General features: G+C 46.6%; 1 protein-coding gene across 1 annotated transcript; it reads right to left on the reverse strand.

Annotated features, from left to right (window-relative positions):
• Positions 1 to 28,845: 28,845 nt before the first annotated feature.
• On the reverse strand, positions 28,846 to 78,456 carry TNMD (tenomodulin). Its single transcript, XM_069985713.1, has 7 exons — positions 78,337 to 78,456; positions 78,022 to 78,159; positions 53,956 to 54,096; positions 50,627 to 50,728; positions 46,825 to 46,978; positions 45,537 to 45,688; positions 28,846 to 29,326 (listed from the first exon to the last, which is right to left on the reverse strand). The coding sequence occupies exons 1-7, from the start codon at positions 78,376 to 78,378 to the stop codon at positions 29,117 to 29,119; spliced, it is 939 nt and encodes a 312-aa protein (XP_069841814.1). The 5' UTR covers positions 78,379 to 78,456; the 3' UTR covers positions 28,846 to 29,116.
• Between the last annotated feature and the right edge of the window lie 65,723 nt (positions 78,457 to 144,179).

Raw genomic sequence — 144,179 nt, forward strand, 5'->3', positions numbered from 1 at the left:
AATTATATATGTACAGCTGGTATAACCTGGGTATATACTGTATATAATTATATAAGTATGGCTGGTATAACCTGGGTATATACTGTATATAACTATATATACAGCTGGTATAACCTGGGCATCTCCTGTATATAATTATATATGTACAGCTGGTATAACCTGGGGATCTCCTGTATATAATTATATATGTACAGCTGGTGTAACCTGGGTATATACTGTATATAATATATATGTACAGCTGGTATAACCTGGGGATATACTGTATATAATTATTTTTGTACAGCTGGTATAACCTGGGTATCTCCTGTATATAATTATATATGTACAGCTGGTGTAACCTGGGGATCTCCTGTATATAATTATATATGTACAGCTGGTATAACCTGGGTATATACTGTATATAATTATATATGTACAGCTGGTGTAACCTGGGTATATCCTGTATATAATTATATATGTACAGCTGGTGTAACCTGGGGATCTCCTGTATATAATTATATATGTACAGCTGGTATAACCTGGGGATATACTGTATATAATTATATATGTACAGCTGGTGTAACCTGGGTATATCCTGTATATAATTATATATGTACAGCTGGTGTAACCTGGGGATCTCCTGTATATAATTATATATGTACAGCTGGTATAACCTGGGTATATACTCTATATAGTTATATATGTACAGCTGGTATAACCTGGGTATATCCTGTATATAATTATATATGTACAGCTGGTATAACCTGGGGATCTCCTGTATATAATTATATATGTACAGCTGGTATAACCTGGGGATCTCCTGTATATAATTATATATGTACAGCTGGTATAACCTGGGGATCTCCTGTATATAATTATATATGTACAGCTGGTATAACCTGGGGATCTCCTGTTTATAATTATATATGTACAGCTGGTGTAACCTGGGTATATACTGTATATAATATATATGTACAGCTGGTATAACCTGGGGATATACTGTATATAATTATTTATGTACAGCTGGTATAACCTGGGTATCTCCTGTATATAATTATATATGTACAGCTGGTGTAACCTGGGGATCTCCTGTATATAATTATATATGTACAGCTGGTATAACCTGGGTATATACTCTATATAGTTATATATGTACAGCTGGTATAACCTGGGGATCTCCTGTATATAATTATATATGTACAGCTGGTATAACCTGGGGATCTCCTGTATATAATTATATATGTACAGCTGGTATAACCTGGGGATCTCCTGTATATAATTATATATGTAAAGCTGGTATAACCTGGGGATCTCCTGTATATAATTATATATGTACAGCTGGTATAACCTGGGGATATACTGTATATAATTATATATGTACAGCTGGTGTAACCTGGGTATATCCTGTATATAATTATATATGTACAGCTGGTATAACCTGGGTATCTCATGTATATAATTATATATGTACAGCTGGTATAACCTGGGTATATACTCTATATAGTTATATATGTACAGCTGGTATAACCTGGGTATCTCCTGTATATAATTATATATGTACAGCTGGTATAACCTGGGGATCTCCTGTATATAATTATATATGTACAGCTGGTATAACCTGGGGATCTCCTGTATATAATTATATATGTAAAGCTGGTATAACCTGGGGATCTCCTGTATATAATTATATATGTACAGCTGGTATAACCTGGGGATCTCCTGTATATAATTATATATGTACAGCTGGTATAACCTGGGGATCTCCTGTATATAATTATATATGTACAGCTGGTATAACCTGGGTATATACTGTATATTATTATATATATGTACAGCTGGTATAACCTGGGGATCTCCTGTATATAATTATAAATATACAGCTGGTATAACCTGGGTATATACTGTATATAATTATATATGTACAGCTGGTATAACCTGGGTATATACTGTATATAATTATACATGTACAGCTGGTATAACCTGGGTATCTCCTGTATATAATTATATATGTACAGCTGGTATAACCTGGGGATCTCCTGTATATAATTATATATGTACAGCTGGTTTAACATGGGGGTCTCCTGTATATAATTACTGTATATATGTACGGCTGCCATAAGTTACACATCTCCTGTATATACCTGTATATCCACCAGGGGGCGCTGTTCTATAGCAATCCCCGGGGCTTCCTTTCCACTTACAGTCATGTACGCAGTTACTATGTAGTTTTTTATATGTTGACTTTTGCCATTATCTCTTTTATATAATTTATAAGTTGATCAAACAAGATAATACTTGGAGGGATGACGGTAACTTCCCCTTTAAATCGGCTTTTAGGAGTTTATGTTAGCACAGTATCTTTATATTAATTATACATTTGATGTGTTATTTATAATTCCGCTTACCCTGAATTTTCATCAAACTTTGTAGAATCCGCTTCCTTGTTTCCCTTTATTGCTATGGGAACTAATGATTTTCTAGGCGCCAAATTAGTTCTCCATGTGTTCGGTATAAACACTCCTACACAGAAAAGGCGCTGCGCCACCATCACCACCGCCGCTACGACAGCAGAACTCCGGGGTCTGAGTGTGTGTAGTGAAGCCCATGAGTAACGTCTCACAATATATAACATCTCACCTAATATCACATCTTACCCCATATAACATCTCATCCTATATAACATCTCATCCTATATAACATCTCACCCGATATCACATCTTACCTTATATCACATCTCACCCTATATCATATCTCACCCTATATAACATCTCACCATATATATCACATCTCACCCTATATAACATCTCACCCTATATAACATCTCACCATATATATCACATCTCACCCTATATAACATCTCACCATATATATCACATCTCACCCTATATAACATCTCACCTTATATAACATCTCACCCTATATATCACATCTCACCCTATATAACATCTCATCCTATATAACATCTCACCTTATATAACATCTCACCATATATATCACATCTCACCCGATATAACATCTCACCCTATATCATATCTCACCCAATGTAACATCTCACCCGATATAACATCTCACCATATATATCATGCCTCACCCGATATAACATCTCACCCGATATAACATCTCACCATATATATCACATCTCACCCGATATAACATCTCACCCGATATAACATCTCACCCTATATAACATCTCACCATTTATATCACATCTCACCCTATATAACATCTCACCATATATATCACATCTCACCCTATATCACATCTCACCCTATATCACATCTTACCCTATATAACATCTCACCCTATATAACATCTCACCCGATATAATATCTCACCCGATATAATATCTCACCATATATATCACATCTCACCCGATATAACATCTCACCCTATATCACATCTCACCATATATATCACATCTCACCCTATATCACATCTCACCATATATATCACATCTCACCCTATATAACATCTCACCCTATATCACATCTCACCCGATATTACATCTCACCATGTATATCACATCTCACCCTATATAACATCTCACCCGATATAACATCTCACCTTATATAACATCTCACCATGTATATCACATCTCACCCGATATAACATCTCACCCAATGTAACATCTCACCCGATATAACATCTCACCATATATATCACATCTTACCCCATATAACATATCACCTTATATATTACATCTTACCCTATATATATATATATATACCCTACCCTTATAATATAGGGGGTAGGGTAGTAATAGCGGTAACGTAGGGTGTATTGTACTAGGTAGGAGGCAAACTGGAATAAGGTTCAGCGACCGCCATGCAGGGAAGGGAGGCCATAGAACGGCCCTGCAACCCCACTGTCACAGGACCAATCCCCAAGGGCCCCCCCAAAACCCAGCAGGCACCGCCAGCGAAGAAAGCTGCCACCAAGCAACAAAAGTGTGAACATGGTTCCCTTTTCACACTGGTGCATACCTCCCAACCGTCCCGGATTTCGCGGGACAGTCCCGTTTTCGGGGTGCTGTCCCGCGGTCCCGGAACGGCCCCCAGTGTCCCGCATTATATGTGGCCCCACAGAAAAAAAACAATAAACCAGTAACTCACCTGTCCTCCGGTCCCAGCAGCTCCTCTCCCGGCAGAGCGCGCACTCCCATCATCCTCCGGGGCGGGCAGCGGGGTACAGAGACACTGACTGTGCCGGAAGTGACCTGCAGCCTCTGTCATTAATCACTTCCGGCACAGTCAGTGTCTGTATACCCCGCTGCCCGCCCCGGAGGATGACGGGAGTGCGCGCTCTGCCGGGAGAGGAGCTGCTGGGACCGGCGGACAGGTGAGTTACTGGTTTATTGTTTTTTTCCGCTGGGGCCACAGAAATGGGGGGTATTGGCTACTCTGTGGGGCACTATATGGGGTATTGGCTACTATGTGGGGCACTATATGGGGGATTGGCTACTATGTGGGGCATATATGGGGGCATTGGCTACTATGTGGGGCATATATGGGGGATTGGCTACTATATGGGGGATTGGATAATATGTGGGGCACTATATGGGGGATTGGCTACTATGTGGGGCATATATGGGGGCATTGGCTACTATGTGGGGCATATATGGGGGATTGGCTACTATATGGGGGGATTGGATAATATGTGGGGTACTATATGGGGGATTGGCTACTATGTGGGGCATATATGGGGGCATTGGCTACTATGTGGGGAATATATGGGGGATTGGCTACTATGTGGGGCACTATATGGGGGCATTGGCTACTATGTGGGGCACTATATGGGGATTGGCTACAATGTGGGGCATATATGGGGGCATTGGCTACTATGTGGGGCATATATGGGGGATTGGCTACTATGTGGGGCATATATGGAGGATTGGCTACTATGTGGGGCATATATGGTGGATTGGCTACTATGTGGGGCATATATGGGGGATTGGCTACTATTTGGGGCATATATGGGGGCATTGGCTACTATGTGGGCACTCTATGGGGGTTTGGCTACTATGTGGGGCATATATGGAGGGATTGGCTACTATGTGGGGCACTATATGGGGATTGGCTACTATGTGGGGCACTATATGGGGATTGGTTACTATATGAGGGATTGGATACTATGTGGGGCATATATGGGGGGATTGGCTACTATGTGGAGCACTATATGGGGGGATTGGCTACTATGTGGGCATATATGGGGGATTGGCTACTATGTGGAGCACTATATGGGGGATTGGATAATATGTGGGGCACTATATGGGGGCATTGGCTACTATGTGGCGCACTATATGGGGATTGGCTACTATGTGGGGCACTATATGGGGATTGGCTACTATGTGGGCACTATATGGGGGGATTGGCTACTATGTGGGGTACTATATGGGGATTGGCTACTATGTGGGGCACTATATGGGGGCATTGGCTACTATGTGGGGTACTATATGGGGGCATAGGCTACTATGTGGGGCACTATATGGGGGCATTGGCTACTATGTGGGGCACTATATGGGGGCATTGGCTACTATGTGGGGCACTATATGGGGGCATTGGCTACTATGTGGGGCACTATAATGGGGGATTGGATACTATGTGGGGCACTATAATGGGGGATTGGATACTGTATAGGGCACTATTCCGTCAGCAGCATGTGGTGACTGTAGGGGAGTGGCTATGGAGGGTTGCTATGGGGGCGTGGCTATGGAGGGTTGCTATGGGGGCGTGGCTATGGAGGCCCGCTATGGGGGTGTGGCTATGGGGACCGCGGCGCACATGTCCCTCTTTGCTCTTTGCAAAAGTTGGGAGGTATGCTGGTGTGACTTGGTGACAGCTTTCTCCGCCGGCGGTGCCTGCTAGGTTTTGGGGGGGCCCTTGGGGATTGGTCCTGTGACCGTGGGGTTGCAGGGCCGTTCTATGGCCCCCCCTTACCTGTTTGTGCACGCCTTGCGGGGATGGCGGTCGCTGACTGACACGGTGTTGAGTTAGTGTAGGGACTTATGTGAACCAGGAGACCTGCACGTGGTACATGGGGCAATATGGTTTGATCAAATTATATACAGACATCCTGGCATTGGTTTTTAAATGTAGCCAAGTGGCATTAGTGTCAGCCATAGGTGCGAGGTGCAACAGCTCCTTTCTTTCCTTGTCCGTGTATACAACTGCAACACCTCTAGTGGGACACCACTTGTCGGAGCTGTGTTATCAGGGTTACATCACTTGTTGGAGCTGTCGGCATGTTAGTAGTCCCTTAGCTTTCCCAGTCTCCCGCTCTGATTACAGGTTTATGATGATTGTTCTCCTCTCAGGAACGCCGCCATCCTGCCTCCCCCTGGTGGTAAATGCCGTCATTGTGCCTCCCCCCATGTGCTGAACACCACCATTGTGCCTCCCCCCCCTGTGCTTAATGCCGCCATCCTGCCTCCCCCTGAGCTGATTGCCGCCATCCTCCCCCCCCCCCCCCTGTGCTGAATACCTCCATTATGCCACCCCCTCGTGCTGAATGCCGCCTTCGTGCCTCCCCCCCAGCTGAACACTGCCATCCTTCCTCCCCTGGTGTTGAACGCTGCCATCTTGCCATCCCGTCGTGCTGAACGCTGCCATCCTGCCATCCCGTCGTGCTTAACGCTACAATCCTGCCATCCCCTCATGCTGAACGCCGCCATCCTGCTTCCCCTTGTGCTGAACGCCGCCATCCTGCTTCCCCTTGTGCTGAACGCCGCCATCCTGCTTCCCCTTGTGCTGAACGCCGCCATCCTGCCACCCCCCCAGTGCTGAATGCTGCCATCCTGCCTTCCCCTCGTGCTGAACTCCGCCATCCTGCCACCCCCCCATGCTGAACGCGCCATCCTGCCACCCCCCTGTGCTGAACGCCACCATCCTGCCTCCCCCTCATCCTGAACTCCGCCATCCTGCCACCACCCCCGTGCTGAGCGCCGCCATCCTGCCTCCCCCTCGTCCTGAACGCCGCCATCCTGCCTCCTCGTGCTGAATGGCGCCATCCTGCCAACCCCCCGTGCTGAACGCCGCCATCCTGCCTCCTCTCGTGCTGAACGCTGCCATTCTGCCTCCCCCTCGTGCTGAACGCCGCCATCCTGCCTCCTCTCGTGCTGAATGCTGCCATTCTGCCTCCCCCTCGTGCTGATCGCCGCCATCTTGCCACCCCCCCACCCGCCCGTGCTGAACGCCGCCATCCTGCCTGCTCTTGCGCTGAACGCCGCCATCTTGCCAACCCCCCGCCCCCCAGGCTGAACGCCACCATCCTGCCTCCTCTTGTGCTGAACGCCGCCATCCTGCCCCCCCTCGTGCTGAACGCCGCCATCCTGCCTCCCCCTCGTGCTGAACGCTGCCATCCTGCCTCCCCCTCCTGCTGTACGTCGCCATCCTGCCTCCTCTCGTGCTGAACGCCGCCATCCTGCCTCCTCTCGTGCTGAACGCTGTCATCCTGCCACCCCCTCGTGCTGAACGCAGCCATCTTGCCACCCCCCGTGCTGAATGCCGCCATCCTGCCTCCCCCTCGTGCTGAACGCAGCCATCTTGCCACCCCCCGTGCTGAATGCCGCCATCCTGCCTCCCCCTCGTGCTGAACGCTGCCATCCTGCCTCCTCTCGTGCTGATGCCATCTCCGCTTTCTTTATGCTTCCTCGGAGTCTTGTTTCGTTCACTCGGTTGGATCCAATCATATAGAACAGCAGTAGGACGCTCTCTGATTACATCTTACACAATGAGAATCCGCAGATCATCGCAGCCCCCGCCATCATCACATTTACCTTCACGATTCTATGAGTCGCTTTAATGACGAACATTTATTGCGGCCAAGCCCGGGGGCTGATGGGAGGAAACTGCAGGTATCTCCATATACTGCGGCTGTGTTATGGGTCTGCAGGGTCCGCCGCCTGGTGATGGCTGTGGGGGTCTGGAGGAGGGATGGGCAGACATATATCATGGTGGGGTAGCTGTGGGGTGAGCACTCATTCATCTGATAGAGACCTCTCACTATCCCCCCTCCCCCTAGGCAGACTCATCTCAGCTGAGCAGTCATGTGTTCTGAATGAAGTTGATGGAGGGGAGTAATGCTGCGTTTACATGGAGCGATAATTCGCCCAATCGATCGTTTACGATTTTAAAGCACTGATTTGGGTTTTATAACGATCAGCGTTTAGACGAATAAATCGTTAGAAAAATCGTTATTGCGATCGTTTTTAAGATTGCTTAAGCCCATCTTTTACATAGGGTAAATCGGTGAAAGACTGTTTACACGAACCGATCTGCGAATTTTCAGCGAACAGCGATTTAAGAACATGTTGAAAGATCAAAATGAACGATTTCTTGCTCGTTGTTTGATCGTTTGCTGTGTTTACATGTTACGAATATCGCTCAAATGCGATCGTTTATGCGAAAATTCGAATGATAATCGTTCCGTGTAAACGCAGCATAAACCTCCAGAGCTGAAATCCAACATCCTCTACCTTCTCCCCCAATACACGTTGGATGGCCCTGACGTAATTTGCGCACATCTGTGTACAGGGCTTAGTGTCACCTGGCACCTGGTAATAATTGACATTAGGGAGATTCACCATATGCCCCGCCCAAGTATCACACCCTCATCACACCCTAAAGTGGAAACCAATCCCAAGCCAGACCCCTAAACAAGAACAGACCCCAAACCAGATGCCAAACACAAATACAGATCCCACAACTAGTACGGACCCCAAATAAGACCCCTAAACTAATACAGACCCCAAACCAGATCATAAACACAAGTATAGACCCCAAAAAGGACCCATTAACTAGTACAGGCCCCAAACCAGATGCTTAACACAAGTATAGACCCCAAATAAGACCCCTAAACTAATACAGACCCCAATCCAGATCATAAACACAAGTAAAGGCCCCACATAAGACCCCTAAACTAATACAGACCCCAATCCAGATCATAAACACAAGTATAGACCCCAAAAAGGACCCCTAAACTAGTACAGAACCCAAACCAAATACTAAACACAAGTATAGACCCCAAATCAGACCCCTTAACTTAATACAGACCACAGACCAGATGTCACAAATAATCTTGTTCATTTTAAGATTTTTTTTCCCTTTAAGTTTTTTTACCTTTAATAACTTCATGTTTTCCCCAGATTTACGAACAGTGTGGATGGAAACTCTTTACTTTTGTCTCTGCGCCATAAATACCTTTAGTTACCAGGTGTTTTCACTGAGACAGCGACCTCACAACAGCTACGATGATTTATTCCCCGATCACACAGTGACCTGACTACGACTACGATGATTTGTCCCCCGATCACACAGTGACCTGACTATGACTATGATGATTTATCCCCCGATCACACAGTGACCTGACTACAACTATGATGATTTATCCCCCGATCACACAGTGATCTGACTACAACTATGATGATTTATCCCCCGATCACACAGTGACCTGACTACGACTACGATGATTTGTCCCCCGATCACACAGTGATCTGACTACAACTATGATGATTTATCCCCCGATCACACAGTGACCTGACTACGACTATGATGATTTATTCTTCGATCACACAGTGACCTGACTACCATAATTTATTCCCTGATCACACAGTGACCTGACTACGATGATTTATCCCCCGATCACACAGTGACCTGACTATGATGATTTATCCCCCGATCACACAGTGACCTGACTATGATGATTTATCCCCCGATCACACAGTGACCTGACTATGAAGATTTATCCCCCGATCACAGTTACCTGACCAGGGCCATATTTCCCACTAGGCACTCGTGGTCCAGTGCCTAGGGCAGCACCTTGAAGGGGGGCAGCACCAGGGAGCAGGGGAAAGGAAATAACTTTTTTTTGTTTGTTTATTTTTTTACTCTTCCCTTCTCCTGTTCAGACTTGCCAGTAAATCTGGTGTCTTTTCGAGAGGGGTGGGGGTAGGGGGTGGGTGTATGATAGTATTGGTCAGGTCTGGTATGGCAGTGTTATCCAGTCACAGTATGGCGGTATTGGTCAGGTCTGGTATGTCGGTATTATGCAGTCACAGTATGGCGGTATTATCCAGTCACAGTATGGCGGTGTTGTTCAGGTCTGGTGTGGTGGTGTTAAATGTGACGCCTGGAGCTATTAATTACCATTTCTATGGTGAGAACTTCTCCAGACAATATGTAGACTGTTCTAATCATCAAAATCATGATGCTAATTGGTGAGTGAAGATGGGACGTCTTCAGGTTTAGTACCTAGGGCAGCAGCAGCTGTTAATACAGCCCTGGACCTGACTACGATGATTTATCCCCTGATCACACAGTGACCTGACTACGACTACCATGATTTATCCCCCGATCACACAGTGACCTGACTACGACTACAGTGATTTATCCCCCGATCACACAATGACCTGACTACCATGATTTATCCCCCGATCACACAGTGACCTGACTACGATGATTTATCCCCCGATCACACAGTGACCTGACTACGATGATTTATCCCCCGATCACACAGGGACCTGACTACAATGATTTATCCCCCGATCACACAGTAACCTGACTACGATGATTTATCCCCTGATCACACAGTGACCTGACTACGACTACCATGATTTATCCCCCGATCACACAGTGACCTGACTACGACTACAGTGATTTATCCCCCGATCACACAGTGACCTGACTACGATGATTTATCCCCCGATCACACAGTGACCTGACTACGATGATTTATCCCCCGATCATACAGTGACCTGACTACGATGATTTATCCCCCGATCACACAGTGACCTGACTACGATGATTTATCCCCCGATCACACAGTGACCTGACTACGATGATTTATCCCCCGATCACACAGTGACCAGTCTAAGGGTGGTATTACACGGGCCAATGGGGGCCCGATAATACCTGTAAGCAAGCAGCGATCTGCTAGATCGTCGCATGTTTACTGGACCTATTACACGGCCCGATAATCGTTAAACAAGGGCTGCAAGGACATCCTTACCGATGTTCTTGCAGCCCTTGCTTAACTATATACATTACCCATCCACTTTCCAGGGCTGCTGCTGCGGTCTTCTTCTCCACGGGTCTTGTGCGCTCTAACTTTAGAGTGGCCTGTCAGCTGACAGGCCGCTCAGCCAATCACAGGAAGGGAATGCTGCGGCCTGTGATTGGCCAGGCGGCCTGTCAGCTGACAGGCCACTCTGAAGCTAGAGCGCGCAGGACCCGTGGAGAAGAAGACCGCAGCAGCAGCCCTGGAACGTGGATAGGTAATGTATATCGTCAGTCGCCGACACCGCACCGCTATTACACATAGCGGTGTGCGGTTGGCGCCTGACGAAAATAGGTCCAAACCTATATCAACGATCAGCCGATGATCGCTGTCATCGGCTGATCGTTGTATTTATTACATGGAGAGATAATCGGCCGATTATCGTTCCGTGTAATAGTACCCTAAGACTACAGTGATTTATCTACAGATCACACAGTAACCTGACTATGACTACGATGATTTATTCCCCGATGACACAGTGACCTGACTACGATGATTTATCACCCGATCACATAGTGACCTGATTACGATTACAGTGATTTATCCTCGATCTCACAGTAACCTGGCTATGACTACGATGATTTATCCCCCGATCACACAGTGACCTGACTATGACTACGATGATTTATCCCCCGATCACACAGTGACCTGACTACAATAATTTATCCCCCGATCACACAGTGACCTGACTATGACTACGATGATTTATCCCCCGATCACACAGTGACCTGACTACAATAATTTATCCCCCGATCACACAGTGACCTGACTTCAACTATGGTGATTTATTCCTGCTCACACAGTGACCTGACTACAGTGATTTATTCCCCGATCACACAGTGACCAGTCTGACTACAATAATTTATCCCCCGATCACACAGTGACCTGATTACGATTACAGTGATTTATCCTCGATCTCACAGTAACCTGGCTATGACTACGATGATTTATCCCCCGATCACACAGTGACCTGACTTCAACTATGGTGATTTATTCCTGCTCACACAGTGACCTGACTACAGTGATTTATCCCCCGATCACACAGTGACCAGTCTGACTACAATGATTTATCCCCCGAGGGTCGTTAGAGGAGCAAACGAGCGCTGAGAGCGCTCGTTTGCTCCTCGTTCCCCGCTCGCTACCGCCGCTATTCATCGCGGCAGCAGCGAACGGGTGAGTGCGGGAGGGGCGGCGGGGAGCTGCGGGGGGGCTGCTCGGAGGATCGCTGATCGTCCGGGCAGCCCATAGGATATAGCAGCGTCTGCTGCCGACGCTCCTATTCAATGGAGCGACGGCAGCAGATCGCTGCTATATCAGTCGCTTGTTTTTCAACATGTTGAAAAACAAGCGACTGCAACGATCAGCCGACATGAACGATGTCGGCTGATCGTTGCACTCTATTCCACGGGACGATTATATACGGACGATAATCGTTCCGTCGAATAGGGCCTTTAGACTACAGTGATTTATCTGCAGATCACACAGTAACCTGACTATGACTACGATGATTTATCACCCGATCACACAGTGACCTGACTACGATTACAGTGATTTATGCCTCGATCTCACAATAAACTGACTACAATGATTTATTCCCCGATGACACAGTGACCTGACTTCGACTATGATGATTTATCCCCTGATCACACAGTGACCTGACTACAACTATGGTTATTTATCCCCTGATCACACAGTAACCTGACTACGACTACAATGATTTATTCCCAATCACAAAGTGACCTGACTACAATGATTTATCCCCCGATCATACAGTGACCTGACTTTGACTATGGTGATTTATTCCCAATCTCACAGTGACCTGACTACAACTATGATGATTTATTCCCTGATCCCACAGTGACCTGACTACGACTACGGTGATTTATCCCCCGATCACACAGTGACCTGACTACGACTACAGTGATTTATCCCCCTATCACACAGTCACCTGACTACGACTACGGTGATTTATCCCCCGATCACACAGTGACCTGACTACGACTACGGTGATTTATCCCCCGATCACACAGTGACCTGACTACGACTACGGTGATTTATCCCCTAGTTAAACCACCACTGTTTCTAGTACACGAGGTGAGGATGTGGGAATCTCATGCGTTGTTCACATCTGTTGTTAAGCCGGAGCTCCCACTGTGACTGATTTAGGATTTTAATAAAAACCTTATTTCTTTTTCGAGTTCCATTAATGTTTAAATATGCAAAACAGCGTCAGAGTAACTGATAGATCCGGGAGCGGTAATTACCAGCTCACCAATAAACCATCATTTAACTGTATTATTATTCTTTTTACCCTTTTATCAGTATCACTGATCGTCTGTAAGCTCTGACTGCCGCACTTTGACACGATACAGTTTATCCATTCCTGAATCAGCCAATCATCCTCCCTAAATAGATTTACAGGGGCTGAATTATAAGACGTCTTCCATTGACTTATAAGGGGGAGGAAGCTGCAAGGTGCACGATAAGCGGCTCCAGGCGGTTGACTCATTTTCTTTGTATCAAGTGCACTTACAGAAGGACGCAGATCCTCAGTTTGTTAAAGGAGCAGAGACAACAAAATACACAGGTCACGTACAGTAACACTTAAAGAGCAGCACCACTCAAAAATGTAATACCTCCCTAAGACAGGCAGTATTATAGTACAGTGGTATCGTGGTTTAAGAGTAACTTGGATTAAGAGTGTTTTGCAAGATGAGATCACAGTTTTTTTTAAATTGTAACTTGGTGTAAGAGCATTGCTTTGGTGTAAGAGCTCCCTGTGCTGGGTGGGAGGGGGAGTGAGGGAGGGGCATGTTCTGCATAGCGGGGTCTACAGCCCTGTACTCTGACCCAGGAAGACTCCCTCACCTTCCAAATCATAGCAGATCCACTTCAGGCTGGGGCTTACATCAGGTGACAGGACTGTGGAGGTAATCTCTCCATAGCTGTAACCCCTCTCTCCCCAGACAGAGTGCTGCTATACTGTGCTAACCTTATACCATGCTCATTCCTTCCTGTAGTCTCTGTCAGCCCTTCTCATCCTCTCTATTCCTGCTATAATCTGCCTGCACTTACACTCAGCTCTATACACGTCTGCTATATATGATACTGCTGTACATAGGAGCAGTATTATAGTAGTTATATCTCTGTATATAGGAGCAGTATTATAGCAGTTATATTCCTGTATATAGGAGCAGTATTATAGTAGTTATATTCCTGTATATAGGAGCAGTATTATAGTAGTTATATTCCTGTGTATAGGAGCAGTATTATAGTAGTTATATTCCTGTGTATAGGAGCAGTATTATAGTAGTATATTCCTGTATGTAGGAGAAGTATTATAGTAGTTATATTCCTGTATATAGGAGCAGTATTATAGTAGTTATATTCCTGTATATAGGGGCAGTATTATAGTAGTTATATTCCTGTATATAGGGGCAGTATTATAGTAGGTATATTCCTGTATATAGGAGCAGTATTATAGTAGTTATATTCCTGTGTATAGGAGCAGTATTATAGTAGTTATATCCCCGTATATAGGAGCAGTATTATAGCAGTTATATTCCTGTATATAGGAGCAGTATTATAGCATTTATATTCCTGTATATAGGAGCAGTATTATAGTAGGTATATTCCTGTATATAGGAGCAGTATTATAGTAGTATATTCCTGTACATAGGAGCAGTATTATAGTAGTTATATCTCTGTATATAGGAGCAGTATTATAGCAGTTATATTCCTGTATATAGGAGCAGTATTATAGCATTTATATTCCTGTATATAGGAGCAGTATTATAGTAGGTATATTCCTGTATATAGGAGCAGTATTATAGTAGTTATATTCCTGTGTATAGGAGCAGTATTATAGTAGTTATATCCCTGTATATAGGAGCAGTATTATAGTAGTTATATTCCTATATATAGGAGCAGTATTATAGTAGTTATATTCCTGTATATAGGAGCAGTATTATAGTAGTTATATTCCTGTGTATAGGAGCAGTATTATAGTAGTTATATTCCTGTGTATAGGAGCAGTATTATAGTAGTATATTCCTGTATATAGGAGAAGTATTATAGTAGTTATATTCCTGTATATAGGAGCAGTATTATAGTAGTTATATTCCTGTATATAGGGGCAGTATTATAGTAGTTATATTCCTGTATATAGGGGCAGTATTATAGTAGGTATATTCCTGTATATAGGAGCAGTATTATAGTAGTTATATTCCTGTGTATAGGAGCAGTATTATAGTAGTTATATCCCTGTATATAGGAGCAGTATTATAGCAGTTATATTCCTGTATATAGGAGCAGTATTATAGCATTTATATTCCTGTATATAGGAGCAGTATTATAGTAGGTATATTCCTGTATATAGGAGCAGTATTATAGTAGTTATATTCCTGTGTATAGGAGCAGTATTATAGTAGTTATATCCCTGTATATAGGAGCAGTATTATAGTAGTTATATTCCTATATATAGGAGCAGTATTATAGTAGTTATATTCCTGTATATAGGAGCAGTATTATAGTAGTTATATTCCTGTGTATAGGAGCAGTATTATAGTAGTTATATTCCTGTATATAGGAGCAGTATTATAGTAGTTATATCCCTGTATATGGGAGCAGTATTATAGTAGTTATATTCCTGTATATAGGAGCAGTATTATAGTAGTTATATTCCTGTATATAGGAGCAGTGTTATAGTAGTATATCCCTGTATATAGGGAGCAGTATTATAGTAGTTATATCCCTGTATATAGGGAGCAGTATTATAGTAGTTATATTCCTGTATATAGGAGCAGTATTATAGTAGTTATATTCCTGTGTATAGGAGCAGTATTATAGTAGTATATTCCTGTATATAGGAGAAGTATTATAGTAGTTATATTCCTGTATATAGGAGCAGTATTATAGTAGTTATATTCCTGTATATAGGGGCAGTATTATAGTAGTTATTGGTGGGTAGTAAGATATAGAAGCCTGCACCGCTCCAGAACTTGCACTATATAGATGGGGGCCAAGGATAGGTTCTTTAGGCCTGACAATGGATGTGAATGTGGCTGCTGGAAGGGGGTGCACACTACGGAGGTGAGATATACTGGAGTTGAAGAGGAGAAATATGTAGTCGCACTCACCCTTTATCTTTCAGCTTAGCGGCTTTATTGACAATTCACAAGTTGCGGGGAGGGAAAGGACTCAGGTGTGTTCGCGTCCTGGGACGTCCGTTTCGGGGATACGCCCCCTTTGTCGACCAGGTGATGACGTCAGGATGCCAGGAAGGGTGTGATATACAAAATACATTGTGCACGTGATGTATAACAACCAATAAAAACATTTCTCAGGTGTCAGATAAATACGCTTAAATCGATTCGCTCGTTGAGACCGAGCGGACCAATTGCGTTTAAACGTGAGATCCATGTAGATTCCCTCCTCAATAGGGTTTGATGTCTGTCCGAGCCGTCCTTAGGGGAGTCGACCCGTTCGAGGCCCAGAAATCTTAATGAGGAGGTGTTGCCGTTATGGACAGTTCTGATATGTTCAATCAGACGGGGGACCCCCTTGCCCGTCTTAACAGAATAGACATGTTCCTTAAAGCGGATCCATAGTGCCCTTTTTGTTTTGCCTACGTAATACATTTGGCAGCTACAGACTATGGCGTAAACAACGTAACAGGATTTACAGGTTATGAAGTCATGTATGAAACAGTCAATGCCGCCTAGGCGGATATAGGCTACATTTAGCATGTGCACACAATATCTACACTGTCCACATTTTTTATTTCCCTGTGGCAGGGTGGAGGTGAGCCATTGTTTCTGGCTAGTGGCTGTGCGTTCAGTGTATGTATTGTTACTAAGACAATCGCCCAAGTTTTTGTTCTTCCTGTATGATATGCAGGGTCTACGGGAGGCTATTTCATAGAGGTCGGGATCACTTTCTAAAAGGTGCCAATGGCGTAATATGGAATTTTTCAGAGTAGTGTTCATTGGAGAATTTTGAAAAATGAAATTAAATCTTCTATCATTGTTTGTATTTTTCTGGGATGGTTTTAATAGAGAGGCTCTGGTTTTGGACTCAGCGCGACGTCTCGCTTCATGCACTATGCTGGGGGGGTAACCCCTATTCAGGAACCTCTCCTCCATTTCGAGAGCCTGCCGTGAGAATAGCTCATCGGTATTATTAACCCTACGTAGCCTGAGCATTTGGCCATACGGAATGGCTTTTTTTGTGTGCTCAGGGTGGGAGCTCTCAAAATGGAGGAGAGAATTACAGGCTGTGGGCTTCCTGTATACAGAGGTGCAGAGGGAATCATTTTTGACCTCTACAAGTACATCTAGAAATTCGAGGGTCAGTCCTCCGAATTTCGATGTAAAGAACATGTTAACTTTGTTGGACTCGTTGAGGTACTGTATAAACTCTGAAAAATCCTTTTCAGTTCCCTGCCATATCATAAAGACATCATCTACAAATCTGTAGTAAGTTTTGATGTATTTAATGTATGGGTTGCTGGGGGTAAAGACAGTGTCGTGTTCCATTTTTGCAAGAAACAGATTAGCATACGTACAGGAGACCGGCGTGCCCATGGCAGTGCCGATCTCCTGTCGATGCCACCTGCCCTCACTCAGGAACACGTTGTTGGTAAGGATAAATTTTAAGGCTTCCCGGATAAAGTCCTCCATGGATGTCGTGGCATCATTATGCCTAACGAACCAGGATACTGCCTCTACACCCGCATCATGTGGGATGCGGGTGTAGAGGCTCTCCACATCGATGGAAACAAGGGAGCAGTCATTTGACCAGGGGGTGTCTTCCAACATCTGTAAGAAATGACTTGAATCTCTGAGATATGAAGGTATGCACTTAAGAAGTGGATTGAGTAGCCAGTCCAAGAATTTGGAGAGGTTCTCAGTTGGTGAGTTAATGGCAGAAACGATCGGGCGCCCAGGGGGTACTTCAAGCAATTTGTGAATTTTAGGCAGGAAGTACCACCTGGGCGGCCTGGGGGCTATGGGGATGAGTTTTTCTGCTGTTTTTTTGTCTATGGTGCCCAGGGTAGTGTATTTGTTCAGCATAGACCTTAGTTTCTCTTTTATCTCCGGGGTAGGATCCTTGTTTAGGGTAATATATGTTTTTCTATCCCCGAGTTGGCGGAGAGGTTCCTGAATAGGGGTTACCCCCCCAGCATAGTGCATGAAGCGAGACGTCGCGCTGAGTCCAAAACCAGAGCCTCTCTATTAAAACCATCCCAGAAAAATACAAACAATGATAGAAGATTTAATTTCATTTTTCAAAATTCTCCAATGAACACTACTCTGAAAAATTCCATATTACGCCATTGGCACCTTTTAGAAAGTGATCCTGACCTCTATGAAATAGCCTCCCGTAGACCTTGCATATCATACAGGAAGAACAAAAACTTGGGCGATTGTCTTAGTAACAATACATACACTGAACGCACAGCCACTAGCCAGAAACAATGGCTCACCTCCACCCTGCCACAGGGAAATAAAAAATGTGGACAGTGCAGGTATTGTGTGCACATGCTAAATGTAGCCTATATCCGCCTTGGCGGCATTGACTGTTTCATACATGACTTCATAACCTGCAAATCCTGTTACGTTGTTTACGCCATAGTCTGTAGCTGCCAAATGTATTACGTAGGCAAAACAAAAAGGGCATTATGGATCCGCTTTAAGGAACATGTCTATTCTGTTAAGACGGGCAAGGGGGTCCCCCGTCTGATTGAACATATCAGAACTGTCCATAACGGCAACACCTCCTCATTAAGATTTCTGGGCCTCGAACGGGTCGACTCCCCTAAGGACGGCTCAGACAGACATCAAACCCTATTGAGGAGGGAATCTACATGGATCTCACGTTTAAACGCAATTGGTCCGCTCGGTCTCAACGAGCGAAACGATTTAAGCGTATTTATCTGACACCTGAGAAATGTTTTTATTGGTTGTTATACATCACGTGCACAATGTATTTTGTATATCACACCCTTCCTGGCATCCTGACGTCATCACCTGGTCGACAAAGGGGGCGTATCCCCGAAACGGCCGTCCCAGGACGCGAACACACCTGAGTCCTTTCCCTCCCCGCAACTTGTGAATTGTCAATAAAGCCGCTAAGCTGAAAGATAAAGGGTGAGTGCGACTACATATTTCTCCTCTTCAACTCCATTATAGTAGTTATATTCCTGTATATAGAGGGCAGTATTATAGTAGTTATATTCCTGTATATAGAGGGCAGTATTATAGTAGTTATATTCCTGTATATAGGGGGCAGTATTATAGTAATATATCCCTGTATATAGAAGCAGTATTATAGTAGTTATATTCCTGTATATAGGAAAAGTATTATAGTAGTTATATTCCTGTATATAGGGGGCAGTATTATAGTAGTTATATCCCTGTATATAGGAGCAGTATTATAGTAGTGTATCCCTGTATATAGGAGCAGTATTATAGTAGTTATATCCCTGTATATAGGAGCAGTATTATAGTAGTTATATTCCTGTATATAGGGGGCAGTATTATAGTAGTTATATCCCTGTATATAGGGGCAGTATTATAGTAGTTATATCTCCTGTATATAGGAGCAGTATTATAGTAGTTATATTCCTGTATATAGGAGCAGTATTATAGTAGTTATATTCCTGTATATAGGGGGCAGTATTATAGTAGTTATATCCCTGTATATAGGGGCAGTATTATAGTAGTTATATCTCCTGTATATAGGAGCAGTATTATAGTAGTTATATTCCTGTATATAGGAGCAGTATTATAGTAGTTATATTCCTGTATATAGGAGCAGTATTATAGTAGTATATCCCTGTATATAGGAGCAGTATTATAGTAGTTATATGAACTGGAGAGAATGGAACGGCTGCACATCCCATCTATGGCTGATACTAATGCCGCTAGGCCTATATTAAAAATCAACACCAGAGTGTCTGTATATGAATTGATCAAACCATATTGCCCCGTGTACCACCGCGCAGGTCATCTGGTTCACACGGGTCCCAATGCTAACTCCACACCGTGTCGGTCAGCGACCGCCAACCCCGCAAAGCGTGCACATGCAGGGAAGGGAGGCCATGGAACAGCCCTGCAACCCCAATGTCACAGGACCAGACCCAAAAAGCCCCACCAAAACCCAGCCAGCACCACCGGCGGGGAAGGCTGCCCCCAAACGACACAAGTATGGATATGGTATTACACTTACCATTGCTGCTCTCACAGAATGGGGAAGACATAAGGTCTTCTGTTTGGGGGCGACCTTCTCCGCCGGTGGTGCTGGCCGGGTTCTGGTGTGGTGTTTTTGGGTCTGGTCCTGTGGCATGGGGGTCGCAGGGCCGTCCCATGGCCCCCGTTCCCTGACTGTGCACGCCTGCGGGGTTGGTGGCCACTGACTGGCACAGTGTGGACTTAGTGTAGGGACCCATGTGTATCAGATACCTGCACGATGGTACATGGGGCAGTATGGCTTGATCAATTCATACACAAAATTCTGATGTGTTTTTTATTTAGCCAAGCGGCACTAGTATCAGCCATAGGTGTGAGGTGCAGCGCTCTTTTTCTTCCTTGAACCGCATTATAGTAGTTATATTCCTGTATATAGGAGCAGTATTATAGTAGTTATATTCCTGTATATAGGAGCAGTATTATAGTAGTATATTCCTGTATATAGGAGCAGTATTATAGTAGTTATATCCCTGTATATAGGGGGCAGTATTATAGTAGTTATATTCCTGTATATAGGAGCAGTATTATAGTAGTTATATTCCTGTATATAGGAGCAGTATTATAGTAGTTATATCCCTGTATATAGGGGGCAGTATTATAGTAGTTATATTCCTGTATATAGGAGCAGTATTATAGTAGTTATATTCCTGTATATAGGAGCAGTATTGTAGTTATATTCCTGTATATAGGAGCAGTATTATAGTAGTTATATTCCTGTATATAGGAGCAGTATTATAGTAGTTATATTCCTGTATATAGGAGCAGTATTATAGTAGTTATATTCTTGTATATAGGAGCAGTATTATAGTAGTTATATTCTTGTGTATAGGGGCAGTATTATAGTAGTTATATCCCTGTATATAGGAGCAGTATTATAGTAGTTATATCCCTGTATATAGGAGCAGTATTATAGTAGTTATATTCCTGTATATAGGGGGCAGTATTATAGTAGTATATTCCTGTATATAGGGGGCAGTATTATAGTAGTTATATTCCTGTATATAGGAGCAGTATTATAGTAGTTATATCCCTGTACATAGGAGCAGTATTATAGTAGTTATATCCCTGTATATAGGGGGCAGTATTATAGTAGTTATATTCCTGTATATAGGAGCAGTATTATAGTAGTTATATCCCTGTATATAGGAGCAGTATTATAGTAGTTATATCCCTGTATATAGGAGCAGTATTATAGTAGTTATATTCCTGTATATAGGAGCAGTATTATAGTAGTATATTCCTGTATATAGGAGCAGTATTATAGTAGTTATATTCCTGTATATAGGAGCAGTATTAAAGTAGTTATTTTCTTGTATATAGAAGCATTGTTAGGCTATGTTCACACAACGTATCTTTTCGTAAAAGTATGGCCGTTGTTGCAATCGGCAACTACGGCTGTACTTCTTACGAAAAGATAACTTGCCTAGTCTTCTATGGAATCCCGTCCGGAGCGTATACACGTGCCAGTTTCTTGCGGCGCCGTTAGGGATCCCGGCAGGAGCGTATACTTTGTGTATGTATAGATGTACTATGTGTATACACTCTGGCCGGGATTCCTTAGGAGGTATCACTACGTACGTACAGTAGTAATCACTGCTGTTGTTACAACGCCCGTGATTACTACGAAACCTATGCAGTGGGAACATGGCCTGAAATTGCAACACTGAAAAGTTGTGTTATTTCACAGGATTGATTGACATGTTAATAATATGCAAATTCAAAAAAAGGGGAAAATTTTCTGAAAGCATCTGGATTTATGTTGTTTTGCCTATGAGCACGATGCTCGGTAATACATGCACTTACACGCCTTTGCACGCTATCTGTGGAGTTATTAATGGTTGTCTGAGGAACGTTGTGCCACGCTGAATACATTTCTGCGCACAAATCATTAGGGCCGCTGCTCCCTGTGCAATTGTTGGCCAGTGATGTCCCAGATGTGCTCGGTCGGTGACCAGTCTGCAGACACCGCAGCACATGGTAATGCGTTTAAACCACTCAGGCTGCTCAGAGTAGCACAAGGGACATACGCTCTGGTGTTATTGTCTGGGATATACGCTGAGCTGTAACTGTGCCGGGAGTGATGACTAGGGGGTCCAGCTACAGTACAGTATACCCCACACCATAATCCCCGAGGTGATATTCCTATGTGATGCCTCTTCATGGTGTTACCGTTACAATTTCCATACTAATCTCCGGCTATCATTGTCTCCCCTTCTATACTGGTATTATTGCTACTATTGGTCAGTAACAATTTGGCGGTAATATTTATGGTGAATATATTTGCTCTTTATATACTGGTGTTATTTGGTAGCTGTACCACTATTGTATCGAAGTATACGATGTTATCATACATGGAAACTTGTCTTACTTATGTTACCATAGATAAGTGTGGTGGCTGGAGGACGGACCCCAATTCCCTTGGTGGGCCTGAGGTTCTCCAGTCCGACGCTGCTCCTATTGTCATTCCAGTTCTCTATTGTTCTCCCAGTCACCAGGACACGCAATGTAGAGCAGCGCTGGCACCTCGGCCTATACGTATAGTGACCTGCCGGAGGGATGAGCCGAGTCGGCTCCGTCCAGGGATTCTATCGGCACATCGATGGTCAGGAGGCATCGCACAATCGCTGCACTGATCTCATCTGATTTCTCAGGTTTCATCATTTACTTGTTACCTGTCTCTTCTACCATTGAGGAATGTAATAACTTCACCATTTTCTGATCTTTAACCTATCTGTTGCCATGTTTCCCTGAAACACCCGTACAGCACAGCAGGGACAGAGTGTACAGTATGGTGGCTTCTGGCCACCAGGGGAAGCTCACCACAGCAGGCTCAGGCCATGTTCACACATGGTATACCACTGGCCGTTCTGTGACCTGGCCAGAGCTCCATTGTGTGAACTGACATGACTCTGCGGCTGCAAAAAACTGACATGTCAGTTTTTCATGCAGCGGGATGGAATGCCGACCGGTGCGTATATTGTGTGTATACACTAGGGCCGGGATTCCATTCATTCAAGTACAACGTATGTTTAGCATAAATCACGACCATTGTTGCAATTTTTGAACATGTGTGAGCATGGCCTCGAACAGCACAGCAGGGAGAGCATACGATATGGCGGCTTCCAGCCACCAGGGGGAGCTCACCACAGCACACTTGTACAGCACAGCAGGGACAGCATACGATATGGCGGCTTCCAGCCACTAGGGGGAGCTCACCACAGCACACTTGTACAGCACAGCAGGGACAGCATACGATATGGCGGCTTCCAGCCACTAGGGGGAGCTCACCACAGCACACTTGTACAGCACAGCAGGGACAGCATACGATATGGCAGCTTCCAGCCACCAGGGGGAGCTCACCACAGCACACTTGTACAGCACAGCAGGGACAGCATATGGTATGGTGGCCTCTGGGCACCAGGCAGAGCTTACCACAACACACTTGTACAGCACAGCAAGGACAGAGCGTATGGTATGGCGACTTTTGGGTACCGGGGGAACTCACCACAGCACACTTGTACAGCACAGCAAGGACAGTGTACAGTATGGTGGCAGGTGATGGGATAATGGCAGACTGTGTGCAGCTCTACATCTGACTGTAGGAGACAGTGGGGATGGCGGCAGGCAATGGCCCTCTTGATGTCTTGCCGGCCATGGAAAGGAAAACATCAAAGTTGTCGGCAGGTGACGGTCTTCGTGTCCTGCATGCAGTTTCTCTGCAACAGACGGTTAAGGTTACAGTGGTGGCGGGCTAAAAGAATCCCAGCTGCATGTCCTGGTGTCCTGTTGGGCGGGCATGCTTCCAAACAAGAACTTTGCCAGGTGATCCTTTCGGGGGAGGCCTTATATTTAACTAGATCTCATTTCCAGGCGATTTCCTGCTAACCTACCTCAGTCTTGCAGCCCCCACGTTGCGGATTCTCCCTGTGACTGCACATTGCCGCTATACCTCAGAGCCCGGTGTATTAGTTTAGCTGACGTACACTGCGGCGCTGTGGCGGCGGCTCCATTGAGTTTTATAGGCCTCATATAGTCATGTTGTGCGATCTCCACACCTACACGTTTATTTTACGAGCTTTCCCAGCAGTGATTATATAGGTGCGGCGTAATGGACGGAACGTGTAGATTATATGACTGTGAGCTCTATGAGCCGCTGCGGTATATGGCGACACAATGTTTCCATACTGCGATCCGGCCTGTAACGTAGATGATGCAGGTCACGGTGAGGGTAGTAGTCCCTGTAAGAACTTCTTCCACCGCACTGAGGAGACTCTATAACACGAGTCAATTGTCTGAGGATGAAATTTTCCATCTTCCACATGAAGGTCTTTATATTCCCGAGCAGCTAATTGAAATAAAGTGGCGCGGTTTATTAGGCGCCGCCGCCAGGAAAACATTTCATTTGCGCGGCCGTTACCATGGACCGCTACTCGCCACACAAACACTTACAGACGCCATTAATTTTTATGCGGTAAACACCATTAGATGAGGAGTGGGATGACAGCGGACGTATGACTCATGTGTAACACCGATACGGAGGGCGACCGCGCCATTCATCACCACAGCCTGGAGCGGGCACAGATCCCGGGACGTCACCGGAGACGAGGGGGGGAGATACGCGTGGTGTCTATCAGATCTGAATATGTGCTGCGCTGCTGAATATGGTGGTGCTATATAAAGAAAGGGAGGATGAGGATTTACCATAGCACTCAGCTTTCCTAGATTCCTGAACAGCAAATCGGCCATGTTGTATAGCAGGAATGGGGAACCTCCAGCCGAAGGTTCCACATCCCTGCTATACAGTAACATGATACACTGTATGACGGTATAGGGAGGGTGATTACCGTTCAGGACACCGGTAGAGCTGAGGATTGTCCCCTGTATTATGGCGGTCAGTGTCACCCAGCTTTCCAGAAACCAGTGTAACCTAGAAATAAACTAGCGTTTTTTGTTCTTGTGTTTTTCCGGGAAAGCTGGGTGACCCTGAGCGCCATAGCCGCACTTCTTACCTACCTGACAGAGGCGTCACTCAGCTTTCCCGGACTCCTGTATGTGATATCTGCCATGTCGGTAACATCTTAGAGCACTGTGTTACTGCAGACAGAAGGCAGGCGAGCTGAGTGATCGCTCCCATAAACATGTTATATACCGGTTGTCACTCAGCTTTCCAGGAACAACAATGTAGATTTTTTTCTTCTCGTCCTTTTATTTTTTGGAAAGCTGGGTTACACTGACAACCATACTCCATGAAGCGGTCACTCAGCTTTCCCAGACTCCTATCTGCCTTATAACAAGCGCCATTCAGAACACCAGTGAAGCTGGGTGATTATCTGTAGTAAGGCGGACGCTTTATTGTGACAGAATGGATATCCCTCCTCCTATCTGTATCTGTTTCTGGAAAAGCTGGGTGTCAGTGATTGTGGCCATAGTTTCAGCTCTCACAGGGGTCACACAACTTTCCCAGATTCCTGAATGGAGATTCGGCTTTGACATAATGTAAGAGGATGATAGAAGCCACCACAGTATAGCTCCATAACCAGCAGTGTTGGGTGTTAACTAATAAGTTTTAGAGCTGAATTTCTGGTTGTCACCCCGGACTGGGATCGTCACTCGGCTTTCCCAGACTCCTCAATGTGAAATCTGCTTTATGAGATTACAAGACCTATGTAAACTTGTATCTGGTTGTGGGAAAGCTGGGTGACACTACATGGACTATTCATACAGCTCTCACAGGGGCCACACAGCTTTCCAAGACTCCTGAATGTAAGATCTGCTGTGTTATAGCAGGAAAAGAGAAGACATCACCAAATGTAAGGGTTGCTGTTCAGGACCTCAGTGCAGCTGGGTGTCAGCCTGTATGTGTCTCTTCTAGCAGCCAGATCGGTTGTCACCCAGCTTTCCTAGACTCCTGCATAAAAACATTGCACTATGGATAGTTGGGTAACCTTGCCATGCAGGACACTGGTAGAGCTGGGTACTGGCCTCTCTGTGATGGTAGCCATACTGGTCACCCAGCTTTGCCTCCAGTATATAGGCTGTAATAGTATAACTCACCCAACATACACTAATGTGGCAGAGGCCAGAGGAATGTCCTGATACTGGTGCTGAACTGTACCTCCAGAGCTGCACTCACTATTCTGCAAAAATCTGCCAGCATTAATGTTTGGTTTTTGTTCACTTCCACATTACAGCAGCTTTGTGTAATGACACAGACCTGTCAATAGATGGCAGAACTGAATTTTACCTATAGTAGTTACCTTTTCTGGGTCCCAGGACTCAGATTCCCCCAGGATAGAAGGGAAGAACAGGATGACAGGCTAGCAGGGAAAATCATACAAGCATGAATCTATATCAGAGGAAAAAAGAACAAAGCTGCATCTCACATCATAGCAGCTGAGCTGGAGAGGATGATATGAGTGATGATGAGATGACGGCCAGAGATGGAGCAAAAAACAACAGAAAAGACAAGACTAGAAGGACCAGAGTTAGGGCCCTATTCCACCGGACGATTATGGTTTGCATAACCGTTAACCATTAATGATCTCAAACGACCGCTATTGCGAAAGACCTGAAAACGTTCACTCATTTCCATGGAACGATAATCGTTACTTATGATCGTATTTGCGATAGTTTTTTCTTCACTATTTCTTTTCAATTGCGTTCGTATCTACTGCAAACAACCGAACGACGTCTTATTCAATGCGAATGTTTTGCAAATGAGCAATGATAAAAATAGGTCCAGGTCTTATAGCGCCCTCCACTAAACTATAGAGAAGAAAGAAGAGTAATCCTGCCCCTGTAATCTCCCTGCACCAGCCCTCCACTAAACTATAGAGAAGAAAGAAAAGTAATCCTGCCCCTGTAATCTCCCTGCACCAGCCCTCAACTAAACTATAGAGAAGAAAGAAAAGTAATCCTGCCCCTGTAATCTCCCTGCACCAGCCCTCCACTAAACTATAGAGAAGAAAGAAAACTAATCCTGCCCCTGTAATCTCCCTGCACCAGCCCTCCACTAAACTATAGAGAAGAAAGAAAAGTAATCCTGCCCCTGTAATCTCCCTGCACCAGCCCTCCACTAAACTATAGAGAAGAAAGAAAAGTAATCCTGCCCCTGTAATCTCCCTGCACCAGCCCTCCACTAAACTATTGAGAAAAAACAAGAAGAAGGCACAAAGCAAAGTGACCAACTCCCTAAACAAGGCTCAAAGACTTTCAATAATAAAATGAGGACAACATGAACAGAGACGCAAGAAATAGTCAGGAACTCCAGACCAGAAGCTCGAAATCCAAACCTGATCAATCACAAATCCATATCCATTACCCTGGAATCAGATCAGGAGACCCTCATGTCTGCCTCAGAGCTGGGAACCAGAAGAAGCAGTAATATCGGGAGGATCCCTGCCATGCCCGATCTGCTGAGCTATGAGGGATGTGTCTGTCCACAAGCCGTGTTTATACACGAGCAGAACTGTGAATGCAGCTCTGGAGGATAGGTAATAAAGCGTCCAAACAGTTCATGTAGATTATAGCCATGTGTAACCAGCACCATTATGATTACCGATGAATGTATGTGATTGGGATTGGGCAAATGTTTACCTGGATCTTTCTGTATTTATTGTATTCGTATTTACTGACAGAAATCAGTAAAGCTAAAGGCTTCCGTCTTAAAGGGGTTGTCCAGGCTTATAAAAACATGACTACTTTCTTCCAGAATCAGCGCCCCCTCCTGTCCTCGGGCTGGGTGCGGGGCTTTTGCAGCTTAGTTCCGTAGAAGTGAATGGAGCTGAATTGTAATAACACACACAGCCTGAGGACAGGGGTGGTGCTGTTTTTTCGACCCCGTAATCCTGGATAACCACTTTAATAACCAATTTCAACCCTAAATCTCTCCAGACACACCCCTTTTATTCATATTAGCATAAATCCTGCCCCCTTAATTTCTCATTAGTAGATGACCCCCACTTGAGTAGAATAGAATCGGTAGCGTTGATCCTGATTTACGTAGAGTTCATAGAAGTTCAGACTAAACCTTCTCCATCCTCGGCTGCCGTAAACCATTCTGACGTATTTTATACATTCAGTCGGCGACGCCTCAAGTTTTCTCCTTTTTCTTTTACATTTTGACATTGAAGAAAAAGGAAGGAACATAAATCCCTATTTAACACCCCCAAAGCCGCACGTGATTTACAGAGCGTGCTGCGTGTGATTTACAGAGCGCGCCGCACGTGATTTACAGAGCGCGCCGCACGTGATTTACAGAGCGCGCCGCACGTGATTTACAGAGCGCGCTGCGTGTGATTTACAGAGCGCGCCGCGTGAGATTTACAGAGCGCGCCGCACGTAATTTACAGAGCGCGCCGCGTGAGATTTACAGAGCGCGCCGCACGTGATTTACAGAGCGCGCTGCGTGTGATTTACAGAGCGCACCGCACGTGATTTACAGAGCGCGCCGCACGTGATTTACAGAGCGCGCCGCACGTGATTTACAGAGCGCGCCGCACGTGATTTACAGAGCGCGCCGCATGTGATTTACAGAGCGCGCCACGCCAAGGATTCCTGACACTTCTGGATAAACACCACCGGGGATATTGATTTATTACCGATACAAAAATAACAGCGTGATGTCTCCCGAAAAATCCCCAACCTATAGAGTGATAACTGGCGATACACAATGCAAGAATATGACGTCACACCCTAAAAGACTGACATATAAAAGATCCCCCTGACTTCCCATGTTGTCTGCTGAGCACAGGATGATGAACATTCGCAGCTCGGAGACCCCGGGGTGACTGTTCTTACTTTCCATCTAATGTATAGAAATAATATAGAAGTTTCTATACCCGGCCCAGCATCCGGGCCACCCACCAGTTACAGGGCATAATTATCCTGCAGATTACCCGCCCTGAGCCGTAACAGTAAGGGTAGGGGTAGTACCCCAACAGGGGCTCGCACACCCGCCGGCAGTATCTCTGTCCACGACGGCAGTGAGTGCAGCAGTATCCGCTGTTGTCCCACATTGGATGGAAGTCAAGGCCAACTTCTCTCTACAAGACAAGAGAAAAACAGATGAGGAGGTAAAAAAAACAAAAAAACATTTATCTCTGATAAGGTATGCTATCAATTTCTTATAAGATATGTTATCAGTTTCTTATAAGATATTTTTTTAATATTTGCTTGTATTTTTTTAAGCAAAGTTATCTGTAACAACAGTTTCTATTTTAGGTGCCACTACCCTTTAAATTTGCATTTCGAAAAGCCTGCAGGCTTGTTGATTTATAATAGTAACTTGGTAGCATTTTTCTCTGATAAGATATATTATAAAGTTTCTTATATTCACTTGTACTATTGATTTATGCAAAGTTATCTGTAACAAACAGTTTCTATTTTAGGCAATGCTGCCCTTTAAATTTCTATTTGTAGAAGCCCACAGGCTTGTTGATTTATAATAGTAACTTTTTTCCCATCAAACGTCCTGTAATTAATTCCCATTGAATGAGTCCACAATGAGAGCTCCAGTAATAACCATTGGCTTATTTACTGTGTGGATAGGAGCATAATGTGGGTCAGTGCCATTGTGGGAATTCTCTTAATTCTAGCAAGTCCTGCGATCATTAACCTTCCCCTGCCATATAGTAACTACCATCTGTGCTGGTAGGAGGCTCGGCCCATTCATCATAACCAGCGTAATCTGTGTAATGTATCCGAGCCCTGTAATGAATTGTCTGGGAATAATCATTCTCAGACCAAGCTTTAATTTTTATCGGAATTTGTTCTTTTGCGCGGATTCTCAGGGATCTCTGATCGCCGTGAACGGCAGAAAAACAATTATTTAAATAAAAATGATTTATATCGGAACATGTTAATGTGGCGTGTTATGCCTTCAGGTACAGTTAGTCGTCTCGGTAAAATCTCTCATTTGCATGTGTAATTGGCAGCCCATTAATGGCTCATTAGAAGCACAGAGAGGGAGCGCCGCGAACAGAAGCCTCGACAGCGGGACGGGCGCTCCGCCGGCGGATCACGCCCACAATCCCGGCCGTCGTGTTGCCGATTGCAAATAAACTTTGTGAGAAAACCAACAGCAAATGGTTGTAGTGCAATAAATAAGACTCTGTGGATGACATGCGTCTCCTTCAATGCTTAATGAGGTTTACAGAGTCCTACAGGAGGTCTCCACCGAACACCGCGCCCCACGCCGGATCTCCGACCGCGGGAGCTTATTCCACTTACAGTCAGATGTTCAGCAAGACACAAGGGGCCATTTCTCCAAATGTAATGTGTATCAGTTTGTGGTACTGCCTGCTGAGCCATGTATCTAAGCCTACCATATGATACTGTCTGCTAAGTCAATGTATCTAAGCCTATCGTGTGTGATACTACCTGCTAAGCCATGTAGCCACGCCTACCATATATGATATTGTCTGCTTAATCAGTTTTTGCTAAACAGAACATTTTTCTCTTTGCAGCGTCAAATACTATTTTAATGACGTTTGAAACAACAACTATATTGCTTCCCAGTGTAACAGAGCTCTCCCTGCGCCCCCATGTAGTAGACAGACCCCCTCTGTGCCCCATATAAGTAGTTTTCCCAAATATGTGCCACCTTCTGCTGAGGGGTGTCTGGGGCAGCTGGCGGTGACTGAGGGGGGACTGGGGCAGCTGGAAGAGACTGAGAGGGGACTGGGAAAGCTGGAAGAGACTGAAAGGGGACTGAGGCACCTGGGGGTGACTGGGGCAGCTGGGGGTGACTGAGGGGGGATTGGGGCAGCTGGAAGAGACTGAAAGGGGACTGGGAAAGCTGGAAGAGACTGAAAGGGGACTGAGGCACCTGGGGGTGACTGGGGCAGCTGGGGGTGACTGAGGGGGGATTGGGGCAGCTGGAAGAGACTGAAAGGGGACTGAGGCACCTGGGGGTGACTGGGGCAGCTGGGGGTTACTGAGGGGGCATTGGGGCAGCTGGAAGAGACTGAAAGGGGACTGGGGCAGTTGGGGGTGACGGGGGCAGCTGAGAGTGACTGAGGGGGGACTGGGGCAGCTGGGCAGACACCCCTCCTTCTGTGCCTCCTCTCACCCCCAGCACAGGCGCTCCCCTCCCGGCTGCACATGGAGGTCCCTGGTCTCTGGAGGAGGCCACAGGAACTATAGAATATTGTGATCACATGGCTGTAGGTCCTGAAGCTGTACATCAGGATCGAGGGTCTGCACTGCAAGATGTGATCACCCTATTCAGCAGTCCCTGCAGCCTCCTCCAGAGACCAGGGACCTCTGTGTGTTGCAGGGACGCTGCGTGTAACAGGCGGTTCAGCATAAGTGGCTGGAGCACTGCATCGGCCACCTCTGCGCACCTCACCGACCCTCTTTGGACCCGCTGCCACGCACCTCACCGCTCCTCTCCGGACCGCCTGTCGCCGCCCAGCCCTAGCCTACCGTATATGATACTGTCTGCTAAGTCAGTGTATCTAAGCCTACTGTATATGATACTGCCTGCTAAGCCAGTGTATCTAAGCACAAATATATACTACTGTTTTGGTGTCCTATCACGGTTGTTGCCTCGCAAAAGTCTGTACTTATTGTACTTGTGTGGTGATGAAAGTAGTATCAGAGTTTCGCCACTAGATGTCACTTTATTGAATATGTGTATTTGGAAGCTGCAAAGCTGAATTGTATAAAGGGTTACTGTTTCTTTGTGTGTCATATGGATCTGCAGACCAATAGGAATCTGTTCTTCTCTCCTATCACCTCTCTCTTTACTTCTTCTATTGCACTCTTCACCCACTCACAGCGCATGTATGGGTAGGAAGCAAGTAAGTGCACGGTTTTCCTTCTTAGTAACGCTACATAACATTATGCAATGCTAAACCTCTTCTAGGAGAGGACAAGTCAGACAACCTCAACCCACGCCGTGGACTAGAGGAGTCACAGAGCAGGACAGTATCCACAGACAGCAGTAAGTTAGGAACTGATCGGATAGAGCAAAGTCACAGTAAGCCTATGAACTCTACCTCGCAGCGTTAGTGTCAGCAGGGAACCCTCAGCATTCCGCTTATCCCAGGTAACTAGGTCTGGGCCTGTGTCACTCTCTAGGACGGTTCAGCCAAATCTAGTGGGCATTAGATGGTGTGAAGACTAACAAAAGGTCAATACACGGGCACAAATATTCCTCTTCTTCTTAGTACTTATCTACCACATCCTCCAACATCCCGGCAGAGCACAGTACTACTCCGAGTTGAGACTTTCACGACATCCTCCTCTCTGCTACTCTGCTTCTTTGTATCACTCAGTACGCTACTCAGTTGGCACGACTGTATCCTACGCTGTATTCCTACTGCAGATTCGGTTCCTGTATTGTCAGGTATTTGTCTGGAACTATAGTCAAGTATATTATCAAGTGCATTATCAAGAGAAACCTCATAGTCGTGTAACCTGGCCTCACATATTTTCACACAAGCTTCTTTAAGTAAAAGACTCTGATCTTTCCCAGTATACCACACAACCTTGGTACATTTCCCCTTTCTGTGGGTGGCAGTTTCGATAGTCCAGGAGGGTCACTACACCACTCTGGCCATCCGTGATCACACTAACCCAAGGCACCCCGTAGCAGCCCGGCAGGACACTGACCACAGGGGAAAGAGGTACACCCGGCCTGATACAATAAAAGCAGGTGTGCCATCACATTTGTTTGCCCACCAGGCACCAACCACCACTGGAGTGGAGTCACACTTCACCATCTAGCAGGTGACCGGCCAATCCTCCAACATCACCCCCGGAGGCTCAAACCACACTGTCTGTTGCATCATGTGTATAAAGCCTCTATTACACGGGCCGATCAGGAGAAGCCAGCGAGTGACGACCTGTCAGATCAGCGCCCGCTTCTCCTCGTTCTCCGCTCACTGCTGGTGCTATTACACATGCCAACAGCGAGCAGGTAAGGATCTTTAGTTCAGCATGGGGATCCTAGTGGTGCGCTCCTTTTTTAGAAACACTGCCTAATCCCCGCGCTGGGGGCAATCTTATTCCAAGCACCGGCCCGGCTCAGAGGGCTGGGGGGAGGTCAGTGTGACCATATCCACTCCCCTCTGTGACGCGGCTCCATTGATTCTAATGATTTTACAGATTTTGCCCCTTTAAGGAAACTTCTCCTTTTTGTCAGATGTTTCCTCAGCTGAACATGAAGTCACTGCCACTAATCTAATAAATCCTGAATTAAATCAATTATCAGAAAATTGTGAAGATTCTCTTAGTTTAGAAGTTAATTCCAGGTCAACCAACCCCGGGACATGTATATTACAAACAGCTATTAGGCCGAAACCTCAATTATCCCTGAAAATTATCTCTGCACCCCCAAATACCACCCCCTCCCCCGCACCGGCTACAGCAAGCTACTGTATGACAGTATTCTATATAACACTACTACATCACTGCTGTACTGTGCCCTATATAATAAGGTATATTACTATATATGGTATATAACTATATAAGGTATATTACTATATAAGGTATATTACTATATATGGTATGTTACTGTATAAGGTATATTACTATATATGATATATTACTATATAAGGTATATTACTATATATGATATATTACTATATAAGGTATATTACTATATATGGTATGTTACTGTATAAGGTATATTACTATATATGGTATGTTACTGTATAAGGTATATTACTATATATGATATATTACAATATAGGTACGTTACTTTATAAGGTATATGGTTTGGGTAGGGCTGTAGAAGCAATGATAGGTAGAGTTGTAGAAGCGTTGATGGGTAGGGTTGGAGAAGCGGTGATGGGTAGGGCTGTAGAAGCATTGATGGGTAGGGCTGTAGAAGCGGTGATGGGTAGGGTGGTAAAAGCGTTGATGGGTAGGGCTGTAGAAGCGTTGATGGCTAGGGCTGTAAAAGCGTTGATGGGTAGGGCTGTAGAAGCGGTGATGGGTAGGGTGGTAGAAGCGTTGATGAGTAGGGTTGGAGAAGTGGTGATGGGTAGGGCTGTAGAAGCAGTGATGGGTAGGGTTGGAGAAGCGTTGATGGGTAGGGTTGGAGAAGCGGTGATGGGTAGGGTGGTAGAAGCGTTGATGGATAGGGCTGTAGAAGCGTTGATGGGTAGGGTTGTAGAACCGTTGATGAGTAGGGTTGGAGAAGCGGTGATGGGTAGGGCTGTAGAAGTGGTGATGGGAAGGGTGGTAGAAGCGTTGATGGGTAGGGCTGTTAAAGCTTTGATGGGTAGGGCGGTAGAAGCGTTGACGGGTAGGGTTGGAGAAGCGTTGATGATTAGGGTTGGAGAAGCGGTGATGGGTAGGGCTGTAGAAGTGGAGATGGGTAGGGTGGTAGAAGCGTTGATGGGTAGGGCTGTAAAAGCTTTGATGGGTAGGGCTGTAGAAGCGTTGATGGGTAGGGCTGTAGAAGCGTTGATGGGTAGGCTTAAAAAAGCGTTGATGGGTAGGGCTGTAGAAGTGTTGATGAGTAGGGCTGTAGAAGCATTGACGGGTAGGGTTGGAGAAGCAATGATGGGTAGGGCTGTAGAAGCGTTGATGGGTAGGGCAGTAGAAGTGTTGATGAGTAGGGTTGGAGAAGCGCTGATGGGTAGGGTTGTCAAAAACCTGATGATTGTTCTGGTCACCACCGTACCTGGTCCCATCAGAGAGCAGAGATTAATAAATGTCCCCCTAGGACCTCAGTGGGCTTCTTGCTAGGCCTAGAACATGGTGGCTGCCATGCTACAGACCCTCAGCACCAGGACCCCGCCCATTGGGAATGTAGCACCTATTGTGAGTAAAGGCGTTTAACACCACCTGTGAGCCAACAGGTGAGGATCTGGCAATAGTGTCGGGCACACCGGCTATAGAGAACAGGCGGCATGTACCCCAGTACACACCAGCTCTGTGGTTTCCCGCATTAGGAGATCTTATGTGCGTCCTATGCGGTGGAACCTGATTCTAGTAAATGTAAAAAGCATCAGCAAATCTTTCTAATACAATGCTCTGAATCCCAGATGGAAAACAAACATGTGACGGAACCTCAATTATTGTTATGGGGGCGGAGCTGCTTCCATCCCCTAGTAACATGTAGCCCGTACGCTGCCATTCATGTCATGTAACCGGTAGTCGCTCTCGGTCGCTGACTATTCTCTGCAGTAAAACTCAGCACTCGGGTCCTTGTCCATTATAGCCCAGTAGTGGTCAGTAATAAACCTGTCTACAGCCGCAGCCAGACCGGCCGGTGCCGAGCGCAGACACTTTCCCACTTATCTTCCCTTTTCCTTTTAAGTCATATGAGAAATATTGTTCTTTATTCATTTATTTATTTGTATAACGAGACAACGAGCGACATGAAGAACCGAGGGGAAGGCTGAGCGCAGCGCACACTGTGACTCTTACCATGGTGGATACAGTGGGGGCTCACTGACATACTGATATATACTGATATGCAATGATATATAGTGATACATACTGATATATACTGATATGCAATGATATATACTGTAATACACTTATATATACTGATATGCAATGATATATAGTGATATATACTGATCTACACTGATATATACTGACATACTGATATGCAATGATATATACTGTAATACGCATACTGTATATATACTGATATGCACTGATATATACTGATATGCAATGATATATAATGATATACACTGATATGCAATGATATATAGTGATACATACTGATATATACTAATATGCACTGATATATACTGTAATACACTTATATATACTGATATGCAATGATATATAGTGATATATACTGATCTACACTGATATATACATATATGACATACTGATATGCACTGATATATACTTATATACACTGATATATACTGATATACACTGATATGCAATGATATATAATGATATATACTGATTATTGAGTGAGTACTAAAATGCTCGGGTGCTTGTTACTCAAGACGAATATTTTCCGATACTTGATTGCTCGTTTTGAGTAACGAACCCCATTGAAGTCAATGGGAAACTCGAGCAGGGCAGCACAGCACCTCCAAGGCATAAAGCGCCAGTTTGGGCCATGTATCCAGCTTTGCAACGCAGTTGTTATATGTAGCAGAGTGATCGGGAAGGACGTTGGTATGACGTTGGAGGTGAAGGGGTGGGTGTAGGGCGGGAGGCGCTCGTGCCTGGGACCTGGGCGGGGGGACTGACAGAGCCAGCACCTGACACAGGGGAAGGAGCAGGGGTGCGACTTGCAGTCACTGAACGGCCTTGGTTCCACTGAGTGGGGTGTTTAGCACTCATATGCCTGTGCATGCTGGTAGTGGTGGCTCCCCTGCTGATCCTGGCGTGGTACACGTTGCACACTACAGTCCGTCGGTCATCCGCAGTTTCTTTAAAAAAGCTCCAGACTTGGGAACCTCTAGCCCTGGTCACGGGAGTTTGACTCTGTGAAACAGTTGCTGATCTACTCTCTCTGCCCCTGCTTCTCCCTCTGCCCACCCCTCTTCCTTTTCCAACCGGTCCTGTGGCTGAACTTGCCTCCCCCTCAGAAGCACGGTCTTCACTAGGCTTATCCACCCAGCTGGGGTCAGTCACCTCCTCCTCATCCACCAGCTCCTCACTCTCCTCCTCACTTTGAGTTACATTCATGACAACAACCTCGCTGTCTGACAACCGGGTCTCATCGTCATCATCAGACACCTCTTCCAACCCGCTTGCAAGTCCCCACTCTCATCACCCACTGACTGCGTGAGCTGCATAGTTTGGGCATCAGGACAGATCGACTGCTCCGGTTGCTCTGACTCAGGGAAGGGTCCAGAAAACAGTCCCTGGGAGCCTGGTGGTGGTGGTGGATGGATGGAGGGGCCAGGCTGTGGGGGAGGAGGCTGAGCTAATGGAGCAAGGGTTCCACTCCCTTGGGTAGCATGGGCGGACTGCATTGAAGCCTGGGTGGTGGATAAGTTACTGGACACATTATCCGCTATCCACATGATCACCTGTTCACACTGCTGCGGTTTCAATAACGGTCTACCATGAGACCCCGTAGGTTGGGCAAAGAAGCTAGGGAGTGGACGTCTGCGGTGTGCCACTGCTACCTCCTCAACAGGTGCTGCTGTGTCACCCTGCCCTGAACCACGGCCTCTGGCAACCACATCACTTGGAACCCCACGCCCTCGACCCTTACCCCTGGGGTTCACCATTTTATGGACACTGCACAGTCAAGACTGAGATAGCTGCACTACAGATCACAGCAAGCCAAGAAAATATATTACTGAGACTACTATTGGAGGTAGTCGTATAGAGTCTGGGTGTGCGAGTGCAGCTATATACTGTATGCCACCTCTCACACAGGGCAATCAGTAGTGAGCTTGGATAGGCCTTAAGTAAGAAATACAGAAATCAGAAAATATACTGGTGGTCCCACTAGTTCTTTGGAGGCTGTGGTATACAATCTGGTGGTGGCGGCAGCTATATACACTCTGTGACACCCCCTTACACTGGACAATCAGTAGTGAGCTTGGGTATGCCCTCAGTAAGAAATACAGAAATAAGTAAATATACTGGTGGTCACACTAGTATTTGGAAGCTGTCGTATAGAGTCTGTGTGTAAGTGGTGGTCTGTGGTCTATGGCACCTGTTACACAGGACAATGAGCAGTGGAGTTCTATGCAGGTGTACTACAAATCCCAGCAATACAATGTAGTACAGCAGGACCACCAGCCACAAAATCAAAAAAGGAGCACACTGAGCACTTCTTAGGGGTATGTATGCAACACCTAATGCCCCCTTTCTGCCAGCAGCCGGTCACCACAGTGTGCTGGTTAAATCACGGTAGCAGCACTACAACTCCCAGCCAGCAGTCTGTAGTAATAGTATTAATAAAAGCTTTTAGCCCAGAAAAGGTCTGTTTGTTTATATTGCTGGTATATACCCTGCCTACTGGAACGCTATATCCTACACTGACACTCTCCCTGACCAGCAGCAGCTCTGTCCCTGATCTCTCACAGCATGCGTCTGAAGCCAGCACTGCCGGCGCCCAGTTTTATATGGCAGGGTCATCTGATCTGGCCAACCAATCGCTGCTATCGACATGTATGGGTCCCACGTCATCGCAGGATGTACCAAAGAGTCTCCTGCATGTTTATTGGCTGAGAAATAGCGCCCAAACTTACAGGAAACGGATGATGAGATTTCCTCGAGTATCTTGAGATGCTGGTCCGAGTAACGAGAACCATCGAGTACCCTAATACTCGATCAAGTACCAAGCTCGGACCAGCATGCTCGCTCATCACTAGTACTGATATATACTGATATGCAATGATACATAGTGATATATAATGATATATACTGATATGCTCTGATATAACGTCCATTATTGCCGCAATTTAACTGGCTGCAGTCAATGGAAAGACGGACGTCCAATGCTCACAATGTATTGAATAACGGACTATCACCGCGGACATCAAAATAATGATCATGACAATTATTTTCGGACGTCTTTTGCAAACAGAGGATGTTTTTTATAAGTTGTTCACGCACAGTTTTTCTTTTTTCACCAATCTTTGGCTATGTTCACACAACGTTCGAACGGACGCTGTTAAACAGCCGGCCGTCGGGCTGCACTCAGCCCGTTCCTGCAGCCGATAGTTGATTTGCGGGCACCGGCGGCTGTGCCCGGCCCGCAAATCAATTAGCCATTCACTCCAATGCAATGTACGGCCGCCGCTGCGCATTGCGTTGTGGGAACAGCTGATTTTTCCGGACGCTGTTCAGTTAACAGCATCCGGAAATAATTGACAGGCACATTATTCTAACGTCCGTTCTAAAGATCGGGCGTTAGAATAACGATGTAAGAACACAGCGGGCGGCATTGCATTGACTTCAATGCAATGCCTCCCCTGCAGTAAAGAACAGACACTGAGGCAATCAGCGTCCGTTCTTTACTTAAAAAGAATGTGTGAACATAGCCTTTCTCTGTTTCTACTATTAAAGTCATTGGAATTTTCAATAAAGCCGCATCCAAAAGTCCAATTAGTAACCAAACTAGAATAATGTACCAACAGCCTTCACTGCACTAAGGGAAGGCTAGACAGCTAAATGATGTCCGTTATTTTAGACTTAAAATGACGGACGTAATTTTAAATGGAGCTGAAAGAACGTTTTATGAACATAGCCATATACTGATATAGGGTGCGTTCACACATACAGGATCCACAGCAGATTTCATGGCCCAAAATTGATTTGCCTTGAATCTGCAGCTTCAAATCTGCACCATCAGATCTGCAGATCCGGAGTGTGTGAACGCACCCATACAATGATATATAGTGATATACACTGATATATAGTGATATACACTGATATGTACTGTTATACACTGATGTGCTGTGATATGCACTAATATATAGTGATATATACTGATATGCACTGAAATATACACTGATATATACTGATATGCACTGATATATACACTGATATATACTGATATGCACTGATATATACACTGATATATACTGATATGCACTGATATATATTGATATATACTGATATACACTGATATATACTGATACATACTGATATACACTAATATATACTGATACATACTGATATACACTGATATATACTGATATACACTAATATATACTGATATCTACTGATATACACTAATATATACTGATACATACTCATATCTACTGATATACACTAATATATACATATACTGATACATATATATATATATATATATATATATAATGTTATACAGACTATGCTGCTGTATTACACCTTTTGTTCCTATCAGGTCCAATTTTCTATTTTTTTTTATTACATGATTTGGCTGTGATACTTTCATTTTTAGGAGATATTTTTTCTCTTACAGATCATGTGATTCATAGATCAGTGACAGCTTTTTGAAATTTTTAGATTAATTCTTAAAATTTGAAAAAAATAAACAAAAATACAAACAACCTTTGGTGTCTATGGGAAAAAGAAAAGGCCTCAAAAACACACAGTGGGGGAGATTTATCAGACATGGTGTAAAGTGAGAATGGCTCAGTCGCCCCCGGCAACCAATCAGATTCCACCTTTCATTTTCCAAAGAGTCTGTGAGGAATGAGAGGTGGAATCTGATTGGTTGCCGGAGGCGACTGAGCCAGTCTCACTTTACACCATGTCTGATAAATCTCCCCCCATTGTTTATAAAGCACTTAAAGGGAACTCCAGCGGAAAAAAAATCTTTCAAATTGACTGGTGCCAGAAAGTAATATAGGTTTGTAATTCACTTCTGACACAGTGCTCTCTGCTGCCACCTCTGTCCATGTCAGGAACTGTCCAGGGCAGGAGAGGTTTTCTATGGGGATTTGCTGCTGCCCTGGACAGTTCCTGACATGGACAGAGGTGGCAGCAGAGAGCACTGTTTCAGACTGGAGAGAATACACCACTTCCTGCAAGACATACAGCAGCTGATAAGTACTGGAAGACTGGAAGTTTTTAAATAGAAGTATATTACAAATCTATATAACTTTCTGACACCAGTGAATGAAATTCGCAGCTGGAGTTCCCCTTTAATGTTTCGGCTCTCAGCTGCCGCTGCATTACTCGAGAAATGTGCAGATCCAGCGTTACACAAGGGGTTAACACCCCCCGTGTGCTGTGAAGTGCGTCGGCCTGTGATCGGGCTCCTCTCTCGGCGGCTGTGTCTTCATTACGCTGATACATTGTATTATTTTCCTGATATAATATCACAGCGCGCTGGCGGCGGCTTTGTTCTGCGCTAACGGCGTTTTAATTAGATTAACACTATAGGGGACAAACCCAAATGTGGCGCCGACGCGTTTCATCTGCTTTGTTGTGTTTTTGCTGCTTCTGGAGGCCGAGATGTGGAATCAAAGTCCTGGCGCGGCGTCTACATGAAGGCTGAGGAGGCTTTGTGCCGCTTCCGTCTAGATGTAAGGAAACTCACCTACACCGTATACCGCCAGAGTAAAGAGAGCCGCGCTTTATCATCATCACACGCCGCCTAATGAGCAGCAAAACTCACACAACTCTACACCCAAGAAACTTTACTTTTCCCTCCGAGTGTAAGTTAAACAAAGTCATGACATGAATAACAAGAGTCACGCTGGTATAACCCGGGTAACTGCTGTATATAGTGATATATAACATGCTGGTATAACCCGGGTAACTGCTGTATATAGTGATATATAACATGCTGGTATAACTCGGGTAACTGCTGTATATAGTGATATATAACATGCTGGTATAACCCGGGTAACTGCTGTATATAGTGATATATAACATGCTGGTATAACCCGGGTAACTGCTGTATATAGTGATATATAACATGCTGGTATAACCCGGGTAACTGCTGTATATAGTGATATATAACATGCTGGTATAACCCGGGTAACTGCTGTATATAGTGATATATAACATGCTGGTATAACCCGGGTAACTGCTGTATATAGTGATATATAACATGCTGGTATAACCCGGGTAACTGCTGTATATAGTGATATATAACATGCTGGTATAACCCGGGTAACTGCTGTATATAGTGATATATAACATGCTGCTATAACCCGGGTAACTGCTGTATATAGTGATATATAACATGCTGGTATAACCCGGGTAACTGCTGTATATAGTGATATGGAGCCTTCTGGTATAACCTGGGTAACTGCTGTATATAGTGATATATAACATGCTGGTATAACTCGGGTAACTTTGCAAAACATCTGCCGGGACGTTGTCCTGTAAATTGTCGCCAAGACGCAGGTCTGATGTAAGCGGGGTTGTGGCGCAGTTTCCTCTATGTGATGAATATTGATGACCCATCTGTCGGGCGCGGTGGTTGCTTGATGTATGGCACTGAGCGGCGTATGAAAGGCGAGCGCAGGACTTTATTATCACTCTGTGTTTTATCTATAACTTTCCCTTTTTAACACCTTGTGTTTTATCAAGTAACGACATAAAGGGCTGATGAAAGCGCGGGCGCCAGCGGTAACTTACCGCTACATGAAAGCGCTTCCCTCTGTCATGTATGGCGCACAGTCTGGATACATCAAGTCATTACTGGCGCTCTCCCTGTTTCATCCAGTTACCGGCCGCCACTGTTCCTCTAATTATCCAGGTTGCAAATCAGTCCTGTTAGCATTTTTCCCTAGATTTTCCAACTCCAAAGGCGAATCAGATCTCCTCCATAAGACTATTAGGGGAGACGGCGTTCATTACTTACATTGATGTTCACACAACGTCTGCTCGCACAGCTGTACCCAGCACGTAGGGGATCTCCGCACAGAAAGCGCCAGAGCCCGGCCCTAAGTGCATCCCAACATATGTGACATCTTGTACATGAGGCCTAAGTATCACAGCGGCCGCCGGACTGCCAGGAGCAATAACATATCTTACCAGACGCACTGCAGCAAGTTGTAGGTTATCCTATCTATCTATCTATCTATCTATCTATCTATCTTTCTATCTATAATAAACAAATTTCCAGCAGCACTTCTTAAGAAGTGCTGCTGGAAATTTGTTTATTATAGCTATAAGAGTATCATTGGTCAGATACAATCCTGCTGGCACTCGGACTCTACAACTGATTGGTGGTGCTACTATCATTACATTGGACTATCTATCTATCTATCTATCTATCTATCTATCTCCTATCTATCTATCTATCTATCTATCTATCTATCTATCTCCTATCTATCTATCTATCTATCTATCTATCCATCTATCTATCTATCTATCTATCTCCTATCTATCTATCTATCTATCTATCTATCTATCTATCTATCTCCTATCTATCTATCTATCTATCTATCTATCTATCTATCTCCTAATCTATCTATCTATCTATCTATCTATCTCCTATCTATCTATCTCCTATCTATCTATCTATCTATCTATCTATCTATCTATCTATCTATCTCCTATCTATCTATCTCCTATCTATCTATCTATCTATCTATCTATCTATCTATCTATCTATCTCCTATCTATCTATCTCCTATCTATCTATCTATCTATCTATCTATCTATCTATCTCCTATCTATCTATCTATCTATCTATCTATCTATCTATCTATCTATCTCCTATCTATCTATCTCCTATCTATCTATCTATCTATCTATCTATCTATCTCCTATCTATCTATCTCCTATCTATCTATCTATCTATCTATCTATCTATCTATCTATCTATCTATCTATCTATCTATCTCCTATCTATCTCCTATCTATCTATCTATCTCCTATCTATCTATCTATCTATCTATCTATCTCCTATCTATATATCTCCTATCTATCTATCTATCTATCTATCTATCTCCTATCTATCTCCTATCTATCTATCTATCTATCTATCTATCTATCTATCTATCTCCTATCTATCTATCTATCTATCTATCTATCTATCTATCTCCTATCTATCTATCTATCTATCTATCTATCTATCTATCTATCTCCTATCTATCTCCTATCTATCTATCTATCTATCTCCTATCTATCTATCTATCTATCTATCTCCTATCTATCTATCTATCTATCTATCTATCTATCTATCTATCAGCTATCTATCTCCTATCTATCTCCTATCTATCTATCTATCTATCTATCTATCTATCTATCTATCTATCTATCTATCTCCTATCTATCTCCTATCTATCTCCTATCTATCTATCTCCTATCTATCTCCTATCTATCTATCTATCTATCTATCTATCTATCTATCTATCTATCTATCTCCTATCTATCTATCTATCTATCTCCTATCTATCTATCTATCTATCTATCTCCTATCTATCTATCTATGTATCTATCTTCTATCTATCTATCTATCTATCTATCTATCTATCTCCTATCTATCTATCTATCTATCTATCTATCTCCTATCTATCTATCTCCTATCTATCTATCTATCTATCTATCTATCTCCTATCTATCTATCTATCTATCTATCTATCTATCTATCTATCTACCTATCTATCTATCTCCTATCTATCTCCTATCTATCTATCTATCTATCTATCTATCTCCTATCTATCTATCTATCTATCTATCTATCTATCTCCTATCTATCTATCTCCTATCTATCTATCTATCTATCTATCTATCTATCTATCTATCTATCTATCTCCTATCTATCTATCTATCTATCTATCTATCTCCTATCTATCTCCTATCTATCTCCTATCTATCTATCTATCTATCTCCTATCTATCTATCTATCTATCTATCTATCTATCTATCTATCTATCTATCTATCTCCTATCTATCTATCTATCTATCTATCTATCTATCTATCTATCTCCTATCTATCTCCTATCTATCTATCTATCTATCTATCTATCTATCTATCTATCTCCTATCTATCTATCTATCTATCTATCTATCTATCAGCTATCTATCTCCTATCTATCTCCTATCTATCTATCTATCTATCTATCTATCTATCTATCTATCTATCTCCTATCTATCTCCTATCTATCTATCTCCTATCTATCTCCTATCTATCTCCTATCTATCTATCTATCTATCTATCTATCTATCTATCTATCTATCTATCTATCTATCTCCTATCTATCTATCTATCTCCTATCTATCTATCTATCTATCTATCTATCTATCTATCTCCTATCTATCTATCTATCTCCTATCTATCTATCTATCTCCTATCTATCTCCTATCTATCTCCTATCTATCTCCTATCTATCTCCTATCTATCTCCTATCTATCTCCTATCTATCTATCTATCTATCTATCTATCTATCTATCTCCTATCTATCTATCTATCTATCTATCTATCTATCTATCTATCTATCTATCTCCTATCTATCTATCTATCTATCTATCTATCTATCTATCTCCTATCTATCTATCTCCTATCTATCTCCTATCTATCTATCTCCTATCTATCTATCTATCTATCTTCTATCTATGATACATCACCAGCACTATTACCTCCGTCCCACTGTAGTTCCCAGCAGACACTTTGCTCTCATTCTTACAATGGGTAATTCAGGCTGTGAGGACGGGACGCCTCTGTTCTGTATAATATATATATATATATATATATATATATATATATATATATATATATATATATGTATATATATAGTTTGTGGCCCCGGAGGAGCACCTGGATTGGTTTGGGCCCCACAGAGGCTATTATAAAGCTATAATGGTTTGTGTGGAGTAAGCGGCGCCCCCTCCAGGCAGACAGACCCCTCTCCCCGTTCCATCAGACTGTGCGGCTTATGGTATCATGGTAATAGCACTTACATAGTCGTTGACCGGCAGATCCTCTTCAGTCAGGGATCGGGACTGACGTTTGCCACTCGGCTTCTCGGCTCTTTGATCTTTAGGAAGAAGTAATTTCTGCTCTGCCGCAGCCGCCTCCTCTTCTCCATCATCAAAATCCTGAAATTCAGGAACTAAAAGAGAAAAAATACATGAAAGAACAATTCCCTATGAATAAAAATCTCCTATCGGCCTCTGGGAAAGCTGGGTGATGGTGGTGGGGTTACTATTACAGCTCCCATAGGGGCCATCAGCCCAGAACTTCCCAGCAGAACTACAGACAAGGGTCAGCGACCTCCGCCATCACCTGGGAAAAGCCTATAGTCACATATAGAAGATGGGTATACAGGAGAGCAGGATAACCGGATGATGGTATAGGAAATCAGCCATCTATATAGCTCTGCACACAGCTCTATATACTGATATACAGGTATATACTGTACACACACACAGCTCTATATACTGTTATACAGGTATATACTGTACACACACACAGCTCTATATACTGATATATGGGTATATACACACACACAGCTCTATATACTGATATACGGGTATATACGCGCACACACAGCTCTATATACTGATATACAGGTATATACACAGCTCTATATACTGATATACAGGTATATACACAGCTCTATATACTTATATACAGATACATACACAGCTCTATATACTGATATACAGGTATATACAAAGCTTTATATACCGATATACAGGTATATACACAGCTCTATATACTGATATACAGGTATATACACAGCTCTATATACTGATATACAGGTATATACACAGCTCTATATACTGATATACAGGTATATACTGTACACACACACAGCTCTATATACTGATATACGGGTATATACACACACACAGCTCTATATACTGATATACAGGTATATACACAGCTCTATATACTAATATACAGGTATATACACAGCTCTATATACTGATATACAGGTTAATACTGTACACACACACAGCTCTATATACTAATATACGGGTATATACACACACACAGCTCTATATACTAATATACAGGTATATACACAGCTCTATATACTGATATACAGGTATATACACAGCTCTATATACTGATATACAGGTATATACGCACACACAGCTCTATATACTGATATACAGGTATATACACAGCTCTATATATACTGATATGCAGGTATATACACACACACAGCTCTATATACTGATATACAGGTATATACACAGATACTCCTCTATAGTTATCAGGGGAGACAAGTTCTGTCACCTGATGGAGAAGCTGGGAAGATCCAGTGCACGGACTTATTGTGACACAGCTCCAGGATTCTGGAATTCTTCAGGAAATCTCTGTCCTCTATGGGAGTCTCCGAGGGGATCCAGACCATGGACTGTTCATAGACTGTGGTGGTGATTTCTCCTTCCTAATTGGGGGAGAAATTATTCAGCTAGCCGCAATGTACTGCTGTTCCCCTTCCTTCCTCCTTTCCTTTCCCTTCCTTTCCCTTCCTTTCCCTTCCCTTCCCCTCCCTCTCCTTTCCTCCCTCTCCTTCCTTTCCTTCCTCCCTCCCTTCCTTCCTCTCCTTCCTTCCTTCCCTTCCTTCCCTCCTTCCTTCCTTTCTTCCTTTCTTCCTTCCTTCCTTCCTTCCTTCCTTCCTTCCTTCCTTCCTCTCCTTCCTTCCTTCCTTCCTTCCTCTCCTTCCTTCCTTCCTTCCTTCCCTTCCTCTCCTTCCTTTCCCTTCCTTTCCCTTCCTCTCCTTTTCTCCCTCCCTCCCTTCCTCCCTCCCTTCCTTCCTTCCTTCCTTCCTTCCTCTCCTTCCTTCCTTCCCTTCCTTCCCTCCCTTCCTTCCTTTCTTCCTTTCTTCCTCCCTTCCTTCCTTCCTTCCTTCCTTCCTCCCTCCCTCCCTCCCTCCCTTCCTTCCTCTCCTTCCTTCCTTCCCTTCCTTCCCTCCTTCCTTCCTTTCTTCCTTTCTTCCTTCCTTCCTTCCTTCCTTCCTTCCTTCCTCTCCTTCCTTCCTTCCTTCCTCTCCTTCCTTCCTTCCTTCCCTTCCTCTCCTTCCTTTCCCTTCCTTTCCCTTCCTCTCCTTTTCTCCCTCCCTCCCTTCCTCCCTCCCTTCCTTCCTTCCTTCCTCCCTCCCTCCCTCCCTCCCTCCCTCCCTCCCTCCCTCCCTTCCTTCCTCCCTCCCCCTCCCTCCCTCCCTTCCTTCCTTCCTTCCTCCCTCCCTCCCTCTCATTCCTTCCTTCCTTCCTTCCTTCCTCCCTCCCTTCCTTCCTTCCTTCCTTCCTCCCTCCCTCTCCTTCCTTCCTTCCTTCCTTCCTTCCTTCCTTCCTTTCCCTTCCTCCCTCCCTCCCTCCCTCCCTTCCCTTCCTCTCCTTTCCTTCCTCCCTTCCTCCCTGTGCAAAACAAAACCCACAAATAACCAGAAAGTACATTCACATTATAACATTCAGATGATACTATGGATCCCAGTAAAGAATATATAACAATATACAGTATATATACAGATAGATATAGAGGCCCAGAGCAAAGAAGGAGGAGAGCGACTAGTAAGCGGATGTGACTACGTGGACGCCATCACCAGACATTCTTCCTTTTTCCATACTTATCCCTCAGACGTTTCATGGTTAATGGTGATGACGCTGGGAACGTTTCCATCCGCTATGTTTTGTGACCGTCTCATCGGGGAATGTGACATTTTACTGAAATTAAACAAATTTTTCTCTTTTTGACAATAGAAAATAATGAAGAAATGGAAAGTTTGTGGTAGGAAATCTAATTGTGGCCACATGTGCGAGGATGCGTCGCTGCCATGTAACACAATGATGGATTGTCTGCAGCTTCGGCTTCTGGAAGTTTGTGAGATTGATTTCTTGACGTCGTCTATAGAAATCATGTATTTTCTGTTATTCGCTGAGAAGGGGGCCGCATCCAAAGGGGAGACCACTGAGGAGGGGGCCGCATCCAAAGGGGAGACCACTGAGGAGGGGGCCGCATCCAAAGGGGAGACCACTGAGGAGGGGGCCGCATCCAAAGGGGAGACCACTGAGGAGGGGGCCGCATCCAAAGGGGAGACCACTGAGGAGGGGGCCGCATCCAAAGGGGAGAACACTGAGGAGGGGGCCGCATCCAAAGGGGAGACCACTGAGGAGGGGGCCGCATCCAAAGGGGAGACCACTGAGGAGGGGGCCGCATCTAAAGGGGAGACCACTGAGGAGGGGGCCGCATCCAAAGGGGAGACCACTGAGGAGGGGGCCGCATGCAAAGGGAAGACCACTAAGGAGGGGGCCGCATCTAAAGGGGAGACCACTGAGGAGGGGGCCGCATCCAAAGGGGAGACCACTGAGGAGGGGGCCGCATCTAAAGGGGAGACCACTGAGGAGGGGGCCGCATCCAAAGGGGAGACCACTGAGGAGGGGGCCGCATCCAAAGGGGAGACCACTGAGGAGGGGGCCGCATCTAAAGGGGAGACCATTGAGGAGGGGGCCGCATCCAAAGGGGAGACCACTGAGGAGGGGGCCGCATCTAAAGGGGAGACCACTGAGGAGGGGGCCGCATCTAAAGGAGAGACCACTGAGGAGGGGCCGCATCTAAAGGGGAGACCACTGAGGAGGGGGCCGCATCCAAAGGGGAGACCACTGAGGAGGGGGCCGCATCTAAAGGGGAGACCACTGAGGAGGGGGCCGCATCTAAAGGAGAGACCACTGAGGAGGAGGCCGCATCTAAAGGGGAGACCACTGAGGAGGGGGCCCCATCTAAAGGGGAGACCACTGAGGAGGGGGCCGCATCTAAAGGGGAGACCACTGAGGAGGGGGCCGCATCCAAAGGGGAGACCTATGAGGAGGGGGCCGCATCTAAAGGGGAGACCACTGAGGAGGGGGCCACATCCAAAGGGGAGACCACTAAGGAGGGGGCCGCATCTAAAGGGGAGACCACTGAGGAGGGGGCCGCATCCAAAGGGGAGACCACTGAGGAGGGGGCCGCATCCAAAGGGGAGACCACTGAGGAGGGGGCCACATCCAAAGGGGAGACCTATGAGGAGGGGGCCGCATCTAAAGGGGAGACCATTGAGGAGGGGGCCGCATCCAAAGGGGAGACCACTGAGGAGGGGGCCGCATCTAAAGGGGAGACCACTGAGGAGGGGGCCGCATCCAAAGGGGAGACCACTGAGGAGGGGGCCGCATCCAAAGGGGAGACCTATGAGGAGGGGGCCGCATCTAAAGGGGAGACCACTGAGGAAGCAAAGCAGCAAACTTTCTTCTTATATTCCATGCAGATCTTTATTACCCCAGAGGGGTATTACTAAGCCGGGCTCCGGGGGTATAACTGCCAGCTGTACACGTCCATGTACCTTGGGAGTGTAGCTATATACAGAGGTATCGGCTCTACCCGGCCATATACCCCAGAGTGTAGCTATATACAGAGGTATCGGCTGTACCCGGCTATATACCCCGGGAGTGTAGCTATATACAGAGGTATCGGCTCTACCCGGCCATATACCCCGGAGTGTAGCTATATACAGAGGTATCGGCTGTACCCGGCCATATACCCCGGGAGTGTAGCTATATACAGAGGTATCGGCTGTACCCTGCCATATACCCCGGGAGTGTAGCTATATACAGAGGTATCGTCCGTACCCGTCCATATACCACAAGGAAAGTTGGATTCATTAAAATTAAAACTACAGAGATTCGTTTCAGGCACGTTGTGTAAAAAAGCAGGGGCGCCTATCACAGGCAGGAGTCCCTGTCCCTGTACACTGAATGGCAATGTGTACACTGGAGGTCTTGGATTCGGCACTTTACAATCCTAATAAGCCATTGAATCTAGAGATATGATCTGGTAAGACCTGGTGGACGAGCCGGTGAGGAACAGGTGTAGAAAATGCAGAAGTGCCCCCCCCCCCCTCGCTGTGCAGAGTCTCAGCAGGGATCTTCTCCGTTATAATGTATCACATGATTATTGGGCTCAACAATCACTGAGGATCGGCTGCAAATTTGCAGCAAAACATACAGTATGGCGGAAACTCCAGCCTGTTCACCTACAGACCCGACCCTATGGATCCTTACTGTACCTCCACTATCTCCAGCTCTGTCTCCTCTACTGACGGGATCTCTTTACTCTGAGTCCTGATGAAGCATTTTTCAAGTCCAGCAAAGTAGATTCCAGTAATTCCCTAAAAATAGACAAGAAAGCATCGAGGTGTGAGGCCGATCTAATCCGACTGCTGGACAACAAATCCAGTTATATCAGCACTGCTATAATACTGCTCCTGTATACAGGGATATAACTGCTATAATACTGCTCCTGTATACAGGGATATAACTGCTATAATACTGCTCCTATATACAGGAATATACTACTATAATACTGCTCCTATATACAGGAATATAACTACTATAATACTGCTCCTATATACAGGAATATAACTGCTATAATACTGCCCCCTATATACAGGAATATAACTACTATAATACTGCTCCTGTATACAGGGATATAACTGCTATAATACTGCCCCCTATATACAGGAATATAACTACTATAATACTGCTCCTGTATACAGGGATATAACTGCTATAATACTGCTCCTATATACAGGGATATAACTGCTATAATACTGCTCCTATATACAGGGATATAAGTACTATAGTACTGCCCCTATATACAGGAATATAACTACTATAATACTGGTCCTATATACAGGAATATAACTACTATAATACTGCTTCTATATACAGGAATATACTACTATAATACTGCTCCTATATACAGGAATATAACTACTATAATACTGCTCCTGTATACAGGGATATAACTGCTATAATACTGCTCCTATATACAGGGATATAACTGCTATAATACTACTCCTATATACAGGGATATAACTGCTATAATACTGCTCCTATATACAGGAATATAACTACTATAATACTGCTCCTATACACAGGAATATAACTACTATAATACTGCTCCTATATACAGGAATATACTACTATAATACTGCTCCTATATACAGGTATATACTACTATAATACTGCTCCTATATACAGGGATATAACTACTATAATACTGCCCCTATATACAGGAATATAACTACTATAATACTGCTCCTATATACAGGAATATAACTACTATAATACTGCTCCTATATACAGGAATATAACTACTATAATACTGCTCCTATATACAGGAATATAACTACTATAATACTGCTCCTATATACAGGGATATAACTACTATAATACTGCTCCTATATACAGGAATATACTACTATAATACTGCTCCTATATACAGGGATATAACTACTATAATACTGCTCCTATATACAGGAATATAACTACTATAATACTGCTCCTATATACAGGAATATAACTACATGGGGCAGTATGGCTTGATCAATTCATACACAAAATTCTGATGTGTTTTTTATTTAGCCTAGGGGCACTAGTATCAGCCATAGGTGTGAGGTGCAGCACTCTGTTTCTTCCCTGAACCGCATAACTACTATAATACTGCTCCTATATACAGGAATATAACTACTATAATACTGTCCTATATACAGGAATATAACTACTATAATACTGTCCCTATATACAGGAATATACTACTATAATACTGCTCCTATACACAGGAATATAACCACTATAATACTGCCCCTATATACAGGGATATACTACTATAATACTGCTCCTATATACAGGAATATAACTACTATAATACTGCTCCTATATACAGGGATATAACTACTATAATACTGCTCCTATATACAGGAATATTACTACTATAATACTGCCCCTATATACAGGGATATAACTACTATAATACTGCTCCAATACACAGAAATATACTACTATAATACTGCTCCCTATATACAGGGATATAACTACTATAATAGTGCTCCTATATACAGGAATATAACTACTATAATACTGCTCCCTATATACAGGGATATAACTACTATAATACTGCTCCTATATACAGGAACATAACTACTATAATACTGCTCCTATATACAGGAATATAACTACTATAATACTGCTCCTATATACAAGAATATAACTACTATAATACTGCTCCTATATACAGGGATATAACTACTATAATACTGCTCCTATATACAGGAATATAACTACTATAATACTGCTCCTTTATACAAGGTTGAGGGTGATGGTGGGGGTGACAGTGGATGTGACAGTGGGGGATGATGATGGAGGTGATTATGGAATTATTGGGAGTGGTGATGGTGGAGTTATTAGCGGTGTTGGTGGGGGTGACGGTGGGGGTGATGTGGGGGGGATGGTGGAGGTATTTGGAGGGGTGATGGTGGAGTTATTAGCGGTGGTGATGGTGTAGGTGATGGTGGGGGTGATGGTAGTTATTAGTGGTGGTGATGGTGGTAGTGATGGAGTAATTGGTGGTGGTGATGGTGGGGATGATGGTGATGGTGGAGTTATTGGTGGGGGTGATGTGTGGGTGATGGTGGGGGTGAAGGTGGAGTTATTGGCATTGGTGATAGTGTAGGTGATGGTGTAGGTGTGGTGGGGGTGATGGTGGAGGTGATGGTGGAGGTGATGGTGGGAGTGATGGTGGAGGTATTGGTGATGGTTGGGGTGTAGGTATTGGTGAGGGTGATGGTGGAAGTGATGGTGTGAGTGATGGTGGTGGAGGTATTGGTGGAGGTGATGGTGAAGGTGGTGGTGGGAGTGATGGTGGAGTTATTGGCGGTGGTGATTGTGTAGGTAATGGTGGGAGTAATGGTGGAGGTATTGGTGATGGTTGGGGTGTAGGTATTGGTGAGGGTGATGGTGGAAGTGATGGTGTGAGTGATGGTGGTGGAGGTATTGGTGGAGGTGGTGGCAGAGGGGATGGTGGGAGTGATGGTGGTGGAGGTATTGGTGGAGGTGGTGGCAGAGGGGATGGTGGGAGTGATGGTGGGAGTGATGGTGTGAGTGATGGTGGTGGAGGTATTGGTGGAGGTGGTGGCAGAGGGGATGGTGGGAGTGATGGTGTAGGTATCGGTGGGGGTGATGGTGGGAGTGATGGTGTGAGTGATGGTGGTGGAGGTGGTGGCAGAGGGGATGGTGGGAGTGATGGTGTAGGTATTGGTGGGGGTGATGGTGGGAGTGATGGTGTGAGTGATGGTGGTGGAGGTGGTGGCAGAGGGGATGGTGGGAGTGATGGTGTAGGTATTGGTGGGGGTGGTGGCAGAGGGGATGGTGGGAGTGATGGTGTGAGTGATGGTGGTGGAGGTGGTGGCAGAGGGGATGGTGGGAGTGATGGTGGTGGAGGTATTGGTGGAGGGGGTGGCAGAGGGGATGGTGGGAGTGATGGTGGTGGAGGTATTGGTGGGGGTAATTATAGAGGAATCTACAGGCAGAGAATAAGCAGCAGGTCAGGACGCACGTGTCTGAAGTCGTGGATCTCCACTGCCGTATCTGAGCCGTTCTCTGTCCGAAAAGTTTCAATTTTGTTCTGTGGATCAATCTCCATCAGGACTCTCGTCTTCTCGCTGTCGGTGAAGAATTTGTATTCCACATCGTAGACCTGCGGAGAGACAAAGGGAAGAAGCCGGGATAATAATGGAAGACGGGATTGTTTTATGGAGCCATTATGAAATGCAATTTCAGCTGCGGTAATAAAAGCCGTCGAGGACTGTCACCTCACAGATCAAAGGTTCCCAGCTGCTTCAGCGCCTCATTACAAACAGGAGGGGGCGCCAGAGTAATGGGGCCATCTATAGGGACTGGCACTACCACCTGCTGGTCATGTGATGGGGGGAGGAGAGGGTCACATGTCACATGGGTTGGGCCACCAAGCCAGAGGCATCGGGTTACCAGGGAGCTGAGATATGAGGTGCTGTTTGATGGGATCTTCAGGTTTGCCCGCCTTTTGTTTAGACAGACATGGGTCATGGTGTAACGTGTCTCCACATGGAGAGCAGCGAGCTGGCACAGCGAGGCTTAGAGGCCGAGCAATGCTCCCTGGGAGTACACAAGGCAGCTCCAGGGGGCCACATGCCCGCTCTCTGCTGCCACCTATTGGAAGCTTTCCTGTAAATTGATGCTTGACCTCTCAATAGCCGTAAACCATGACTAGGGATTATCGGCCATACAAGTAACCCCACAATGAAGAGCCCCCCATCAGCAGACGGCTGCTCCGGGGTTCTTGTCCCCCATCAGTACCGAGCGGGGATAAGAACATCACAGTGGATCTACTATGGAGTTATTGCTTTATTTTATGTAGCACCGCCATATCCTGCAGCGCTGTACAGAGATACAGAGTCATCACTCATATTGGACCAATATACCAAATACCAGAATGTGTGCTGTATGACACCATGATGTATCACTCTATGGCACTACTATGTGTGTACTGTATGGCAGGATGTGTTCACTGTCTGACACTATTATTTATGCACTGTATGACACTATAATGTATATACTGTATGGCACTATAATGTATATACTGTATCACACTGTGTTGTATGGTGCCCTGATGTATGCAATGTAAAGCATTATGTTTACTGTATGGCACTATAATGTATATACTGTAATATATGTGCACTGTATGCCACTATAATGTATATACTGTATGCACTATATGGCACTATAATGTATATACTATATGACACTATATTTGTACTGTATGTCACTAAGTGCACTGTATGGTACTATGATATTTGCTCTGTATGGCACTGTGGTATTTGCACTGTATGACACTATGATATTTGCACTGTATGACACTATGATATTTGCACTGTATGGCACTGTGGTATTTGCACTGTATGGCACTATTTGCACTGTATGGTACTATGATATTTGCACTGTATGGTACTATGATATTTGCACTGTATGTATACACTGTATGGCACTGTGGTATTTGCACTGTATGGCACTATGTGCACTGTATGTATACACTGTATGACACTATGATATTTGCACTGTATGGCACTATGTGCACTGTATGTATACACTGTATGACACTATGATATTTGCACTGTATGGCACTATGATATTTGCACTGTATGGCACTATATGACAGTATTGTTAGAACTCTCCAGACCACCTCCCACGCCTTTTCTAGTTTTCCCACAGTGACCAATCACCAATCAGTTTTATATCTTAATGACCTCTGGCGATCAGTGTTTATTCAGCCTTATATTGCGGTATTACAATGTGACGGACGTCGGACACTTAATCTCGTCCTCCATGTAACATAACTGTGATAGAAGATAGAGAAGTGGTTACGTGTCATGTGACCATGTGGCGGTGAGCGACGGTGCGAGCAGATGTTCAGTGAGCGGCTGCTGCCAGGAACATACTGCAGCGACAGAAGAGGATTCATCTATAAAGACTCCGCCATCTACCTGACTGCGCTCAATCAGCGATCACAGGACGCCGCCCGCCCATGGCGCCAAAGAACCGCATTCTGCAGCTGCTTTTATAAGTTCAGAAACACATAAAGAAGCCTGAAAATCACTTAATGGCATTTACGGCAACAAAGGAGGAGGACGCCGCGACAAAGGAGGAGGACGCCGCGACAAAGGAGGCCAGCACGACAAAGGAGGAGGACGCCGCGACAAAGGAGGCCAGCACGACAAAGGAGGAGGACGCCGCGACAAAGGAGGAGGACACCGCGACAAAGGAGGCCAGCACGACAAAGGAGGAGGACACCGCGACAAAGGAGGCCAGCACGACAAAGGAGGAGGAAACCGCGACAAAGGAGGCCAGCACGACAAAGGATGAGGACACCGCAACAAAGGAGGCCAGCACGACAAAGGAGGCCAGCACGACAAAGGAGGAGGACGCCGCGACAAAGGAGGAGGACACCGCGACAAAGGAGGCCAGCACGACAAAGGAGGAGGACGCCGCGACAAAGGAGGAGGAAACCGCGACAAAGGAGGAGGACGCCGCGACAAAGGAGGCCAGCACGACAAAGGAGGAGGACACCACGACAAAGGAGGCCAGCACGACAAAGGATGAGGACACTGCGACAAAGGAGGCCACCACGACAAAGGAGGAGGACACCGCGACAAAGGAGGCCAGCACGACAAAGAAGGAGGACGCCGCGACAAAGGAGGCCAGCACGACAAAGGAGGAGGACACCACGACAAAGAAGGCCAGCACGACAAAGGAGGAGGACAACACGACAAAGGAGGCCAGCACGACAAAGGAGGAGGACGCCGCGACAAAGGAGGCCAGCACGAGAAAGGAGGAGGACACCGTGACAAAGGAGGCCAGCACGACAAAGGAGGAGGACACCGCGACAAAGGAGGCCAGCACGACAAAGGAGGAGGACACCGCGACAAAGGAGGCCAGCACGACAAAGGATGAGGACACCGCGACAAAGGAGGCCAGCACGACAAAGGAGGAGGACACCGCGACAAAGGAGGCCAGCACGACAAAGGAGGAGGACACCGCGACAAAGGAGGCCAGCACGACAAAGGAGGAGGACACCGCGACAAAGGAGGCCAGCACGACAAAGGATGAGGACGCCGCGACAAAGGAGGTCAGCACGACAAAGGAGGAGGACGCCGCGACAAAGGAGGCCAGCACGACAAAGGAGGAGGACACCGCGACAAAGGAGGCCACCACGACAAAGGAGGAGGACACCGCGACAAAGGAGGCCAGCACGACAAAGGATGAGGACACCGCGACAAAGGAGGCCAGCACGACAAAGGAGGAGGACACCGCGACAAAGGAGACCAGCACGACAAAGGAGGAGGACACCGCGACAAAGGAGGCCAGCACGACAAAGGAGGAGGACGCCGCGACAAAGGAGGTCAGCACGACAAAGGAGGAGGACGCCGCGACAAAGGAGGCCAGCACGACAAAGGAGGAGGACGCCGCGACAAAGCAGGCCACCACGACAAAGGAGGAGGACACCGCGACAAAGGAGGCCAGCACGATAAAGGAAGAGGACACCGCGACAAAGGAGGCCAGCACGACAAAGGAGGAGGACACCGCGACAAAGGAGGCCAGCACGACAAAGGAGGAGGACACCGCGACAAAGGAGGCCAGCACGACAAAGGAGGAGGACACCGCGACAAAGGAGGCCACCACGACAAAGGAGGAGGACACCGCGACAAAGGAGGCCAGCAGGACAAAGGAGGAGGACACCGCGACAAAGGAAGCCAGCAGGACAAAGGAGGAGGACACCGCGACAAAGGAGGCCAGCACGACAAAGGAGGAGGACACCACGACAAAGGAGGATGGAGTTACACGGCACAGGTAGGATCCTCCAGCAGCCTGTGCAGACCTGTGGGTGAAGTTGCACAGCAGATACATGAAGGGTTAAAGGGGTAATCTAGTGCAACAAAAACATGGCCACTTTCTTTCAGAGACAACACGACTCTTGTCTCCAGTTCAGGTGCAGTTTGCAATTAAGCTCCATTCACTTCAATGGAACTGAGCAGCAAAACCGCGCCCAAGCTGGAGACAAGAGCAGTGCTGTCTCTGGAAGAAAGTGGCCATGTTTTTGTTGCGCTGTATAATCCCTTTAAGCTGGGAGCCATGTTCCTTATTGATCCTGATCACTTGTGTTGGGAATTCTTCTCCTCCATATTTTATCATCTGATCTGACAATGTGATTTATGGGAGAAATTAAATTAAAACCCTGAAAGCCGCCGGCGCCGCTGATTAAACGTACAAGACGTCTCCCGGTTACCGCAGCGCTTATCAGGGATCAATAAGTGACTGCGAGATGACGGCTCAGACCCCTCCAAAGGTGCCTGTGAGACCCCTAACACCCAGGAGCTCAGCAGAGCGCCCCCTACATGTTACTGTGCCATCTCTGAGAATGGGGTGGAGGTCAGAGGTCAGCCCAGCAAATGGGAAGCCCATCAGCTGCCATGGCGCACAACGCTCTCCTGTCCTAAGACTGTGTCCACATGGTGCAGTTATTACTGCAGATCACCAGAATACATTGTACAGGTATTGTCAGCGTCAAGAAGGGGGGAGGGAGGAAGGAAGGGGGGGAAGGGAGGGAGGAAGGGAGAAGGGAAGAAGGAAGAAAGGAATGAAGGAGGGGAAAATGGAGGGAGGATGGGAGGAAGGGAGGAAGGAAGGATGGGAGGAAGGGAGAAGGGAAGGAGGAAGGGGGAAGCATGGAGGGAGGGAAGAGGAGAGAAGGAAGGAAGGAGGGGAGAAGGGAGGGAGGAAGGAAGTGTGGTGTCCTACCACGGGTGTTGCTATTAGTTACACCCTTCGTAAAAGTCTGTACTTATTGTACACAAGTGGTGATGAAAGTAGTGATAGTTTCGCCTCTAGATGTCGCTGTTATAGATGTTTGTATTTAGATGCTGCACAGCTGAAGTATGGAAAGGGTTATTGTTTATTTGTGTGTCACATGGATCTGTGAACCTATGGGAGTATCTTCTTCTTCAATCTTATGATCTCTCACTTTACTTCTTCTTATGCACTCTGCACCCACTCACAGCGCATCTTAGATACGCTGAGAAGGGAAGTCACACGGGTAGAGGAAGTGTATGAGTCTTTTGTGTTGGACATCGTAGGAGCCGGACGCAAACTAGACAGCGCCCTACAGTGGTCCACTTGGGCCTTGAAAGGGTCAGTCTTAGGTTCCTGTATGAGTAGGAAGCAAGACAAGACATAGCTAAAAGTTTCTCCTCCATTTACTCTACACAACACTGCAGTGTTGAACTCTTACAGGAGAGGACAAGCCAGAGATCATCTAAACCCACGCCGTGGACTAGGAGAGTCACAGTGCAGGACAGTATCCACAGACAGCAGTAAGCTAGAAACTGATCCGGATAGAGCAAAGTTGCTAAGAGCCTAGGAACACTATCTCGCTGCACGGTAGTCAGCAGGCAATCCTCAGCATTCCGCTTATCCCAGGTAACAAGGTCTGGGGCTTGTGTCACCCACTAGGATGGATCCCCCAACACTGGTGGGCATTAGGTGGTGTGAAGGCCCAAAGGTCAATACACGGGCACAAGTATTCTCTTCTTTTAAGTATTCTTCTACCTCATCCTCCAATATCCCGCCAGGGCACAGTACTACTTGGGTTGAGACTCTCACGACATCCTCCTCTCTGCTACTCTGATTCTTTGTATCTCTCAACACGCTACTCACTCAGCACGACTGTATTCTATACTACATTCCTATCGCAGATCTGGCAGTAGACGCTGCTGGGGAAAGAAAAGAGACAGCGCAGTTACTAGCACGGGGCGCCGACAGCTATCTTCCTCCTTCCCCTGCAGTCCGCGCCGACAGTGACGGCCCCCCATAGCCGCCCAGGAATAGGCGCCGGCAGCTAATGGGGGGGGGGGGGGGGGAGGGGGTAGGGCTTCTGTAGCCCAGGTTTGCCTCAGGTGGCAAAAAAGCCTGGAAACGGCCCTGACTCTGGGAGGGAGGAAGGATGGAGGGGGGAAGGGAAGGAGGGGGGAAGGGAAGAAGGGAGGAAGGATGGAGGGGGGAAGGGAGGAAGGAAGGAGGGGGGAAGGGAGGAAGGAAGGAGGGGGCAAGGGAAGGAGGGGGGAAGGGAGGAAGGAAGGGAAGGAGGGGGGAAGGGAGGAAAGAAGGGAGGAAGGATGGAGGGGGGAAGGGAAGGAGGGGGGAAGGGAGGAAAGAAGGGAGGAAGGATGGAGGGGGGAAGGGAAGGAGGGGGGAAGGGAGGAAGGAAGGAGGGGGGAAGGGAAGGAGGGGGGAAGGGAGGGAAGAAGGGAGGAAGGATGGAGGGGGGAAGAGAGGAAGGAAGGAGGGGGGAAGGGACGGAGGGGGGAAGAAGGGAGGAAGGATGGAGGGGGGAAGGGAAGGAGGGGGGAAGGGAGGGAAGAAGGGAGGAAGGATGGAGGGGGAAGGGAAGGAGGGGGGAAGGGAGGGAAGAAGGAAGGAAAGGAGGGGGGAAGGGAAGGAGGGGGGAAGGGAGGAAGGAAGGAGGGGGGAAGGGAAGGAGGGGGGGAGGGGGGAAGGGAAGGAGGGGGGGAGGGAAGAAGGAAGGAAAGGAGGGGGGAAGGGAGGAAGGAAGGAGGGGGGAAGGGAAGGAGGGGGGAAGGGAGGAAGGAAGGAGGGGGAAGGGAAGGAGGGGGGAAGGGAGGGAAGAAGGAAGGAAAGGAGGGGGGAAGGGAAGGAGGGGGGAAGGAAGGAGGGGGGAAGGGAGGAAGGATGGAGGGGGAAGGGAAGGAGGGGGGAAGGGAGGGAAGAAGGAAGGAAAGGATGGGAGAAGGGAAGGAGGGGGGAAGGGAGGAAGGAAGGAAGGGGGAAGGGAAGGAGGGGGGAAGGGAGGAAGGAAGAAGGGGGAAGGGAAGGAGGGGGGAAGGATGGAGGGGGGAAGGGAAGGAGGGGGGAAGGGAGGGAAGGATGGAGGGGGAAGGGAAGGAGGGGGGAAGGGAGGAAGGAAGGAGGGGGGAAGGGAAGGAGGGGGGAAGGGAGGGAAGAAGGGAGGAAGGAAGGGAGGAAGGAGGGGGGAAGGGAAGGAGGGGGATAAGGGAGGGTGGGTAGAATCCGCATGCATACGTTTCGGTGGATTCCATTTGAAAAAAACGGATAAAAAAAAGGATTGCAAAAACTTAGTGTGAATCCAGCCTTATATACTGAGGGAAAAGGATGTGCTGAACTCTACACGATACTGTAATGTACTTAGGGAGAAGGATGCGCTCCACTCTGCACAATACTGTAATGTACTTAGGGAGAAGGATGCGCTCCACTCTGCACGGTACTGTAGTATACTAAGGGAGAAGGATGCGCTCCACTCTGCACGGTACTGTAGTATACTAAGGGAGAAGGATGCGCTCCACTCTGGACGGTACTATATTATACTTAGGCAGAAGGATGCGCTCCACTCTGCACGATACTGTAATGTACTTAGGGAGAAGGATGCGCTCCACTCTACAGGTACTGTAATGTACTTAGGGAGAAGGATGCGCTCCACTCTACAGGTACTGTAATGTACTTAGGGAGAAGGATGCGTTCCACTCTGCACGGTACTGTAGTATACTAAGGGAGAAGGATGCGCTCCACTCTGCACGGTACTGTAGTATACTAAGGGAGAAGGATGCGCTCCACTCTGCACGATACTGTAATATACTTAGGGAGAAGGATGCGCTCCACTCTACACGATACTGTAGTATACTAAGGGAGAAGGATGCGCTCCACTCTACACGATACTGTAGTATACTAAGGGAGAAGGATGCGCTCCACTCTACACGATACTGTAGTATACTAAGGGAGAAGGATGCGCTCCACTCTGGACGGTACTATAATATACTTAGGCAGAAGGATGCGCTCCACTCTACAGGTACTGTAATATACTGAGGGAGAAGGATGCGCTCCACTCTACAACTCTACAGGTACTGTAATATACTTAGGGAGAAGGATGCGCTCCACTCTGCACAATACTGTAATATACTGAGGGAGAAGGATGCGCTCCACTCTGCACAATACTGTAATATACTGAGGGAGAAGGATGCGCTCCACTCTGCACGGTACTGTAATATACTGAGGGAGAAGGATGCGCTCCACTCTGCACGGTACTGTAATATACTGAGGGAGAAGGATGCGCTCCACTCTACAGGTACTGTAATATACTTAGGGAGAAGGATGCGCTCCACTCCTCTCTGAGACCCCGCACTCTAGACGGCTACAGATACATTGTGCTGTATGTATATGTGCTGTATGTATATGTATATGTAATGTATGTATATGTATATGTGCTGTATGTATATGTGCTGTATGTATATGTACATGTGCTGTATGTATATGTGCTGTATGTATATGTGCTGTATGTATATGTATATGTGCTGTATGTATATGTATATGTGCTGTATGTATATGTACATGTGCTGTATGTATATGTATATGTGCTGTATGTATATGTATATGTGCTGTATGTATATGTATATGTGCTGTACGTATATGTGCTGTATGTATATGTATATGTGCTGTATGTATATGTGCTGTATGTATATGTACATGTGCTGTATGTATATGTGCTGTATGTATATGTACATGTGCTGTATGTATATGTATATGTGATGTATTTGTATGTGCTGTATGTATATGTGCTGTATGTATATGTATATGTGCTGTATGTATATGTGCTGTATGTATATGTATATGTGCTGTATGTATATGTATATGTGCTGTATGTATATGTATATGTGCTGTATGTATATGTACATGTGCTGTATGTATATGTGCTGTATGTATATGTACATGTGCTGTATGTATATGTGCTGTATGTATATGTGCTGTATGTATATGTACATGTGCTGTATGTATATGTGATGTATTTGTATGTGCTGTATGTATATGTGCTGTATGTATATGTATATGTGCTGTATGTATATGTGCTGTATGTATATGTATATGTGCTGTATGTATATGTATATGTGCTGTATGTATATGTATATGTGCTGTATGTATATGTATATGTGCTGTATGTATATGTATATGTGCTGTATGTATATGTATATGTGCTGTACGTATATGTGCTGTATGTATATGTATATGTGCTGTATGTATATGTGCTGTATGTATATGTACATGTGCTGTATGTATATGTGCTGTATGTATATGTACATGTGCTGTATGTATATGTATATGTGATGTATTTGTATGTGCTGTATGTATATGTGCTGTATGTATATGTATATGTGCTGTATGTATATGTGCTGTATGTATATGTATATGTGCTGTATGTATATGTGCTGTATGTATATGTGCTGTATGTATATGTATATGTGCTGTACGTATATGTGCTGTATGTATATGTATATGTGCTGTATGTATATGTGCTGTATGTATATGTGCTGTATGTATATGTACATGTGCTGTATGTATATGTATATGTGATGTATTTGTATGTGCTGTATGTATATGTGCTGTATGTATATGTATATGTGCTGTATGTATATGTATATGTGCTGTATGTATATGTGCTGTATGTATATGTGCTGTATGTATATGTATATGTGCTGTACGTATATGTGCTGTATGTATATGTATATGTGCTGTATGTATAGCCACGTGGCCGTGTATTTTATCTACACACATTTGGGGTCCTGATTACGTCCCCCCACCTCCCACCTGGGGCGCTCTTCCTCCGCTTTCCTCATGTTAATGCAGAGCCAAGGCTGCGTTCACACATTCAGGTTTTTAATTGCAATTTCTGAATACAAATTCGGGAATAGTTGATAAGCGGAGAAGACGTATAGAGGAAGGACGGAGACGTCAGATCCATCCCCGGCCGTGGATTCAGTAATTGCAATTAGAAACCTGAACGTGTGAACGCCGCCTCAGCCTGTTGTGTTACCTGTATTGTATTCAGTGATTGCAATTAAAATCCTGAAGGTGTGAATGCTCCCCAATCCTGTGCGGCTGTCATCAGCGTGCTCCGCTGCAGCCGCTGCCTTCCCGTCCCTGCCGGATGATTGACAGCCGTCACATCTGTCACAGCCCCCGTCTCTACGTCCCGGGATGATTGACAGTCATCACATCTGTCCTTGTTGATTGCACATCCCCCGTCTCTGCGTCCCGGGATGATTGACAGTCATCACATCTGTCCTTGTTGATTGCACATCCCCCGTCTCTGCGTCCCGGGATGATTGGGGAGTTTACACGTCCCCCCCGGCCGCGTCTCCTCCTGTAATTACCGTCTGTGAACAGGTTCGGGTTTCACTATTCACCATAATTAGGAGATTATGAATTAATTTGACAAATAAAACCAGCTTGTGGTGCGCCCCGGGTGACGGCTGGAGGATGCCGATCAGACGCCACTTCTTGTCTAACAATCTCCTTATCCAGCTCTGCGCCCAGAGACGCTCCGCTAACCGTGCGCTTCTTTGTTAAGTACATAATGGCCGTGCTCTGGAGTGACGGGAAGGCGGCTGCACCGTCAGCGCTCCGGATCCGCACAGCTGGCTAATGCTGGAAACCTTCACTGCCCCCCTGTTTAGTATTAATTGTCGGGATGAAGCTCCATAAGGCGACGGGTCTCAGGCGGTAGAGACTGTGAGGACAATAGTCATGGCATGAGCATGGAGATGTAGCAGAGCTGAGTATGTTACATGCCGCTCAGGCTCCTGGTGTAATTACTGTTTGGTGTTACATAGGACTGCTGGTAAACTTACAGCATTAGGTCTGCAGGATCCGTATTACGTATGGAACGGTCTCAGTACGGCATCAGTATTACATCAATATTTCTGAGGGACGTCCTCTAAGCAGGAAATACACAGTGAAAAATGGTGGCAATACAAATGATATAGTGATCTAAAGCCCCATGCACATCAGTAATTTCTATCTGCATACTGTGCAGGTTAACAGGGCCCGGCCTAGGGAAGGCTGTCATTGTGTGAGAGAAACATGTGACCAAAGCATCTTACTTTCATACATGTGACACTACATGTGGCAATGACACAGCAGTAATATAAACCCTTGCGCGGACACTATACCTCAGTTTAGGCCAATAGGGAAACTTTATCACAGCAAAGAAAAAAATTCTAAAAAATATTGAAAAACATAAACACTTAAAAAAAAATAAGTGAATGTCAGAAAATTCTCCCTAATGGGCAGATATGGCGAACTCCTCCCTGGCCGGGATCTGCGCCTCCTCCACCTCCGGTACGATCGGCGGGCAGCGTGATGCGACTGGTCCTGGGGGTGCGGAGGAGACTCTGTGTCATCTAATTCCTCTTCTCGAGCTCTTAGCACAATTACCCGGTAATCACTTTGCATTTCTCGCCTCCTTCCATTCACATTAGATCTTTTGAAGCCTTTTTGCGGCGCAGCAGACATTGTACTATTGGCGCCCTTGCCGCTGACCCCTGCTCCATGCGGATGGCTGATATACACTTGGCGGAGACGCCATTATATCGGTACAATCAGAGCGGCGGAGGTGAGCGGCAATTACAGGACAAAGACAAGAAGCCCCGAGACGCTTCAATGGGGAAATTGTGCACCTTTAGCAAGAAGGAGGCGATAATTACCGGAAAGTCGCCGCTCGGTGCTATTATTCTCGTTTTAGAGGGGAAGGTAAATTTAGGTAAATTTAGGAAGAATGCGAAAAATCAAACTTAATTTTCTTAACTGGTGAGAAATGCAAAGTGAATAGATGGTGTTCAGGAGACGGGGAGGACGGCGAGGCTGCGGATGTTACAGCTCCGCTATAATAACATCTTCTATATCCTCGTCTAGGATGATAAGTGACTTGGCCTGACTACACATTCAGCGGCTGCACTGAGAATCCAGGACCACGATCCTTTGCGGCAGCCTGAAACTTCTACCATAGAAGCAGCAGCACCGGCTGTATGTTAGATGGTGCACTGTGTGGTGCCTCATATGGTTTACTCCTATAGCATACAAATAAATGTACCATAGTGGGCTCACATATAAGCACCATATGGAATGATGTCTTTCATACAGCTGCCTAAAAAGGAATACAGTACAAAGCCACCGCCAAGCACAGCAAATATAATCCACCATACAGTGATCACAAAATATCACCAGTGACTGCATAATACCACCATACAGTAACCACATATACTATCACCATACAGTGACCACATAATACCACCATACAGTGACTACATATCACTAGTGACTGCATAATACCACCATACAGTAACCACATATACTATCACCATACAGTGACCACATAATACCACCATACAGTGACTACATATACTATCACCATACAGTGACCACATAATACCACCATACAGTGACTACATATCACTAGTGACTGCATAATACCACCATACAGTAACCACATATACTATCACCATACAGTGACCACATAATACCACAATACAGTGACTACATATACTATCACCATACAGTGACCACATAATACCACCATACAGTGACTACATATCACTAGTGACTGCATAATACCACCATACAGTGACCACATATACTATCGCCATACAGTGACCACATAATATCTATAGGAGGGGGGGGGGGGTTGAGGGGGGCCATCTATAGGAGGAAAAGGAGAGGGGGCCATCTATAAGGAGGGGGGGAAGAGAGGGGGCCATCTATAAGGAGGGGGGGGGAAAGAGGGGGCCATCTATAAGGAGGGGGGAAGAGAGGGGGCCATCTATAAGGAGGGAGGGGAGAGAGGGCCATGTATAGGGGTAGGGAGAGAGGGTGCCATCTATAAGGGGGGGAGAGGGGGCTATCTATAAGGGGGGGCATCTATAAGGGGGGCATCTATAAGGGGGGCAACATAGGGAGAGAGGGGGCCATCTATAAGGGGGGCAACATGGGGGGCATCTATAAGAGGGGATACACAGTGGCGGGCGTATACTATAAGGGGGTCACATAGAGTCAGCCTACCTACTGAGGGCATACAGGGGCCAATACAGATGTGCAGTGTGTAGAGAGATGGAGATGGTGTCAGTGTGAGGAGCCTAATATGTTTCTCTGGCAGATTCTGTGGATTTGTGGCTCGGAGAAGTTCTCATAATGGCCGAGGAGGGATGGAGAAGATGAAAAGGGAAGAACTCCGATCAGAGAAGACGTCTCCTGTGAGTTACCTGATATAACTGCACTGTAATGTATATGGAGTACAGAACCTGTGTAGAGCTGCGTCAGCCTCTATATGACTATTCAGTAGCAGCGGTGGGGTTAGTCAGTATGTGGTGGTATTTGTCAGTATGTGGTAGTGTTAGTCAGTATGTGGTGGTATTTGTCAGTATGTGGTAGTGTTAGTCAGTATGTGGTGGTGTTAGTCAGTATGTGGTGGTGTTAGTCAGTATGTGGCGGTGTTAGTCAGTATGTGGCAGTGTTAGTCAGTAGCAGCGGTGGTGTTAGTCTGTATGTGGAGGAATTATTTGTTACTTGTTATCTGGTACTGTGTTTTTTATTGGTCTTAGTATACAGGATCTGGTCAGTAAAAATATGGTGGTGATGGTAGTGGTTGTGATGTGGTGGTAATATTTCCTTCCTATATACTGGTAATATTGGTCTCAGTATACAGGATTTGGTCGGTAACAGTATGGCAGTAATATGTACGGTGATAATACTTTCTCTTCCAATATGCTGGTGTTATTGGTAATATCTGTCTTGGTGTGTGTGTGTGTGTATATATACACACACCAATAGCATTACTTGGTCGTGAAGGGGAGGGGGGGCCCAAGTTGATCTCTCGCACCAGGGCCCAGGAGACATTAGCTACACCCCTGGCCATCACCATACAGTAACCATATACCATATACTATCACCATACAGTGACCACTTAATAGGTAGCATTATGTTTGGACTCCATTCACATTGATATTCACAAATGTGTTGTATGTTTCTTTAGGACACCAGGTTGCCCCCCTGTGGGCTTGAGGCCCCTTTGCTTCTGTGTAAATAGATTTCCCCTCTATCTTCTTGTTTTATTAGCTGAATACTTGTCTTTTATGTCGCTTTTATTGCATTCCCAGCAGTTGTAGCTACCACTACTTAGGACGCTCTTAAAATGTCTCTTGTGTAGTTCTATTTCTGGCGACACCAGTCCATACGTCCTCTCTTATTGGCCTTCCTGAGTTTTTATAGACCCTACTAAGCATTTTATAACAGGATACATGAAAACTTATTAGGTTGTTGTCACTATTACTTAGGCGACCCCTGACCCTTACCTCTGATATTCTGTCAGGCCTATTAGTTAGAATTAGGTCCAGAAGTGCCCCCCCTCTTGTTAGTGATGATCAGTTCCAGAAGTCCCCCCCCCCCTCTTGTTGGTTCTTGTACTATCTGTGATGATAATTGACTTTCATTATGGTCAGCACATGTGATAGCAGATCCGCCATCTACATGACAGGGGTGTGCAGTGTCCTGGTACCCACATCCCAGCCTGGAGTTGTTGTGTGGCTGAGGAATAGCTTGCTGTATCTTGGGTACATTGGGGAATATTGTCACTGCTAGGGTCATCGCTCTGTGGTCAGAGCAAAGCTAAGGTTTGGTCACATGACACTCCTACAGGCTGCTTCAGTCAGATCACTACCCAGGCTGGATACAATTGTAACAAACTCTCAGCTGTGAGAAGTATCCCCGCAAACATAACTCCTGATATGTTGCTGCCCATGGTGAGACTAACAATTCACTCCATACTTGTTATTATCTATTCAGTCTCCTTCCCCCAGTTCCCAGCTGCTGCTTTCTGCTGAAGACACAAAAATCTATGTGTGAGCTTTTCTCTCTGTCTCCCCCTCCTCCCCCCTCCCTTCTGAGACGGCTGATGTAAACAAGTCCCTGGCAGGCTGTATCTGCAAAACTGTAGCTCCTTTGTATTGCTGGGGGGAAACTGTCAGCAATTAAAGGGAACCTGTCACCCTCGGTGTCAGGGTGACAGGCTCCCGACCCCCCGCTACAGCCCCCTATACTCACCTGATCCCGCCGGGTCCCGCTTCTGGATCCGGTCGGGTCACGGAGTTATCAGCTGCTGCAGCCTGGTGCGCGCTGAGAGATGAGTCCAACGCTCATAGAGAATGACGGAGCGATGGACACTCCATCATTCTCTATGAGCGTTGGACTCTATGAGCGTTGGGCTGCAGCGGCTGATATCTCCGTGACCCGACCGGATCCTAGAAGCGGGACTCGGCAGGATCAGGTGAGTATAGGGGGCTGTAACGGGGGTCGGGAGCCTGACAAGTTCCCTTTAACCCTCCCAGCATTACAAAAAAGCTACAATGTGGCAGATACAGCCTGCCAGGGACTTGTTTACATCAGCCATCTCAAAAGTGAGGAGGGGAAGACAGAGAGAAAAGCTCACACAGAGATTTTTGTGTCTTCAGCAGAAAGCAGCAGCTGAGAACTGGGGGAAGGAGACTGAATAGATAATAACAAGTATGGAAGGAATTGTTAGTCTCACCATGGGCAGCAACATATTAAATGTTATGTTTAAGTGGAATACCCCTTTAAGTGCCGATAAGTTTGTTGCCAGAATGCTCATATTCACTGAAAGCAAGCAGAAATCTGTACAATGCAATGATTAATGGATGTAAGAGTGGAGTGAGGTAAACTGTGAGTGATCGCCATCTGCGATTCCTGTGAGAACACGTCCTTACAGTCTCGGGAAGACGATTTCTTCCTTCTGGCAGACTATGAGTTAAATGTCCTCATGTAACAGCGACAATAACATAAGGTATGAGACAGTCTCCTCAGTTGTGTATGCGTCCTGGTGAGCGTGCGGTGTACCGCCGCTGCCAACGTCACCGGTTATTTTTGAAGTATGAAGATTATTAGGAGATTGTGTTTGTCTCTCACCTCCTGCAATCTGCATCGAGAATCATCGCTGTAATGCGCCAAAAAAATTCCTCTGTCTCCCGTCTATATGGTAGTGATGTCATCTGGGTGATAACCAGGGAGGCTGCCATTACTGACAAGGCCACCCAGCTTTCCCAGACTTCTAAGGACCAAATTTGCAGAGGTATTATATACTACACCCATAGGCAGCCAGGGGTATGGTAATGTTAAAGGGGTACTCCACTCAGACATCACTTTAGATATGTTGTTACCCATGGTGAGACTAACAATTCCTTCCATACTTCCATTACTTGTTATCATCTCACCCAGCTTTCCCAAACTCTTGAAAGGCAGACACATTGTGTTGTGCCATATTTGACAATCAGAAGTCTGAGAAAGCTGGGTGAGAACCTATGGGGGAGCTGGCAGCTGTAATTGCCATGACACAGCTTTCCCACACTCCGACATGGCAGAAACATCATATGTTCTTATATTTGCTATATTGCGTGACAAGTCCTGTAGAAGCGTTAATAATACAACTCCGGGAGACAAGCTCCATCACTGTTGTGTCCAGCAGAGGTCTGGGAGATCAGTCCCATCACTTCTGAGTCCATCATGGGTTCTGGTAGACCAGCCTCATCACTGCTGCATCCATGCGGGGCCTGGGAGAGTAGCCCTATCATTGCTGAATCCATCGGGGGTGGGGGGGGGGAAGCTCTATAACTACTGTATCCACCGGGGTCCTGGGAGACCAGTCCAATCACTGCTGCATCCATCAGGGGTCCAGTAGACTAGCTCCATCACTACAGGAATCGGGGTCCGATACACCAGTTCCATCACTTCTGCATCCATCAGGAGACGAGCTCCATCACTGCTGCAGTCATGGGGGTTCGGTAGACCAGCTCCATCACTGCTGCAGTCATCGGGGTCTGGTAGACCAGTTCCATCACTGCTGCACTCATCGGGGTCCGGTAGACCAGTTCCATCACTGCTGCACTCATCGGGGTCCGGTAGACCAGTTCCATCAGTGCTGCAGTCATGGGGGTTCGGTAGACCAGTTCCATCACTGCTGCACTCATCGGGGTCCCGTAGACCAGTTCCATCACTGCTGCACTCATCGGGGTCCAGTAGACCAGTTCCATCACTGCTGCAGTCATCGGGGTCCAGTAGACCAGTTCCATCACTGCTGCAGTCATCAGGGTCCGGTAGACCAGTTCCATCACTGCTGCAGTCATCGGGGTCCAGTAGACCAGTTCCATCACTGCTGCAGTCATCAGGGTCCGGTAGACCAGTTCCATCACTGCTGCAGTCATCAGGGTCTGGTAGACCAGTTCCATCACTGCTGCAGTCATCGGGGTCTGGTAGACCAGTTCCATCACTGCTGCAGTCATCGGGGTCCAGTAGACCAGTTCCATCACTGCTGCAGTCATTGGGGTCCGGTAGACCAGTTCCATCACTGCTGCAGTCATCGGGGTCTGGTAGACCAGTTCCATCACTGCTGCAGTCATCGGGGTCCAGTAGACCAGTTCCATCACTGCTGCAGTCATCGGGGTCCAGTAGACCAGTTCCATCACTGCTGCAGTCATCGGTGTCCAGTAGACCAGTTCCATCACTGCTGCAGTCATCGGGATCCGGTAGACCAGTTCCATCACTGCTGCAGTCATCGGGGTCCGGTAGACCAGTTCCATCACTGCTGCACTCATCGGGGTCTGGTAGACCAGTTCCATCACTGCTGCAGTCATCGGGGTCTGGTAGACCAGTTCCATCACTGCTGCACTCATCGGGGTCTGGTAGACCAGTTCCATTACTGCCCCGATGGTTCCTCACCAAGACGTGCTGCTCAGAACGTCTGAATGAATGAAAACAATCCAAGTAAGTAATAGACTCCAGCTGCAGGTCTGCATGACGCGTTCCGGGGCTCGTATTCTATGTACCATTCCTTCTCCTCTGGGCATAACAAAAGGTTCCAAAACAATTTCTTCTAAGGTTTATAAAGCTGGATGCAAAGGAAGTGAGGGAGCTGATACCGGTGCAAGAAGAAGACCCCAGACCCAGGTATCCCCAATGGAGGGATAATATGCCCTCCTGCCTCATCTATACAGATTCAAGCTATGTTCACACTGCAACAACGGCCGTGGTTATTACGAAAATCTATGTAACATTGCCGCCTATGAGATCCCGGCCGGAGTGTATACACAAAGTACATATATACATACACATAGTATACACTCCGGCCGGTATCCCTAGTGGCCAGCGAGAAACTGACGTGCCAGTTCTCTGCGGCCGCTATTCAATGAATAGTACCGGCCGAGATGATCTTTTCAGAGACCGTCCGGGTCACGGAACGGCCGGTCTCATACAAGGTCTTAACATAGCCTAACACATAATCAGAACATAATTTCAGGATCAGTAAGAAAAGTCAGAGGTCCGATGTTAGTGTTAGGGGTCAAATATTAGTTTTAGGAGTCAGATAGCAGTGTCAGGAGTCAGTTATCAAAGGCAGCGGTCAGATATTACTTTGTGGAGTTAGATATCAGTATCAGAGGTCAGTTATCTGAGTCATGGGTCACATATCAGTGTCGGGCCAGATGTCAATGTGATGAGTCATATCAAGGGCCAGATATCAGATTCAGGGGTCAGATATGAGTCTGTGGGGTCAGTTATTAGTCAGGGTCAGATATCTGTGTGAGGGATCAGTTATCAGAGTCAGGGGTCACATGGGGGGATTTACGAAGAGTACGCCAGGGAGAAGGTGCAGGTTTGCCCCTTCTCCCTGGCGTACGCCCTGCTCGCCCGATTGGTGGGCTGGCGGAGCTTGTTGGGGCGTGATAAGGCTCATAAGCCTCATTTATCATAATTTTGCTGCTCACAGGCAAAATCTACACCTGCTGGAAGCTGCTGGAAGCAGGTGTAGATTTTGTACGCCGGGCGCAGATTCAAGTGCGAGTGCAGAGGGCGTGCATCTCTTAGTGAATCTTGCTGGGGAAAAGGGGGCGGGGCCTGATATAAGACCAGCGTACTTGTACGGGGGTCTTTGTAAATTCCCCCCATGGTGTCAGGAGTCAGGTATCACAGTCAGGGGTCAGTTATCAAAATAAGGTTTCAGTGTAAATACATTTCCATAAACTTGTATTAAAATGATGTTTGACTCTGATATCGGACTTTTGAGATGTAGCAGAGCCGAGTGGAAATGTAGCAGGGTATGTAGAATAGCGAGTCAGATGCAGCAGAGCTTAGTATATTAGACGCAGCAGAGCACATAGAGGTGAAGTACAAATGCGTCACATATATCACACCTCAGTGTCCGATGGATGAGAGCGCGAAGATGAATTTGTCCCATGCACCAGATGTAAAGAGATGCTGCGATTATTAGTGAATCTGATGCAGCAGAGTTCAGCGTGTCCAGTGCAGCAGAGCTCAGCGTGTCCGTTGCAGCAGAGCTCAGCGTGTCCGTTGCAGCAGAGCTCAGCGTGTGCGGTGCAGCAGAGCTCAGCGTGTGCGGTGCAGCAGAGCTCAGCGTGTCCGGTGCAGCAGAGCTCAGCGTGTCCGGTGCAGCAGAGCTCAGCGTGTCCGGTGCAGCAGAGCTCAGCGTGTCCGGTGCAGCAGAGCTCAGCGTGTGCGGTGCAGCAGAGCTCAGCGTGTGCGGTGCAGCAGAGCTCAGCGTGTCCGGTGCAGCAGAGCTCAGCGTGTCCGGTGCAGCAGAGCTCAGCGTGTCCGGTGCAGCAGAGCTCAGAGTGTCCGGTGCAGCAGAGCTCAGCATGTCCGGTGCAGCAGAGCTCAGAGTGTCCGGTGCAGCAGAGCTCAGAGTGTCCGGTGCAGCAGAGCTCAGCGTGTCCGGTGCAGCAGAGCTCAGCGTGTCCGGTGCAGCAGAGCTCAGCGTGTGCAGTGCAGCAGAGCTCAGTGTGTGCGGTGCAGTAGAGCTCAGTGTGTGCGGTGCAGCAGAGCTCAGTGTGTGCGGTGCAGCAGAGCTCAGTGTGTGCGGTGCAGCAGAGCTCAGTGTGTGCGGTGCAGCAGAGCTCAGCGTGTGTGGTGCAGCAGAGCTCAGTGTGTGCAGTTTATCAGGACATGTACAGATGCAGAAAACACTAACAGGTGACATGCACTACAGCATGATGGAGCAGCAGAGCTGAGTGAGTCCTGAAAACAGCGGAGCTCATCATGGTGGATGCCGAAGCCAATACTGAATAGTTGCGATACCAGACATGGCCCATGGCCAAGAGTAGCGCTGTTTTTCTTGCACGAGGGCCATTAAACACTTGTAGTGGTCGAGACACATTAATATCTATATAATAATCATTCTGCCGACCAGTCGCCTCAGCCACAAAGATTTTATAAAATGCAGAAGAGGCTGAAGGATACAGAGCGGAATATTCAGAGAAATACTTGGCGGCCGACGCAAACCCACAAATGTTCTCAGGCCCTTCTGTCTCCCTGGCATCAGATCTCCTCCTGGCAGCGTGTCCCTCTCTATGCTCCTCCTGGCAGCATGTCCCTGTCTATCCTCCTCCTGGTAGCGTGTCCCTCTCTATCCTCCTTCTGGCAGCGTGTCCCTGTCTATCCTCCTCCTGGCAGTGTGTCCCTCTCTATGCTCCTCCTGGCAGTGTGTCCCTGTCTATCCTCCTCCTGGTGGCGTGTCCCTGTCTATCCTCCTCCTGGCAGTGTGTCCCTCTCTATCCTCCTCCTGGCAGTGTGTCCCTCTCTATCCTCCTCCTGTCAGCATGTCCCTGTCTATCCTCCTCCTGGTAGCGTGTCCCTCTCTATGCTCCTCCTGGCAGCGTGTCCCTCTCTATCCTCCTCCTGGCAGCGTGTCCCTCTCTATCCTCCTCCTGGCAGCGTGTCCCTCTCTATGCTCCTCCTGGCAGTGTGTCCCTGTGTTCCTATCATAGCATCATAGTTGGGATCCATTAACAGCAGCCATAAAATGCTTCTATCTGCACAATCCAGCGCTTAGATTTTATGGAGAGCAAAGAAATATTATATGTTACAGCAGTTTTCTAGTGGGATTTATTTGGGTCATTGCTCTTCAACCTGTGGCCCCCAAGCTGCTGGCTGTCTCTGGGCATGCTGGGAGTTGTAGTTCTGTAACAGCTAGAGAGCCATAGGCTGGAGAACTTGCTGTAGGGGATACGTAATCTCTTCCTAACACTTGATATACATGGGAGTACAGAGCATGCTCCATACAGGGCAGATGCCCAGCCCCTGCTGCTTAACCCCCGAGATGCTGCAGTCAATATTGATGTGGCGCCCATCTCGTTATAATGGTAGGCTGCCCACTCAGGACTGAGAAGTGTGTGTGTTATGTTACTATTGTCCACAAGCCTGGATGAATCATCTCCACACCTGTTAATCTGTCTATATATATCATACAATTCTAATCTCCGTTACATTATAATCCTACACAACATAGAAGAGAGCAGCACTGCCATAAAGTTCAATGGCGTGCTGCCACCACTAGATGGAGCTGATGAGCAGACATTTCTACATTGAACTCAATAAAGAAAATGGTTGGCTCCTTAGCTCCCCCTAGAGGTCACCTTCTATATGAAAACACCATGAGGGGTGCAAAATACTATAGAATAAGAGGTATAATAAGAGTTCTATCTTGTAGCTTATAGCCCATGCGGGGGACACAGGTATCCTGCCTCTAACTCTTACTGCACATTTTATTTTCTACAAGCTCCTGGCAGGACGCTGGAAACTTCTGGAAAATCCATCGATCACCCTGGAGGCGGCGGGTAATCCGAAGCGCCAGCACAAGTTTGGGGCCGGGAGGAGCAGCGCAGATATTTGTGCACGCTCCCCCATAAAACTTTATAGAGTGATTTTACTGGAGGATTTCTCATAGGTCTAAAGCGCTAAGACGCTCGCTCTGTAATTGCTGAAATATTTGAGGAGGAAAAAAAGAGGAGAAAATCCGTCCATTTATCCATCTGTCACATTCAGTCATCCGAGAAGTCTCCGGAGGAATTTATCTCTTTCTGCTGCTGGAAATGATGGTTTCCAGATAAAATGCCGATAAATAAATGAATAAATAACTTAAATAATAATAATAAATTAATAACTAAATAACTAAGCAAATAAATAAATAAATAAACATCTAAATAACTAAGTAAATAAATAAATAAATAAATGAATAACTAAATAAGTAACTAAATTAATAACTAAATAACTAAGCAAATAAATTAATAAATTAATAAATAAACATCTAAATAACTAAGTAAATAAATAAATAAATGAATAACTAAATAAGTAACTAAATTAATAACTAAATAACTAAGCAAATAACTAAGTAAATAAATAAATAAATAAACATCTAAATAACTAAGTAAGTAACTAAATTAAGTAAATAAATAAATAAACATATAAATGAGTAACTAACAACCTAACTAACTAAATAAGCTATATAATAATGATCTGGACGTGGATGGGACGTGAGGCTTTGGCCTCTGGTGGTTTTGGGGGCTGCAGTTTTCCCCCCACACTTGCTGGGAAGCGGCTGATACAAAGATATACAAGATATTTCTCACAATACCAATAATTATTCCGGTATAGAATTCTGAGGACGGGTTCATTGCTGCAGACGCACCAGAATTCTAGTGAAATATTTGCCATAATTTCCCCTGGTTTACATGACTGTTTTAGACATTCCTTTGACAAGGGGGTGTGGCTTACAGGGGAATTTTTGTGGGTTTGCTGGAAATGGGGCGTGGCTTAAATACAATGTGATAAGCCAAAACTTCACAATTTTTTATGTACGTCAGCAAACACCTGGTCTATAAGACCAGACTAGAGATTTGCATTTTTAGACTGTTTACATTTTTACTATACAAAATGTCTGAGATGTGGCAGGAATGTGTCTGTAGATGTATCCAAATAGTATAGCGGTGGCACGGTTCACTCCTCTCTATCTGCTCAGTGCAGGAGACGGCTCCATTATAGTCTATGGGGATAATCTTCTGCGATCAGATGGACGGAGTCGGGGAGTGAATGGCAGTGAGCCGGGGAGTGAATGGCGCTGAGCCGGGGAGTGAATGGCGCTGAGCCGGGGAGTGAATGGCGCTGAGCCGGGGAGTGAATGGCAGTGAGCCGGGGAGTGAATGGCGCTGAGCCGGGGAGTGAATGGAGCTGAGCCGGGGAGTGAATGACGCTGAGACGGGGAGTGAATGGCGCTGAGCCGGGGAGTGAATGGCAGTGAGCCGGGGAGTGAATGGCGCTGAGCCGGGGAGTGAATGGCGCTGAGCCGGGGAGTGAATGGCGCTGAGCCGGGGAGTGAATAGCGCTGAGCCGGGGAGTGAATGGTGCTGAGCCGGGGAGTGAATAGCGCTGAGCCGGGGAGTGAATGGCGCTGAGCCGGGGAGTGAATGGTGCTGAGTCGGGGAGTGAATGGCGCTGAGCCGGGGAGTGAATGGAGCTGAGCCGGGGAGTGAATGGCGCTGAGCAGGGGAGTGAATGGCGCTGAGCCGGGGAGTGAATGGCGCTGAGCCGGGGAGTGAATGGTGCTGCCGCCATGCTTTTTACCTGGATATATAAGAGAGCGGAGGGGGTATCTGCACTGAGACCTACAGGCTACAATCCACTTCATAACAGATGTGCTCCACGTGACCATAGAAATGATTGGATTCTGCGTCAGAATCAGCATGAAGCATAAGTGGTGGGATATCATAGCTACAGTGTGTTACCTGCACAGAGCTGCACATCAGCATCCCACAACCTGTAACTCTCCAGCTGTTTTAACACTACAACTCCCATCATGCACAGGCAGCCATCAGCTCTCCAGGCAGGATGGGGATTGTAGTTCTGTAACAGCTGAAGAGCTACAGGTTGTGGAACACAAGTATACATGAAGCCTGTAAGATCATTCCATAGTGGGCACTCTACATGCCGCCATATGGTGCCTCTGTACAGCAATATAATACGTCTTCTATGGGAATGGGACACATGGTTTTTTTATATTGTTTGATAGAAAAACTTCCTGAAGTTAGTGTTACATAAGAATAACAACAACAACAACAACAACAATAATAATAATATTATGTAATAATAGTCATAATAGTGATAATAATATAGTAAAAAAATAAATAATAATAATATATTAATCATAATAGTGATAATAATAATAATAATAATATAGTAAAATAATAATAATAATAATAATAATAATAATAATAATAATAATAATAATAATATAGTAAAATAATAATAATAATATAATCTAACAATAATACTTAGTAGTGTAGTAATAAATACGGCGCCTGTATTCCCACCATTCATCTCTTACCTTTTCCGGGATCTGTTTCCAGAAATCCTTCACAAAGAAGAGCAGCAGCAGCAGTGACAGGACGGTCAGCACGCACACACATATCGCCACAATCGCACATTTCTTGTAATTTCTTTTCTTCAGTTTGGATATTTCTTCCTATAACAAATTATATAACAGTAAAAAAAAAAAAAAGTTCATGCTAAAAAGGAATTCCTTGAAGTCATAGAAGCATCATTCTCATCATCACAATCCTCATCATTGGTCCTATAACTGATTGATGTATAAAACAATGACTAATAATCCCCCCCGATACAGTCTGTGGTGTGTGGTGACCTGGTGCAGAGCGCGCTCCTCCAGGTTCTCGTCCCTCTTCATCTTGGCTCTCAGGTCGGTGCAGGCGGCAGGATGGATGGTCGGGATGCCGGAGCTGCTGCTATTTAGACTGAGCCGCCACTCGGCAGCCACAGGAGGGATTGGATTTCAGTGACTTCATGATCTGCCATTCCAGACTTTTTTTTCCCATTTTTTTTTACTAGGGGAGAAATTCTCTTCAGCAAAAGGAACCATTCCCAGTTTTCTCTCCTGTGTGTGTATATATATATATCTATCTGCCACCGATTCTTATACAGGAGCAGAAATCACAATGATATTCAGAATTGTATTATTTTCCATCATTTTCGTATAATGTGTTATAGTCTGGATAATTTCCTTTCTTAGTCACGTTTAGCGGTCTCTTAGCGGACTCTTCATCCAGTGGAGCCGATGCTGTACACATTCAGGCCTTGTTTTATATCCCCGTCCCCCCATTCTCCAGGTATTGGTGCTGTAGGTCCCCCTCCCCCCACTATAGACATATGTCATATGGGCGCTCATCACCTCGAAGTCCTCAGAGGGGACAACATTCAGGTTGGTGTCCCATTAAAGCAGTGCTGAGCTCCCCCTCTAAGTCACTGGATGTAGTTGCAGTCCGTGAATTGTAGGGGGTCGGTCACCACTGGTGCAAAAAATTAAGGATGAGAACTGAGAGGAGCCGACCACTCACTTGACAGTCTACACCCCCATTTATTACTATATTAAGTATTTAAAGTGACTCTGTACCCTCAATCTGACCCCCCCAAACCACTTGTACCTTCGGATAGCTGCTATTAATCCAAGATCTGTCCTGGGATCTGTTCGGCAGGTGATGAAGTTATTGTCCTAAAAAACAACTTTTAAACTTGCAGTCCTGTGTCAAACGGGAGTATCTGTGCCCTAACTTTGCACCATCCCTCCTCCCCTCCTCCCCACCCTCTTCATCATTAGGAATGCCACTGGAACATTTTCTCCATGCTGAACATTGCCCAGGTGCCTTAACGATCCAGCCCATGTGCCGTGCTGACACAGCTGATTAATAGGAGACAATCTGCCTAGATTACAGTCCAGGGGGTGCGACAGGGACTGGGCCCAGCATAGAAGAAGGGGGCCCATCCCATGATCCAGGTGCCTAGATCCCAGGACACAATGGAAATCTATCATGGAGTCACACCCCAGATGGGGGCTGATAATAAAGCAATGGATAATAATATTTATTTATATATATAGCGCCAACAGATTACGCAGCGCCTCATTCACATGTCCGCAAAACTGAGGTCAAATTTAATTGTGAACAAATTTAGGTCCCATTGTTTTCTATGTGCCAATTCACAGGTCTGCAATTTTTTGCAGATCCGCATTTTCCCCTGGATCTGTAAGAAAAAAAAGGACATGTCCTAGTGCGGACCCTAATTGTGACACAGTACAACAATAGAGGTCTATGGGATCTGCATTTTGTGCAGACGTTACAGACATTAAGTAAGTAACATATGCAAAAATGCGGATCTGCAAAAATATACTGACGTGTGAATGAGGCCTAAAGATGGGATTACCCCTTTAACGGCGTACTCCGGCAAACACCTTTTTTTTTTTTTTTTTTTTTTTAATCAACTGGTGTCAGAAAGTTATATAGATTTGTAATTTACTCCTATTGAAAAATCTCCAGTCTTCCAGTACTTATCAGCTGCTGTATGTCCTGCAGGAAGTGGTGTATTCTCTCCAGTCTGACACAGTGCTCTCTGCTGCCACCTCTGTCCATGTCAGGAACTGTCCAGAGCAGCAGCAAATCCCCATAGAAAACCTCTCCTGCTCTGTACAGTTCCTGACATGGACAGAGGTGGCAGCAGAGAGCACTGTGTCAGACTGGAGAGAATACACCACTTCCTGCAGGACATACAGCAGCTGATAAGTACTGGAAGACTGGAGATTTTTCAATAGGAGTAAATTACAAAACTATATAACTTTTTGGCAAAATATATATATATATATATATTTTTTTTTTTTGCTAGAGTATCCCTTTAAACCAATAAATTAAGAAATTCTGGAATAAAAATGGTACTTTTCCCCCTTTTTTATCCAAGAAAATTTGGCTGGGTCCTTTCTGCTGGGACACAGTCACTAATGTTATCACAAAGGTGAGACTGGGAACCTTCACCAATCTGTTATATCTGGCAGGATCCGGCTTCTGTTGCACTTTGGACGCCAAAACATAAAATGATTTCAAATGTTTGCAGAATTTAATTAAAAGTTTACATAAGACCGCGCCGCCTGGGAGTCCGAGAGCCAAACCCCCTCTCCGAGCAGCTTATCTTCTAAATGTCAAAATCCTATATCTTTCATCTGAAGCTTTTATTCTTACACTGGGCAGCCAAGATAGGGAGAACGAGACATTTCATAAAGTCACATGGGCAGATTATTTATATGCTCCGGCTGTAGGTATCTGCATAATGTCTATTGTCTGCTAATTATAAGCCCCGAGATACAGACACAAACATGTACTGAGGATTTATCTACTGGTACTGTCCACAGTTACATCCTGTATTATACTCCAGAGCTGCACTCACTATTCTGCTGGTGGGGTCACTGTGTACATACATTACATTACTGATCCTGAGTTACACCCTGTATTATACCCCAGAGCTGCACTCACTATTCTGCTGGTGGGGTCACTGTGTACATACATTACATTACTGATCCTGAGTTACATCCTGTATTATACTCCAGAGCTGCAGTCACTATTCTGCTGGTGGGGTCAGTGTGTACATATATTACATTACTGATCCTGAGTTACATCCTGTATTATACCCCAGAGCTGCACTCACTATTCTGCTGCTGGGGTCACTGTGTACATACATTACATTACTGATCCTGAGTTACATCCTGTAGATCTTTTATTTATTTAAAAATATAAAACATAACAACAAAGAAATAATATAAATAAGATAACTGTACAATATATACAAGTCCATAAACGTATTGGCTGGTCCAGCCTCACACTCACCAAACACACCGCTGTATTATCCCTCACACGTGCAAACTAGATTTCCCCAAAACACCACAATAATAACACTATAAAACTTAACTAACAATAACTAACATAACTATACTCCATACTAACCCCCTGGTCCGGTTGCGTTCCACAAAAATTAAATAAATATACAAATAAATACATAAATGAATATATACATAGAGCCCTACACCAAACACCAAAGTATTTATAATTTTTTTTTTTTTTGGCCCTGAGCTGGTCCCGCATCCCATGCCCCCAGTACATGATAACAGACGTCCATGAACCAGCCCAGGACTTTCTGTTTATACTAAAGTCCCCAAAAAAACCCTCCCCCCCATATAACCCACCACCCAACCTAACACTAAACCCCAACCCCAGGTGGAGACCAACACAAAATATGCAACTATATACACAAATATACACACTAATAATATACACAAACATACACAGTAAACCATATTGGGGCTTCTCAGCCCTACACACAGCCCGAAAGCCCAAGATCAGCGCCTGCAAGCCCTATATTCCTATACAGCTATAGCACAAAACAAAAGACTAAGGTGCCAGCATCAGCCGCCACCAGGACAGGAGACGCAGGCTAAGGAACCTTATAGGCAAAGCCCCTCCAAAGACAAGAGGCCCTACCAGCCCCCAGCCTCTCGTACTCCAAAGAGCGCACATTCACCAGGTCACCCAGTGTGCCCCTAACCACTCCATCCACAGGGGGGCGCTGTGCCCCTAACCACCTCATCCACAGGGGGTGCTGTGCCCCTAACCGCCTTATCCACAGGGGGCGCTGTGCCCCTAACCACCTCATCCTCAGGGGGTGCTGTGCCCCTAACCGCCTCATCCACAGGGGGCGCTGTGCCCCTAACCACCTCATCCACAGGGGGTGCTGTGCCCCTAACCACCTCATCCACAGGGGGCGCTGTGCCCCTAACCGCCTTATCCACAGGGGGCGCTGTGCCCCTAACCACCTCATCCACAGGGAGGATTTTACGTTGCGTCGACACTAAACACCGTGCACTCCACGTGTGGTACCTGACCACTATGCTGACTAGGAATAAAGTGCTCCGGTCCCAGCCACCAAGGTTTCTGAATGCTCCATAGGCCCATTCCGCATAGGAGAGACGGGCCAACCTGGGCCACCCGATGGAAGCGCCCACCCTGTTGTAAACCTCTGTATTAAAGGGACAATGAAGCAGAATATGCTCCATGCTTTCCAGCATGCCTCCACACTCCTCCCGGGGACATCCCCGATCCTCAGAGCTCCTGCACTTCAGATTGTCCCTCACATACAGTTTCCCATGGAAGCAGCGCCAAGCCAAGTCCCAAAACTTCCAGAGGTTTGCAATGTTGGTCTTAAGAAAGGTATTCACCAGGAACACCACGGGGTTGACCATACACAACCCCCCTTGTCTCCTCGTACGGTAAGTAACCTCCCTCTTGACTAGGTTCAGTCTATTCCCCCATAACAGCTGGAAGAACACACTGTAGACCCGAGTCCAGAGCGGTTCTGGCAAAATGCAAACACTGCCCAGATATATCAGCAAAGGGAGCAGGAAAGTTTTGATCAGGTTAACCCTTTCCCTGAGGGTCAAAGACCAACCCTTCCACTGATCCACCTTCTGAGCGGCGATCTTAAGCCTGCTGTCCCAGTTTTGTTTGGGGTAATCCCCTTGGCCGAATTCGATGCCGAGAACTTTTGCAGACTCCTGGGGCTCTGGAAGGGTGTCCGGGAGATCAAATCCAGGATCTCCACCTCCCAGCCAGAGACTCTCACACTTATCCTGGTTGATCTTGGACCCAGATGCCTCTGAGTAGCGCTTCACCTCTGACATCACACACCGCACCTCCTCTTGCGAGGAGAGGAATATGGTGACATCATCGGCGTACGCTACCACCCTCAGAGTGGAATCCGGCACCGCAGGGTCCATTCTCACCCCTGCCAACGGTCCACAATCAATCCTCCTAAGAAATGGATCAATTGCAAACACGTACAACAGTGGGCTCAAAGGGCAACCCTGACGGACACCAGACCCAACCTCAAAAGAGCGGCCAATCCAACCATTCACAAGCGGGAAACTCTCTGCCCCTGCATACAAGGTCTTAAGCCAATCAACAAAAACCCCCGGCAGGCCATATCTCAGAAGGACAGACCAGAGGTACTCGTGGTTAACCCGATCAAACGCTTTTGCCTGATCAAAGGACAGCAAGTACCCCTTCCAGTGACCCGCCCTACCCTGCTCCACAGCCTCCCGGACACCGAGCACAGCACTAAAGGTACTGCGGCCTGGAACAGAGCAATGCTGGGCCCCCGAAAGGAGCTGGGGTGCAAACTTCACCAGCCGATTAAACAGCACTTTTGCCAGAATCTTTCTGTTCACATTTAGAAGCGCTATGGGACGCCAATTCTCAATGCGGGACGGGTCTTTACCCTTTGAAAAAATGATCAAGGCTGACCTCCTCATTGACCTCGGCAGAGTGCCCGAGGAGAGACACTCATTAAGTACCGCAGTCAAGAGGGGAACCAAAGTGTCCTCACTAGCTATACTATTCAGGGCGACGCCATCATAAGTCAGCTTGTCTCTGGAACCTCCCCTATCTTGGGGCCTCGTGACAGCATTGAAGTCCCCTCCAAAGACCACCTGCCGACTTGTAAAAAGATAGGGCTTGATCCTCATAAAGAGACACTTCCGATCCCACTTGGACTGTGGACCATAGATGTTAATAAGGCGAAGTTCTTGTCCCTTCATGAGGACATCTAGAATCAGGCACCTCCCCATTTCTAACTCAATAACCCGTCGGCATTCTACCGATGTGGCAAAAAGGACCGCCACCCCGTTATACGTCTGGGCCACAAGAGACCAGTAGGAGGACCCATTCCTCCATTCCCTTCTGGCTTTAAATATAGATGACATGTCTGTTAGCCTGGTTTCCTGCAAAAAGAAAATGTCAGCATTAACATGGGCAAAATAATCATAGGCCGCAAATCTAGCCGTATCTGACTTAATGCTGGCTACATTAATGGAAGCCAGCGTCAACGGAGAGGGTGCCGCCATCATGGGTGATTGAGTTCGATGGCTTTCTTCTTCCCACCCCCTTTCTTACCCTCCTCACACTCCACGTCAGAAGAACTCTTAACCCTTTTTAGTGATACTGAAGTGTCCATATCACCAGTCTTATCAATATTACCTGGGCCAGTCCCCTCCCCCGAGGACATAACTTCCCCAGGAGAAAAAGACTCGGCGCCCCCTGGAGGCTTTGCCACCACCTTCAGAACCTCACCCTCAGCTTCCTCCTCTGGAGAGGAAGAGATGTTGTCGAGGGCTTGGAACTGATTGGAAAGACCGATCAGAGGGGAGCAAGTCTCACCTTCCTTTGGCACTTGGACCAGGGTAGGAGAAGATCTCAAATCTCCCTTTTTTTTACTTGTACCCCGCTTACGTTTCTTCTCCTGCCATCCCTGCCCGTCATCCTCATTCGTGCTCTCACAATGGGACGACTCAGGGGTGACAGCACCTTCCTCTCTACGCAACCTCCTGACCTTCTCATTCAGTTCATCATCCCTCAGGGCCTCAGCAGCATGATTGGCCTCTGGGACAGGACCAGAGGTTCTCCCAGTAACTCGGGATTCCCCCATGGCCCTCTCCTTTTGGCGCTTATCAAGACGTCTCAGTCTGGCTGGTGTCGTCTTCTTGCTATTCCTCACTGGCCCCTCAGATCCTTCACCTCTGCTAGTCCCCTCCCCAGCAGATTCCAGCTCATGGCCTTTACCCGCCGGGGCCAAGACCGCATTGGCAAAGGAACGAGGACAACGACTGAAAGGGTGACCTAAGTCACCACACAGGTGACACCTAATCTCCGCACAAGATGCAGCATGATGGCCTACACCCCCACACAAGGAACATTTCTGTACCGTACAGTTGGCACTGAAGTGTGTGGGGTCGCCGCACCTGTGACAGAGCTTCGACTGACCCTGGTAGAAGATGTGGATACGATCTCTCCCGAGGAAGGCAGAAGATGGAATATGGGTAACCGTATTTCCTGAACGTCTGAGTTTTACCACAAAAGTCCAGGCCCCTGACCAGATGCCAAACTCATCCCTATTTTTTTGTGGAATCCAATGACTTCACCGTACCGCCCTAACCATGTCATGATATCCACACAAGAGAGTGACTCATTACGGGTCAAGACGGTCACTCTCTTGACTTCATTTTGGCGAGACAATGCCTGCACGGCAAAGTCCCGCCAGCCGGGCTCGTTCTTTATCAATTCATAGTTTGACCAGAAAAGCTCAAGCCCCTCCGGCCGAACAAAACTGATATCGAACTCGGGTGTACCATGAGGATGTATCAAAGCATAGATGTCAGTTGCCTTGAAGCTCATCTTCAGCAGGAGCTCAACCACCTTGGTCCTTGAAGGACATGTATCAGTGCCCCACCACCGAAGACGAACCACATTCCTATGGAAACCACCCTGCCCGGCTGTTGGAAGGGACCAAGTGGTTTCCCCTTTACTGTTCTCGGAAGGCAGCAAGGCCATGCCTTTCTATCCAGTAGGATAGATCAACCTCTCTTCCCTCTACATTGATCGATCTTTCCTCCTTCTTAAGAGCCTCCAGGAAACGCCGTTGCAACATGCCGTCCCCAGAGCCTGGAGAAGAGGAGGGCATTCTACCTCCCCCAGCAGCGGCCCCAGCATAACTTCTCCTAGGGGCCGTCACTGCTGGGGGTGCAACCGGACCAGTCCCTGACCCTTCACCACCATCACCACCTCCCCCAATAACATTGTCTCTAATAACTTCCCCAATCCCCCCCATAACATCACCACCTTCAATGACATTGTCCCCAGTAACATTACCACCACCTGCAATAACATTTCCCCAATCACATCATTCCCACCCCCAATAACAACATCACCACCCCCCATAGCAACATCACTACCACCCCCAATAACACTGCCCCTGGTCACCCCACACTCCATCACTTCATCATTCATACACCCCGCACCCCCATCTCCTCCCTCAATCACACTGGCTGGACCAGCAGCAGATGCAGCACATGATGGTAATGATGAGTCTTTTGTTTTTGCTGTCCTTTTTGCCTCAGCATCCTGGGGCACTAGAATTAGGACAACCTCCGCTGGCCCTTTAAGGGACCGGTCAGCCTGCTTGCCCGGTCTAGAGGCCATCCCAACTCTGTTCTTTTTAGTGCCCTCCGCCTCATCAGCAGTGTCTTTAGCATTGTCCACATGCCGCTGATCAGTGGGATCAGCGGCGCCAATACAAAACAAAATTCCCTTTTTGCAGTTTTTATTTGGCCTGTCTTATTGGGATCGTCTGGAACCACCGCAACTACCTCCGGCACTGAGCCACCCCCCCTCCCACAGGGGAGCAAACTACAGCACCGGAGTCTGCCTTTTTGCCCACCGCTGGGTCACCCTCACTGTCCGGCCTTCTCTGCTCCATCCCTGCTACTACAAACAAGGTTGGAGCTCAGCGCCCTTTTGGTATCTGTGTTCTCCCCGCACCTTTGCACCGAGTCCACTACAGAACACGGGCTGGGCTGGGTAACGGGGCTCGCACAATGAACCAACCCTGCGGCCGGCTCAGGGGTCTCAGGGAGGGGGGTGTAGATGTAACTCACCACTTCTTGCTGCTTTGCCTTGGTCTTTCCCTTCTTGCCCCCAGGTGCCTCCTCTGGGAGTTCATCTCCAAACACAAAGTTCTGAGGGCACACTGGGGACTCGATCATCCTGATCTGGGCCATGAGCGCCCCTCCCTGGCCGCTGCTGTCACTGTCCTCCCCTGAGTCGGCAGGTGTCACCACTGGCTGCTGTGCAGGGGGCCCACTGTACGGAGCCTGCTGGTGTTGCTGCAGGCTGCCAGGTGGGTCTGGCTGTTGGTCTTCATCCATCTCCTTATCGTTGTTGTCGTCATCATCATCATCATCCACCTGGGTTTCAGGTTGCAGCCCCATCAACCTTCTCTCTCTGTTATCAGCCATCTCCCGGAAACTGTCATCATTTATAAGTTTTTCCTTAAATCCACCACTCATCTCCCGTATCTCCGCTTTCCTCCCTCTTTACCAGGATCTCAGACTTCTTCCTCTTTGTAGCCTGGTTGGCCCTGGCACGGGCGTAGCGCAGTTCCTCCCGGAGCCTCCTCAGAGACTTGCTGGCTTCTTCATACTCACGGAGGTGGCTCATGACCCGGGAGCCATAGGTGGAGAGAGACTCCCGGGCCCTCTGCACTCCCCAGCCTTCCTCACCGAGGTCGGCTTCACCCCCGTGAGCACTCAGCTTTCTCCCAGAAGTACCTGGCTTTCTGCTGGTGGCACTCTGCTTTCCTGAGGTGGATTCCTCCTTTCTGGAAATCTTTCGGCTTCTTCGGTTGTCCACAGCCTCAGTGGGGAGAGTAGGAATGGAATTACTGCGACTCCTGGTGGAACGACTCATCCCCGAATCCTCAGGTGTACAGGCCGCTTGCTGGCTTCTCCTGCTCCCCGGCGGCCTACCACGGGAAACAGAAGCCTGGACCTCGCCTCCCTCGCTCGCTCATGCCTGGAAACCCGCTCCCTCCCTGGGGAGGAGAGAGCAGGCCCAGGGGCAGATCTTGCTTGGAGCTCAGGAGCAGCAGACTCGCACAGCCTCACAGAGCAGGACCACACCCAAAACTAATTGGAGCTGCAATCACCACTCCAGAGCTGCACTTGCTATTCTGCTGGTGAGGTCACTGTGTACATACATTACATTACTGATCCTGTACTTTTCCTGAGTTACATCCTGTAGGCCCATTCTGCATAGGAGAGGCGGGCCAACCTGGGCCACCCGATGGAAGCGCCCACCCTGTTGTAAACCTCTATATTAAAGGGACATCCCCGATCCTCAGAGCTCCTGCACTTCAGATTGTCCCTCACATACAGTTTCCCATGGAAGCAGCACCAAGCCAAGTCCCAAAACTTCAAGGGGATCCTGATGGAATTCAATAGGCCCAAACCAACCTCCAGATCCCGGCTTGGGCAATCCTTGAGCGCCAGCAGTTTTTGGAAATAGGATGACAGGACCCTATTGTCAAGGAATTTCCTCGACAGAGTCCTAATCTCCCACATCTCCAAACCCCACAGCAAAGGGAGCAGGAAAGTTTTGATCAGGTTAACCCTTTCCCTGAGGGTCAAAGACCAACCCTTCCACTGATCCACCCTCTGAGCGGCGATCTTAAGCCTGCTGTCCCAGTTTTGTTTGGGGTAATCCCCTTGGCCGAATTCGATGCCGAGAACTTTTGCAAACTCCTGGGGCTCTGGAAGGGTGTCCGAGAGATCAAATCCAGGATCTCCACCTCCCAGCCAGAGACTCTCACACTTATCCTGGTTGATCTTGGACCCAGATAGTAGCGTTCCATTCCTCAGGAAATCTCCATGTAAGACTGAACTTGAGGTCTGATCGGACCCCAACGCAGACCTCTCTTACGCACCAAGAATTTGGGTGATACACTTCTTATTTAATGGATCTTGTTTCTGCCTCTTTGCACATCCTTTATTTGCACATGTGGTAGATGCTCGGGTGGTCACTTGCTAGATGGTTAGGTGTGACGCCACTTCTATGGTGGATGGAATTTAGCTCAGGAGGTTGTCGTGACGCCCGTGCTCACTCAGCGCACAGGTGTGATGGTATACCTGCTTTTAGTGTGGGGCTGGCTATATTGCTCCCCAAAAGTCGATGACCTGCCGGGCTGTGAAGGGTCCCTTGGGCGCTTATCATGGTGGTTCAGAGTGAAGAGATGGCCCACCTGGACTGTCAGTACCGCCGCCCACAGAAAGGGGAAATGACCCAAGGATGGTGTAGCCGGTGTGTGTAGGTGCTGGTGCAATAACCACTGAGTCCCGGTAGAATAAATAAACTTCCTTTACCAGCAAGTCTCTGGTAATACAGGATAATGAAAAAAAAATAAAAAATTTATGTTGGAATACAGGATAATGACTGTTGAGATACAGACTTGTGTCCACTGAATCTGTGCTGAGAGATACTGAGGTAGTCAGTAGAATAGCAGTGCTGACTTGGTTGCGTGCTGAGTCCGACCCAATTTAGTACTGTGCTCTGACGGAACTTTAGTAGAAGAAGAATACCTGTGCCCGTGTTTCGACCTTTGTCGCTATAAATCACCTTCTGCCCCGTAGTGTCGAGTTACCCATCCTACAAGGGTGACACAAGCCCCAGTCCTGGTTACCTAAGTTAAGCTAAGTGTCCGAAATTATCTGTGCTCCATACGTGTCTGTACTTTACAGCTGGTCTGTCCCGGACTCCTGGCTATGTTCAGCAGGGATGCCTGATCTGTGTGTCTTGCTCCACTGAGAATCAGAGAAAAAATGGACTAAGTCTGGACCTACACTTCCTCTCCCCTGTCCACTGTACATAAGCACTGTACACATAAGCACTATACACACAAGCACTATACACATAAGCACTATACATATAAGCACTGTACACATAAGCACTATACACATAAGCACTATACACACAAGCACTATACACATAAGCACTATACATATAAGCACTATACACATAAGCACTATACACATAAGCACTGTACACATAAGCACTATACATATAAGCACTATACACATAAGCACTATACACACAAGCACTGTACACATAAGCACTGTACACATAAGCACTATACATATAAGCATCATACACATAAGCACTATACATATAAGCACTATACATATAACACTGTACACATAAGCACTATACACATAAGCACTATACACACAAGCACTATACACATAAGCACTATACACATAAGCACTGTACACATAAGCACTATACATATAAGCACTATACATATAAGCACTATACACATAAGCACTATACACATAAGCACTGTACACATAAGCACTATACATATAAGCACTATACATATAAGCACTGTACACATAAGCACTATACATATAAGCACTGTACACATAAGCACTATACATATAAGCACTATACACATAAGCACTGTACACATAAGCACTATACATATAAGCACTATACACATAAGCACTGTACACATAAGCACTATACATATAAGCACTATACACACAAGCACTATACACATAAGCACTATACACATAAGCACTATACACATAAGCACTGTACACATAAGCACTATACACATAAGCACTATACACACAAGCACTATACACATAAGCACTATACACATAAGCACTATACACATAAGCACTGTACACATAAGCACTATACATATAAGCACTATACATATAAGCACTGTACACATAAGCACTATACATATAAGCACTGTACACATAAGCACTATACATATAACACTGTACACATAAGCACTATACACATAAGCACTGTACACATAAGCACTATACATATAAGCACTATACATATAAGCACTATACACATAAGCACTATACACACAAGCACTGTACACATAAGCACTATACACATAAGCACTGTACACATAAGCACTATACATATAAGCACTATACACATAAGCACTATACACATAAGCACTGTACACATAAGCACTATACACATAAGCACTATACACATAAGCACTATACACATAAGCACTGTACACATAAGCACTGTACACATAAGCACTATACATATAAGCATCATACACATAAGCACTATACATATAAGCACTATACATATAACACTGTACACATAAGCACTATACACATAAGCACTATACACACAAGCACTATACACATAAGCACTATACACATAAGCACTGTACACATAAGCACTATACATATAAGCACTATACACATAAGCACTATACACATAAGCACTATACACATAAGCACTATACACATAAGCACTATACACATAAGCACTGTACACATAAGCACTATACACATAAGCACTATACACATAAGCACTATACACATAAGCACTGTACACATAAGCACTATACACATAAGCACTATACACATAAGCACTATACACATAAGCACTATACACATAAGCAGTGTACACATAAGCAGTATACCAGGGGTCCTCAACTGGCAGACCGCAGTCCGAATGCGGACCAAGGAGGCCAGCTGTCCGGACCCCTGCTGCAGCTCAGTATACCTGTATACTGAGTTGCGCTCTGCACAGTAACTATGAGTGCTTGTAGCGAGCACTCATAGATAGCATGCAACAGCACTGACAAAGAGGGAGCCATTGGCTACTGGGGGAGCGCACAGGGGGCTATATACTACTGGAGGAGGGCACAGGGGGATATATACTACTGGGGGAGGGCACAGGGGACTATATACTACTGGGGGAGCACACAGAAGCTATATACTACTGGGGGAGCACACAGGGGCTATTTACTACTGGGGGAGCGCACAGGGGTCTATATACTACTGGGGGAGCACACAGGGGGCTATATACTACTGGGGGCTATATACTACTGGGGGAGCGCACAGAGGGCTATATACTACTGAGGGAGGGCACAGGGGGGCTATATACTACTGGGGAGCACACTGGGGCTATATACTACTGGCGGAGTGCACAGGGGTCTATATACTACTGGGGGAGCACACAGGGGGCTATATACTACTGGGGGCTATATACTACTGGGGGAGCGCACAGAGGGCTATATACTACTGAGGGAGGGCACAGGAAGGCTATATACTACTGGGGAGCACACTGGGGCTATATACTACTGGCGGAGTGCACAGGGGTCTATATACTACTGGGGGAGCACACATGGGTGCTATATACTACTGGGGAGCGCACAGAGGGCTATATACTACTGAGGGAGGGCACAGGGGGGCTATATACTACTGGGGAGCACACTGGGGCTATATACTACTGGCGGAGTGCACAGAAGTCTATATACTATTGGGGGAGCACACATGGGTGCTATATACTACTGGGGAGAGCGCACAGGGGGGCTATATACTACAGGGGCAGTCACCCCCTTTGTACCTAATATCAAAGAGCTGGTGAGAAAGAAAAATGCCAATTTTCCAGCTAATAAGCATCAATTCTGTAGGTAAATAGTTCAACAATGTTTGTGAAGAGTAATAAAACACGTTTCCTACTGATGTTCAGCTCGGACCTTCACCTAAGAATAGACCCCGGAAAGTGGAGCTTCACTCAAAGTTGTTGAGTACCCCTGCTCTATACATATAAGCATCATACATATAAGCTCTATACATATAAGCATCATACATATAAGCACTATACCTATAAGCATCATACACATAAGCACTGTACACATAAGCACTATACACATAAGCACTGTACCTATAAGCATCATACACATAAGCACTATACCTATAAGCATCATACACATAAGCACTATACCTATAAGCATCATACACATAAGCACTATACCTATAAGCACCATACATATAAGAACTATACATACAAACACTATACACATAAAAGCTATACACATACAGGCAGGCCTGCACAATATCCTCATCACTAGGTCTCTGGGTCTTGCACACTATGTATTCCGGTCTGTCTTGGGACATGTTCTCACTGTCAATGGTCCCTCCCAGTGTTATGGTTTTCAGTGATTTTAATAGGTGTTGTATAATTTATTGCTTATGATGGAGAGCTGCAGTGGTCGGTACAGTGTGTATATGTGACTATGGAGAGCTGCAGTGGTCGGTACAGTGTGTATATGTGACTATGGAGAGCTGCAGTGGTCGGTACAGTGTGTATATGTGACTATGGAGAGCTGCAGTGGTCGGTACAGTGTGTATATGTGACTATGGAGAGCTGCAGTGGTCGGTACAGTGTGTATATGTGACTATGGAGAGCTGCAGTGGTCGGTACAGTGTGTATATGTGACTATGGAGAGCTGCAGTGGTCGGTACAGTGTGTCAGCTCCTAGTTGTATCCTTGACCCCGGATTCCTTCTTCTTCTCTTGGCATTTCTTATTTTCCGTTCATTTTCTTCCGGCGACTGCAGAAATCTCCCGGATAAAAGTCCTGGAATAAAACTCTATAAAAAAAGAAAGAAAATAAATAATAATTCTTCTCGTTTGAACATCTGAAATGTCATTTTAATTCAGAAAACCACAGAGTAACCTTCTCTACAGCCGCGGCCGTGTTTCTATCTCGCGCTCATAGCGTTGTGTCTGTGGACGTTCTACTCAGGGGTTAAATCAGCTTCAGTGTTTGTCCATCTCTATCAATCTTCTGGGGTCGTCCATTTTATTTCCCCTCCCAAGCTCAGACTACGACAACAACTAGCAAAAATAAGCCCCGCCCTCTGTGAAACTCCGCCTCCTTCCCAAACATCAGGATAAATAAGACATTGGGGGAGATTTATCAAAGGGTGTAAAATTTAGACTGGTGCAAACTGCCCACAGCGACCAATCACAGCTCAGCTTTAGGCAGTGCTGAAAGGAAAGAGGAGCTGTGATTGGTTGCTGGGGGCAGTTTGCACCAGTCTAAATTTTACACCCTTTGATAAATCTTCCCCATTGTGTAGTATTAGGAGACGGGGATAGGTAAAGTCCTGAACTGCTTCTTATCATCCAAGGGGGAGGGGTCTGACCTTGACCCCACAGCAGCCATATAAGTCATCTCCATGGTATCTATGACCCCGAGGCAACGTGATAGGAACCTTTACCACATTTGTATCGTTGTTTTTATTTGATATATTTGGCAATGATCACTGTTACATCCCTCCATGTGATAACCTATGTGATCCGCTGGCTTTGCTGCTGCTGTTTCTTTCCTTCCTGATCATATAGCACATCAGTAACCCCTTCTCTCCACACGCCATCTATAGTAGTGTACAGTACAGTGCAGCCTGGTCAGTGCCCTTTCACCAGTGTTATAGTGTAGCAGAGAGGAGTATGTCGGGTGCAGTGATTGGTTAGGGACATTGGGGAGAATAGGAACTACTGCACTACTGGGAAACAGGTCAGCTCTGCTCCAACCCTGGAAATATACAGAATGAGAGATGTCTGTGCACCATACAGGGGACTGTCACTAGTGACTTCACTAACATCACCTCTCACCTCTCTGACATCACTAACATCACCTGTCACCACTCTGACTTCACTAACATCACCTGTCACCTCTCTGACATCACCTGTCACCTCTCTGACATCACTAACATCACCTGTCACCTCTCTGACATCACTAACATCACCTGTCACCTCTCTGACATCACTAACATCACCTGTCACCTCTCTGACATCACTAACATCATCTGTCACCTCTGATATCACTAACATCACCTGTCACCCCTCTGACATCACTAACATCACCTGTCACCTCTCTGACATCACTAACATCACCTCTCACCTCTCTGACATCACTAACATCACCTGTCACCACTCTGACTTCACTAACATCACCTGTCACCTCTCTGACATCACCTGTCACCCCTCTGACATCACTAACATCACCTGTCACCTCTCTGACATCACTAACATCACCTGTCACCACTCTGACATCACCTGTCACCTCTCTGACATCACTAACATCACCTGTCACCTCTCTGACATCACCTGTCACCCCTCTGACATCACTAACATCACCTGTCACCTCTCTGACATCACTAACATCACCTGTCACCACTCTGACATCACCTGTCACCCCTCTGACATCACTAACATCACCTGTCACCTCTCTGACATCACTAACATCACCTGTCACCACTCTGACATCACCTGTCACCCCTCTGACATCACTAACATCACCTGTCACCTCTCTGACATCACTAACATCACCTGTCATCCCTCTGAAGGGTTAATCTAATAAAACCAGGCACGTTTGAAATATTTTTGAAGTAATAGATTTCCTTTAAACGTCCAGTATAGATATTTCCAGACACTTCTGTGCAGGCAGTTTTTTTTTTCCTGACACAAACACTTTGGTAGCAAGATTCCGAATTTCCCAGCATGCAGTATGGAGATGTCAGTTCCTCCTCTCCAATCTCTATATGGGGGAGGGGGGATTAGAAACTTTGGACCGCCTGTCCCCCCCCCCATCCCCTTGTGTAGTGAGGCGGTGGGTCACTGTGCGGGGTCCTGCCCGGCCCCTATAAACACCTCAGTCATCTGTAATCTCCATAAATCCTGCAGCCTCGGTGTCTTGTGAACCTGGGGGACCGCTCGGCTCATTCCCTAATATCAATTCCAGACATCACAGTCTGAAGCTTTTCTGGAGATTTGTAGGAAGACGGAGATATTTTTCAGGTATCTTGTAATGTACAACATCTGGATATATGAGAGGCTTACAGGTCAGAGCAAGAATCTGATAGTAGAGGGGGGCGCTGATACTACAGGGGGCCGCTGATATTAGAGGGGGGTGCTGATACTACAGGGGGCCGCTGATATTAGAGGGGTGCGCTGATACTATAGGGGGCCGCTGATATTAGAGAGGGGCCGCTGATACTACAGGGGGGCGCTGATATTAGAGGGGGGCGCTGATACTACAGGGGGGCGCTGATATTAGAGGGGGCCGCTGATACTACAGGGGGGGCGCTGATATTAGAGGGGGGCCGCTGATACTACAGGGGGGCGCTGATACTACAGGGGGGCGCTGATATTAGAGGGGGGCGCTGATACTATAGGGGGCCGCTGATATTAGAGTGAGGAGCTGATACTACAGGGGGCCGCTGATATTAGAGGGGGGCGCTGATACTACAGGGGGCTACTGATATTAGAGGGAGGCGCTGATACTACAGGGGGCCGCTGATATTAGAGGGGGGCGCTGATACTACAGGGGGCTGCTGATATTAGAGTGGGGCGCTGATACTACAGGGGGCCGCTGATATTAGAGGGAGGCGCTGATACTACAGGGGGCCGCTGATATTAGAGGGAGGCGCTGATACTACAGGGGGCCGCTGATATTAGAGGGGGGCGCTGATACTACAGGGGGCTGCTGATATTAGAGTGGGGCACTGATACTACAGGGGGCCATGGCCGTATTTGCCACTAGGCACCCGTGGTCTGGTGCCTAGGGCAGCGCCCTGCGTGGGGTGGCAACCGCAGGACACTTTTTTTTTAAAATTTCATTATTTATTTTTTTTTGTTAAACCCCTCCGCCGCCCCGGCGTTCACGTCCGCGCCCGGGCGGTTTGGGGAGGGGGGGGGCACAGGGGAGTGATGGGTCGGTCGGGGGATCAGGCAGGTACAGAGGCAGGCTGGAAAGGTCTCCCCCATGCAGGGCGGCGTGAGCTTCCAGTACAGACAGGCCGGAAGCTCACAGTGCAGCCCCGCAACCTCTCTCCTGTTTGGCAGCGGCGTGATGACGTCACACGCACGCTGCTGAGCAGGGAAGAAGTTCGGGCATCGCGGGGCTGCACTGTGAGCTTCCGGCCTGTCTGTACTGGAAGCTCACGCCGGCCCTGCATGGGGGAGACCTTTCCAGCCTGTATCGCCCCGCCCTGCTGATCCCCCGGCTGGTCCCCCTGCCAGCCGGCTAATCCCCCGGACCCCCGGCTGATCCCCCGGACCCCCGGCTGGTCCCCCTGCCACCCAGCTGATCCCTCAGCCCCCCGACCGCTCCCTCTTCCCTCTCTGCCTGTCACCTCAGCTGCCCCCACCCATCCTCTCCCCCTGCCACCCCAGCTTACCCCAATCTTCTCCTCCAGCCCCCCGATCTTCTGCCCCTGCAACCCCAGCTGCCCTCCCATCTTCTCCCCCTGCAACCCCAGCCGCCCTCCATCTTCTCCCCCTGCAACCCCAGCTGCCCCCCATCTTCTCCCCCTGCAACCCCAGCCGCCCCCCATCTTCTCCCCCTGCAACCCCAGCTGCCCTCCCATCTTCTCCCCCTGCAACCCCAGCCGCCCTCCCATCTTCTCCCCCTGCAACCCCAGCTGCCCCCCATCATCTCCCCCTGCAACCCCAGCCGCCCTCCATCTTCTCCCCCTGCAACCCCAGCCGCCCTCCATCTTCTCCCCCTGCAACCCCAGCCGCCCTCCCATCTTCTCCCCCTGCAACCCCAGCCGCCACCCATCTTCTCCCCCTGCAACCCCAGCTGCCCTCCCATCTTCTCCCCCTGCCACCCCAGCTGCCCTCCCATCTTCTCCCCCTGTTGCCCCAGCTGCTCCCCCTGTTCCCCAGGTTCTCCCCCTCCCCCGGTCGCCCCAGCTGCTCCCCCTGCCCCCCAGCTTCTCCCCCTGTCACTACAGCTTCTCCCCCTCCCCCTGCCACCCCAGCCGCCCTCCCATCTTCTCCCCCTCCCGCCCCTGCTACTCCCCCTGTTCCCCAGGTTCTCCCGCTACCCCGGTCGCCCCAGCTGCTCCCCCTGTTCCCCAGGTTCTCCCCCTCCCCCGGTCGCCCCACCTGCTCTCCCTGCCCCCCAGCTTCTTCCCCTCCCCCTGTTGCCCCAGCTGCTATCCCTGCCTCCCTTCCCCAGTCACCCCCAGCTGCCTCCCTTCCCCAGTCACCCCCAGCTGCCTCCCTTCCCCAGTCACCCCCCTTCCCCTGTCACCCCCCAGCTGCCTCCCTTCCCCTGTCACCCCCAGCTGCTTCCCTTCCCCAGTCACCCCCAGCTGCCTCCCTTCCCCAGTCACCCCCCTTCCCCTGTCACCCCCAGCTGCTTCCCTTCCCCAGTCACCCCCAGCTGCCTCCCTTCCCCAGTCACCCCCCTTCCCCTGTCACCCCCAGCTGCTTCCCTTCCCCAGTCACCCCCAGCTGCCCGCCTGCAGATGAGTTGTGGTCGGAGAAGTCTTCATGATGGCTGCTCCAGAAGAAAGCGAAGTGTGAGCGACTGCAATCAGAGAAGACATCCCCTGTGAGTCATTAGTAACTGCACTGTAATCACTTCTATAGTGTGCAGAGCCTGTGTACCATTGGGGTCTTAATGGGTCAGTGTATCGTTTGCGGTAGTGTACTGACACAGCCCTGGGGTCACTTCAGTACACTAGCACAAATTTTTAAACTAGGACCCAACTACAAGAGCTGCAGGCACTACAACTCCCAACATATCCTGAGGGCTGCAGACTGTCAGTACATGCTGGGAGTTGTAGTGCCTGCAGCTGTTGTAGTTGGGTCCTGGAGGCGTTGTGGGAGATCAGAATACAGAGATCTGTGGGGGCTCGGTGTAGGGAAGTGACCCCAGAACAGCACTAATAGGGGATAGAACAAAAACATCTCCCCCTATCCCCTATTAGTGTTGTTCTGGGGTCACTTCCCTGCACTGAGCCCCCACAGATCTCTGTATTCTGATCTCCCACAACGCCTCCAGGACCCAACTACAACAGCTGCATGCACTACAACTCCCAGCATGTACTGACAGTCTGCAGCCCTCAGGATATGCTGGGAGTTGTAGTGCCTGCAGCTGTTGTAGTTGGGTCCTGGGTGCATTATACACTGGATGCTTTGTGGGAGATCAGAATACAGAGATCTGTGGGGGCTCAGTGCAGGGAAGTGATCCCAGAACATCACTAATAGGGGATAGGGGGAGATGTTGTTGTTTTATCCCCTATTAGTGATGTTCTGGGGTCACTTCCCTGCACTGATCCCCCACAGATCTATGTATTCTGATCTCCCACAAAGCATCCAGTGTATAATGCACCCAGGACCCAACTACAACAGCTGCAGGCACTACAACTCCCAGCATGTACTGACAGTCTGCAGCCCTTAGGATATGCTGGGAGTTGTAGTACAGCAGTACAATCCTCTCATAACTGTAGACAGATGTATTGCTGGACCTTCAGGGCTGATAGTAGTCACCCACAGACTGCAGCCACCAGGACACTCTGCACACAGTGATTTATTCAGAGACTACAACTCCCAGCATACCCTGAGTTTTAGTTCGACTGAAAATTTTATTTACAAGGGATTTGTCACAGATACAGATGAATCCAGGAAAGGAGCGGGTCAGCATGTCACATTTCACTGGTTCTATACTGGTGAGCCCCAGGTGCCCCAGTCCGACACTGGACAGAACCGGTCCCCAAATTAAGTCCCTGGCCTCCTTCCTTCCTCCATCACGTCTGTTTGATGAGAAGAGCGGGCATCAAGCAAAGCGGCACCCCAGTACCTAGTACTACTGCCAGCCGGGGGGGGGGGGGGGGCGCTCAGTAGTACTGGGTGCTGGAGTGCCGCCTGCCAGCTGTGTCAGGGTATACACCATGCAGGTAACCTGTCAGTGCCGAGGGGAAGGGGGGGGGGGGGGGGGGCGCCTCAGCATGCAAAGTGCCTAGGGCAGCATGAACTCTACAGGCCTGCAGGGGGCCGCTGATATTAGAGGGGGGCGCTGATACTACAGGGGGCCACTGATATTAGAGGGAGGCGCTGATACTACAGGGGGCTGCTGATATTAGAGGGAGGCGCTGATACTACAGGGGGCTGCTGATATTAGAGGGGGGTTCTGATACTACAGGGGGCCACTGATATTAGAGGGGTGTTCTGATACTACAGGGGGCCGCTGATATTAGAGGGGTGTTCTGATACTACAGGGGGCCGCTGATATTAGAGGGAGGCGCTGATACTACAGGGGGCCGCTGATATTAGAGGGAGGCGCTGATACTACAGGGGGCCGCTGATATTAGAGGGGGGCGCTGATACTACAGGGGGCCACTGATATTAGAGGGGGGCGCTGATACTACAGGGGGCCACTGATATTAGAGGGGTCTTCTGATACTACCGGGAGCCGCTGATATTAGAGGGAGGCGCTGATACTACAGGGGGCCGCTGATATTAGAGGGGTCTTCTGATACTACAGGGAGCCGCTGATATTAGAGGGAGGCGCTGATACTACAGGGGGCCGCTGATATTAGAGGGAGGCGCTGATACTACAGGGGGCCGCTGATATTAGAGGGAGGCGCTGATACTACAGGGGGCTGCTGATATTAGAGTGGGGCGCTGATACTACAGGGGGCTGCTGATATTAGAGTGGGGCGCTGATACTACAGGGGGCCACTGATATTAGAGGGGTGTTCTGATACTACAGGGGGCCGCTGATATTAGAGGGAGGCGCTGATACTACAGGGGGCTGCTGATATTAGAGTGGGGCGCTGATACTACAGGGGGCTGCTGATATTAGAGTGGGGCGCTGATACTAGAGGGGGCCACTGATATTAGAGGGAGGCGCTGATACTACAGGGGGCCACTGATATTAGAGGGAGGCGCTGATACTACAGGGGGCCACTGATATTAGAGGGGTGTTCTGATACTACAGGGGGCCGCTGATATTAGAGTGGGGCGCTGATACTAGAGGGGGGCCACTGATATTAGAGGGAGGCGCTGATACTACAGGGGGCCACTGATATTAGAGGGGTGTTCTGATACTACAGGGGGCCGCTGATATTAGAGGGGGGCGCTGATACTACAGGGGGCCACTGATATTAGAGGGGGGTTCTGATACTACAGGGGGCCGCTGATATTAGAGGGGGGCGCTGATACTACAGGGGGCCACTGATATTAGAGGGGGGTTCTGATACTACAGGGGGCCGCTGATATTAGAGGGGTGTTCTGATACTACAGGGGGCCGCTGATATTAGAGGGAGGTGCTGATACTACAGGGGGCTGCTGATATTAGAGGGGGGTGCTGATATTAGAGGGGGGGTGCTGATATTAGAGGGGGGGCTGCTGATATTAGAGGGGGGCGCTGATATTAAAGGGGGGCGCTGATATTAGAGGGGGGTGCTGATATTAGAGGGGGGCTGCTGATATTAGAGGGGGGGTGCTGATATTAGAGGGGGGCTGCTGATATTAGAGGGGGGGGCGCTGATATTAGAGGGGGGCTGCTGATATTAGAGGGGGGCTGCTGATATTAGAGGGGGGCTGCTGATATTAGAGGGAGGTGCTGATATTAGAGGGGGGGTGCTGATATTAGGGGGGCCACTAATATTAGAGGGGGTGCTTATATTAGAGGGGGGCTGTTGATATTAAGAGTAGGGACGCTGATATTAGAGGGGGGCTGCTTATATTAGAGGGGGCCACTGTTATAAGAGAGGCACGCTGATATTAAAAGGGGTCGCTGATATTAGAAGGGCTGCTTTTATTAGAGGGGGGGCACTGATATTAGAGGGGGAGTGCTGATATTAGAGGGGCCCCCCTGAAGTCTGAGCTACCACTCAAGTCTGATCATCTACAGCAACGCCCCTTAACTACAACTCCCATCATAACCTGACAGCCTGAGAGCCACAGATGGGGGAGGGGCTGATCTAGAGGATCTGCATCATCTGATCAGTGATTTCTCACATCCCAGGTTCTGATCACAATATCAGGATCTCCTAGCTGTGAGAAGGAAAGGAAGAAAGGAAAAAGAGCGGAGGAGGAGTGGAGAACAACCGGATCAATATTGAGTAGTTAATGGAGCTATTAAGACGATTCTTAGAGGGAGGAAAGAGGAACTTGAGGAGGAAGAGAAGAAAGGAAGATAGGAAAAGGGAAGGATGGATGGAATAAGGGACTGAAGGAAGGATGGGTGATAGACAGGATGGATGGGAGAAGGGAATGATTGAAGAAAAGGCTAGATGGGAGAAAGGAATAGAGGATGGATGAGAGAAGGTAGAAAGTACAGGATGAAGAAAGTAAGGATAGATAGAAGAAGGGAAGAGAGGATGGATGAACAAAAGAAAGGAAGAGGATGGATGGGAGAAGGGAAGAGAGGATGGATGGACGGGAGAAGGGAAGAGAGGATGGATTGACGGGAGAAGGGAAGAGAGGATGGATGGACGGGAGAAGGGAAGAGTGGATAGATGGATGGATGGGAGAAGGGAAGAGTGGATAGATGGATGGGAGAAGGGAAGAGTGGATAGATGGATGGATGGGAGAAGGGAAGAGAGGATGGATGGACGGGAGAAGGGAAGAGTGGATAGATGGATGGATGGATGGATGGATGGGAGAAGGGAAGAGTGGATAGATGGATGGGAGAAGGGAAGAGTGGATAGATGGATGGATGGATGGATGGATGGATGGGAGAATGGAAGAGGATGGATGAATAGAAGAAGGGAAGAGAGGATAGATGAACAGAAGGAGGGAAGATAGAAAGGATAGATAGAAGAAGGGAAGAGAGGATGGATGGATGGATGGGAGAAGGTAAGAAAGGATGGATGAAAGAAGGTTAGAGAGGATAGATAGATAGATAGATAGGAGAAGGAAAGAAAGAAGACTGGAAGAAGGGAAGAGATAATGGTTGGGTGATGGGACAGTAAGGATGGGAGAAGGAGGGATGGATTGAAGAAGAGAAGGAATAAGTGGATTGGTGGGAGACAAGAAGAAAGAAAGGATGAATGGAATAAAGATAGAAGAGTGATGGAAGAAGGGAAGAAAGGAGAGGATGCATGGGAGAAATGAATGAAGGATTGGAGAAATGAAAATGGAAAAGAGAATTGAAGAAGGAATGGGAAGGAAGAGAGAGAGGGAGAGAGAGGAAGAGAGAGGAATGAAAGGAGGAAGAAAGACAAATATTAACGATTAAGAGGATGTACGGCACCTTATGGAGCTCTGCTCAACTCTATGGATTGTGAGGAAAGAAGGAAGCAATAATAGCAAGATAGGAAATAAAAGGAAGGTAGGATGAATAGAGGGATGGAAGGAGAAGGAGAGGAACAAAGAGCAAAGGAAAGAGGTAGAGACGAGGTAAGTAGGAAGAAAGATAGAGGGAAGGAAGAGAAGGTAAAAGGGAAGTAAGGAGGAATAGAGGAAGAAGAGAAGAATGGTGGGATAAGGAGAAAAAGAACAATAATCACAAGATCAGGAGTAAGAATCTGGAGTAAGTTCTGGTTCTTTCTACTAATGTTGGGAAAAAAAGCAGAACTAAGCAATGGAAGGATGCAGCGGATAAAGGGATGGGAAGATAGAAAGGGAGGATAGAAGGATGAGTAAAAGGTTGGAGAGAGGAAGAGAAAATAGGAGGAGAAGGGAATAGAGGAAGGAAGAAGAAACAATTATAAGAACAAGAGGAAGTGGGGTTTGGTTTTATTTAATAAGAGAGAAAAATGGAGAGTGGGAAGGAAAGTAAGAGGGGAGGATAGAAGGATGGGAGGCAGGAAAAGAGGGAAGGTAAGAATAAAGGACGGGGTAGAAGATGGGAGGATAGGAAAACTGGGGGGAGAATAGAAGGAAGGATGATGGGGAGAAGGGAAGGAAGGATTGGGGAGGAGAGAAGAAAGGATCATGGGGAGAAGTGAAGGAAGGGTGATGGGGGAGAAGGAAGGATGATAGGGAGGAGAGAAAGAAGGATTGGGGGGGAAGGATGATGGGGAGAAAGAAGGATCATGGTGGGGGGGAAGAGAAGGAAGGATGATGGAGGAGAAAAGGAAGGATGATGGGGGAGAAGGAAGGATGATGGGGGAGAAGGAAGGATGATGGGGAGAAGGAAGGATGATGGGGAGAAGGAAGGATGATGGGGAGAAGGAAGGATGATGGGGGAGAAGGAAGGATGATGGGGAGAAGGAAGGATGATGGGGGAGAAGGAAGGATGATAGGGAGGAGAGAAAGAAGGATTGGGGGGGGAAGGATGATGGGGAGAAAGAAGGATCATAGTGGGGGGGAAGAGAAGGAAGGATGATGGGGGAGGAGAGAAGGATGATAGGGAGGAGAAAAGGAAGGATGATGGGGGAGAAGGAAGGATGATGGGGGAGAAGGAAGGATGATGGGGAGAAGGAAGGATGATGGGGAGAAGGAAGGATGATGGGGGAGAAGGAAGGATGATGGGGAGAAGGAAGGATGATGGGGAGAAGGAAGGGTGATGGGGAGAAGGAAGGATGATGGGGAGAAGGAAGGATGATGAGGGAGAAGGAAGGATGATGGGGAGAAGGAAGGATGATGGGGGAGGGGAGAAGGAAGGATGATGGGGAGAAGGAAGGATGATGGGGGAGGAGAGAAGGAAGGGTGATGGGGAGAAGGAAGGATGATGGGGGAGGAGGGAAGGAAGGATGATGGAGGGGAAGAGAAGGAAGGATGATGGGGAGAAGAGAAGGAAGGATGATGGAGGGGAAGAGAAGGAAGGGTGATGGGGGAGAAGGGAAGGATGATAGGGAGAAGGAAGGATGATGGGGGAGGAGAGAAGAAGGGATGATGGGGAGGAGAGAAGGAAGGATGATGGAGGGGAAGAGAAGGAAGGATGATGGAGGGGAAGAGAAGGGAAGGATGAAAGGGAGAAGGGAAGGATGATAGGGAGAAGGGAAGGATGATGGGGAGAAGGGAAGGAAGGATGATGGGGAAAAGGGAAGGAAGGATGATGGGGAGAAGGGAAGGAAGGATGATGGGGAGAAGGGAAGGAAGGAAGGATGATGGGGGAGAAGGGAAGAAAGGATGATGGGGGAGAAGGGAAGGAAGGATGATGGGGAGAAGGGAAGGAAGGATTGGGGGAGGAGGAAGGATGATGGAGGGGAGAAGAGAAGGAAGGATGATGGGGAGGAGAGAAGGAAGGATTGGGGGAAAGGGAAGGATGATGGGGAGAAGAAAAGGATGATGGAAGGAGGAGAGAAGGAAGGATGATGGGGGAAAAGGAAGGCTGATGGGGGAAAGAGAAGAAAGGATGATGGATAGGAAGAGAATAAAGGATGATGGAGGGGAGAAGAGAAGGAAAGATGATGGGGAGAAGAGAAGGAAAAATGATGGGGGAGAAGAGAAGCAAGGATTGGGGAAGAGGAGGAAGGATGATGGGGGAGAAGAGAAGGATGATGGGGAAGAAGAGAAGGAAGGATGATGGGGAAGAAGTAAAGAAAGGAGAGAAGACAGAAGGAAAGATGAAGGGGGAGACTAAAGGAAGGAGAAAGAGAGAGAGGGGGAAGAGAAGGAAGGAGTAGAAGGAGAGAGAAAGGGAAGACTGGAGAGAGAAGGATGATGGGGAGAAGGAAGGATGATGGGGAGAAGGAAGGATGATGGGGGAGAAGGAAGGATGATGGGGAGAAGGAAGGATGATGGGGAGAAGGAAGGGTGATGGGGAGAAGGAAGGATGATGGGGAGAAGGAAGGATGATGAGGGAGAAGGAAGGATGATGGGGAGAAGGAAGGATGATGGGGGAGGGGAGAAGGAAGGATGATGGGGAGAAGGAAGGATGATGGGGGAGGAGAGAAGGAAGGGTGATGGGGAGAAGGAAGGATGATGGGGGAGGAGGGAAGGAAGGATGATGGAGGGGAAGAGAAGGAAGGATGATGGGGAGAAGAGAAGGAAGGATGATGGAGGGGAAGAGAAGGAAGGGTGATGGGGGAGAAGGGAAGGATGATAGGGAGAAGGAAGGATGATGGGGGAGGAGAGAAGAAGGGATGATGGAGGGGAAGAGAAGGAAGGATGATGGAGGGGAAGAGAAGGGAAGGATGAAAGGGAGAAGGGAAGGATGATAGGGAGAAGGGAAGGATGATGGGGAGAAGGGAAGGAAGGATGATGGGGAAAAGGGAAGGAAGGATGATGGGGAGAAGGGAAGGAAGGATGATGGGGAGAAGGGAAGGAAGGAAGGATGATGGGGGAGAAGGGAAGAAAGGATGATGGGGGAGAAGGGAAGGAAGGATGATGGGGAGAAGGGAAGGAAGGATTGGGGGAGGAGGAAGGATGATGGAGGGGAGAAGAGAAGGAAGGATGATGGGGAGGAGAGAAGGAAGGATTGGGGGAAAGGGAAGGATGATGGGGAGAAGAAAAGGATGATGGAAGGAGGAGAGAAGGAAGGATGATGGGGGAAAAGGAAGGCTGATGGGGGAAAGAGAAGAAAGGATGATGGATAGGAAGAGAATAAAGGATGATGGAGGGGAGAAGAGAAGGAAAGATGATGGGGAGAAGAGAAGGAAAAATGATGGGGGAGAAGAGAAGCAAGGATTGGGGAAGAGGAGGAAGGATGATGGGGGAGAAGAGAAGGATGATGGGGAAGAAGAGAAGGAAGGATGATGGGGAAGAAGTAAAGAAAGGAGAGAAGACAGAAGGAAAGATGAAGGGGGAGACTAAAGGAAGGAGAAAGAGAGAGAGGGGGAAGAGAAGGAAGGAGTAGAAGGAGAGAGAAAGGGAAGACTGGAGAGAGAAAGGACAATAGGAGGGAAGTAAGGATAGAACTGTCTATGAAATATTTATCACAGCTTTATGTTCTGTCTCCGGCTTTGACAACCATATCAGATCTTGTAGACACTTGACACTTCCTTGAATCAATTAGGATTAGGTGTATGAAGGCTCAGACCTGTTTGATCTCGGGGCTGGATCTGCGGTGAACATGTTCCGTCGTTCTCAGGTGTTTACCAGCTTATCTTTTGTACTGACATCAAGGACCCATAAAATGCGTGTAAATATTTTAGTTTTCTCTTGAAGGGAACATCTGGCGCGTCTGATCCGTGTTGTGAGAATAAACACTGTACACCAAGTTATCAGAACAAACCTTGTAGCTTTTGGATAAAAATGAAGACATCGTTCAGGGGACATTGTGTAAAGGGGTTGTCTTTGATCCGGTGGGTGCTGTGTGATCCCAGGATTGTTCCAGAACACTTGTAGCCGGGTCACAGAGGTTTTATAGCAGCTGAATCTCTGCCTTCATGTGAAGCTTCCGATCCCCCATGACCCATACTTTATTGATTATATTCTCACCACCTGTGGCTGCCACTAGGGGGAGCTGATCTCATAGTGGCGGATTACAATAGGTAATGAAATGATTCTGCAGGAATATCACATGTGGTCAGGATCTCTTCCTGGAGTTCTCCTGGCACATGCTCTGTAGAGACCATACTACTTCACAACAGAGATGTCCCTAGCATTAACAACTGCATCCATCTGACGGCCAGGCTCCTCCACAGAGATCTGGATCCATCTGACCGGCCATGTTTCTCCGTAGAGATTTCCATCCATCTGACCAGCCATATTTCCCCACAGAGGTCTGGATCCATCTGACGGCCATGTTTCTCCGTAGAGATTTCCATCCATCTGACCAGCCATATTTCCCCACAGAGATCTGGATCCATCTGACCGGCCATGTTTCTCCGTAGAGATTTCTATCCATCTGACCTCTGTATCCAGACATGAATGCTTCCTTAGAGGGGTACTCCGGCGAAAATATTTTTCTTTCAAATCAACTAGTTTCAGAAAGTTATATAGATTTGTAATTTACTTCTATTTAAAAATCTCCAGTCTTTCAGTACTTATCAGTTGCTGTATGTCCTGCAGGAATTGGTGTATTCTCTCCAGTCTGACACAGTGTTCTCTGCTGCCACCTCTGTCCATGTCAGGAACTGTCCAGAGCAGGAGAGGTTTTCTATGCGGATTTGCTGCTGCTCTGGACATGGACAGAGGTGGCAGCAGAGAACACTGTGTCACACTGGAGATAATACACCACTTCCTGCAGCACATACAGAAGCTAATAAGTACTGTAAGATTGGAGAGAATACACCACTTCCTGCAGGACATACAGCAGCTGATAAGTACTGGGAGATTGGAGAGAATACACTACTTCCTGCAGCTGATAAGTACTGAAAGACTGGAATTTTTAATAAAAGTAAATTATAAATCTCTGGCACTTCCTGACACCAGTTGCTTTAAAAGAAAAAGACTTTTGCCGGAGTACCCCTTTAAATGGGAGGGGCCACAATTCACACCAATGTCCAGACACAAAAATTTCTGCGGCTATATACACTGATGTGCGGGGTGCTCGGAGTGGTCTCGGTTATATATCCGTCATGGATAAATACACATCCGAGCTGTGACTAATCTCTAAGTGGCCGTCACTCCTCAGATTCCTCTTCTGTGAGTGTGTGAGTGGCGGTGTGTGCGTCGGCCCGGCGGCCCCTGCGCTCCGCTGTTCCACAAGGCTGGGGGTGTCACTCCGGCTCCTGCTCACCCATCTGGAAGAATGTGACAGTAAATACCAAATGAGCGCGGCCGTGGAGGAAGAACACTCTGTTCCCAGTCAATAGCGCCGCCGCCGCCGCATTCTATTCTAATATTGTTTTTTACAAGTCATTATCAATCATTCGCTGCCTGACACTTCCCCGGAGTCGGCTGCACAGTTTTTGGAGACACAATAAAGGTTTATTCTGGATTATTGTTATTATTGGACCTGATTTAAAGGGGAACAATGAAGGAAATATTAGTGGGGAGCAGCACGGGAAGATGGGGTCACGTTACAGATTAAGCAATATCTTATATAGGTCCCATAGCTTGTATACATTGTACCTATGGATATAAAGCATCAGAACAGCTCTGTAAAATTCTAATATTCTGTCCTTAAAGCGACTCTGTACCCACAATCTGACCCCCCCAAACCACTTGTACCTTCGGATAGCTGCTTTTAATCCAAGATCTGTCCTGGGGTCCGTTCGGCAGGTGATGCAGTTATTGTTCTAAAAACAACTTTTAAACTTACAGCCCCGTGCCCTATGGCTGTGGCTTAGAATATCTGTGCCCTATTTTTGCACCCCCCCTCTGTCCCTCCCCACCACCCTCTTCATCATTAGGAATGCCACTGGAACATTTTCTCCATGCTGAACATTACACAGGTGTCTTAACGATCCAGCCCATGTGCCGGGCTGACACAGGTGGGGAATAGGAGACAATCTGCCTGGAGCATTCCTAATGATGAGGAGGGTGGGGAGAAGGGACAGAGAGGGTGTGCCAGCCTAATGCATACACAATCTAGGCCACTCCCGTAGAGCACGGGGCTGCCAGTTTAAAAGTTGTTTTTATGACAATAACTGCTTCACCTGCCAAACGGACCCCAGGACAGATCATGGATTAAAAGCAGCTATCCGAAGGTACAAGTGGTTTGGGGGGGGGGAAGGGTGGGGTCAGATTGAAGGGGGTCCCTTTAAATTCTTCCAAATTTTTACAACCTCTGTTGTCAGCGAATGTTCCTTGAAACTTTCCTTGTGTATATGCCGGTTGGTACTTTCCTTGTACAGTGGTACCTTGGTTTAAGAGTAACTTGGTTTAAGAGTGTTTTGGTTTAAGAGCTCAGTTTTTCAAAATTGTAACTTGGTTTAAGAGCATTGCTTTGGTTGAAGAGCTTCCTGTACTGGGTGGGAGCGCAAGTGGGGGAGGGGCATGGTCTGCATAGCGGGGTCTACAGCCCTGTACTCTGACCCAGGAAGTCTCCCTCACCTTCCAAATCATAGCAGATCCACCTCAGGCTGGGGCTCACATCAGGGGACAGGACTGTGGGGGTAATCTCTCCATAGCTGTAACCCCTCTCTCCCCGGACAGAGAGCGCTGCATGTATGTGCCCACATCTGCCCTGCTCATTCCTTCCTGCTCCCTGCAGTCTCTGTCCGCCCTTGTGTGTTTCCCATCCTCTCTATTACTGTACAGTAACTTATAATATCACAGATTCTGCTGCTTCTGAATGTTTGTTTTATCAGTTTTACATGTTATTCAGAATAATAAATAATTATTTTTGGGGTGCGGAACCAATTGTCTGCATTTTTATGATTCCTTATGGGAAAATTTGCTTTGGTTTAAGAGTAGATTTGGATAACAAGCACAGTCCCGGAACGAATTATACTCGTAATCCAAGGCACCACTGTATATATGCCGGTTGTTACTTTCCTTGTATATTTGCCGGTAGTTACTTTCCTTGTATACATGTTGGTTGTTACTTTCCTTGTATATCTCCTGGTTGTTACTTTCCATGTATATATGCTGATTGTTATTTCCTTGTATATATGTTAGTTGTTACTTTCCATGTATATATGCCGGTTGTTACTTTCCTTGTATACATGTTGGTTGTTACTTTCCTTGTATACATGTCGGTTGTTACTTTCCTTGTATATATGTTAGTTGTTATTTTCCTTGTATATATGTTAGTTGTTACTTTCCTTGTATATATGTTAGTTGTTATTTTCCTTGTATATATGTTAGTTGTTACTTTCCTTGTATATATGTTAGTTGTTACTTTCCATGTATATCTCCTGGTTGTTACTTTCCTTGTATATATGTTAGTTGTTACTTTCCTTGTATATATGTTGGTTGTTACTTTCCTGGTATATATGTTGGTAGTTACTTTCCTTGTATATATGTTAGTTGTTACTTTCCTTGTATATATGTTAGTTGTTATTTTCCTTGTATATATGCCGGTTGTTACTTTCCTTGTATATATGTCGGTTGTTACTTTCCTTGTATATATGTTAGTTGTTACTTTCCTGGTATATATGTTAGTTGTTACTTTCCATGTATATATGTTGGTTGTTACTTTCCATGTATATATGTTAGTTGTTACTTTCCTTGTATATATGTCGGTTGTTACTTTCCTTGTATATATGTCGGTTGTTACTTTCCTTGTATATATCTCCCGGATGTTATTTTCCTTGTATATCTCCTGGTTGTTACTTTCCTTGTATATATGTTAGTTGTTACTTTCCTTGTATATATGTTAGTTGTTACTTTCCATGTATATCTCCTGGTTGTTACTTTCCTTGTATATATGTTAGTTGTTACTTTCCTTGTATATATGTTAGTTGTTACTTTCCTTGTATATATGTTGGTTGTTACTTTCCTTGTATATCTCCTGGTTGTTACTTTCCTTGTATATATGCCGGTTGTTACTTTCCTTGTATATATGTTGGCTGTTACTTTCCTTGTATATATGTTGGTTGTTACTTTCCTTGTATATATGTCGGTTGTTACTTTCCTTGTATATATGCTGGTTGTTACTTTCCTTGTATACATGTTGGTTGTTACTTTCCTTGTATATATGTCAGTTGTTACTTTCCTTGCATATATGTTAGTTGTTATTTTCCTTGTATATCTTCCGGTTGTTACTTTCCTTGTATACATGTCGGTTGTTACTTTCCTGGTATACATGTCGGTTGTTACTTTCCTTGTATATATGCCGGTTGTTACTTTCCTTGTATATATGTCGGTTGTTACTTTCCTTGTATATATGTCGGTTGTTACTTTCCTTGTATATATCTCCCGGATGTTATTTTCCTTGTATATCTCCTGGTTGTTACTTTCCTTGTATATATGTTAGTTGTTACTTTCCTTGTATATATGTTAGTTGTTACTTTCCATGTATATCTCCTGGTTGTTACTTTCCTTGTATATATGTTAGTTGTTACTTTCCTTGTATATATGTTAGTTGTTACTTTCCTTGTATATATGTTGGTTGTTACTTTCCTTGTATATCTCCTGGTTGTTACTTTCCTTGTATATATGCCGGTTGTTACTTTCCTTGTATATATGTTGGCTGTTACTTTCCTTGTATATATGTCGGTTGTTACTTTCCTTGTATATATGCTGGTTGTTACTTTCCTTGTATACATGTTGGTTGTTACTTTCCTTGTATATATGTCAGTTGTTACTTTCCTTGCATATATGTTAGTTGTTATTTTCCTTGTATATCTTCCGGTTGTTACTTTCCTTGTATACATGTCGGTTGTTACTTTCCTGGTATACATGTCGGTTGTTACTTTCCTTGTATATATGCCGGTTGTTACTTTCCTTGTATATATGTCGGTTGTTACTTTCCTTGTATATATGTCGGTTGTTACTTTCCTTGTATATATCTCCCGGATGTTATTTTCCTTGTATATCTCCTGGTTGTTACTTTCCTGGTATATATGTCGGTTGTTACTTTCCTTGTATATCCCATAGCTACACCAGGACGTTATTGAACGTCCTCGTGCCGCTATGGGAGTTCAGAGGGGGGTCGCGCGGCGACCACCCTCTGAACTGCCGCGATCCCGGGTGCCGCGAGTAGCCCGGGCTCGCGGCTATTAGCGGGCATGGTCCGATCGCCGTGCCCGCTAATTAAGTACTTTGAAGCAGCTGTCAAAGTTGACAGCTGCTTCTAAATACTTGCTAATCTCCATACCTGGTGGTCTAGTGGGGGGATCGCCCCCCTGCGGCGCGATTGCGGGGGGGGCGATCCGTGCATCCATCCCGGGCCGGGGTCTGCTCCGTAATGGCGCTGATCCCGGCTCGGCATTCTATTGCTTTTGGCTGCAGCAGCCAAAAGTAATAGAACACCGATCTCATGGATTCATGCAGTATAACTATACTGCATGGATCTCTATGAGAGATCAGAGTGCATATACTAGAAGTCCCCCAGGGGGGCTTCTAGTATATGTGTAAAGTAAAAGAAAAATGTATTTTTAATAACACAAAACCCCCTCCCCTAATAAAAGTCTGAATCACCCCCCTTTCCCCATTTTATAAATAAAAATAAATTAATTAATTAATAAACAAACATGTTTGCTATCGCCGCGTACGTAATCGCCCAAACTATTAATTAATCACATTCCTGATCTCACACGGTAAACGGCGTCAGCGCAAAAAAATCCCAAAGTGCAAAATTGCGCAATTTCTGTCGCATCAAATCCAGAATAATTGTAATAAAAAGCGATCAAAAAGTCATATATGCGCAATCAAGGTACCGATAGAAAGATCACATCATGGCGCAAAAAATGACACCTCACACAGACCCATAGACCAAAGGATAAAAGCGCTATAAGCCTGGGAATGGAGCCATTTTAAGTGACGTATATTTGTTAACAACGGTTTGAATTTTTTACAGGCCATCAGATACAATATAAGTTATACATGTTACATATCGTTTTAATCGTAACAACTTGAGGAACATGCATAACAAGTCAGTTTTACCCCAGGGTGAATGGCGTAAAAACACATTTCCCCCAAATAAAAGAAATGCGTTTTTTTTTTCAATTTCACCACACTTTGAATTTTTTTCTGGTTTCCCGGCACATTTTAGGCAAAAATTACATCTGCCATAGCAAAGTACAATTAGTTGCGCAAAAAATAAGGGCTCATTTGGGTCTCTAGGTGGAAAAATGCAGGCGCTATGGCCTTATATACACGAGGAGGGAAAAACGAAAACGCAAAAATGAAAACTGGCTGTGTCCCCTAAGGGATATATGCCGGTTGTTATTTTCCTTGTATATATGTCGGTTGTTACTTTCCTTGTATATATGTCGGTTGTTACTTTCCTGGTATATATGTCGGTTGTTACTTTCCTTGTATATATGTCGGTTGTTACTTTCCTTGTATATATGTCGGTTGTTACTTTCCTTGTATATATGTCAGTTGTTACTTTCCTTGTATATATGTTGGTTGTTATTTTCCTTGTATATATGTTGGTTGTTACTTTCCTTGTATATATGTTAGTTGTTACTTTCCTTGTATATATGCCGGTTGTTATTTTCCTTGTATATATGTTGGTTGTTACTTTACTTGTATATATGTCGGTTGTTACTTTCCTTGTATATATGTCGGTTGTTACTTTCCTTGTATATATGTCGGTTGTTACTTTCCTTGTATATATGCTGGTTGTTACTTTCCTTGTATATATGTTGGTTGTTACTTTCCTTGTATATATGTCAGTTGTTACTTTCCTTGCATATATGTTAGTTGTTATTTTCCTTGTATATCTTCCGGTTGTTACTTTCCTTGTATATATGTCGGTTGTTACTTTCCTGGTATATATCTCCCGGATGTTATTTTCCTTGTATATATCCTGGTTGTTACTTTCCTTGTATATATGTCGGTTGTTACTTTCCTTGTATATATCTCCCGGATGTTATTTTCCTTGTATATATGTCGGTTGTTATTTTCCTTGTATATATGTCGGTTGTTACTTTCCTTGTATATATCTCCCGGATGTTATTTTCCTTATATATCTCCCGGTTGTTACTTTCCTTGTATATATGCCGGTTGTTACTTTCCTTGTATATATGCCGGTTGTTATTTTCCTTGTATATCTCCCGGTTGTTACTTTCCTATGGCAGAGCTTCCTATTATACACAATACAGCGTCCCCGGCCTGGAGGATCCCTGTAACCTGAGGCTTGTGCTCCTTGTGTTCCGTGTCTCCAGCTGCCATTCATCTACAAGGATTATTCTAAGAAATCACAAAGCTAAGAAGTTTATCTTTCTGTGAATGATGCAAAGGTCTCGGGATGACTCCCAGCAGCCGGGTCACAGGATATATATACTCATAGCGCCCTCTAATGGCCAATCCTGTGTGCGATTCTGCAATCTACGGTATATGAGCTGTATATACAAGTATGCGGATGGGAAAGGCCTGCAGAGTATTGCAGTCCCAGGGTGGAGACCTCCCTCTATGACACATACACCCCCCCCCCAGTACCTGCATCTATTAACTATAGAAAGTTCTATGGAAAATGTTACATATCCATCAAATCCTAAATGTTCCCACTGGTCGGGCTGATCTGATATATTGTCACTTGTGGGATCTGTGGATATAGATAAAGCAGCGATCGGGCTCTGTACAGCGCTACACCACTGGGAGCGACACTATATCCTGTGTATAAGAATAAATGCAAAGACCCAGCACAAATCCGGAGCAGAAGACACAATACATTGTATCTACTTATAAACATGTAATATTATATAAAGGCGATCAGGTTACATTCGTATCACATTGTTCTAATACCTTATCATCCAAACAGGTCCGCAAGGTGGAGGTGGGGATAACCTTCAATCTTGGCGAACCCCTTTAAGCCCAATGTTAAAGGGGATGTTCACCAACTGGTGGCAGAGATTTGTAATTTACTTCTGGTTTAAAAATCTCCAGTCTTCCAGTACTTATCAGCTGCTGGATGTCCTGCAGTGGTGTATTCTCTCCAGTCTGACACAGCGCTCTCTGCTGCCACCTCTGTCCATGTCAGGTACTGTCCAGAGCAGGAGAGGTTTTCTATGGGGATTTGCTGCTGCTCTCGACAGTTCCTGACATGGACAGAGGTGGCAGCAGTGAGCACTGTGTCAGACTGGAGAGAATACACCACTTCCTGCAGGACATACAGCAGCTGGTAAGTACTAGAAAATTGGTGACTTTTTAACAGAAGTAAATTACAACTCTCTGGCACCAGTTAATTTGAAAAAACTTTTTTTTTTTTTTTTTTTTGGTGAACAACCCCTTTAAGAGGAAATAGGGGAAAGATAGAAAAAATCCTGTTGTACAACAGGAGGACCCCATGTGTGCTAGCCGCCTGTAAAACATCCTATGCATAGACCCCCATCCCCTGACACTATAACCGGGGTCCCCAGTAAACATCAGGAACCCAATTTAATATACGGAAAAAATCAAAGAAAAAATATCAAAAACGGGAAATGTTTCAGTAGAAGAGAATGCCAGGAGGCTGCTGCCATGGCAACCGGGATGAGGAGGGCACTAAGAGGGGCACAGAGGGACCCTGCAGCCGGCCATACAGACCGCACACATCCCGCAAAGTCCCACATATATATAGAGCTGGGAGCGGCCGTCCATATGGACGTCTCCTCTGATGGGAGAGATTGGATTGGTCACCGTCAGGTTCCCGTCCTCAGGACTCTTTGGCTGTTGAGCAGTCGCCCAGTTTGCAGCCATTACGGCCCCTGTGACTATGGCGGGTAATGTGCGACTAGTGAGTGTGTAATAGCTGTATAATCTACCAGGCGACCGGCACCGTATCTGGACATCTCCTCCTCCCGCCTGTGTGATCGGTTATTGGAAGAAATCCAGCAAGACAAATCCTAATCCGCGAGGGATCCCGGGGGGGTGGCCGTTCTCCGCTCGCTGAAGCCGAGATAACTCATATCTGCAATATCTGTAATCGGGAAATTTCCCGTCACTTTTTAGATTTGGTCTTTTAAGTGAAACGTTTTTCTTTACACAAAATATCTCGCTTATTTTCCCGTCGCCTCTTAGATCTGGTAGATTTCATTTTATTATTTTTTAGCTTTTTTTTCTTCTTTCTTTTGCCAGTAATATAACCAGCGCTTATTTGAAGATTCGGGCTCCACAAGTTCAGTGGCGGCTCTCGGCTGCTTAATATAAGTGACGTCTTGCGCTTCTATTTTTACTTTGGAGGCCGAGGATTTTTTCCCTTTCACCCATATGGAGAATTTCTATACCTGCACCTAAAGGCAATAAAAAAATGAAATTGGACATGGCTCCTGGATCCCGGCACATCGCTCTCTCTATGCTAACTGCATTGGCGCGCTGTCAGGACGGCCATTGATTTTTAAATTGAACTGATGCGTTTCACGGCTTGAGAGGATTTGGAGCCTATTGGTATCTGACTGACTGCTGACTATCTGTCCCCGACTCCAAACTATTAAGGAAAGAAACAACTTCATTCAAGAAATCACAAGTCAATAAATTAAATACTAAAAAAAAAAAAAAAAAGGAAAGAAATTAAAAATAAATTTTAAAAAATCCCATTAATTAGTATTTCAACCAAATTATAAATGATAATGTTTTCATCCCTTTGTTTAGTGTTATCTGGGGCTCTCGGAGACCCATCCTGGTCATCATTACGGCTACACGCAGGATTCTTCTTACATCTGTTCTTCCTCCTTCTCACAGCATGCAGCCTCATGGACACACAAAGAAACAAGCTGCTGCAGCAGCACCTCCCTCCTCCCCCGGCTCTGTGTCTTCACAGGGTTGTAAGCCAATCAGATGTTTCTGTACTTCTGCTCCTCTTTACCTCTCGCTCTCCCATCATGCAAACAACTGCAGCTGCACCTCCCTCCTCCCCCAGCTCTGTGTTTTCTATCTACTTTTTTGCTCTATATGGATTTTATGTGGTTTTCTACAACCGCCTGTTTATTAAGAGTATATTGATATACAGAGGACTGTAAGCCAATCAGATGTCTCTTTACCTCCGCTCCTCTTTATCTCTCCCAGCAGGCAAAAAAACAAACGGCAGCAGCACCTCCCTCCTCCCCCAGCTCTGTCTCTTGTATCTATTCCTTTTCACTAGACAGATAGCTCCCTCTTGTGCCGGACCCATCCACCATTCACTCCGTGGTAAATTTTTTATTTATGATAATTTGAAATAAATATTTTTATCTGAAATGTTGAATAAAAAAAACAGTCTGGAAATAAACAGAAGAATGCCCAATGTATCAGTATAATCTCTCCTCTATAGAGCCTGACATCTCCCGATCCCCGGACCGTGGCGGCGGCTTCTCGCTCAGAACGCTGTGGTGCTCAGAGAAAGGTTTTTACCCTTATTTATTTTCATCATATCTTTACCTTGTAAAACAAATTAAAAAAAAAAGAAAGAAAAAAAACAAAACATTTGTATCTCTCCAGAACACGGACTGGAGAAATTAGCCGGACTTCCCGGTGAGTATGGAGGCGCAAAATGGAAAACAATTTTTTTTTTCAGACAGTCGGCAAAGCTCTTTATATACAGAACGAGGCAATGAGTCACTAATACGCCACCTTTGATGGCGCGCCACATGTTGCCGAGAGAAAAATATGATGTTTAATTAGGAATCTTTAAACCAAAGAGTTCTCTTGGCTGCAATCTGAAGTCTGTACAATCCATCTATTAATATAGCGGAGACGTGGCGCTACCTCAAGAAGCACCACCACTTAGTCTGTCATTTTAAACAAGCCTGGAGCTATTAAGGAGGCCTGCTCCGCCATATGTTACAGGGAGGACGCCATCCTGTAGGTCAGTGATGAGCAGACGTACCAGCCTGCAGATAGCCCTCCCCGGCTCCGAGTACATCCATCATTGGTTGGTAATCTGAATAGATCCAAAATCCTGATCATTTCTATATATATCTTCATGAAGGTCGGAGCTTTATTTATTTTCTTTTTATATGTTGAGTTGCAACTACCTGTCCCCACCACTAGGGGGGGATATTTATCAATAGAGGTCACAGAAACCCACCAGATGCTTCTATTAAAGGGGATCTGGGTGCTAGGACCAAACAAAACTCAAGATTTAAAGGGGTTGTCCAACAATTTTTTTTTTTATTTCAAATCAACTGGTGTCAGAAAGTTATATAGATTTGTAATTTACTTATATGAAAAAAATCTCCAGTCTTCCAGTACTTATCAGCTGCTGTATGCCCTTCAGGAAGTGGTGTATTATCTCCAGTCTGACACAGTGCTCTCTGCTGCCACCTCTGTCCATGTCAGGAACTGTCCAGAGCAGCAGCAAATTCCCATAGAAAACCTCTGCTGCTCTGGACAGATCCTGACATGGCAGAGGTGGCAGCAGAGAGCACTGTGTCAGACTGGAGAGAAAACACCACTTCCTGCAGGATATACAGCAGCTGATAAGTACTGGAAGACTGGAGATTTTTTTTTATAGAAGTAATTTACAAATAAATATAACTTTCTGAAATCTGTTGATTTGAAAGAAAAAACATTTTGTTGGAGTGCCCCTTTAACTCTATGGAGATGCTGCGGTCTGCACACATCCCAGAAATAATAAAGGGCTGAAACGCTTTGCAGGGAACAATGAGCCACAATTCCTTGATAACGTTGTATAAATCTATTTTGCAGCTTCAAGAAACATTTATGGATATAAAAGCGGGATCTACAGGTTATGAAAGACTTTTCTACCTGCACGATGGATGTTTACCACACCGGTCCTCACCGATATCCACACTAGTCACCAGGTCAATGTCCTTTACAAGATCAGTACACTCTTCTCCTGAAATACTCTGTGCTGCTGATAGACCCTTTCTTTATTTTTCTAAGCAAATCTCTATCTGTAAACTCTGGATGCATCTCCTGAAATACTCTGTGCTGCTTGGATCTCCTGCTCCTCCCACACATGATCTGATTGGTTGCAGTTAGCTCTCTCCCCTACCACCAGGTACACACAGGGGGCAGAATGAATATTAGAGGGGGCGCCCAGGTGAAGGAATCAGATATTCCCTGGACACGGCCGCTTCCAGACTAATCCGCGCTAATAAGATGTTTCTGGATTAGAGGATGAAGTGAAGCTTGAAACGCGTCGGCTGCTGTAAACACGAATCTTTTCTCCAGAACTTCCACTGATGAGATTTGTCAGTGCCTCATTGTATCCGAGCTCCTCATTGTATCCGAGCTCCTCATTGTATCCGAGCTCCTCATTGTATCCGAGCTCTACCTTGTCTACAACTCCTGCGCTATTAATCTCTGCTGGAAAATATTTAATTTGATGCTTTAGCAGAGCATTAAAATAGAGCAAACATCTGTGTGTTGTGCACTCCAGCGGAGCCCCCCGTATGCTGAACACCGGGGGACCCAACAGTTCTCTCCCTGAAGAGAGAGAAGCAGAAGCCACGAGACTCAACCATCACAGCGAACGCTGCAGCGTAACGTGGTGGACGGGGAGCGGGGACATCTGGACGGATGGGGGGGGGGGGGGAGTCACCGACTAATCGGGACCTCAAAAATAGCAGGAAAATATGGAACATTAAGAGATGAATTATCAGAGGTGCAGATGAGAGCGCAGGGGGCCAGATGGTGCTTGGCTGTATGGAGGCTGCAGGGTCTGTAGAACATAGATATCCATGTGCATAGTGACCTGTAAGTCATTGGCACACACACACACACACACATATATATATATATATATATATATATATATATATATATATATATATATATATATATACACACACTAGTGCTCAAAAGTTTACATACCCCAGCAGAATTTTTGCTTCCTTGTCCTTTTTCAGAGAATATAGTGGTCGGGTGACGCCATTTATTGTCACACTACTGGGTTTTGTCTTTTTATATCATAATAACATCCAAAAGACCCCGATCAGTAGTTCCCATCCCCCAGTCCCTAATCCCGTGTATTGCCCCCTCAATGATAGGTTGATGTCTTTCATGGTAGTTGTGGATGAGGCTCTTGCTGTTCTCAGATGGTAAAGCCACCCATTCTTCTTGGTTCCTGTATATTTCTGGGTTGTCCTGCATGAACTGCATGTTGAGATCTCCCCAGAGCGGCTCAATGATACTGAGGTCAGGAGACTAAGATGGCCACTCTAGAACCTTCACTTTGTTCTGCTGTAGCCAATGACAGGTCGACTTGGCCTTGTGTTTTGAATTGTTGTCATGTTGGAACGTCCAATCACATCCCATGCGCCACTTCCGGGCTGATGAGTGCACATTTGCCTCCAGTATTGGCTGATAGCCGGCTGCATTCATCTCTCTGTGGTGTATACCTGTACCCGTGTATTGACCTTTAACTTCAGTCTTCACACTACCTTATGCCCACTAGACTCGGCTGAACCTTCCTAATGGGTGACACAGGTGATGAGCGGAATGCTGAGGGTTTCCTGCTGACACCCGCACTGTAAGACAGTGTTCATAGGCTACTGCAACTTTGCTCTGTCCGGATCAGTTCCTAGCTCTTTGGCTCTGTAGTGGGTACTGTCCTGCTCTGACTTCTCCTTGTCGACTGTCTGGGTTGAGGTTATCTCTGGCTAGTCCTCTCTTAAGAGGAGTTTAACACTGCATAGTGCTTTGGAGTGTTACTAGTGAAAAAGTTGCGAGAGACGTGCTGTCTTGCGTCCTTCCCATGCGGGGTACTAGCTAAGACTGAACCTGGGTACGGGCACCTGGCAGAGGGCCAGGGCCCAGATAGGACCACTGTGGAGAGCTATCGGGCTCGTGTCCTTCCTCCACAATGTCCAGAACGAAAGACCTATGCTCCTCCTCCACCACCCCTGTGACTAACTTCCTCCCTAGCATGTAAGGTGCGCTGTGAGTGGGTGAAGAGTGCAACAGGAGAAGAAAGGAGGGAGATGATAGGAAAGAAGAAAACAGAACTTCTTCTAGACTACAGATTCTGGTGACACATAGAAAACTAAAACCCCTTTTCGATCCTTCAGCTGTGCAGCTTCTATATACATATACATAATACAGTGATATGTAGTGGCAAACTTTTAGTACTACTTTGTAAGAATACAAAGTACAGATTTTTGTGAAGAGAGTATATAACTGTAACACCCCGAGTGGAACACCGCATTTCCTTTATCTTTAACCAAGCTCCCTGAGCCTTTGTAGCTCACACATCCCCAAAACATCAGCAATCCAGTAGGAATGGTGTTCCTTCCATTACAGACCTTGCTGACACCTCTCCACATGGAACGTTTATGGTTGTGGCCAAAAAGTTGGATTTTGGTCTCATCCCTTTGAATGACCTTGTTCCAGATGTTTTGAGGCCTGTGTCTCTGTGCTGTTTGGCGTATTAAAGATACTTTGTGGCATTTGCGCAGTAATGGCTTCTTCAGGTGACTCCACCATGCAGACCACCTTTCTTCTGGTGACTCCACCATGCAGACCACCTTTCTTCTGGTGACTCCACCATGCAGACCACCTTTCTTCTGGTGACTCCACCATGCAGACCACCTTTCTTCAGGTGACTCCACCATGCAGACCACCTTTCTTCTGGTGACTCCACCATGCAGACCACCTTTCTTCTGGTGACTCCACCATGCAGATCACCTTTCTTCTGGTGACTCCACCATGCAGATCACCTTTCTTCTGGTGACTCCACCATGCAGACCACCTTCCTTCTGGTGACTCCACCATGCAGACCACCTTTCTTCTGGTGACTCCACCATGCAGACCACCTTTCTTCTGGTGACTCCACCATGCAGACCACCTTTCTTCTGGTGACTCCACCATGCAGACCACCTTTCTTCTGGTGACTCCACCATGCAGACCACCTTTCTTCAGGTGACTCCACCATGCAAGATCACCTTTCTTCTGGTGACTCCACCATGTAGACCACATTTCTTCTGGTGACTCCACCATGTAGACCACCTTTCTTCTGGTGACTCCACCATGTAGACCACCTTTCTTCTGGTGACTCCACCATGCAGACCACCTTTCTTCTGGTGACTCCACCATGCAGACCACCTTTCTTCTGGTGACTCCACCATGTAGACCACCTTTCTTCTGGTGACTCCTTATTGTGCATCATGAAGCAGAGAGCCAGGTTTTCAGCTGATGTATTTGTGGGTTTTTCTTTGCACCCCAAACAATTTTCCTGGTAATTGTGGCTGAAATTTGTGTTGCTCTACCTGACTGCGGTTTGGTTGGTACAGAGCCCCTAATTTCCCATTTGTTAATCACAGTTTGAACACTACTGACTGGCATTATCAATGGCTTGGATATCAGAACAAAGTGAGGGTTCCACAGTGCATAGTACTAGACAGTGCCCATATGAAGTGTGCTACACAGAGCCAATGTGAATACTGCCACAATGTGCCCAAATAAGCAAAGCCATACAATACAACTGTGAATAGTACCAGGCAGAGTCCATATGAATAGTGCCATACAGTGCCAGGGTCAATAGTGCCATACAGTGCCAGGATCATTATTGATATACAGTGTCAGGTGAACAGTGCCATACAGTGCCAGGGTCAATAGTGCCATACAGTGTCAGGATCATTAGTGCCATACAGTGCCAGGATCATTAGTGCCATACAGTGCCAGGGTTAATAGTGCCATACAGTGCCAGGATCAATAGTGCCATACAGTGCAAGGTTAAATAGTGCCATACAGTGCCAGGGTTAATAGTGCCATACAGTGCCAGGATCAATAGTGCCATACAATGCGAGGGTCAATAGTGCCATACAGTGCAAGGGTTAATAGTGCCATACAGTGCCAGGATCAATAGTGCCATACATTGCAAGGGTTAATAGTGCCATACAGTGCCAGGATCAATAGTGCCATACAGTGTCAGGATCATTAGTGTCATACAATGCCAGGGTCAATAGTGCCATACTGTGCCAAGGTCAATAGTGCCATACAGTGCCAGGATCAATAGTGCCATACATTGCAAGGTTAAATAGTGTCATGGTTAATAGTGCCATACAGTGCCAGGATCAATAGTGCCATACAGTGCAAGGTTAAATAGTGCCATACAGTGCAAGGTTAAATAGTGCCATACAGTGCCAGGGTTAATAGTGCCATAAAGTGCCAGGGTTAATAGTGCCATACAGTGCCAGGGTTAATAGTGCCATACAGTGCCAGGGTTAATAGTGCCATAAAGTGCCAGGGTTAATAGTGCCATACAGTGCCAGGGTTAATAGTGCCATACAGTGCCAGGGTTAATAGTGCCATACAGTGCCAGGGTTAATAGTGCCATACAATGCGAGGGTCAATAGTGCCATACAGTGCCAGGATCATTAGTGCCATACAATGCAAGGTTAAATAGTGCCATACAGTGCCAGGGTTAATAGTGCCATACAGTGCCAGGATCAATAGTGCCATACAGTGCCAGGATCATTAGTGCCATACAGTGCCAGGGTCAATAGTGCCATACAGTGCCAGGGTCATTAGTGCCATACAGTGCCAGGGTCAATAGTGCCATACAGTGCCAGGATCATTAGTGCCATACAGTGCCAGGGTCAATAGTGCCATACAGTGCCAGGATCATTAGTGCCATACAGTGCCAGGATCATTAGTGCCATACAGTGCTGTAGTGCACATTATATACGACCATCCCCGCCCTAGTGTTCTTTTCGGCTTGACTGACATCACATCTTCTTCTCTTATAGAGTTTTGCTTCTCTGGGTTCTCAGGCATTTTGGAGTAATTCTTTTCTCCTCGTATGATTGCAGCATATTTTGCAGCGCTGTACACAGAGGACAAGTAACCTATAAATATGTTTGTGGAGCACGGGGGTCATCAGGACACCTAGAGGAACAGACCCCCATGTATATCGGACCCCCTATCCGGTCAAAACTGGAAGGAAAAGGCCCAAACCATAAGAGTCCTGGTGCAGTCAGCAATACTGCTGCGTCCACAATGCTCAGGTAATTACCATCTATGTTAGCGGTTGTCTGACCACTCTTAGCGTTGCGCACTCAGTTACCGCCATCATTCGCACCATCTTACAGAGTCAGAACTCCAGTGTGCAAGAGAATGAATCGTTTCTCCATAAACCCATCAAATTGACCCACGTGAGGAATCCCTATGGCGACCAGATCACAAATAGATTGCGGCACCAGGTGGTAAAACGCGTCGGTCTCTGGCCCAATGCCAGGCCATGAAGGCGACGCGGCAGACTAGCGGGTTCCCAGGTGATAGAGAAGCAGCGATAATAAATACCATTTGATTATTTAGAACGTCGGGAAGAAGAACGACTTCAAATATGTACAAAAAAGTCAAATAATTCCAGATGGGTTTGTGATCGCAGTATGGTTCCTGTTAATTTATTTTCCCATCTGCCACCGCATATTGGCATTGAGACGCGTCTCCATTGACAGAATAGCTATTTTTTAATCAGTCGCTTACACGTTTCTTCTTTTGTCTGATTAAACTTTCTTCATTTTGACAACTTATTCATTTGAGCTCAACATTAATTTATTCCTCACAATATTCCGACCTCAGAATCGTCAGAGCCTTGAGTGGCGGCTTCCAAGGAACGGGGGCTGGGACTGCAAGAGGAGATCAGGGTGAGACTGTCGACTAATGTGTCATTTATCGGGAGCAGTCACAGAGGTCAAAGGTCCAGGAGGCTCCAGAATGTAGTCGCATCATTGTTACATTGTTACAAATTTTCGCTGAGTTTGTGCCACACATTTAGCTACTTCTCCATCTGGAAAGTTCCCTAATTGAATGCTGGACGTCTACCTAGGCTGCCATTGCCAGATGGAGATGTCCACTTGGCCCCTGTTTGGTCAGCGGTGACAGTACAACGCAATACTGTAGGATGTTATAGTGTAGCTGTAGTGTGACATATTATAGGATCCTCTAAAAAAGTAACTGTTTATTAGGCACCATGTTAGCCAATGGGTGATGGGCACCAAAAACACAACATCCGTCACAGGCATCTGTTTAATGGATACCTTGGTGAGCTCCAGAGATGGCGCTGTCCATGTCTATCACCATATCTCACCGACACAATGATTTCTTCTCATCCTGAGCTCCTTACAGTGTGGCAGTACTGACCCAGTACATGTGTGTTTTAGGTGGTTGTCAGCACTACTGCCGCTCTGCAGGAGAAGAGGAAGGCTGACTACAAAGACTGGCTACCCACATTCACCAGGAAAACTCCAATGTAACTGTCCATATAATGGCAGCCAGTGTGCAGTGTCCCAGTACAGATCCTGCTTCCAGGATGTATTGGTTGTGGGATGAGTGCCCCGCTGTTATTGTGTTTCATGGTATTTATCTTGCACTGCATGAAATACCACCCGGACTGCAATGAGTAGCCAGATCATCCCTGTAATTCTCCTCAGCCCTATATAAAGGGATATGAAGCAATCTTAAAGGAGAAGTCCGGGGAAAAGCAAAAAATTCCAGCAGTCAGGGGCAAAATAATAAACAAGTGCTGCTTACTTCTCCCTGCGCCCCCAAAACACCAATTCACAGGCTCCTGAATCCTCTGCCGGAACTCATTTTCCCCCCGACTTCTGATGTCATAACGACTCAGGGGGAAAATACTCAACCCGGCTGATGGATTGCCCCATCACCCAATCAGTGACTGCAGCAGGGCCCCGCCCCCGTAACTCACTGGCCGAGCAGGCAATCCATCACTTGAGTCGTGATGTCACTTAAGAAGGAGATCCTGAACCTGGAGGGAGTCCTGGAGCGGTGAGGCTGCGATGCGGAGGTACAGGGAGAGGTGAGTAACACTTTACTATGTTCTTCACTGCCTGCTGGAAATTTTTCATTTCCCCCAGAATTTTCCTTTAAGAGAATTTTTTTTTCTGTAAGTTTAATAACTTACAGTAGATTGAGGATAAGGTGCACAAGGGCTTCATTGCATTTCTGGTACCTGCACAGGCTTCAGGCTGGGCCTAGAGTATTGTGGACACTGCAGCTCATGTACTGTAGTTAATTTCTACATGTTAAACCCCACAAGGAGCCAAATCAGTACGGATCCCTTTAGTGGAGAATCCAGAGCTTATATCTCTACATGGCTGGAGTAGAAACCACCCCCACCCCCCTCCTGTACGCCTTACTGCTGTACAGCTCCGCACATGTACCCTTCCATTGCTCTGCCATCCATATGTCTCAGCCTTACACAGTGCCAAAGCATGGCGGACTCAGAGGAATACAGACTGGTTTTGTCTTCACTATTCAACCTCTTTAATATACAGTTCAATATCTGCGCAGATGTAGGTGACAACTCCTATATACATACCTGTGTAGCATCACTCAGGAATATATATTATATATAGCAACCTCCTTTAAGATATTGGATTTCTTCTGGTTCATTCGAGGTCGCCGCACGCGTTGCTGTCGTGTCCCCTTTAAGTCCTAACAATGAAACTTTTCTTTCTTCCTTTCTTTCAAGCTCTGGATGCTCCTCCTGGGTGTGAAGTTCACTCTGAAACTGCTAAAGAATTACGCTGACAATAAAACTGTGAAGATAACAAACGTTTTAGCAAAAGAACAGTAATTTCAGCAACAGCTTCTAATTTAAGGTGTTTTTTTTATTCTTTGGTAAAACTAACAGAAGAAACTGTGACCGTAAGAAGATTCTCCTGAAAGTTAAAGGAACAGAAAAGTACAATCCAAGTGTCAGAGGAGAAAGGAACAGAATATAAAAGTAATGAAAAATATAGTTATATAACAATGAGCTGTAACATCATAATCACCGGCCTAATTATGTGCTCTGAACCCCTAAGGCCTGTACCCCGTAGCCCTGTGTTGAACATAACTAATACTGCTCCTATATACAAGAATATAACTACTATAATACTGCTCCATATATACAAGAATATAACTACTATAATACTGCTCCTATATACAGGAATATAACTACTATAATACTGCCCCCTATATACAAGAATATAACTACTATAATACTGCTCCTATATACAGGGATATAACTACTATAATACTGCTCCTATATACAAGAATATAACTACTATAATACTGCTCCTATATACAAGAATATAACTACTATAATACTGCTATATACAAGAATATAACTACTATAATACTGCTCCTATATACAAGAATATAACTACTATAATACTGCTCCTATATACAAGAATATAACTACTATCATACTGTTCCTATATACAGGAATATAACTACTATAATACTGCTCCCTATATACAGGGATATAACTACTATAATACTGCTCCTATATACAGGAATATAACTACTATAATACTGCTCCTATATACAGGAATATAACTACTATAATACTGCCCCTATATACAGGAATATAACTACTATAATACTGCTCCTATATACAAGAATATAACTACTATAATACTGCTCCTATATACAGGAATATAACTACTATAATACTGCTCCTATATACAGGAATATAACTAATATAATACTGCTCCTATATACAGGGATATAACTACTATAATACTGCTCCTATATACAGGAATATACCTACTATAATACTGCCTCTTATATACAGGAATATACTACTATAATACTGCTCCTATATACAGGGGTATAACTACTATAATACTGCCCCCTATATACAGAAATATAACTACTATAATACTGCTCCTATATACAGGAATATAACTACGATAATAATGCTCCCTATATACATGAATATAACTACTATAATACTGCTCCTATATACAAGAATATAACTACTATAATAATGCTCCCTATATACAGGAATATACCTACTATAATACTGCCTCTTATATACAGGAATATACTACTATAATACTGCTCCTATATACAGGGGTATAACTACTATAATACTGCCCCCTATATACAGAAATATAACTACTATAATACTGCTCCTATATACAGGAATATACTACTATAATACTGCTCCCTATATACAAGAATATAACTACTATAATACGGTTCAGGGAAGAAAAAGAGCGCTGCACCTCACACCTATGGCTGATACTAGTACCTCTCGGCTGCATAAAAAACATCAGAATTCTGTATGTGAATTGATCAAGCCACACTGCCCCATGTACCTCGTGCAGGTATCTGATACACATGGGTCCCTACACTAAGTCCACACTGTGCCGGTCAGTGACCACCACCCCCGCACGAGGTACATGGGGCAGTGTGGCTTGATCAATTCACATACAGAATTCTGATGTTTTTTTATGCAGCCGAGAGGTACTAGTATCAGCCATAGGTGTGAGGTGCAGCGCTCTTTTTCTTCCCTGAACCATATTTTGTTTCTCTCTTTTCTCCGTGTTTTGCACTCCTCCTGGTGAGACCCACATGACCGCAATTAGCAGGAGACACCTGAGTGCTCATGGTTTTAATCCCTCCTGTCTGTCCCATTCTATCTGTGATAGCTATGGTGAGTGCAATACCTTATCCAGACTTGTGCTGTTTGGGGGCAGCTTCCTCCGCCGGTGGTGCTGGCTGGGTTTTGGTGTGGCATTTTTGGGTCTGGTCCTGTGGCATGGGGGTTGCAGGGCCGTTCCATGGCCTCCCTTCCCTGACTGTGCACGCCTGCGGGGGTGGTGGTCGCTGACTGGCACAGTGTGGACTTAGTGTAGGGACCCATGTGTATCAGATACGTGCACGAGGTACATGGGGCAGTATGGCTTGATCAATTCACATACAGAATTCTGATGTTTTTTATGCAGCCGAGAGGCACTAGTATCAGCCATAGGTGTGCGGTGCAGCACTCTTTTTCTTCCCTGAACCATAACTACTATAATACTGCTCCTATATACAGGAATATAACTACTATAATACTGCTCCTATATACAGGAGTATAACTACTATAATACTGCCCACTATATACAGGGATATAACTACTATAATACTGCTCCTATATACAGGAATATAACTACTATAATACTGTTCCTATATACAGGGATATAACTACTATAATACTGCTCCTATATACAGGAATATAACTACTATAATGTGGCTCAGGGAAGAAACAGAGTGCTGCACCTCACACCTATGGCTGATACTAGTGCCGCTTGGCTAAATAAAAAACACATCAGAATTTTGTGTATGAATTGATCAAGCCATACTGCCCCATGTACCTCGTGCCGGTATCTGATACACATGGGTCCCTACACTAAGTCCACACCGTGCCAGTCAGTGGCCCCCAACCCCGCAGGCGTGCACAGCCAGGGAACGGGGGCCATGGGACGGCCCTGCGACCCCCATGCCACAGGACCAGACCCAAAAACACCACACCAGAACCCGGCCAGCACCGCCGGCGGAGAAGGTCGCCCCCAAGCAGCACAAGTCTGGATAAGGTATTGCGCTCACCGTAGCTGCAGCAAACAGAATGGGAAAAAAAACAGGAGGGATTAAAACCATGTGCACTCAGGTGTCTCCTGCTAATTGCGGTCATGTGGGTCTCACCAGGAGGAGTGCAAAACACGGAGAAAAGAGAGAAACAAAATGTGGCTCAGGGAAGAAACAGAGTGCTGCACCTCACACCCATGGCTGATACTAGTGCCGCTTGGCTAAATAAAAAACACATCAGAATTTTGTGTATGAATTGATCAAGCCATACTGCCCCATGTACCTCGTGCCGGTATCTGATACACATGGGTCCCTACACTAAGTCCACACCGTGCCAGTCAGTGGCCCCCAACCCCGCAGGCGTGCACAGCCAGGGAACGGGGGCCATGGGACGGCCCTGCGACCCCCATGCCACAGGACCAGACCCAAAAACACCACACCAGAACCCGGCCAGCACCGCCGGCGGAGAAGGTCGCCCCCAAGCAGCACAAGTCTGGATAAGGTATTGCGCTCACCGTAGCTGCAGCAAACAGAATGGGAAAAAAACAGGAGGGATTAAAACCATGTGCACTCAGGTGTCTCCTGCTAATTGCGGTCATGTGGGTCTCACCAGGAGGAGTGCAAAACACGGAGAAAAGAGAGAAACAAAATGTGGCTCAGGGAAGAAACAGAGTGCTGCACCTCACACCTATGGCTGATACTAGTGCCGCTTGGCTAAATAAAAAACACATCAGAATTTTGTGTATGAATTGATCAAGCCATACTGCCCCATGTACCTCGTGCCGGTATCTGATACACATGGGTCCCCACACTAAGTCCACACCGTGCCAGTCAGTGGCCACCAACCCCGCAGGCGTGCACAGCCAGGGAACGGGGGCCATGGGACGGCCCTGCGACCCCCATGCCACAGGACCAGACCCAAAAACACCACACCAGAACCCGGCCAGCACCGCCGGCGGAGAAGGTCGCCCCCAAGCAGCACAAGTCTGGATAAGGTATTGCGCTCACCGTAGCTGCAGCAAACAGAATGGGAAAAAAACAGGAGGGATTAAAACCATGTGCACTCAGGTGTCTCCTGCTAATTGCGGTCATGTGGGTCTCACCAGGAGGAGTGCAATACACGGAGAAAAGAGAGAAACAAAATGTGGCTCAGGGAAGAAACAGAGTGCTGCACCTCACACCTATGGCTGATACTAGTGCCGCTTGGCTAAATAAAAAACACATCAGAATTTTGTGTATGAATTGATCAAGCCATACTGCCCCATGTACCTCGTGCCGGTATCTGATACACATGGGTCCCTACACTAAGTCCACACCGTGCCAGTCAGTGGCCACCAACCCCGCAGGCTGTTTCTTCCCTGAACCGCATTTTGTTTCTCTCTTTTCTCCGTGTATTGCACTCCTCCTGGTGAGACCCACATGACCGCAATTAGCAGGAGACACCTGAGTGCACATGGTTTTAATCCCTCCTGTTTTTTCCCATTCTGTTTGCTGCAGCTATGGTGAGCGCAATACCTTATCCAGACTTGTGCTGCTTGGGGGCGACCTTCTCCGCCGGCGGTGCTGGCCGGGTTCTGGTGTGGTGTTTTTGGGTCTGGTCCTGTGGCATGGGGGTCGCAGGGCCGTCCCATGGCCCCCGTTCCCTGGCTGTGCACGCCTGCGGGGTTGGTGGCCACTGACTGGCACGGTGTGGACTTAGTGTAGGGACCCATGTGTATCAGATACCGGCACGAGGTACATGGGGCAGTATGGCTTGATCAATTCATACACAAAATTCTGATGTGTTTTTTATTTAGCCTAGCGGCACTAGTATCAGCCATAGGTGTGAGGTGCAGCACTCTGTTTCTTCCCTGAACCGCATAACTACTATAATACTGCCCTATATACAGGGATATACTACTAAAATACTGCTCCTATATACAGGGATATACTACTATAATACTGCTCCTATATACAGGGATATAACTACTATATCGGGGGTTGGTGGCCACTGACTGGCACGGTGTGGACTTAGTGTAGGGACCCATGTGTATCAGATACCGGCACGAGGTACATGGGGCAGTATGGCTTGATCAATTCATACACTAAATTCTGATGTGTTTTTTATTTAGCCTAGCGGCACTAGTATCAGCCATAGGTGTGAGGTGCAGCACTCTGTTTCTTCCCTGAACCATAACTACTATAATACTGCTCCTATATACAAGAATATAACTACTATAATACTGCCCCTATATACAGGAATATAACTACTATAATACCGTTCCTATATACAGGAATATAACTACTATAATACTGCTCCTATATACAGGGATATACTACTATAATACTGCTCCTATATACAGGGATATAACTACTATAATACTGCTCCTATATACAGGGATATAACTACTATAATACTGCTCCTATATACAGGGATATAACTACTATAATACTTCTCCTTATATACAGGGATATAACTACTATAATACTGCTCCTATATACAGGAATATAACTACTATAATACTGCTCCTATATACAGGAATATAACTACTATAATACTGCTCATATATACAGGAATATAACTACTATAATACTGCTCCTATATACAGGGATATAACTACTATAATACTGCTCCTATATACAGGGATATAACTACTATAATACTTCTCCTTATATACAGGGATATAACTACTATAATACTGCTCCTATATACAGGAATATAACTACTATAATACTGCTCCTTATATACAGGAATATAACTACTATAATACTGCTCCTATATACAGGGATATAACTACTATAATACTGCTCCTATATACAGGGATATACTACTATAATACTGCCCCCTATATACAGGAATATAACTACTATAATACTGCTCCTATATATAGGAATATAGCTACTATAATACTGACCCTATATACAGGAATATACTACTATAATACTGCTCCTATATACAGGGATATAACTACTATAATACTGCTCCTATATATAGGAATATAGCTACTATAATACTGCCCCTATATACAGGAATATAACTACTATAATACTGCCCCTATATACAGGAATATACTACTATAATACTGCTCCTATATACAGGAATATAACTACTATAATACTGCTCCTATATACAGGAATATACTACTATAATACTGCTCCTATATACAGGAATATACTACTATAATACTGCTCCTATATACAGGAATATACTACTATAATACTGCTCCTATATACAGGAATATACTACTATAATACTGCTCCTATATACAGGAATATACTACTATAATACTGCTCCTTATATACAGGAATATAACTACTATAATACTGCTCCTATATACAGGAATATACTACTATAATACTGCCCCTATATACAGGAATATAACTACTATAATACTGCTCCTTATATACAGGAATATAACTACTATAATTAGCAGGAGACACCTGAGTGCACATGGTTTTAATCCCTCCTGTTTTTTTCCCATTCTGTTTGCTGCAGCTATGGTGAGTGTAATACCTTATCCAGACTTGTGCTGCTTGGGGGCGACCTTCTCCGCCGGCGGTGCTGGCCGGGTTCTGGTGTGGTGTTTTTGGGTCTGGTCCTGTGGCATGGGGGTCGCAGGGCCGTCCCATGGCCCCCGTTCCCTGACTGTCCACGCCTGCGGGGTTGGTGGCCACTGACTGGCACGGTGTGGACTTAGTGTGGGGACCCATGTGTATCAGATACCTGCACGAGGTACATGGGGCAGTATGGCCTGATCAATTCATACACAAAATTCTGATGTGTTTTTTATTTAGCCTAGCGGCACTAGTATCAGCCATAGGTGTGAGGTGCAGCACTCTGTTTCTTCGCTGAACCATAACTACTATAATACTGCTCCTATATACAGGAATATAACTACTATAATACAGCTCCTATATACAGGAATATAACTACTATAATACTGCTCCTATATACAGGAATATAACTACTATAATACTGCTCCTATATACAGGAATATAACTACTATAATACTGCTCCTATATACAGGAATATAACTACTATAATACTGCTCCTATATACAGGAATATAACTACTATAATACTGCTCCTATATACAGGAATATAACTACTATAATACTGCCCCTATATACAGGAATATAACTACTATAATACTGCCCCTATATACAGGAATATAACTACTATAATACACAAACTGGAGAGAGTGGAATGGCTGCACATCCCATCTATGGCTGATACTAATGCCGCTAGGCCTATATTAAAAATCAACACCAGAGTGTCTGTATATGAATTGATCAAGCCATATTGCCCCGTGTACCACCGCGCAGGTCCTCTGGTCCACACGGGTCCCTACGCTAACTCCACACCGTGTCGGTCAGCGACCGCCAACCCCGCAAAGCGTGCACATGCAGGGAAGGGAGGCCATGGAACGGCCCTGCAACCCCAATGTCACAGGACCAGACCCAAAAAGCCCCACCGAAACCCAGCCAGCACCACCGGCGGGGAAGGCTGCCCCCAAACGACACAAGTATGGATATGGTATTACACTTACCCAGGGCCGATTCTGGGGTCTCTGCCGCCTGAGGCAAACCTCAGGCGGCCTCCCCCTGAGTGATGGCCGGCATCGCCCCAGCGAGTCCCCCACCGACCCCAGGCACCACAGCCTGGAGGTCGATGATAGCTGCAGGGTGAGGTCGCGGGACCTGACGGGATTTGGAGAGCGCAGGCGACGGGACAGGTGAGCGGCCGCTGTCATTTTTGTTAAGTGATACTTAACAAAAATGACAGCAGGGGGGACATAATGCCGCCCCCTGCCGGACCGCAAAATCTGCCGCCTGAGGCGGAAGGCTCATTCCGCCTCATGGCAGAAGCAGGCCTGCACTTACCATTGCTGCTCTCACAGAATGGGGAAGACATAGGGTCCAGACATGTGAGCACAGACATATCCTGCTAATTTTGGTCATGTGGGTCTTATGAAGGAGTGCTAGCTGTTCAGAGAGGGAGAACTGTAAAACACGAACTGGAGAGAGTGGAACGGCTGCACATCCCATCTATGGCTGACACCAATGCCGCTAGGCCTATATTAAAAATCAACACCAGAGTGTCTGTATATGAATTGATCAAGCCATATTGCCCCGTGTACCACCGCGCAGGTCCTCTGGTCCACACGGGTCCCTACGCTAACTCCACACCGTGTCGGTCTGATGTGTTTTTTATTTAGCCTAGCGGCACTAGTATCAGCCATAGGTGTGAGGTGCAGCACTCTGTTTCTTCCCTGAACCGCATAACTACTATAATACTGCTCCTATATACATGGATATAACTACTATAATACTGTTCCTATATACAGGAATATAACTACTATAATACTGCTCCTATATACAGGAATATAACTACTATAATACAGCTCCTATATACAGGAATATAACTACTATAATACTGCCCCCTATATACAGGGATATAATACTGCTATAATACTGCTCCCTATATACAGGAATATAACTACTATAATACTGCTCCTATATACAGGAATATAACTACTATAATACTGCTCCTATATACAGGGATATAACTACTATAATACTGCTCCTATATACAGGGATATAATACTGCTATAATACTGCTCCCTATATACAGGGATATAACTACTATAATACTGCTCCTATATACAGGGATATAATACTGCTCCTGTGTATAAGGAAATAGCTATGAGATTACGGTATATTTATTACATCACATATTGGTTTTATGATATTTTTATTTCTCCTCTCTTACTTCGCTTTCATGGTTGGTTACTGCCAAGAAATTATTCTCTCTCCTCTCCTTCGCGGTAGCGGAGCCCCCCCCATCCTCCTGGCGGTATCGCTGGGCGCACATTGGTGGTAGTAGTGCCGCTCTATGATAACATTTAATTAAGCAGATGTTGCAGATGTTAATGTTAATAATAAAGTGAGTATAAATCTCTTTACAGCCGGTGAGACCCTCAGAGCGGCCGCTGCGCCATTCTTACACACTACATATCTTTATATACCAGATGCTTCCAGCGCCAAAACTTCCCGCAGTACGAGATGTCTGTATGTATGGGGAACGGGGAGGAAGGTGAATGAAATTAAAGCCGCCATCAGATAATGAGAGGACGCTGCGGTCAGGATCCCACAGTCTAATGAATCATTAGGAGTAATGTATATTACATCTCCCATGTATATGGCTCCGGGGGATCAGGACTGTGAGCAGGACAGCACTGAGCCGTCACATCCACTCATCAGTCCATGTGCAGCTCTGGAAGACGACTACTACCTGATATATCTACTAGGAACAAGGCAAGTCTTTCCTAAATTTGGTTCTTCTCCAGTCACATACAAAGCTGCATTTACATTACTGATCCTGAGTTACATCCTGTATTATACTCCAGAGCTGCACTCACTATTCTGCTGGTGGGGTCACTGTGTACATACATTACATTACTGATCCTGAGTTACATCCTGTAGATCTTTTATTTAAAAATATAAAACATAACAACAAACCAATAATATAAATAAGATAACTGTACAATATATAAAAGTCCATAAAAGTATTGGCTGGTCCAGCCTCCAGACTTTCCCACAAACACCACAATAATAACACTATAAAACTTAACTTAACTAACAATAACTAACATAACTATACACTAACCCCCTGGTCCGGTTGCGTCCCACAAAATTAAATAAATGCACAAATAAATACATAAATGAATATATACATAGAGCCCAACACCAAACACCAAAACATTTTTATAATTTTTTTTTTTTTTTTTGGCCCTGAGCTGGTCCCGCATCCCATGCCCCCAGTACATGATAACAGACGTCCATGAACCAGCCCAGGACTTTCTGTTTATACTAAAGTCCCCAGAAACCCCCTCCCCCCATATAACCCACCACCCAACCTAACACTAAACCCCAACCCTAGGTGGAGACAAAATATGCAAACTATATACACAAATAAACACACTAATAATATACACACTAATAATATACACAAACATACACAGTAAACCATATTGGGGCTTCTCAGCCCCACACACAGCCCGAAAGCCCAAGTTCAGTACCTGCAAGCCCTATATTCCTATACAGCTACAGCACAAAACAAAAGACTAATGTGTAAGCATCAGCCGCCACCAGGAGAGGAGACGCAGGCTAAGGAACCTTATAGGCAGAGCCCCTCCAAAGACAAGAGGCCCTACCAGCCCCCAGCCTCTCGTACTCCAGAGAGCGCACCTTCACCAGGTCACCGAGTGTGCCCCTAACCACCTCATCCACAGGGGGCGCTGTGCCCCTAACCACCTCATCCACAGGGGGGCGCTGTGCCCCTAACCACCTCATCCACAGGGGGCGCTGTGCCCCTAACCACCTCATCCACAGGGGGGCGCTGTGCCCCTAACCACCTCATCCACAGGGGGTGCTGTGCCCCTAACCACCTCATCCACAGGGAGGGTTTTACGCTGCGTCGATACTAAGCACCGTGCACTCCACGTGTGGTACCTGACCACTATGCTGACTAGGAATAAAGTGCTCCGGTCCCAGCCACCAAGGTTTCTGAATGCTCCATAGGCCCATTCCGCATAGGAGAGACGGGCCAACCTGGTCCACCCGATGGAAGCGCCCACCCTGTTGTAAACCTCTGTATTAAAGGGACAATGAAGCAGAAAATGCTCCATGCTTTCCAGCATGCCTCCACACTCCTCCCGGGGACATCCCCGATCCTCAGAGCTCCTGCACTTCAGATTGTCCCTCACATACAGTTTCCCATGGAAGCAGCGCCAAGCCAAGTCCCAAAACTTCAAGGGGATCCTGATGGAATTCAATAGGCCCAAACCAACCTCCAGATCCCGGCTTGGGCAATCCTTGAGCGCCAGCGGTTTTTGGAAATGGGACGACAGGACCCTATTGTCAAGGAATTTCCTCGACAGAGTCCTTATCTCCCACATCCCCAAACCCCCCCGACGAATGACCTTCAGAACCAGGGTAGCATAAGCCGGAAGATGCCCGTGTGGTGTGCGGAGATCCTTCACTTGCCCTCCTGTCTCCCATTCCTGGACGAAAGGCCGAAACCATCCCCTACAGGAGAATACCCACGGAGGAGCCCTCTCTTTCCAGAGGTTTGCAATGTTGGTCTTAAGAAAGGTATTCACCAGGAACACCACGGGGTTGACCATACACAACCCCCCTTGTCTCCTCGTACGTTAAGTACAGGGGCGCCGCAATCATGAGGCGACCTGAGTCGTCTGCCTCAGGCGGCGCCACCAGCTGTCTTCATAGGGGCGGCATTCAGTGGCAGATTATAATATGAGCGGTTCGGGCGGCCGCCCACATTATAATCCGCCACTGAATGTACCATGTACCGGAGTCCCCCCGCGCCCGGACAGCATCTGTAATTAGATGCTGGGAGCGGGGGAGACTGTATTGATAAGCGCCGCGCTGTAATGAATCAGCCGTGCGGTGCTGTTACTACAGCGCGGCGCTTATGAATACAGTCTCCCCCGCTCACAGCATCTCATTACAGATGCTGTCCGGGCGCGGGGGGACTCCGGTAAATGCATTCCACGTCCGTAATCTGTCAGGATCACGGAACGTGGGAATGCAGCCTTAGTCCCCCGGCTGATGTGCGGCTGCCGGAGGTGTCCCATCCTGTCTCCGGCAGCGCGCGCATCAGAGAGATCCTGTGGCTGTGACTTCCGGCGCACGGGGAGCTCTCTGATGCGCGCGCTGCCGGGGACAGGACGGGACACCCCGGGCAGCCGCACATCAGCCGGGACCAGACCAGAGAGGCTCGACGGGGGAACGGATGGCAGGTGAGTTGTGTGCTGTTTTTTGTTTTTGTTTTATCTGCTGTGCAGGGGGGGGGGGGGGGGGGGAAGAGGGGGACCATCTATAAGGGAGGGAGGAAAGAGGGGGACGATCTATAAGGTAGGGGGGGAAGAGGGGGACTATCTATAAGGGGGGGCCATCTATAAGGGAGGGGGAGAGGGAAGAGGGGGACCATCTATAGGGGGGGAAGGGGACCATCTATAAGGGAGGGGAAAGAGGGGGACCATCTATAAGGGAGGGGAAAGAGGGGGACCATCTATAAGGGAGGGGAAAGAGGGGGACCATCTATAAGGGAGGGGAAAGAGGGGGACCATCTATAAGGGAGGGGAAAGAGGGGGACCATCTATAAGGGAGGGGAAAGAGGGGGACCATCTATAAGGGAGGGGGGAGAGGGGGACCATCTATAAGGGAGGGGGGGAGAGGGGGACCATCTTTAAGGGAGGGGGGAGAGGGGGACCATCTATAAGGGGGGGGGGAGAGGGGGACCATCTATAAGGGGGGGGGGACCATCTATAAGGGGGGGAGCAGAGGGGGACCATCTATAAGGGGGGGAAGAGGGGGACCATCTATAAGGGGGGAAGAGGGGGACCATCTCCTAAAAGATCAGCACCCTCCTCTCCTGACATCCTCTGTGCTGCTGGGACTTCTCCTATAGGATTAGCACCCTCCTCTCCTGACATCCTCTGTGCTGCTGGGACCTCTCCTATAGGATTAGCCCCCTCCTCTCCTGACATCCTCTGTGCTGCTGGGACCTCTCCTATAAAGTCAGCCCCCTCCTCTCCTGACATCCTCTGTGCAGAAAGGGACCAAACATTATGTTTATTGGGGACAGCAGTGGGGGGGGGGGGGCAGTAGTGGATTATAATGTGGGCGGATTGACGGGGGGGGGGGGCGTCATTCTATAGTTCGCCTCGGGCAGCAGAGAGGCTAGAATCACCCCTGGGTAAGTAATGACCATACACAACCCCCCTTGTCTCCTCGTACGGTAAGTAACCTCCCTCTTGACTAGGTTCAGTCTATTCCCCCATAACAGTTGGAAGAACACATTGTAGACCCGAGTCCAGAGCGGTTCTGGCAAAATGCAAACACTGCCCAGATCTATCAGCAAAGGGAGCAGGAAAGTTTTGATCAGGTTAACCCTTTCCCTGAGGGTCAAAGACCAACCCTTCCACTGATCCACCTTCTGAGCGGCGATCTTAAGCCTGCTGTCCCAGTTTTGTTTGGGGTAATCCCCTTGGCCGAATTCGATGCCGAGAACTTTTGCAGACTCCTGGGTCTCTGGAAGGGTGTCCGGGAGATCAAATCCAGGATCTCCACCTCCCAGCCAGAGACTCTCACACTTATCCTGGTTGATCTTGGACCCAGATGCCTCTGAGTAGCGCTCCACCTCTGACATCACACACTGCACCTCCTCTTGCGAGGAGACAAATATGGTGACATCATCGGTGTACGCTACCACCCTCAGAGTGGAATCCGGCACCGCAGGGTCCATTCTCACCCCTGCCAACGGTCCACAATCAATCCTCCTAAGGAAAGGATCAATTGCAAACACGTACAACAGTGGGCTCAAAGGGGAACCCTGACGGACACCAGACCCAACCTCAAAAGAGCAGCCAATCCAACCATTCACAAGTGGGAAACTCTCTGCCCCTGCATACAAGGTCTTAAGCCAATCAACAAACCCCCTCGGCAGGCCATATCTCAGAAGGACAGACCAGAGGTACTCGTGGTTAACCCGATCAAACGCTTTTGCCTGATCCAAGGACAGCAAGTACCCCTTCCAGTGACCTGCCCTACCCTGCTCCACAGCCTCCCGGACACCGAGCACAGCACTAAAGGTACTGCGGCCTGGAACAGAGCAATGCTGGGCCCCCGAAAGGAGTTGGGGCGCAAACTTCACCAGCCGATTAAACAGCACTTTTACCAGAATCTTTCTGTCCGCATTGAGAAGCTCTATGGGACGCCAATTCTCAATGCGGGACGGATCTTTACCCTTTGACAAGATGATCAAGGCTGACCTCCTCATTGACCTCGGCAGAATGCCCGAGGAGAGACACTCATTAAATACCTCAGTCAAGAGGGAAACCAAAGTGTCCTCAAAGGTCTTATAGAACTCAGATGTTAAGCAATCTGTCCCGGGTGACTTCTTGAGGGCAAGACCATCAATAGCCACCCTGACTTCCTCTTCTTGGATCATCTCTGTCAAAACGTCAAGAGAGGGGTCTACCCCAGGTTCAGGGACGGTTTCAGTCAAGAAAGCTGAGGCCTTATCCCGATCTAGATCCTTCCTTCCCAAGAGGTGCGAGTAAAAGGATCTGACGACCTCCAGGATCCCCGATCTGGACCTTTTCAGGGATCCTGTACTATCAATCAGTCCTGAGACGATTTTACTATTCACTGACATCTTGCAGTTTCTGTAGGGGTCCGGTGAGCGGTACTTCCTGTAATCCCTCTCAAAAACCAAAGATGCGTGTCTATCATACTGGCACTTCATTAGCAAGGCTTTCACTCTGGAGATCTCCTCTCTACTACCTCCAGTCGAGACAAGACATTCAAGTTTCTTCCTCAGGCCCTGGAACAAGCGATACCTGTCCAGACTCCTGAGGCTCGAGAGCTGGCGGAAGAATCCCGCAAATCTCCCAGAACTCTGACTTACTGCTACAAAGGCCCAGACTGTCTTATTTCCTCTTCTTCCAAGAGAGACCGATTCAGCCTCCAGTAGCCTCTACCCATCCGGGAGGTCTCTGTAACATTCAGAGACAACAAAATTAAACAGTGGTCGGAGAACTCCACCTCAACAACGGACACCGCTGAAGAGACAGCTCCCTCCTTTAAATAAAACCTGTCTATCCTGGACCTACAACTACCCCTATGATAGGTGAATCCCGCGTGGCCTGGTGTATGCCGGATGTGAACATCCACCAGGCGAGCCTCACTAGCTATACTATTCAGGGCGACGCTATCATAAGTCATCTTGTCTCTGGAACCCCCCCTATCCTGGGGCCTCCTGACAGCATTGAAGTCCCCTCCAAAGACCACCTGCCGACTTGTAAAAAGATAGGGCTTGATCCTCATAAAGAGACACTTCCGATCCCACTTGGACTGTGGACCATAGATGTTAATAAGGAGAAGTTCTTGTCCCTTTATGAAGACATCTAGAATCAGGCACCTCCCCATTTTTAACGCAATAACCCGTCGGCATTCTACCGTGCGGCAAAAAGTACCACCACCCCGCTATACAGCTCGGCCGCAAGAGACCAGTAGGAGAGCCCATTCCTCCATTCCCTTCTGGCTTTAAATATAGATGACATGTCTGTTAGCCTGGTCTCCTGCAAAAAGAAAATGTCAGCATTAATGTGGGCAAAATAATCATAGGCCGCAAATCTAGCCGTATCTGACTTAATGCTGGCCACATCAATGGAAGCCAGCGTCAACGGAGAGGGTGCCGCCATCATGGGTGATTGAGTTAGACGGCTTTCTTTTTCCCATTATCCTTTCTATCCTGCCCACCACCTTCCTCATCTGATGATGGTTTACCTCTCTTTAGTGAAACAGATGTATCCATGTCCTCTTTATTTACAATTTCCTCGTCCCCCGACTCCGGGCAGATCCTCCCCCTAAAGGAAATACGTTCCCCAGGGAGAGATGATTCAACGTCTCCTGCAGGCTCTTCCGTCATCGCAACAACCAGAACCTCACCCTGTGCCTCCTGCACCTCTGAGGAGGAAAGATCCTTTGCAACCGGTGAGAGACCAATCAGAGGGAGGATGGTTGTACCTTCCTTTGGCATCTGGGGGATGGGAGAAGATCTTACATCTCCCCTTTTCTTAATCTTTTTAGTACCCCGCTTGTGCTCCACCCATCTCCCACTATCCTCATCCGCGCTCTCACCATGGGAGGACAGTGGAGAGATGGCACCTTCTTCTTTCCGAATCCTCCAAATCTCCTCATCCAGATCACTGTCCCTCAGAGCCTCAGCAGTAAGATTGGCCTCAGGGATGAGATCAGAGGTCACCACAGTTGCCCGAGGCTCCTGAGACTCCCCCCCATCTCCCTCTCCCTTTGGCGCTTATCCCGACGCCTCAGTTGGGCTGGCGTCTTTTGCTTACTTTTCTTCCCTGGCTCTTTTACTCCTTCACCTCCGCCAGCTGCCCCCCCAGTAGATTCCTCCTCACGACCTTTCTCCACCGGGGTAACAACTGCGTTGGCAAAGGAACGAGGGCAGCGACTGAATGGGTGACCTAAGTCACCACACAGGTGACACCTAATCTCCACACAGGATGCAGCGAGATGGCCTATTTCCCCACACAATGAGCACTTCGTCACCGTGCATCTAGCACTGAAATGTGTGGGGTCACCGCATCTGTGACAGAGCTTAGGCTGACCCTGATAGAAGACCTGGATTCGATCCCTTCCTAGGAAGGTGGCAGATGGTATGTGGGTAACGGTGTTTCCTGAATACCTAAGTTTGACCATAAAGGTCCAAGCCTCTGACCAGATGCCATATTCGTCCCTGTTCTTTTTTGGGACTTCCACCACCTCTCCATATCGGCCAAGCCACGTCATGATGTCAGTACAAGAGAGTGATTCGTTACGGGTTAAAACGGTCACTTTCTTGACGTTGTTTTGGCGAGACACCGCCTGAATGGCAAAGTCTCGCCAGCCGGGCTCATCCTTTACCAGCTCAGAGTTTGACCAAAAAAGCTCAAGCCCCTCCGGCCGAACAAAGCTGATATCGAATTCAGGGGTACCAAAGGGATGTATCAAGGCAAAGATGTCAGCTGCCTTGAAGCTCATCCTCAGCAGGAGCTCAACAACTTTAGATCTTGGGGGATATGTATCACTGCCTCTCCACCTCAGACGGACCACATTCCTTTGGACACCGCCCCACCCGGCTGTTGGGAGAGACAACACCGTTTCCCTACCCCTTTCCTCTCTGAATCAAGAAAGACAGATCCCTCCCTACCCTCTACATTGATTGTTCTCTCCCCTTTCTTTAAAGGGGTACTCCGGCGGCAGGAGGGGGGGTTCCGATCTGTCCAGGGAGGAGGTGGCAGAAGGCAGCAATGTCCACTCACCTCCCTGGTTCCAGCGGTGGGTCCCATATCGCTGCGCTCCCGTCCCCGCTGCCCGGCCGCTTCCTGGTCTCTGACGCGGGCTCGAGATGTGACGTTTCAACAGCACTCAGCCAGTCCGTGACGGAGGTGGGATCCCGCCTCCGTCACTGACTGGCTATGCGGACTTAAAACGTCACGTCTCAAGCCCGCGTCAGAGACCAGGAAGCGGCTGGGCAGCGGGAACCGGAGCGCCGCGATACAGGACCCGCCGCTGGAACCAGTGCCTGAGTGGATGTACTTGCTCTGAGCCACCTCCTCCCCGTCCAGATCGGAAAAAAGCCCCCCCGCCAGAGTACGCCTTTAAGGCCTGCAGGACACGTCGATGCAAGTCACCATCCCCAGGGCCTGAGGACGACACCCCACTTCCCCCAACATTTGCATAGCTGCGTACAGGTGCTGCAGCCGCTGGGGGTGCAACTGGACCAGGCCCTATGCTCCCACCACTAATCTGTGCCCCTTCACCACCCTCCTCCACATAATCCATACCCACACCAATACCACATGTCACACTACCCCGACCACCCTCCAAAGCCCCAGACAGATTCCTTCCCACACTTACTCCTGCCTTCCCCCCAACATTAATTCCTCCATTCACACTGGGTGGACCGGTGTGTTCTGGGACAGAAAGAGATTTTGTACCATCAGCGTCATTGGGTACCAGGACCGGAGCCACCTCCACAGGACAGGCCACTGGTCCCTTAAGAAAGGACCGAACAGCCTGCCTGGACTGTTTAGAGGCAGCCCCTGCCCTATTTCTGCTGGTACCCTCTGCCTCATCAGTACTAGACTCCTCCGCACGATCTGGTCCAGCAACTCCAATACAAAACAAAGGCTTAAGTCCAGTCTTTCTTATGGGAGACGAAGACATCTTAGCCCCGGCAGCATCTCGACGATGACACCGCTGCCCCAAAGGAACAGCAGCCCCAGCGCCAAGAGCCACCGGAGCTCCCGCAGCTGACACCGGCACACAGCTGCCCCCCCCCCCTCGCGAGCTGATGCACCAGCGTCTTTAACACTAATGCCCACCGCTGGGCCACCTCTCCTACCACTGCCCGCCGCTGGGCCAATATCACCGTCTCACCTTACGGCCGGTTCCTCACCTGCTCCACCTCTGCTACTGCAAACAGAGATGGAG

Source organism: Dendropsophus ebraccatus, chromosome 10 (assembly GCF_027789765.1).
Source record: "Dendropsophus ebraccatus isolate aDenEbr1 chromosome 10, aDenEbr1.pat, whole genome shotgun sequence".
In the NCBI taxonomy this organism is placed as follows: domain Eukaryota; kingdom Metazoa; phylum Chordata; class Amphibia; order Anura; family Hylidae; genus Dendropsophus; species Dendropsophus ebraccatus.

Coding starts and splice junctions, on each gene's coding strand:
- TNMD (XM_069985713.1), bottom strand. CDS start 78,378: ATGAAGAGGGACGAGAACCTGGAGGAGCGCGCTCTGCACCAG. Junction 78,160..78,336: donor AGGAGCGCGCTCTGCACCAG/GTCACCACACAC, acceptor AATTTGTTATAG/GAAGAAATATCCAAACTGAA. Junction 54,097..78,021: donor GGAAACAGATCCCGGAAAAG/GTAAGAGATGAA, acceptor GTCTCTCCGCAG/GTCTACGATGTGGAATACAA.